Here is a 115739-nt window from a genome sequence, read left to right as displayed (position 1 = left end):
GAGGAGAGAAGATGGTTGTCCATAGACATTTTGAGATACTCTATTTTGTCGCACCCTCCTCAACAGTTTTATGCCTATTGACATTTCTTCATGTCAGGCAGGGACATTCACAGTTACCTACAAAGAGTAACATAACCGGTCTTCAAGAAGAAAGTTATTTTTGATAATGACTCATTGAAGATGTTTTGAAAATTCAAAAATAAGTTCTGTAAGCAGAAGTCTGCGAGGAAAGCAAGAACTGTTTATATCATAAGTAAATAAAAGACATAAGGAATGAATCTTTCCTGCCTGTTTTTCTCTGTCTCAGACCACGGGAGGATTACCAAAAAGAAGGCAGGATGTTGCCTAAAAGGCTGAAAGCGGTGTTGAAATAAAGGTCCTTTGGACCTATGGGAGGAGAAAATGGGTGCTTACTCTCATTACTTTTAGGAAACCTCATAGGAAACAGATCTTCACCCACCATTTACATAGACTTTGGCAGTTACTGACATGCAGCCTTGGATTTTGGGTAGAAATTAGTGTGATTTCATAGAGTTCCTATTAACTGATCAACAGAAGTGCAGCTCATCAGTGCCCTGGGTTTTCATAGCTCCATCTAAACTGCTCCACATGTAACTTTGCTAAGATTCTTGTTGTTACCTCAAATCTGAGGGGAGAGCATGGAAAGTCACATGGGGTATGGTCGGGGTGTAGACCGATAAGTGAGATTGTCTGAGGAATGACTCCTACTACTCTGGGTTGTCTAGCAACTACTCAGATAACTTGAGTAAGGGCTCTCACAGCCAGCTAGCCGACGGCTCACCTTAACTCCATATAAGATGAGAACTTATCAATTTGTGGAGAATACACTCAGGGTTGAAGGTACTGGACACCTGCTTAACCCAGTATCCCCTGATATGGCTTTAGATGTGTTTGCACATAAATCATTACTCCTGTTCCATCAGGTTTAGATGTTTGGAACCTATTGCCTGTCTGTCTGTCTATCTGTCTGTCTGTCTCTATCTATCTATCTATCTATCTATCTATCTATCTACCTACCTACCTATATTCTGTTTCAACCCAACATTCTTTTTTTTTTCAACTTGGGGATGGAAGGGTTTATTTGGTTTTCACATCCTGATCACACTCCATCACTGAGGGAAGTCAGGGCAGGGACTAAAGCAAGATCAGAGGCAGGGACCATGGAGGAACATTACTGGCTCGATTTCCATGGCTTACTCAGCATGCTTTTTTTCCCCCAAGAGATTATTTTTTATTAGTTCAAATTAGAAACAAAGCTGCTTCACATGTCAATCCCTTCTCCCTCCCTCCCAACCCCCATCTGCCCCCACCTCATCCCTCTCTGCTCCCCAGGGAGGTTAAGGCCCTTCATGGGGGTTCCCCAAAGTCGGTCATATCATCTTGGGCAGGTCCTAGGCCCTCCACCACGTGTCCAGGCTGAGAGAGCATCCCTCCATGTGGAATGGGCTCCCAAAGTCCTTTCTTTTGCCAGGGATAAATACCAATCCACTACCAGGTGCCCCATAGAGTGCTGGGGCTCCTCATTGACATCCACGTTAAGGGGTCTGGATCAGTCTGGGGTCCATCAGCATGCTTTTTTAATAAAGCCGGTCAACCCAACATTCTACTCACGTACATCAGTCTTCTGTATTAATCATCTTCCCATTATTGTAATAAAGTACCACAGACAATCAATTTATTAGAAAATGATTTATTAAGGTTGTGGAGGTTCTAGTCCCAAATGGTTGGATTCCACAGATTTGAGCTTCAGATGAAGATGTCTCATCACTGTAGGAGCATGTGGGAGAGCAAAACCACTCACTCCAGGAGCAAAAATAAAAGAGGGAGAGATCAAACCTATTTTCCTTTGAAGATGTATCTTCAGTAAACCTTCCAACAGGCTCCCATTGCCAATAGCACTACTTTGTGGAAATAGCCAAACCATTCTTTTCATTACTTGAAAGGGCAGTGTTATAGCTAGCACATAGCACGATAAACTTGAAGGTGAGAAAAGACACTGCAAACTCTGGATGAATGATGAAGTGAGTGTTTCAGACATATTCACTATTCATTCTCTTTTGATATAGGAGTAGATAAAGACAACAAGAAAAAAGGAGGGAAGAAGGTGAGAAAGGCAGGGAGAGAGGAGGGGAAAGAAGGGCGAAGGGGAAGAGAAAGGGAGGGAAGGAAAAGGAAGAGGGAGGGAAGTAGAGAGAGAACCATTTTTTTTGTTTTTTAAATTTTATTATTACTTTTAATTTTCTTTGATATCTGTTTTTACATAGTTTAGTTTGTCCTCAAACTCAAGATCCTCCCACCTGTGTCTCCTAAGTGTTGAGATGATAGGTATGAGGCATTGATGTTGAGCTTAGATGCAATTTTGAAATAACTAAAAGCAACTTTGGGGCGTGGGGAATGTCCTACCTTGTTGGGAGGCTCTTCTGGTCAGAGGTTCCAGTCTACCATAGCTGACCAGGGACAACAAAGACAATAAACAAAACTCTCTGAGTGCAGTGGGGGAGCGAATTTTTAACCAATGATAAAATGTCCCAGGAAGTCCTTAGGGATTTCTCTTTCTTTCTTTCTTTCTTTCTTTCTTTCTTTCTTTCTTTCTTTCTTTCTTCCTTTCTTTCTTGATTTAAGAATTGTTTTTTTTTTTGCTGTTTCTTTTTTTTATTTGAATTACAAACAAGATTGAATTACATGACAATCCCAGTTCCCTTCTCCCTCCCGTCCTCCCCTACCACCCCCCAACTAAAATCCTACCTATCACATATCCTTTCTTCTAATCTACACCTGACTCAACCTTTCTGCTCCCTCATGACCTCTGCATCCTTCCTCTTCTTCCCTTCTCATTCTCATAGCTCCCTCCCCCCTCTTCCCATGTTCTCAATTTGCTCAGGGGATGATGACCCTTTCCCCTTCTCCAGGGGACAAAGTTTGTCTTTAGGGTCCTCCTCGTTTACTAGTTTCTCTGGCAGTGTGGATTGTATGCTGGTAATCCCTTATTCTATGTCTAAAATCCACATATGAGTGAGTACATATCATGTTTGTCTTTTTTTGTGATTGGATTACCTCGCTCAGAATGGTTTCTTCTAGTTCCATCCATTTTCCTGCAAATTTCAAGATTCTATTGTTTTTTTTTTTTCTGCTGAGTAGTACTCCATTGTGTAAATGTACCACATTTTCTCTATTCATTCTTCAGTTGAGGGGCATTTAGGCTGCCTCCAGTTTCTGGCTATTACAAATAATGCTGTTATGAACATGGTTGAACATATGTCCTTGTTATATGAATGTGCTTCTTTTGGGTATATGCCTAGGAGTGGAATTGCTGGATCTTGTAGTAGACTCATTCCCATTTTCTTGAGGAGTTGCCATACTGATTCCAAAGTGGCTGTACAAGTTGGCACTCCCACCAGCAGTGGAGGAGTGTTCCTCTTTCTCCACATCCTCTCCAGCATAAACTGTTATTGGTGTTTTTGATTTTGGCCATTCCGACAGGAGTAAGATGGTATCCCAGAGTTGTTTTGATTTGCATTTCCCTGATCACTAAGGATGTTGAACACTTTCTTATGTGTCTTTCAGCCATTTTAGATTCCTCTATTGAGAATTGTCTATTTAGTTCTGTACCCCATTTTTTAATTGGATTGTTTGGTGTTTTGGAGACTAGCTTCTTGAGTTCTTTGTATATTTTGGAGATCAGCCCTCTGTCAGATGTGGGGTTGGTGAAGATCTTTTCCCAGTCTATGGGCTGCTGTTTTGTCTTGCTGACTGTGTCTTTTGCCTTACAGAAGCTTCTCAGTTCAGGAGGTCCCATTTATCAATTGTTGATCTCAGTGTCTGTGTTACTGGTGTTATGCTCAGGAATCAGTCTCCTGAACCAATTAATTCAAGGGTATTTCCCACTTTATCGTTTAATAGGTTCAGTGTGGCTGGGTTTATGTCTTTGATCCATTTTGACTTAAGTTTTATGCATGGTGATAGGCTTGGTTCTATCTGCAGTCTTCTACAAGTTTGCATCCAGTTATGCCAGCACCATTTGTTGAAGATGAAGCCTTTTTTTTTTCCCTTTTTTTAAAGTATGGTTTTAGCACCAAGTAAATTTTTTTTAAAGATTTTATTTATTTATTATGTATACAAATTCTGCTTCCGTGTATATCTGCACACCAGAAGACAGCACCAGATCTCATAGTGGATGGTTGTGAGCCACCATGTGGTTGCTGGGAATTGAACTCAGGACCTCTGGAAGAGCAATCAGTGCTCTTAACCTCTGAGTCATCTCTCCATCCCCAAGAGATAACCATTTTAAGAACGGGATTAGAATAACTGTGCCACTATGTTAGCCCTGTCGCCTACCAGTCCATAGAGAATTTTCTTCATGATGAGCTGGTTAAAGGAATTTGATACTCCTATTGGAAACAAAATGGCTTGTATTTCTTTCGGAATACTAAGCCAGAAATCAACTTCAGTAGGAGGCAATTTCAGTTAATACTGAGAAACCAGAGTGGTTTATGCCGGCCTTTCAATTACCCTGGTCTTTCAGGCAGTTTGCACATTTAGGAACACGAGAGCTGATGGCACGATAGGAGTCCCTGCTGTGACAACCACAGACCTACAATTTGTCTTTTTATTTGTTCCTGTCAGGCTCTGAAGGCAAAGCTCCAGATTTATACTAAAAAAATCAGTTCTACTGAAATATGCTTCTTAAGCCTAGGGTTGAGGAGGCCAGACAGAGAGGCTGCCATTGTTTCTGAGTGGGTGGAGTGGAGGTGAGAATGTGGAGGAGTCTATTCATAGGTGGAGGGTAATGCCCATCTTTGCTTTCTCATCACTGCCATTTCCTTGTTTCTTGGAGAGGTGACAGTTGTGACTAAATTCCAGGGGAAGGGCCATAGACACATGACAGGTCATGATTATAAGAAAGAGAACTGCCTGGAAAAATGTGCAATAATGTGACAAGTTGGCTAGGGAAGCTGAGAAGAAAGAGAAGGCAAGGAAATTTTTGTCATAGATAGATTTTTCCCATGGAAGAAAAATTTGGTCTGTGCATCTCAAGAGAAAGTGACTAATAAAAAAAGTCTAAGGATTAGTTTTGTTATACCAGGTACAACCAAAGCACATTGTGACAATATTTAATAGGCTGCCGCTACTGAGCCCACTGAAAGAGCTCTGAGTCTTTAAATGAATGACATAAGAACAACTTCTGCCAGGGGTGATATAAAAACAGGCTCAGACCTACCAACCTGACTTTGGTGGCCATATAAGTGCAACAGCTTGGAAAGGATGAGAATGAACCTTCCAGAACAACCCAAATTCTCCATGACTTAATGGATGCAGGAGACAGACCCGTTAAAGCAACAGAGAAATGCCCCTTTGAGGAGATTCAGGCCTGCATCCCTCTAGCCTGGGTAAGGACTTTCCAGGGCTGAGCAAGCTGAATGCATGTGTTCAATAAAATATCCGTGTTGCATAGCTAGTTAGTAGAAGTCCTTGTATGCCTAGTCTGAAACTATCTCTCCTTCTTCCCATTCTGTTTTACCATATTGCTGGTCCTTTAAAGAGTAGGCGTGGCTTCTTGCTCTGGGGCTGGTACTCTAAAGCACAGGTTGAAGTGAGTGTCTTTTCTTTTCTACTATGGAAAGCAGCATTTAACTCCTAATATTCCTCTCTCCCACCTCCTTTTCTTGTCTCTTCCATTTTTGGGGGGTGGGGTTCAAGCAGGGTTTCTCTGTGTAGCTCTGGTTGTCCTGGGACTCACTAGGGTAGACCAGGCTGACCTTGATGTCCAACTCACAGAGATCTGCCTGCATCTGCCTCTTAAGTGCTGAGATTAAAGGTGTGCACCACTGCTGCCCTACTCTTTCTTTCTTTCTTTCTTTCTTTCTTTCTTTCTTTCTTTCTTTTTGGTAGATTCTTACTATGTAGCTCAGGCTGGCCCCCTGACTTGCTACACAAGCCCTGATGGCCTCCAGCTGACAATTTCTTCGCTTCGCCTCACTTCTTGAGTATATCTACCTTGGAATGTAGATTGGGGATTTCCTCTCATGTCTCTGAAGATGGTGGTTGTTGAAGGATAAGAAAGATTGCTGTTGTAAATTGTGGTAGTTGGAGGAGGTTTCAAGAGGAAGCAGAGAATCTTCTGAGAGTTAGACCAGGTTGACAAACAAGCTGAAGCCTTGATGAAGTTAATCTTGGGATGATGATTTATCAACAAATGATGATCTTGCTTTAAATCCTAGAGACATCTAAAGCTGAAAGTTCCTTTGCTCAACAGGAAATTATAATCCAGAATTGAACATTCTTTCTTGTTTTCAGAGAAAAGGGAGATTAGGTCAGTCCTAGCTGTGATAACAAAACATCACAGACTAAGTGACTTAAATGAAGGCTTCTTAAAAAAACATTTTTACCCAGCCATATATTTTATGTTACATAAAATAAGCATGCCAATCAGAATTTGATGGTGATAAATCACAAAGAAATTTATTTTAAACGAGGTTTTGGGCATACATACAATTTTCCCATTTGTTAAAGATGGAAGTAGGGGGATGGGAAGACAGCTTAGTTGGTAAAGTACTTTTGGAAAGCATGAGGACCTGAGCTGGATCCCCAGGACTCATGTGAAAAGTGTGGCATGGAGATGTTCACTTGAAATCCTAGGGGTGGAGAAGCAAAGGCAGGAATTTTGGGAAATCTGCATGATCCCTGAGGTGCATTGGTCAGCAAGCCGAACATGGTTGATGAGTCCCATATCCCAGTGAGAGTCCCTGCACCAGAAAAACAACCTCCCCCCCAAATAACCCCAAAAGTCAGTCCTGAGGAACAACACCCAAGGTTGCCCTCTGGTCTCTACTAGTACATATATGTGCATAGATTCCCCAGAAAAAGATAAAGGTAAGATTTCATAGGTGTATTTTTTTATTTTTATATAGAGAATAAATATTGACTGATCTAATACTGGAGGATGCAGGTCGTCTTCAACACTTTCTAAAGTTAATCACTGTTTTGATTTTATAATGGTCAACTTGAGGATGTTACCATATATAAATATGTAGTACAAAAATGGGAGAATTTGAAATTTTGTCTTAATCTTGAACCCAAACTCATTAATGATTTTTAAAAAATAAAACTCAACAACTCAAACAGAAATTTGAAAATTTGAATGATTCTAAAGCAATTCTATCTGAAGATATACTAATTTGTTACATGCTGCCAAATAGCAAAATAATGCAAGTTTTATTTTATGTCATTTAAGCCATTAGGTTTTGATAAGAGCAGAAACTATGTATGCGTGATAAAAAATAGTCAATGACACAAGATAAAGAGTCTTGAATCTGGACTGAGGTGTTTCTGCCAACATTGCTGTCATGCTGCATTCAGTATGGATGCTGGATGTTCAAAACTCAAAGCTTCTAGGAGCACCCTAGATTCACGATATTTTTTTTTATCTTGAGTTGATTTTTCATCATTATGCATTTTATGGTTGCCAAATTTTTCATGACTACCACGTTTATTTACCTAAGTCCATATGAGTTGTGACCACAGTTAAGATTCTGTGGACTCAACAGTCAGCAATCATTTCTCACTGTCTAGAAAAATCAAGATCGAAAAGATCTGGTGTCGAAGAAGACTTTGCACATGACTTCCTTCTATGGCATACTCACATGGAGAAAGAGATTGCTTGGTTTCCTCCTTTTACATGGGCACCAATCTCATCACAAGGGTCCACTCTCATGACTTTGTCTAAATATGATATATTGTTTCATTTCAGTAATCAGGTCTTAGCTTGAACATTGAGTTCTATTGCACAGGACTGAAGTTGCTATACCAACGAGAGATGCCATTTATTACTGCCCTTCTCCACTGACCAATCTGTATACCTTTATCTTCAGCAAGTATCTAAGCTGGTTGTGGTTCTTTATATTCTAATGAACAGGCCTTCGTTTATTGAAGAAATTGGCCCTTTAGTAGCCATTTCCACATTAGGTTAAAGCTTCTCATTGACCTTAATCACAGGATGTGTTAATATCAAGAGACATCCTAAGAGAGCTCTTATATACCAGACATGTTCTTTGTAAACCACCCAGTGCTGTAGAACAGTCCATTTTGTGTAATCAGAATCAATCACAATGGCCTATATTGAAACATCTTCTACAGACCTTTGCTGCCTGATTTATAATGGTTATCCTCTGAGGTAGGATAGTGAAAGGGTTTTGCTGCTTTTTCTAGATGAAGGGAAATTGCTTTGGATGGTTTTTACTAATAGGTCTGGAGAGAAAAGCATTTGTTAGATCAACAGCTGCCTGCTAGATGCCAGAGGGTTGGTTAATTTGTCTAAACAATGAAATCACATCTGGTACAGCAGCTAGCTGCAATCAGAATCATCACTTGGTTGAGTTGTTGATGCTCTACTGCTCTACTCTATGATCTATCTCTCTTCTATATGGACAAAATAGGTGAATAAGATGGAGATGGGAGCTAATCAGAACCCCCCCCCCCAGAATCTTTGAAGTCTTTGTACTAACAAGCAAGCTTTCCAGAAATGCAATATTGCTTTGGGGTTGATATTTTACTAGACTGAAGCAGTTCTAGTACTTTCCTCTTGGACTTCCCCACCATACTTGACTTGACTCTTTAACTCAGAGAAGCAATATGGGGCTTCTGTTAGCCAGTGACTATACGTACTGTTTTATGCATTCTGGATTAGCAAGATAAATACAAGGCAAATTAAGGCCCACCATACGTGGACTTGTGTCAAAATTTCATTGATTGCTTTACCCTCACAACTGCCTGGCCTCGATGACCTAAGTGTACAGCCAGCATGCAGTAGCCTTAGAAATGGTCTTTTGTTCTCTTTCTGTAAAGTGTTATCACACTGGTAAAAGGCTCAGGCAGCTGGGAGAGTCAGCTTCAACTTTCAGTGGTTCATTGGGAATCTAGCTCTCCTTCATTAGTGATTCTGGGTCTGTAAATTAAGTCTGGGAATTGAAGAAGGGGCTGGACTCTGTTTTTTATTTTTCATGTTAGAGTTTTAGTCACTTGACCCAGAACTTTTCTGTTTATACAAATCAAGTAAGCATCAATTAAGCATCCAATTGGTTTAATTTCATGAGACACTGGTCAAACAGAGACTAGGTGTTGCTTTGACCCTGCTGCCAGGCATGACAATCACAGACACCCTCAGTGCTGCCCTTGTCTGAATCTACTACTATCGTGTCTAATGATGTCTATTTCATTCTTAGTTAGTTAAATGACTTCTCTTCCCAATGGTAGTTCTTCTATGAGAAGAATAGTGATCATGGCTCTCTTCAAGGATGCTGGAGTCATGCATGTGGAGACTAATGCATCTGTCTACACAACCCCTCACAGGCATGAAGAGACCAAAGCATCTACATAACCCCTCACAGGCATGTCTCGAGGCTCCTTTTATAGGCGATTCTAGATGTCTGTCAAGTTGACAATCAACAGAAGCTATCATAATGTCTTTGCAGTTTCTGGAGTAAGCCCTTGCCTTGGGAAGGAAGATGGTTGTTTATTTCTTCCAGGTCCTGGTACTTCAAGAATGCTGTTAATGGGAATTACTGCTCCCTGAGAAATGTAATGGCAACTTTACTGCTTTTATAAAATAAACACTAATGTTTGTTTTCTAATTTCCCCTCAATTAACCATTTATAAAATATTTAAATGAGAACCAATATACTTATCTCCTTAAATATTATTTATTTTTGGTGAGACTTTCAAAAATATCCTAGCTTTGGGGGATGAGGAGGGCATTATTGTTACATGTAGTTATACTCTACTGTTCAACTTTTCTTGCTCCTATGTGGCTGTACATTGTTGCTCATTGATCAGTCTTCCCTTATTCTCTCATTTTTCTCTACTTTCTGCTATTTCTGGATGCTGGTAATGACCTTTCCTTCTTCAGCTTCTATGAGATTATTTTAGTGTCTACACATGGGTGAGACCATGCAGCACTTGTCTTTCTGTGCCTGGTCTATTTCACTTACCATGATGGCTGCCCATTCCCCTTACATTGTCACACATGGTAGGATTTCATTCTTTTTTTTTATAGTTGGAAGGATATTCTGTTGTGTATATGTACCACATTTTCATTATATGTTCATCTGTTGATGAATGCTTGTTTCCATTTCTTGGCTATTTTGCATAGTGCTGCAGTAAACATAGGAACCCAAGTGTCTCTTTAGCATGCTAACTTCATTTCCTTTGAATATATAGTCAGTAACTGGATTGCTACTTTGCATAAGACTTATATTTTTAGCCTGTTGAAGTGTCTCCATGCTATTTCCACAATTTATATCTTTATCCAAGTGTTCAAGGACTCCATATTCTCCACATCTACACCAGCATTGCTATACTTAAGTTTTTTTTTTATTTTTGGTAATAGTCATTGTTCTTGAAGTAATAGCTCACTGTGGTTTTGATGTGAATTTTCCCTGTATCACCAATATCTCTTAGTAAAACCTTTCTGCTGTCCAGATGAGATTTCACTGTAAGAAGTAACAGACTGGAAAATAATAGACTATAGAGCACACTCTCATGATTCCAACTCCAATTTCAGGTTCTGAGAATGTGAAACTATAGTTTTCTCATGATTCCACTGGTAGCAGGGAACAGTCAGCTTTTCCCCACTTCTTTGTAGAACGGAGAAAGTTCTGGTTAACCTGTCCTGCAGGCAAAGCAGTTCTCCAAGCTCTCTATTTCTAAAGTAGAGCCCCATTTTGACCCCATTGCAATTAAGGATGGACATAGGGAACTGATCAATCCCTAGGCTTTGCCTAGGAGAATATTTGGAGGAAGTGGTAGGTAAGACAGGAAAGAAGGATATATCTTGTGTCTTTCAATGGCTCTCAAACTGAGAAAGAAGTATGAGTCACATGTATTTGGAAAATCATGTTCTCCAAATTTATCTTGCCTTCAGGATAACTACATAATTTAATAAATGTAATCTAGGACACTTTATCCCAGGGGAATACATGTAAGAATGTTTGTTGCATAAAGTTTGAAAAGTAGAGGCAAGAATAAATACCATTATTTTAGGTCATAACTTTTTAGTGTAACTTGACATGCATATAGGCACACAGATAATACACACACACACACACACACACACACACACACACACACACACACACACACACACACACAGAGTTTTATTTTGGTAAGGAATCCTACTGTCCCTTCCTTATGTTTCTCTTGATTTCATCTTGTTTTCTACTATCGTAGTATAAGGGAAATCTTCAAGAAAGTAAGAAAGAAAGAGAATTACCAAGAAGTAAAAGTGCGTAAACTTAACCGTCAGAAAGTTGCTTGCTGTCAGGGGTTTCTGACTAGTTCTCAGGTTACTATATATCTGATTAACTGTGCTTCCTCTAATTTCTGTACAATGGTGATTTAAAAGATAATTGTCAAGTTTAGGATCAAATAGTAATAAGTACTATTACAAAAATTTGCTTAATTTCAGAATCTCTTGCAGGCTCCAGGCGAAATGTTTTATTCTGAATCTTATCTTTGAAACTCTGGCAACACAGAGACAATTCCAGCTAAATGATTCCCCTGGCTTTCACTGGAAGCCTACTTGTTCCTTCCAGTCCGTAATCTCTGTTCTCTATTACAGTAAAACTCCTCATCGAAGGGTCAGCAGAACTAAACATCTCCAGTTTACCAGCAGACCACTGGCTCTCCTTGTTGGGTCCAAAGGAAACCAACAGAATTGCAAAAGAATATCATCCATAGCCTTCTGCGTCACCTGCTAGACCTTTTGGGCAGTCTGTGAACATTGCAGAAAATCTACCTCACAGCAAATATGAGTTGAAAAGTCATTGCACATGCCAGTACCAGTGAGGCAAACAACAGGAGTGACCAACAGGGATCCATAGTTTCTCCTATAGAAAGTTAACATATATTTCCTCTGTGCCACTAATTTCCTGAGACTGGCAAAAACTCTTCCTCTCAATGCTAATGTGCTTGTATTCAATCTCCCAGGAATAAGTGCCAAGGGTTCTTGGAGGCCTAGTTGGGGTGCTTGTGGTAACTGCCTGGGGGCAGGAATAGTGAGTGGGAGAGATTAATGGAAGGAATTATTATGAGTAAAATATCTAAGTTTCTTCTGCATTTGGTTTATTCTGTGGGTCAGTTGATCCAGGTATTGTTTAGCTATATGAAGAACTATTGGAAAAAGTTCTGTATCAAATTTATACTCCCATTCAGAATTATCTACAGTTCTAGTGTGTCTCAAAACAATGCATAGTTTTTTTTTTTTTTGTTTTATTTTGACTTAAGGACAGAGTCTGATATAGGCCAGGTTGACCTTGGATGTGATGGGTAGCTGTAGAAGACCTTGAGTGCCTAATCCTCTTGCCTCTACTTGTTGAGTGCTGACACTGAAGGCACTTATTACCACATCCAGCTCAAAGAAATCCTACTAAGGCTTTCCCCATACATTCTTTTTTTCCCCCATTTTTAATTTGAATTAGAAACAAGATTGTTTTACATGTCAATCCCAGTTCCCCCTCCCTCCCATCCTCCCCTGTCACCACCCCCCAATTAAAACCCTACCAATCACATACCCTTTTTGCTCCCCAGGGAGGGGGAGGCCTTTCCCTATACATTCTGAAGTTACCCAGCACAGTGCTACAATGGCAAACTATGCTGGGATACACATTTTAAATTAATTGAGACTAAATGGAATTCAATTTTAGTTTCTCAGATATGTAAAGCATTTTTCAAGTGTCCCATCACTGCATGTGGTTAGTAGCTATCACACTGTTTAGTGTAGAAAGATGAAATTATTTAATCTGTGAAGAGAGTTTCATTGTATAGTTCTATTTTGAAATGCTTTTGATTTAAAATAACCTGCCAAAGGAGGTCAATTAAGCCCACATCCCAGTATTATTTTTCTTGCTCTGTTTCATATATGTTATGTTTGGGAATAGTTTGCTATTCCATTAAGAATTTAATGAAGGCCATTACCCAGATAATACATCTATTGATTGAACATAGAAGTTTTCAAGTTATTTTGGTGGGATCATCGACCCTCTCAGGAATGATTACAACTGGTGCATAATAAATTACTTCCAAAACTTCATGGCTTAAAATGCCAAAGATTCATCATCTCACTCAGTTTTGTGGCTCAGGAATTTGGGAATAGCTTAGCTTGGTTCTGGCTTAGGAATCTCATTGGATTGCATTGTTTCTCTGGAGTGAGTGACTTAGAAGAACATCCTATCTTTTAAGAACCCATCTTGGCCACTACACTTACAAATTCACAGTGGCTGTGGTTGCCTGCACAAGACCTGTACAAGATCAAGCTAGTCACCAATCTAATGTGGAGGGAGACAGGGTTCACTGGATCCCACTCCTGAGGGTATCTGGACAGGTGGTGGCTTCTGAAAGAGGGAGAAAGTCAGTTTTCTTTAAGGGTTTGGCTGCTGGAAGGTTTACCAAATTCCAGTGGATTGTCCTATACCCAGGAGTATATGGATAGCACAAATTAGACTCAATATTATTTAAAAAAAAACAGGACAAGTAGTTAGGAAAGGGGCAGAGATGTGGGGTAGATATGGGCTGAATGTGTGTGTATGATTAAAATACATTGTATGAAATTTCCTCCCTCTCTCCAAAAAGGCATGGTGCCTTGTATGCAGCAAATACTAAACAAATGTGATTACTGATTAAAAAAAAAGAGACTGTTTTGGAAGTCACATACTATCATTTCTGAAACATTCTATTGTTTGTAAATGTCAGTACTGTTTATTGTTGGAAGAAACCATTTGGAGGCTTAAACACCAGGGCCCAGGACCATTGGAAACCATGCTGGAGACTGACTCCAGCCTCTGGAACAATGGTTCTCAACCTTCCTAACTCTGCAACCCTTTAAATACAGTTCCTCATGTGTGGTGACCCCAACCATAAAGTTGCTACTTCATAACTGCAATTTTGCTACTGTTATGAATTGTAATGCAAGTATCTCTATTTTCCATTGGTCTTAAGTGACTCCTGTAAAGGGGCCATTCAATCCAAAGGGGTTGTGACGCACAGGTTGAGAACCACTGCTCTAGCACATACACAAAGATTCTATAGAACATTAGCGTCGTGAGGACAGGTGTTCTATTTTTCCCCTCATTTTTATGCTCCCAGTGGCTGTAACAATGTCATGAGGTTTGTAGCACATAATGAATGTTTATGTGAATGAATCAAAGGACCTTAGGTCCATCAACTTCAACTCAAAAGACTACTTCAGTCTCTAGGTTTTGTAGGAACAAAAGATGTTTCTGTGAAGACTTTGAAGGTAAGAATAAGAGATTGTAACTAGTCAGAATCTTCAAGGACAGTCTACTTAGAGGAATAATGAATACCATTGCGAATTCACAAGAATGTGACACAGTGTCTGTTGTTAAATGATTGTTAAATATTATATATATACACTATATATATATGCATATATATATACATATATATCAAAGTGTATTTTGGAAAAGAGTAAATAATTGTGCTCCAGTAAAAAACATTACTACATATATGCATACAATGCATGTGCACAGAACACACACACTTTATTGCTGTGGCTTAAAAATAGAAACTGCCTTTTGGTGGAATGTCAAAAATGGTCTTTTGTAGAATAATACCTAGCATCATTTTGATGAATAAATTACAACCTTGGAGACAAGAGACAGGTTAAAGTTTATCATGTGATAATATATGAGCAGGGGAAGATTTTGGGTAGGGATTCAAAGTCTGACATAAATATTGGAGGCCTATGTATAGAAGATAACAGTAGCCTTCTTCTTTTCTGTAGTGTAATTGGGTCTGGCTGTGCCATTCTTTGGTGTCTGCATCTGCTTGGATGTAAGTTTCTCAAGAGAGCGCAATAACTTGTGCAAAGCCATGTGACTGTCACCAATCAAATAATAGGCTATCTCTGAAATGAATTTATGATATCTCTTACCAACAATGCAAGACACCTGAAAGGATCGGGAGAGAGTAGGAATATATTTGAAGATTCTCATCTTAGGTGCAATGTCTGCCTTCAGGAAGATGTAAGTTTGCAAGTTGATAGGACAAAGACAGGAGCTGGTTTTAGAAAAAGCCTAGCGGTTTATTTCTTGATGGTTTACAGTGGGATGCTGGTCTCTTTACACCTTCTCAGGAGGGTCTGTAAGGCAGCTTCAGAAGCTCTCTGGACACTAATGCAGGGGTCCTGCCGAAGAGCTTGGAGCCCTGAGATGAAAAATTAAATGAACAAGGAGAGTCAGAGCCTAGTAGGAACAATCGAGACAAAACTCTGTTTATATAGCCCTGTGGGGCTTGCTGTACAGGAAAGTCCTGTTTGGGACCCAAGTCAATGCTCACCTCCTACTCTAAAAGGTGAAAAATGATGAAGGATGTAGCTGGGTGGTAGAGTGGGTACTTAGCAATTATAAGAAGCTTCAGTCCTGAGGAGAGCGATTGGGAGAGGAAAAGGAAGAGAAGGAGGAAGAAGAGGAAAAGGAGGGAGAGGAGGAGAAAGGAGAGGAAGAGGAGTGAGAGGAGGAGGAGGCAGCCATGACTCTTTTGATCAACAGGTTTAGGCAACAGGAAATCTCATAGTTGATTGGGAATGATGTCAACAAAGGAGCAGAGCTGGAGGCTGCTATCAATTCATAGACATTCCATGGTCTAGGAAGCCTCAGAAAATACTGGATGCCAAAGTGTTCTATTTCTGGGCTGATCTAGAACTTGGAGCAGTTAGCCTCTCCTTTTCTAAGAATGGGACAAAAGTATGTGCACCAAGCAGGGGTGGTACTTACGCATGGTGAGTTGCTCTCGGTCTAATAACTCCACATATTGGCTGGTCAAATGGAGAATAATGGCATCTAGCGTCAACAAAAGAAAAACATTACTGATTTCACTGTAAGGGGAAAGTGGGCCTGATTGACACTAGTCAGAAGGCAAATGGACCAATGGGTGATGGAACAAATTATGCAAGTCTCCATGTACCTCTGAGGCTAATATGAGGTGAACATCTGTTGGGTCTTGAGCAATGTGTTTGGAAAGTGTTTACATGTCCAGCTCATTTGAAAAATTCAAAATTGGCCTTCTTTGGAGGTGGGGAGAAGGTATTGTCAGATTTCAAAACTGCATGGAATAGGGTTTCTGCATGTGTCAAATTTATAATATCATCAAGGCAATGAAGTTGCATGATCCAATGGAAAGTATTTCAAATGGAAACCACACCAGTGGGTCTGTTTACTACAGGACAGGTTAGTTGGCAAAGGCTTACAGAGCACACTTAGGATTTCATAGTAGAAGTGTCTCTAGAGATTCACTTGTTTTTCTCTTTCACAGGCATGGCAGGGAGGTAACTCAGGGAAGTGAAATGTTCTGTGTACCACAGCAGAACTGAGGGCCCCTTCTTCTCACTTCGGTCATGTTGATGCCCATGTGTTCAGCCTGAGAATGCAGAATGTGGCTCACAGGAAGGGACTGGGAAAAGCAAGGTATTTATTCTGTGGTACCAGGCCAGGAACCTGGAGACGGGGAAAACAAAGAGCAAAGGCTTGGGTTTGGTGGAGCCTGGAAGACTTCAGAGGGGAGCAGTCAAGTCAGGGGCCAGTGAGTGCTGGTGAATCAGAAGAGGCTGTAAATTTTCATATGTGAAAGGAAAGCTGACACCACATCACAGATAGCACATTTCTTCCCACTTCCTCCACTCCTGTCTTTCTCTGCCATACCAGTTTCATGCTGGGGTAGCTTTCAGTCAAAGTGAGAACTAAACGGAAAAGAACAGACACATGGAGGTCAGGACCAGGAAAGGGGGCTCACCTGTGAGCTTGACAGCTGCACTCCTGATCATCTCCCAGCTGCTAGTGAAGAAGGTGAATGAATGTGTGTGGAGGATCCACAGAATTTCCTGGTTCTTCTTGGCCTGGAAGAGAGGTGGCTCATTTCAAAGAGAGCAATTGGAAAGTGACCCCTAGCATTCCATGTGTCTCAGGAGAAAACCCTAAAGGCTAGTTAACATGCACAGCTGTTTGTAGATTGACTGAAAGCTGTCTTACAGCTGTTTCAATAATGGAAGGCTGTAACAAGTCTTTCTGACAAAGTGGCCAGAGCCCTTCTGCCACATGGGTGCTTCCCGTCAGCTGCCTGAGTTCCGCCACGTTAAGGTCCCAAGTAACACACAGAGACTTATATTAGGTACAAATGCTGCTTGGCCAATGACTAGGATTTCTTATCTGCTAGCTCAGTCTTAATTATCAGTCATAATCATAAGACTTATCTTATGGGGGATGCCAGCGGAATTCATCTTGTCTTTCTGGCAGTCACATGGCGACTCCAGAGCAGAGAGCAGGAGCAAGAGAAAGAGAGCAAGAGAAAAGCAACGACTTCCTGTTTGTCCCTGCTATATCACTTCCTGCCTGTATCACAAGACTTCTTTTTACTACATTTCCCAGAATCCTCCTCTACTTCTAGTCCTACCTAACTTGCTGCCTCACTGGCCAAACAGTACTTTATTCAACAATCAATAAGATAAACATATACACAGAAGGACATTCCCCATCAGAAGGCACTGGGGCTTTAGGAGCTAGTTAACAGATGTAGTTTCAGGACCACAGAAGAAATGATCCTTATTGGTCTTGTGGGAGAGGGAGATTCATGAGAACACTAGGGATCATTGCTATCCTTGCAAGGCTATCCTGGCCCTGTTTTTATTGTTACAACAACAACAACAACAACAAAATAACACAGGAAATATGAGAGATGTGGCCCAAAAAGAAGACTTAGGTCAGCTCCTCACTAGAGATTGATACCAATTATATATATGCTCGTGAGGTTTGTCTAGACTCCTGTCTTGCTATTTCAGTGGCACTGTCTGCTGTACACTCACCAGTTTCATGCAGAATTGCCTATAGAAATCCCTGGCCCGTGGCAGGTCCTGTTCAAGGAGGTGTTCTAATATCCCATAGAGCTCCTGAAGGCCCAGGAAAGGGATGCATATAACCAAGACATCACGGCAAGCCTAGAATACAGAGGACTTGTTATTGAAGTCTGTAAGAATGGGGTCTTTTGCCAGAAGGGAATAACTGCCCACTGACACAGTGAAAGACACAGTAAAAGTCTGTGGCTTAAAAGAAAGAAAAAGGTAGAAAGAGATGGTGAGACACAATTCTGAATTGGTGAAGTGTCTTTTCAGGTTCAGTTCTGAAGAGTGACCTCTGAGCTGGCTTCTGGTTCAGAGAGACCAGGCTAGTTCATACTTCTCAGCCCTGGGGAAAGAGGAGGTGAAGGTGTCTGCAGGCCTACTTACAGCTCCAATCTTGGGGTTTGGGTCCCAGAGGTGGAGAAGGAAGGAAATCATGCTCTTTTTTACTTCTTCAGCAAAAAATACCTTCCATCTTCTTCCTGTTAGGGACGCTAAATCCTCAAATAAGGAGATGGCAGTCAGTCTCACATCATCTTGCTCCTGTGGTGACAAATGGATCTTCTCAGAGGGTATTCCCTGCCAGCAGCCCTTGTGTACCCACCCCACCTTGCCACACGTCAGGCAAAGGAAGGAAGTCTAGAATCTGGGCACTGGTGTATCCATGTCACTGTGGATTCCAAGACTTCAATCCCCCAGGCTCAGCTTTGGGTGATGTTATAGAACTAAAGACTGGATTTCTTCCTTTGTGGGAAGAAATGATTGCACAATGACAGATAAGAGAGTTGGTAGCAGGAGGCCAGGGAGGGTTCCCATTTGTTCTATATTTTCATAAAATGTCCTGGTTTCATAAACCAGGCTGTGTAATTAACCTTAAAGCTATGAGTTGTCTTATCTAAGCTCCGTAAGTCCAGTGCTCTTCTTCTAGATACCAAATATTTTGGCATTGAGTCTCAGGTCAAACAAAAAGCTGTGAATATGTGAAGTTATGGAAAATCTTATTTTTTTCCAGGATAGTTGAAAATGATTTCAAGGAGCACAATGCGAGATGATGGGGGAAGCCTCTGTTTGGGTAAATGTGCAACTTGTTGACCTGGTTCAGAGTCACCAAAAGTGAAAGAAGCAAAGATGAGTCTTCTGTTCAGGCCCACAAAACTCGTTTAAAAATTAGGAAATGTCTGTCAAGCTCAGTGCTCTCATTTTTCAGTTGAGAAAAGTGGGTAACGTTGAGTAAAGTGATTATTTGAAGTGGCAGTGTAGCAAGAAGGGGACTGGAGCGTGGCACAGCCACGTGTGTTCAGTTCTGCCCTTCCCTGAGGTACCGTCATGCTTTGAGAATTACAGGAAAGCACTTGCACACTGAGAGGAAAATGGAAGGAAAGTTGATCGGCCACGGTATTGCATGTCTACCCTACAGCAAAATACAGAGGACAAAGCATTATGGAATTATGCACACTTGCAGAAAGGTGACACTGTTAGAGGAAGATTTGCACATCTTTACTAAAATCTAGGTTTTGTAAAAATCTTTATTCACAGCTGGTCGTTGGTGGCTCAGGCCTTTAATCCCAGCACTTGCGAGGCGGAGGCAGAGGATCTCTGTGAGTTTGAGACCAGCCTGGTATACAAGAGCTAGTTCCAGGACAGCCTCCAAAGCCACAGAGAAACCCTGTCTTGAAAAACAAAAATAAAAAAAAATAATCATTTTTCACATGTGTTGGAATTAATCCCTACAGGGAGTGAGAAATGACTAATCTAATAATCAGAAGAGTTTGCTTTCCCCCCATTTTAAAAATAGTACTGTGTAACATTGCTTGGAAACTGTCAAGAAGACTTGTAGCTTACTTGGGCTCAGATCCAAGAGAAATATTATTTCAACAAGAACCCAGGGAATCTAATAGATGGGGCCAGAAAAGCAGACTTCAGTCACCCCCTTGTTGAAGATTTATATCAATTATCTGAGTGGTGAAAAAATAAACTTTTCCCCCCCCAGAAAACTCTACATTGGGTAGGAGCCCAGGAAGCATTTTTGAGATAAAGAGAATTAAAAGAAAGTTAAATTAAAGAAAACAGTAGAAAGCTGTTTTCACATGCCAGGATACACTAGAATATAAAGTACAAAATGCAAAATTGCAACATTTTAGAACTGTTGGCAGTGGTCATATATTATACATTAAAATATGTAGATCCTAAGCTAATAATTCATTAAAGTTTCAGGAAGAAAGAGAAATATTAAAAATTTGGGGTAAATAAATAGGGAAATGTACTTGAAAGGTAATTTTTCCTTAAATTCTATTTAATACTTCTCAGGCTTCAATGGAAGATTTAACTTAGTCAGTGGCATATAAAATATATAATGAATAGAAAAATTAGGCTTTTGAAATAGAAGTTTTCTGTCTGGAGACCAGTAGATAAGGAATTTAATGAAGTCTGTTTATGAAGAGAAGCTAGCAGCTCTCCCAGCAATAGGACTTGAGGAGACATCTATAGACCTCAAAATATTAGGTTGAAGTTGTTGTGAAACAGACTTTTACATCCACAGCAGTGAATAAACAAACAAACAAACAAACAAACAAACAAGAATACAGTTTGTGGAATACAGAAAGGAAATGACTCCCCTTCAGCTAGGGTTGCTAATTGATCTCTTGTGATCAGTCAAATAAGTTACAATTTATGAGCCCCATAGTCCCTTCAACAGTTAGCAGCTCTGCAGGTAGTCTGTGAAAGCAGCTGTAAGCAATACAGCATCAGTAAGTGTGGTTGTGTTCCAATAAAACTCTTTTGACAATGCAGGGTGTAGGCTGGATTTGGTTCATGCATTATAGTTGGCTGCCTCCTGGATGAAATGAGTCCTTTAATTTGGGAACTGGAACAGACCATGTTGAAGGAACTAGGAATTGTCCCAGTTTGGGTATTCCCTAAAGCAAATGAGGTGTATAAGAATTAGATAAGGAACTGAAGAAAGTAAAGAAAGGAGCATTTGTGAGTATGCTGAGCTCACAGGCAAATGGTACTCAAACCTTCTGTGGAATCAAGAACCTAAGACATTTGTTTAGGGCTAGCCACCTTGGCAACAATTCTACCTCACTCTGCTTAGGTCAGGTGTGTTTTCTGGGCCAGGGAGCATGCTCAGGCAGAGACGTTGGGAGGCAGCAGCCTGTATGGAAGCTATTTGCAGATGCTCTGGGGAGTGGCCACAAAGTGCTGTAGTGGGACACCCACAGTCTCCTCCATGCAGGACCGGGACCCTCCTCAACTTCCCCACTTCTTCCAGGGAAGGGAGGCTCTCAAAGAGGCTCACTTACATCTTCAAAGAATGTTCTTGTTTGCAGCACTATTTCCTTGAAGTAGAAGCTGATGTCTCTTTCTGTGAGTAGCTCCAGGATCTTTTTCAGAGCCTTCAAACTCTCACAGACGACTTCAGTGCGAGCCAAGTGGTACAGGCCTCTGATGATAGATTCTAACATGATCTGCTTATGTTTTTTCACCTGTTAGGGAACAAAGGTCTCCTAATCTATAAAATTATTGCATGTGTTTCTTGAGTAGGGTAGGAATTCCCAGGCATGGAGACTATAATGGACTCTACACATACTTCAACCCCAAAGCTGTTACTTCAGCTAGGTTGTTGGGATTCTCATTTAATTTCCAGGAAGCTACCAGATGGGGTACCTGGAAACTCTACTTAAACAAGTCCTTCCCCAGCATGGGACTGATCCAGACCCCAGGAACATGGGTTTCAGTGAGGAAACCCCTGAAATCTACAGGACCTCCTGTAGTAGTTAAGTATTTATCCCTAACATAGGTGTGGACTTTGGGAGCCCATTCCACATAGAGGAATACTCCCTGAGCCAAGACACACGGGGGTGGGCCTAGGCCCTATCCCAAAGGATAAGATAGACTCTGATGACACCCTATGGAAGGCCTCACCATCCAGGGGGAGCAGAAAGGATATGTGATAGGTAGGGTTTTAATTGGTGGGGTGGTAGGGGAGGAGGGAGGGAGAGGTAACTGGAATTGTCATGTAAAACAATCTTGTTTCTAATTCAAACAAAAAGATCTGTAGAAAAAACAAACAAACAAACAAACAAACAAACCAAGTCCTTCTCCCTAAGAATGCCTCTTACCTTGTGAGGAGCCCCATGTGCTGTGTTGCCCAGTCCTCGGATGGCCATTTGCCTCAGAACAGCATTGGAATCCCAGGCACTCTGATCCATGAAAACCAGCACATCACGAAGATTTCCATGCTTCCAGAGGATTGGCTCCTTCATGAGCTGAAATCAACAAACTCCTCCTCTTTAGAGCCCCTCCCTCGAGGGGACAGCTCAAGGCACCTTACCTACAGTTAAAGATGGGTCCTAACTGCTGTGGAGCAGAGGGCGGAAGCCCCAGTGAACCAGCAACTCTTGTAGCAGCTGAGCTCCAGATGTGAGCCACCCAGAGGTCAAGTAATGAGGACCAGACTATCTAGACGGGAGGATTTTCTCAAAGGAAACTGGGGCATCAGAGACAGAAGTTTCTGATCATCATTCCTTCTTCTCTGGATTGGCTAGTCTTTGTGTCCCATGCTGACTTTGTGTTTTTGTCCCCCTCACCTTTACAATTCTCCCTTCCCTGACCTGGAGTTTGGTTTCCACAAGTCAGGAGGAGATGGTTGAAAGAGAGATTTCCTTTCCCTTCCATTCCTTGATTGTGCATCTTTGACAGGAATGGGTTCCTCCACTACTAAATCTCCCCTTGGACGACCCCTTGAGCCCCATATCCTACACGAGAAATACAGCAAGGGACCAATGAACGTGCCCAGATGACTATTCTTCCTTGCCTCAGAGAAGAAGGCAGTGCCAGTTATCCGGTAGTTCTCAGAGGAGGAGGTAAGAGATGAAAATAGGTGTTGCATGATATCCAATATGACGCCATGTTGCCACACAGCCATGCTCCTGGAAAATACAAATTTTAAAAGGGACTTAAGTCCCTTCTAATGGAAAAAGCTGTGGTGTATTTACAGGTCCTTTAAGCCAATGTTTGTATCTCAAGAGAAATACTAGAGGAAAAACTGCCAAGCCTTACATTTTAAAATGATCCATCCAAGTAGTCAATTTATATCATTTATCTAAAGTAGTTCATTTGAATCATTTTTGTTTTTGAGGGAAGTGGTAGTTTCGGGCTGAAACACCCACATCTCCCCCCCCCCACCTTCCCCTTTCTGGAGTTGTTTGCTATCAGTGAGGTTGCATCTTCATTCTTGGCTTTTGTTTTTCTCTTTTGTATCCACTTTCAGATCATGGCATATTACCTGGCCAGTGCACACACGCCTATGTGATGGGTATCAGGATTGCTAAGTAGGTTCCATAAATTGTCACCTTCATCAGATTCTTTGGCAAGGCCTTCTTTCATGGCTTGGGCTTGCAAGCATTTCAGAGCTGCAGTTGAGAGTCTAGAGGAGACAGCAGATGCCGCAGGTGTAAATGAACCCTACAGAGGAAGTTGTGAATTCCCTAGTTTATTCTTCCTACTTCTTGTAATTCTCTCCCAACCTTAGATTAGTGGATGTTGTTCAAGACAAAAAGAAGGCAGCCTTACTCTCACACTTTCGTTTTGGCCAAAGGGGACAGCAGGTGATGACACTAAATCTTCCCAACTACCCATAGGGGAAAAACAATCAAAAATAAACCAAGCCAAACCCTACAAATGGAAAGTGGAAAATAGCATATTTTGCTGGACCTTTAAGATAAGATTGCATCTTACTGTGAACTTACTGTCTGTTGCGGTGATGTAGCTGCTGTTGTCTCTACATCCACTATGCATGTTTGGATTCAGATATGGCCCTTTAAACTCCTGTCCTTTTGGTGAAGTTACATGTATTATCAGGGCAGCATGTGATGAGTCTAAATGCTGTTTAAAATGTCTTGCCAAAGGTTGCATTGTGATCTGACATTGGAATGAAAAGCTATGCAAAAGGTCAGGGAAGCAGAGTGACATGATATAAAATGAGAGTCTATACTTCCAATTCTCAACAGGCTTCTTGATGAATATAAAACAAGCATTTAAAAATATAAGAATTATAATAAGCTCCATGGTTTTTTTTTTGGTTTTATTTTGGCATTTTTTTTTTGTCTTATTGGTCTTATGCTTGTTTTGATTTTCAGTTTTTTTTGTGTTTTTGAGAGAGAGACAGAACATAAAGTGGGTGGATATGGGAGTTAGGAGGATCTGGAAGGAGTTGGAAGAGATGAAAAATGATAAAAATGTATTAAAAATTTTAAACAATTATCTGTTTAAATAAAAGAAAAGAAAGCACTGACTCATGTCCTAATAGAGTGTCTCCTTTTTCTTAGTGTTAAATGGACTGAGATTGCTTTTGTCAATGGCAAAGTCTTAGATTGAATGGAATATTCCATTTGTTCGCTTTCTGTGTGACCTTCATTATCACAGAATTCCAACTTTCCCAGGAAGAAACAGTGTGGGTCCTCTAGGGAAGAAAGCACACCCTTCCTTCTCACATGACCGTTCTAGGCAGATATCTTGGATATTGCCTCAGGGAAAAGGATCTGCCAGGTCTGGATTCACAGTGAAAGGACACTAAAGCCTTGTGCATTCCAGAGGGTTTGATACTAGGGCAGGAGGCAGAGGCTGACTTCCACAGCCCCTTTTTACGAGTGTGGAGTCAGTACCATCAAGGAAGATATTTCCTGACGGGCCATTTACCTGCAGGGGTCTGGAGTCTGCTGTCGTTCCCCAAGCTGCATCACACGGCGCCTTTGACTCAAGGTAGAAGTTGGCATTTTCTGGCCCAGTGAGCAGCTGACCAGCTTCAGGAGGAGGGTGAACAGCTCTGGATACAAGTGAGTGACATGAGTCCCTGTTAAGATCACTTCATACATAGCACAGGCCACCTGAGGGAACAAAGGACCTCCCAGTCAAGCAGATTTCCGTTCCTCCAAGGCTGCTACAGAAGCGCATTCTTTATCTCAGGGATTGTTTTCTAATTTAAGCATGCCCAAGATTAAAACACACAGAAAAGGAACATAAACCGGCCTCTAAACCACTCATCAGACTGGATTTCTTAGGACTGCCATGCTGGCCTCATGACTTTGGGTAGACACATTTAGGAAAATGACATGTTTTCCAATATGGGGGGATTTTCAATGATGCTAACCAACCAACAAACAAAACAACAACAGTCATCTGGATCTGGATATATTGAAGACTAATTTGGAAATTGATTTTTTTTGGGTGCTGATGACAAATTTGCTTCTGAAAATGATTGACCGAAGACGATCCTGCTGCCACAATTGTCTAATATGAACTAGGCTATAGTTAAATTCAGGGCACTGCTGAAGTATGATTACCACTCCAGCACCTGGGACCAGGTGGGAACAGGTCACAGAGTAGAAGACAGACAGAGGCGAGTGGTCAAATGTCCAACTTACTGAAATTGCATCTATCCCGGCTATGTCGTCCTCTAACCTGGCATCCAGTTTTTTTATCAGGGCTCTCATGAGTTTGCCACGAGAGGCTGGGTTTTCCGCCAGTGACTTCCACAGTGTCTTCGTGTCCCTAGGATGACAAGTCAGGAAGTTGACAGACAGATAAGGCACAACTCTCTGGACTGTGAGCTTTTCCATCTGGCTTACTTTAAAATTGCATTACGATGAATCATGCTTGCAAAGGCAGATAGCTATGTTACAGTGTCAAGAGGCAATAATGGTGGTTTGTTTAACAACCCAGCATTTGGCCTTGGGTTTCTGAGGCATGTGAATGTCCAAACAGATGGAAACTGGAAAGAGGAAGATTATTGACTTTCAGGATGTACTTATTATAAATGCAGTGCTTTTCTATTTTAAGAGGAGCTCTTTTGCATTCAATAAAATGCTTGGAAAATATTACTTGTGGTTCAAATATACATTTTAAAACTGATGTTCAGGTGAGATGTTTTCAACCTTTGCAATCTTCCTCTCAAACAATACATCCTTCCCGATGCCTTGTAAGGCGGTCTTTTCTGGGAGGAGGGGCCAGATGCATTAGATTCTACCTGTCAAAGGGCAGAGGCTTCTGTAGCAGGTTGACAACAACTGAGTCCATGTGAAAACTGGCGATCTGGGAGATAGCTTCTAGTATGAACTGAAAGCTTTCCTCCTTTTGTCTGAGGACTGGCATGTGATGGTAAGTTGTGTTCAGGATCTCCAGCAGCTAAGAAGAAAACATGAGGCTGTCACTTCTTTTCTCTACGTAAATGGTACAAGGGAGGTAGCATTGGACCTGTGGTGGGTGGTTGATGAATTGCCAACAATGTTAAAGACCGTACTTGTTTCTACACAAGACTCATTTCTCACGCAACATTACTGGTGACCCAGGGATCTTTTTAGCCCAGCTTAGTGAGCACTAGAAAAAGGGTATACTGTGCTGGGTATTATAATCAGTACTCTTGGGAAATACACTGAAAAGGAGAAAGATGCAGCCTTTTGTGACAGCTGGGAGGTGGGGATTCCAATAGAGTATTTCAGTCATCTACCCAAAGGATTGGGTTCCAGGTAGTATGAGGCAAATGGTGGTCCAGAAGCAACCCGGACATTTTAGAGGAGCCAGTGGTCTGGGTCTTAATTCCGCAATTGCACAGTGCAAAGCAGAGATGGGAGAGGAGGGCATCCTGTGGTAAGGACACTACAAATGTAAAGGTGGAAAATATGGGGCTGAGGGTGATGAAAGGAGGATAACTTCATAGACAAGATGAAGACATCCCCCAGAGGACCACAGATGTCAGTCACTTTTCTGAATTTGGATGTTAGCCAATGACAGTGGGGAATACTTTTATATATATGTTCAGATTTTTGGTATGAATAAGTACATGGATCTATGCAACGAAAGATACTTTGCTTCTACTAGAACTTTCTTTTTATTATGTTGTATGGATATTTAAATTAGATGTTTATTATAAGCATAACATTTTTATCACAGGCATAATATTTTCTAAATCACTCAAAAACATTGCAAGTAACCCTTAAGATGATTATCCCAAAGGTCCAGTTGAATGATAACTGGGGAGGGTTTAATTTCCGTTTCAAAATTTTTTCCTGTATTGTTACTATTTCTCTCTTTATGCCAATCACATAAACACACAGGTATTCCATACTTATCAACTATAATTTTCCTACATTTAGCCTCATGCCTAACACATGGTTTGCCATTCTTTTTTAAAACAATTTATTGGTAAGTAATTAGTACAGGAATAATTTCTAATGATGTTACCCAAAGCTGTGTAATTGAGGATTGTTGACAATGCGATATAGGGTAAGAACCTCTTCAGAGATGGCCTCATTCAGTCTAATTTTCTTGCTTGGAGTAGTGGTGTGTGTTCTGCTTTTGACTTGAGGAGTCAGCATAGACTGTCTCTATTTGGAGCTCTTAATAGAGACTCAATCTGAATTCTGTTCCTTCTGCTTACATCCCCAGCTGTGACAAATGACTGAGCACTTTCTTCAACCCACTGTCAACCTTGCTTTCCAGATAACACACTCTAATGGGGTGTGAAAGAGCAAAGTGAAGAGCAGCAGTGAACTGGAAACCCTCCCAGGGCTTAGTGGCCTTCTCAGAGGCACCCATCTACTTGTTTTTCCTGCCTTCTAAATCTATTAACCCAATTTCTAGAGGCCAGAGCTGTTTCCCTTGACCAGATGGCAGAGTGGGAACCATTTTGAGTGTGTGTGTGTGTGTGTGTGTGTGTGTGTGTGTGTGTGTGTGTGTGTGTGTGTGTGTGAGAGAGAGAGAGAGAGAGAGAGAGAGAGAGAGAGAGAGAGAGAGAGAGAGAGAGAGAGAGTGAGTCTCATGTCTCTCAGGCTTGTCTTGAAGTTCCTATGTAGCTAATAATGGCCTTCAACTCTTGAATCTCCTTTCTCCATCCTCCAAGAGCTAGGATGACAGACACGTGCCACTCTGTCCTGTTTATACCATGCTGGGGATTCAACACAGCATTTTGGTCATGCTAGGCAGGTGCTCTACTGTGTTTTGAAAGTTGTTATAATTAAAGATTTAGTTGGGCCATCCAGCCTTGTTAACGTGTAGGTTGGGACTCTGCTGAGATCCCTGAAGCTCTTGCCTGCTTCCCATTAGACTCTAATGATGAGAGGGAAAACTGAATGGGAATTTGACATGGCACCTTGGAGGCGCTAGAATCCTACTGTTTGACTACTGGGTGTCAGTTTACCTGATCTTCCAGCACAGCCCCATGCTCCTTTAGAGCAGCGATCATCCATATACCACAGGCCTTTGTGCACATGGGGTTGAGAGTTTCCAGGCCATCCAGTGTTTCCTCCAAGAACGCCTGAATTTCTTCATTAGGGATGAATTTGCAGACAATCTGAGGATATAGACAAAATGCATTATCACACACTTCCCTTTAGATCTAGACACCCAAACCTTCTGCTCCGGTGTGTTTTAGGATAACAGAAACCACTGTGCTTTCCAAATGTTTGGCATATGACTGAAGCCACAAAGACCAGATAAAATAGGACCTTTTTGTTTCTAAGCAAACTCTACCTGGGGTGGCCTCTTTTTATTATTTTATAGTTACTAAATATCAAGCCTGATGTGACAATTCCTTCTCTAAATACAAAGTTATAGCATCTTGCAGAAGTGAAAACAGTGGAGAAACACACACACACACACACACACACACACACACACACACACACACACACACGAAAGTACCTTCATGCAATTTTACATATTATAGGAATACATTTCAAGTTCAGAATTTGTCACATACACTGAGAACCATGCTGAACAATCAAGTGACTGGCAGTATCCATTCTTCACTATCAAGAAAAGTCAATAAGGTCAAGGAAATAAAAACTGCAGTTTTGATCTCTAGGTATAGAAGTCCAGAATGTTTGATTGATAGCTGTGTGTGGATGTGAGTGTCTATGTCTGAATATGATGCTGATGACTGAGGGTGGGCAGCCAAGTGTAAGTTGGCAGACTGAATGAGTTCCCTAGGGCATCATCTTCGACTTTGACTATCTTGAGTTGGCTGGTGTTTTATTGACATGAGAGCATTCCTATGCAAAACTGACTCTCACAATGTCAAATGGTTTGATGATGTTTTCTTGAGAAAATAATGAACTATTTTCATGCTAGCCAGTTGGTGAGTTTTTACAGTTCCAAGAGAAATGTATCAGGGTTCTATGATATGCTGAGAGTCAACATCTCTTCCCCATTTGAATCAAGTTTTCATTGTCTCTGCTGTTGCTACCTTGATCCAAGCTGTCTTACCTAACAGCTGGATTCTTGTCAGTTCCTTCAAAGTGACTTCAATAATTTTGATCTAGTTCCCTCTCACATCCCACTCTCCCTACAGCAGCCAGGGACCTTTCAGATCTTTTAGCCCCACAGTAACAATGTGCCTTATCAGGATATGTACTTCTACTCTGTAAACATACTGCCATGCTCTACTGACTTTACTAGATGCATTTATTTTCCCCTAGAGGGTCATCTTTAACCTAGTCCTTATCCTTGTTCTTATCCCCTTACATGATTTTTTTATTCAATTATTATTATTACTTGATGTTTTATTTGACTAGGATGCAAAATAACTTTGGTTTTCTCTTCTTACAGCCTAGAGTTGATCTTGACATATGCTGTATATTCAGCATGTCAATGATTGAAGAAAACAGTGGAATAAATGACAAAACTGATTGGTCAGTCCTCACAATAATTAAAAAAAACAAGCTGTAGTATTTTAGAAGAAGAAGAAGAAGAATGAGGAGGAGGAAGAGGAGGAGGAGGAGGAGGAGGAGGAGGAGGAAAGAAGAAGAAGAAGAAGAAGAAGAAGAAGAAGAAGAAGAAGAAGAAGAAGAAGAAGAAGAAGAAGAAGAAGAAGAAAAGTATTTTATGCAGTGTACAGAGGGCACAGTTGATTGATTGGAAAATACTTTCTCTGTCTATTCTACTCTAGTGCCTCCCCTTTCAGAGCCACATGGTTCAGAATGTTTCCCATATGGCCTAGTTAATCACAGCTGAGGACTTGGAACATGCACTCAAAGTTAGTGAACTTAGTAACTGACAGAACAAAAGGTCTCTCTGAAAGGTCATTTCAAACATCTAAATCACTGCCTTCCTGCCTTCATAATAGGGAGGATCACAGCTTACTCATTTGGAAATTGAACCAGAAATAGCTTTGTTTACAAGGCCAGACTTGCACATTCCTTACCTTAGCTATTTTGGAGGATATCTTGATCTGGACCTGCTCGTCATTAGATTCCAGCCCTTCCTGCAAGCCTTGCAGTCTGTCCACCTCCAGGCAAATGCCTATAGTTAGCAAAGGGAGAAAGAGGCTTTTAAAACACAACAGAGTTGAAAAGTCTTGCTGTGTTCTAATGAGACAGTAATTCAGCTGTTGGATGCTTTTTTTTCCCTCTAAACATCTAGAAGGTCACATGATGAAGGGGTGACCACAAAAGCAGTTTCTACAGGTAGCTCCATGCAATGATCTCATATTCTACGCATAGAAGTCATCTGAGGTGTGTTCTTTGCTCCTGTTTCTATTTTTGCAGGAGAAGAAGCTATGGCAGCACAGCATGAAGCCATTTGCCTGAGGTCACACAGAAAGGGCTGTGTGAATTTGAACCTGTGTCTGTCTGACAAAAATGCCAGGGGCTTCTTCTTCTTCTTCTTGAAGTTTCATTCTGTGGTGAGTTACCTTGAGGAAAATTAAAAAGGACCAATCTTGATAGAAAATTCATCAGCTATTGGCAACAATTTATAAGTAGACTTAAATAGTTGTGTGCTGTGGAATATTAGTTGAAGATGTATGATATTTGTTTATACTGTAGAACATTTGTTTAATGATGCAAAGATGTGTTGCATTCTTTTATGTTGCACTTGTTTAACTCTGTGAAGCTGTGTTTCTATGCCTGTCTAAAATACCTGATGGTCTAATAAAGAGCTGAATGGCCAATAGCTCAGCTGAAGAAAGGATAGGTGGGGCTAGCAGACAGAGAGAATAAATAGAAGGAGAAATCTGGGAAGTAAGATGGAGGAGCAAAAGAAGGAGGAGAGGAGGACAGGACATCAGGGGCCAGCCACTCAGTTACACAGCAAGCCTTGGAGTAAGAAATAAAGAAAGATATATAAAATAGAAAATGATAAAAGAGAAAATGATAAAAGCCCAGAGGCAAAAGATAGGTGAGATAATTTAAATTAAGAAAAGCTTGCTAGGAACAATCCAAGCTAAGATCAGACATTTATAAGTAATAATAAGTCTCCATGTGATTATTTGGGAGCTGCATGGTAGGCCCCCCAAAGAGAAAAGAGTAAAAAAAAAAAACCACAAAGCTACAGTAATGATTTATTGCATACCACGAGAATGTATATTAACTGTGGAAGCTGAACTTTGGGCCATTCTGTGGGAGGCAATGCAATAGACATGGACTTAGAATCAAATGTAGTATAGCCATGGTGGCCCACACCTTTAATTCCAGCACCCCAGAAGCAGAGACACATGGAACACTTTGAGTTCAAGGCCAGGCAAGGCTATACTGTGAGACCTCACTCATGGTTTTTCTTTCTTGGTTCCTTCCTTCCTTGGTTCCTTCCTTCCTTCCTTCCTTCCTTCCTTCCTTTATGCAAAGAATCAGATACACATAACCAAAAAGTCCTACTTTATTTCTTTTAGTGGTCTAACTAAGTACTAATATATTACTCAATTTCTAATTTCCCATTTTAAAACATATTGGCTATTCATGGGTACTTAATCTAGTATCACACTAGTTATTTATCCTAGTTGATGTGTAATAGTACACATGCATCCCCCCTGTTGCTTATAAAAATAGTAATGTTAATTAAGAAATCCTTCCTTCCTTCCTTCCTTCCTTCCTTCCTTCCTTCCTTCCTTCCTTCCTTTCTCTCTCTCTCTCTCTCTCTCTCTCTCTCTCTCTCTCTCTCTCTCTCTTTCTTTCTTTCCTCCTTGTGTGTGTGTGCATACCACAATGCCAGGTGTTCTCATACTTTTTGCTTTATACCTCTCACTGAACCTAGAGCTGGACACAGTGGTCCACAAGCTTCAGAGACCCTCTTGTCTCTTCCCTATGCACTGCTGGGTTACAGGCAAATGTGATCATGCTCAGCTTTGTATGTGGTTGTTAGGATTTGAATTCAGGTTCTCATACATGTGCAGCAAATGCTCTTAACCCCTGAGCCACTTCCCATGCCCTAAGTATATAGACCAATCTGGACTTGAATTCACAATTCCCTTTCCTCTTGTCTCTTCAGCTTATCTTTGTGGTGGTGCCTCATAATGGGCAGAATTTCTTGTTAATCAAGTGTTTGAGCACCTGTGTTCTGTATGTGTTAGGAAAACAAAGCAGCCTGCAGGAAGAGTAGGTATAAAATCACAATTTGGATTCTTTGCTCATCAATGTCCTTTTTCTCTAAATGGGATGGTGACTAGACTATTAAATTTATGCATTGTCCGAGGCTACACTTGACCTCCGTGGAGCTAGGTTCCTATAATGCAGTTGCTATAATGTTGGTGCATCTGCTGATTTAATTTAAAAATTGAGAATTAAAATTTAAAATTATTTAAAAATGTTTCTTATTTTCTTTCTTTCTTTTTTAATATTTGACTGTTGTACTGGCTGGTTTTGTGTGTCAACTTGACACAAGCTAGAATCATCAGAGAGGAAGGAGCTTCAGTTGAGGAAATTCCTCCATGAGATACAGCTATAAAGTGTTTTCTCAATTAATGATCAATTGGGGAGGATCCAGCCCTTTGTTGGTGGTGCTATCCCTGGGCTGGTGGTCCTGGATTCTAAAAGAAAGCAGGATGAGCTAGCCAGGGGAAGCCAGTAAGCAGCACCCCTCCATGGCCTCTGCATCAGCTCCTGCCTCCAGGATTCTGCCCTGTTTGAGTTCCTGTCCTGACTTCCTTCAATGGTGGACAGTGATGAAGGGTAAGCCAAAAAGCCAACTTGCTTTTTGGTCATGGTGTTTCATTGCAGCAATAGAAACTCTAACTAAGATATGTGTTTTGCCTACATGTATGCCAATGTACTACATGTGTGCCTGGTTCCAAAGACATCAGAAGAGGACATTGGACCCCCCTGGAATCAGAGTTACGGATAATTATGAACTACCATGTAGATGCTGGGAATTCAACTCAGGTTCTCTGTAAGAGCAGCAAATGCTCTTAACTGCAGAGCCTCCAATTCTTCCTTCCTTCCTTCCTTCCTCCCTCCCTCCCTCTCTCCCTCCCTCTCCCTCCCTCTCTCTCCCTCTCCCTCTCTCTCTTTCTTTTTAAAGTAAGATAGTTAGTCACATATTACTGGAAAGCTGAGGGTGACAAGTCTTTAAGACAGAAACAAAAACATCCACAAAATGCTCTCTTGGTGGAACTCTGAAAATTACATAGCACCATAATAATTGTGTAATTTTCTCCTAGAGAAAAGTAGGTGATATAGAGACACTCCTAATATGTTCAATTTCTCAGTCATTAAAACCTGAGATTTTCAAAACATTTTTACCTACTTTAAGAAATCATTGTAATGCTTTTGTGTTAGTTTCTCTTTTTCCATCTTTTATTCCAGCACCCTGGAGGTGGAGGCAGTTAGATTTCTGTGAGTTCCACATCAGGGCAGCCAGGGCAGCATAGTGAGACTCAATCAAATCAACACAAACAAATAAACAAACAAGCAGACACTGAACTGGTGGTGCACACCATTAGTTCCAGCATTTGGGAGGCAGATTCACACTTGTGAGTTCAAGTCCTGCCTGGTCCAAACAGTCCAGAACAGCAGAGTTACATAGTGAGACCCTGACTGAAAAAGACACCCTCCCCCCCCAATGAAAGGAGTCACTGAGAATATGACGACTGTTCCAAGCCCAAAAGACACTGAATTCTGTGATATAATTAAGAATTGAGAGCTGGAAAAGTAGGAGGTGGTTGTTGAAAGGAAGATTTGTGGGAAGAGGAGTTAGAAGCTAAGAAAACGTCTTCCATTTACGTATTCCCCACCTTTTGCGCAGAACAGACCAATAGTGGAGCTAGTAGCCGCCTGGCGGATGGTGGGCAGGGTATCACATGAGTGAGGAGCCAAGAGCCCAAGGAGTGACCCGATTCTAAAGTTCTTTGGTGCCTGCAGGATAAAGGAGGCAGTCATGTGATGGGGTGGCTTGATGATATATCAGGGCTAAGAACATTCTTTTCCCTGTGCAGGTGATTTGGGATGAAGTTAAATCCTGAACACCTAAAAGGTACCCCGATTCCTTACAGGCCATGGAGGACTCCGGTGAGCAAGCATGCAAAGTGGCCACAGTGATTGCTCAGCTCTGGAGTTGGGAGATTTACCCATGGCTTTGCCATACTCCTCCATCTGGGACCTGAGACGAACCAGGCCAGAGTCTCAAGTGTTCCCACAATTGACTAAGGATGTAATCTCTGCTTAAGGGAGTACTTGCCTCGATGTCATTCGTTAGGATCTTCGAGGTGATTTGGAACGCTCTTTCTCTCTCCCACTCTTTCTGGGAAACAAGCCACATGCGGAGAAGCTGTTGGGCAAAGAAGGAATGTCTTTGATTAGTACTCTTCATTTGCATTTGATTTTTCTTCCCTTCTCCCTCACTGTCCCCCCCGCCCCGTTCTCTACTTCTTCTATAACTGGGTGTCTACCTGCCTGTAAATTAAAAAATAATAATAATAAAAAGATCATCCCTACCTGGTAGGGTAATGCTGGATGTCTTCCTGTGGGGAGGATGGGTGGGGCTGCTTATTGTGGCACACTAGCAGACACGTTGGGGAGTTGGGCAACCCGTGGAAATGGTGGCCCTACTCACGTTAAACATCTCTTCACAGTTCTGTGCATCCGTGTCATCCCAGATCATGGACCTCAGAAGTTTCCCCAGTGCATCCATTGATCGTTCGTGGAGAAACTGAAATCAAGCGTGACTGTTAGTCTCAGGCTGTCGTGAAAGCAGCCCCCGGGGAACTTTCCTCTCTTCTCAGCCCCTGGTCACATACCTCAATGCGCTCCTTGTCCTTGTCCGTTTCACCCCCACTTTTGAGTTTTTCCAGAGGTGGAAGGGGCAGCAACCTCCGAATGTTCTCTTCAAGAATGTTCAGGTGGTCGTTTAGTGAGAGCTGAGGTTTCAGTTTGCTGAGATGAGACCCACATGGAGGAAAGGATACAATTAAACCTGCCATTATCCTACTGGGAAATGCTCAAGATCTGTCCATAAAATCTGAGCAGGTGACAAATATGTGACACTTTCTGAAATATTTGAAATATTGAGAGAGGTGGTGGTAACAGGACAGATTGGGAAGATGTTAAGGACCATTGAAACACTTGTATTTGTTAGAGTCACGATTGGTGTTGATAAATTCTTTTTTTTTTTTTTGGTGTTGATAAATTCTTATTGTTAGCATTTCCTGTAAAAAAGCAAAGTTGGTAAGGGATGGGGCAATTTGTCTCTCTGGCTTTCTTCCCTCTCTCCCTCCCTCCCTCCCTCCTAAACATTTGCTATATAGTTATCAGAACAATAACTGACATGACTTGGGAAAATGCAAATGTTAGGTAAATATGAAAAGGGTATTCTTTAAAATTTGTATAAATGTAAATCAAGACAATAGGTACATTTCAGAGCTTCTGTAGTAGGAAAAAAATAAAAATGGAGAATGTGAAAAAGGTACTCAGAGAGGAGTGTGAATCAGTGCTGAGCTGGGAAGACTGTTTACCATCTTCTCATTGTCGTTGTCTGATGCTTTTCTTAATAAAACAGGTGTACTGATATAAAAGTGCTGCACAATACACTGCATCTATTCAAGGTCCCCACTTTAACAAATTTGGACATGGAGGCATAAGTGAAAACGACACCATCATTGACACATAACATTGCTAGCATCCCTTGATTTTGTTTCTGTCAATTTGTGGGCTATCTTTTTCTCCACATTGGCCCCACACAATCAACACATTTTTGTGTGTGTGATTAGTGATTAGTCTAGTTCTGCTCAAACTGAGTATAGCCAGTAGCCACATATGGCCATTCGAGTTAATTAATATGAATTAAGATGTCATGTGTGACATATTCTGCATTTTGAAAATTTTGAATGAATGATAATGTAGTTTGAAAAATATTGAACACAGGATGAAATGATAATATACTGGATATATTGAGTAAAATGAAACAAAACATGCTACTAAGAAAGAATTTGATAATTTTAGTGCTGGGGGGAAGGGTTTTATGCATTCAGGTCAAGTACTATATTGTACTCAGCTGTTACTGATTGTAGAAACTTGTTACAATGTCACAGTAATCAAAATTGTGCAGTATAAGTATATGGCTAGACTCATGGACCTGTGGAGTAGAACACACAGAGCCCAGAAATAAACCCTCAAATAAGTATGATTGACTTTTGATTTGGATGCACACGTTTACTGTGTGCATTTAAAAGTATGAAACATGGGATATATATATGAAAACATTTTCATATATATATATGAAAACGATGTAATAGGTAACTTATATAATAGGTTATATAACCTCCCCACACTGTAGTAAGATCATCTATAATTTATTCATGGAGCTGAAATCTTGAATTAGCATGCCATTTGGATCACAGCTGTTAGTGGGGCACATTATCTTCAGACTTATTGTACAGATATCTGTATTCTGTATTCTTTGATCATCATTGTTTTATTTCCCTTAGCCTTGCCTTTAGTACCCATTGTTTTATTTTCTTTCTCTCTCTTTGTCTTTGAATTTTTTCCTTAGATTTACCATATAATAGAGACCCAATAGTACTTTTTCTTTCCATGTCTGGTTTATTTTATTTGACATAATGTCCTCTAGATGAACCCATGTTGTGACAAAGAACAAGATATTTTAATTTTTAAGCTGGATAATATTCTATTGTGTCTATATTTCCCACAGTCTTGTAAACACTTGTCTGTTGATGGATAGCTAGGTTGCTTTTCTACCATGGCTTTCAGGAAAGACCCTGAGATGAACACTGGAGTTACTTTTCAAGGCAGTGATCTCATTTTCCTTGGGTATCTACCCACAAGAGGGACTAAAGGGTTATGTGATAATTCTGCTTTCAATTTCTGTTGAAACTTCCATAATGTTTTCTCCAATGCACCAATATCCATGCCAACAACCACACTACAGGATTCTCTTTTTCTCCCATCCCCAGCAACACTTACTTCTTTTTAGGTAATATAGATCTTAATGGGTGCAAAGTGATACAGTATTTTTGATTTTCATGTCCTTGATTAGGAGTGATCATGAGTATTTTATACACAATCGTTAAACACAGAAATAAATAAAAATGAAAAAAATGTCATTTGTGAAATATGGGAATTCACAAGATGAAGTGAAAAAAAAATCAGTGTGAAAGGTCATATGGGAACAGGATCTCAGGTCTGTGAAGAAATTGAGGACCAGAGATAAGGACATAAAAATGTTGTCAAATATGACAATAGGGGCATCTTGGGTGAGTTTTGTTATTTTAACTTTACTTTTCAAATTTTAACAGTAAATAGTATAATTCTTTAACTGCACTGGAGACTATAACTCTTAAAAACATGCACAAATTTATTTTCTTTGTTGGGTTTATCATGGCTAGCTAACTAAAGCTGGAATGTGATGAGATATTTCATAAGTTTTTAATTTGAGGATTAAAATTTGTCTGTAGGCTAAGATCTTGGATGAGAAACTTCGTTTTGTGTAGAAATTTGAGTCTCTTATCTATTAATAAATATGACTCCTCTGAGTAGCTGTTTGACCCTGACAGTTATCAAATGACCAATGTCTTAGCCAATTCGGTAACTCTCAAGGAGAGAAAGCTGTTATTTGTGAGCCCCACTAAATAAATGTGGTTATTTTGGGGAGGATATACTGGAGTCTTCACTGACAGATAAGTCAGTTGATAGCCAGGAGGAGGCTGAAAGGGAGAAAATAAGATTAAGAAAGATTTCGGGTGGAGTGGGTGGCTCACAAGCATGAGATTCTGAGTTTGCATCCCTAGAACCCGAAGGATGGACTCAAGAACCTACATATAAAAGCTGCAGCGGTGCTGGGCATTGGTGACGCATGGCTTTAATCCCCGCATTCGGGAGGCAGAGGCAGAGGCAGGCGGATCTCTGTGAGTTCGAGGCCAGCCTTGTCTCCAGATCGAGTGCCGGGATAGGCTCCAAAGCTACACAGAGAAACCCTGTCTCAAAAAACCAAAAAACCAAAAAACCAAAAAAAAAAAAAAAAAAAAACAACTGCAGTGGTGTTGTGCACCTGTAACCTCAGTCTGTTGTGGATACAGAGAGATAGATTAGTGTTTGGCTGGGCAGAGAAAGGGGTCCCACTGGCTAGCCAGTCTAGTAGAAACTGTGAACTCCAGGTTCTAGGGATAAATAGGGTGGTGAGCAATTGAGGAAGCCACTCCATGTCCACCTTGGTCACATGCACCAAGCCATGCATGTGCACACACACAAAATACATATAAAACACATATGCACTAAGAATAACAAAGATTTCTTCTACCTTAGGTATCTGATGGCAATTAAGGCTTTCCACCTAACAGGGCTGGCCAAGGAATTTAGGGGTTCTTCCTTTATCGAGTCCTGGAACACAAAAAAGGAGGCCAGACATTTGGTCTTTGGGTGCCTTGGGTCAGAAGGATTCAAGAGATGTGTTTCATGGTGACGCTGAATGTCATCCACTTTTACATGGACTACTCAGGGCGCCCTCTCCTCTTCCCTGTGCACATACCAGCATAAAACCAATCAGCATCTCCTTATAGGTAAACTGGAACTTGAAGTCCTCAGCGTCTTGAATGGCAATGCCAACCTCAGTGATGCTTCTTGTGAAACTCATTTGCAGATCCATGTCCTAAAGCAAAATGAGCCCCAGTAAATGCTCAGGTGTTGGGCACCAGGCCTGGGTCTACAATCATCACCAAAGGTGGCACATTTGTTCTCTTTGCCATCTCCACTCCCCACCTAGGGTTTGAGTGCCAGGTAAGTTAGGACATGAAGGTCAATCTCTTCCCACATACATTGGAGTTTTTCTAGAGCTGTGCTTTTCAAACTTTTTTTTTCTATCCATAAATGCAGAAATAAGTAAAACAATTAGGGCTTCCTTGCACAAACAATTTAAGACACAGCTGAAATAAAAATTAATAATACTGTCATGTGCATTGTTTTGTTTAATTTTTCACTTTTACTTTGTTTTATTAAGCATTTTTCTGTTTGTGACTTAGTAACTTGATATCATGGTCTCCCTTAAGGGGGGATTCACAACCTGCAATTTGAAATGCACCGCAATGTTTTATACTTTTAAACCACCTGGAACCTTAATATAGCTCTTTATCCTTGGATTAGGCTTATGGAGCATGGCTTTAAATTCGGTTAGTTGCATGTTTAGATCCTTTTCAGTAGAATCTGATCAAGAGGCCATCTATTCTTATCATACTTCCCAGGGAAAAGTACATTCAATGTATGCATGTATTTCCTGTTGTCTGTCTGTCTATCGTCTCTTACCTTATTTACCACAGACACGCCCAGAACCTGAAAAATTAAAGACAAAAGCAGATACAGAGTGAGCAATGATCAAAGACACTTCCAACTCCCAAAGACACACCCCTTATGCAGAAGCACAGCCGCAAGAGGAGTTTTGTCTCACTGGCAGATACATTAGGAACAGCAACAGCAAGAAGGGCAAAGACAGCATTTTCAGGAAAAAAAAAAAAAAGTCTCCAGCCAACTTTAGCAGGGAGAAAGGTAAAAATGGCTTCTGGAGTAAATCATGGGCAAAGCTATAAAATGGAGCGCCACAATGTGGTGGGATGGTAGGTGTGTTTATGTGGCTGGCTGTGGAGCTGAAGAACCAGTCAGCACTACAACAGTCAGGCTTGTGCTGGGATTTGAGTCTGTTCTGGGGGGATTGATGCATTAAGGATATTTTTAGCATGTGTCAATTTTCTGTTTCCTTATTTACAGCTTTACTCGGGAGAGGTGTTCAGTTGATCTGAGCATTATTAGAACATGTAGTGTACAAGCAAGCACATAGCTCCCAGCGAGCTTCTTACAATTGCTGTTAGCTACTCTGTCTAAATTTGTGCTATAGCTGTCTACTGGACTTCAGACAACTCTTCCTCCCCACTTCCACCAATTCATGACTTGCATTTCTTACTGAATTCAGGTATTTCAAGGTGAAATGTGATTTGTATGCCTGGAGTTCTTTTAGTATATACCCAGGGACATAATAATGAGCTTGGTCATATATTAGTTCTAATTTTAGTTTTGTGAGTAACTTCTGTATTATTTTCCAGAGTGGCTACATCAGTACACATGACCACCTAAGTTTTTCTCTTTCTCCACATCCTCACCATCATTTGCTTTTTTTTTTTTTTGACAAGAGCCATTTCTCTTGGGATGAGATAGAACCATATAGCAGTTTTGACTTGTATTTTCCCCTGTGACTAGGATGCTGAAAAATATTTATTGAGCAGGATGTGGCAGCATATGCCTTTAATCCCAGCACTCAGGAGGCAGAGGCAGGAGGTTCTCTGTGAGTTCGAAGCCAGCTTGGTCTACAGAGCTAGTTCCAGGACAACAAGGGCTGTTACACAGAGAAATACAGCCTCAAACCCCACACCCCCCCAAAAGAAAAATATTTATTGGCTGTTTTCTATTTCTTCCTTCGAGAACTGCCTACTAAATTCACTAGCCAACTTATTGACTGGGTGACTTGAACCATTAGCATTTGACTTTTAGATGCTCTATAGAGTAACTCCCTATCAGATGTATAACTGTTCAACAGTTTGAACTGTTCTGTGGGCTGTTTCCCCACACAAATGATTACCTCTTTTCTTGTCCTACAGTTTTACAATTTCACAACAGTCTCACCATCAGTTCTTGTGGTTATTTCCTATATTTTGATATCCCCACCTTTAAAAATAAAGCCCTCACTTCTTTCTATACCTTAAGTGCTCGTTGAATTACTCCTCAAAGTTTTACACCTTATAGTCTTATATTAAGGACTTAATAGATTTTGAATTTTTGTGTGTTGTGCAGAGTTAAGAGACGTAAACTTATTCCAATTCTTTTACATGTGAATATCCATTTTTTATGTTCATGGCTTGTCAAAGAGATTTTTCCCTCCACAAATTATGTGTGTGACACATTTTTCAAAGACTACGTGGCCGTTGTTATGAGAGAATCTTTTCTGGTTTTCCATTCTTGTTTCTTGGCCTATGTGTCTGTTTTGAGCCAATAGTACACTGTTTGTGTTATGGCTTTGCAGTATAATTTGAGACCACACATTATGATGCTTAGGAGACTTCTGGGTATTTGGGTCTCTTCTGGTTGCATATTAATTTTAGAATGGTTATCTTAGTCAAGGTTCTATTGCTGTGAATAGACACCATGACTATGGTCACTTTTTTTTTTTTTGAGATAGGGTTTCTCTGTGTAGCTTTGGGGCCTATCCTGACACTCACTCTGGAGACTAGGCTGGCCTCGAACTCACAGAGATCTGCCTGCCTCTGCCTCCCCAGTGCTGGGATTAAAGGCCTGCACCACCAATGCCTGGCCCATGGTCACTCTTATAAAGAAAAACATTTAATTGAGGATGGCTTACAGTTCAGAGGTTTAGTCCATTGTCATCATGGTGGGAAGCATGGCAGTACATAGGGAGATGTGTTGGTGGAGAGTAGCAGAGAGTTCTACATCTGGATCAGCAGGCAGCAGGAAGAAAGAGAGAGTGGTACTGGGACTGGCTTGAGCATTTGAAGCCTTAAAGCCCACCCCCAGTGACATACCTCCTTTAACAAGTCAATATCTACTCCAAAAAAGACATGCTTCTTAATAGTGCCACTCCCTATGAGCCTATGGGGGCCATTTTTATTCAAACCAGTACAGATGAATTTTCTATTTCTATGAAAAATTATATTGAATTTTTAGTGTGAATTCTATTAAATCTGTGCACTTCCTATAATATAACCATTTTTACAAGATGAATTCTGCTGTTTCATGAGCATGTCATGTCTTTCCCTTTTCTATGTCTTTTTTAGTTTCTTCTGTGTCTTAAAGTTTTCATTGCAGAAGTCATTTACATCCTTGATTGTTTATTTTTAAATATTTTTTCTTCTGAAGTGATAGTAAATGGGATGTTTTTTCTTGATTGTTTTCTTGACAAGTGTGTTATTGGTGTATAGAAAAGCTACTGAGTTTTATATGCTGATTTGGTGTGCCAATATTTTGTCCATACAGTTTATCAGATACAAGAGTTTTCTGATGGAGTTTTAGGGTCTTAAAGTATCAGACCATGCTGTTAGTAAACAGGAGCAGTTTGTCTTCTTTTCCTATTTGCATCTATTTTATTTCTCTCACTTGTCTTACTGCTCTAGTTAATATTGAGTGTAGTATATCGAGAGTGGAGTGAACAGCCTTATCTTATTCTTGTCTTTAGAGGGAATGGCTTCAGCTTTTTCTCGCTTATAATGCTGGCTATGACTTTGTCAGATATGAACAACCTTTATGATGTTGAGATGTATCATTTCAATTCCTAGTTTCTTTAAGATTTTATCATAAAGAACGACTGAACTTTGTCAAAGTTTTTATTCATTGAGACAATAACATGATTTTTGTCTGTGAGTTCAATAACATGCCGAGTTGCAGTTATTTGTGTATGCTGAACCATCATCACTTTTCTGGAATGAAATAAACTTGGTCATGTTATGTGATTTTTTTAAAAAATGTAGTGTTAAATTCTATTTGCTAGTATTCTATTGATTTTTTTTACACGTTCAAACTCTTCATCTCCTCCCCTCATCCTCTCAAGTACTATGATTACAGGCTCACAGTAACACAATAGACTTTGGTTTTACTTAAGAGACTACATTTGTAGCTTGGTTTGTTGTGTCTCTAGTAGTTATTTTCAGTATAATGCCCTAATCACATTTCCCCACAAGTGTTATGTTTTTATTCATATCACTTTCGAATCTCATATATTTTAGCAGAATTTCTTACTATGAAAATACACTCATTCATTTCAATCATCTTTGCCTCCTCTTTTATTTTTGTACTGTTTCCTTGGTGGATGACTAAAATTAATGTATTACAAAACATTTTATCATTTTTTAAAAAATCCTCACTATTGCTTATTAGATTTGAGGGCAACAGGATCATATCTTGTTGAAATGAGAGCCTTGTCCTTGGCAAAACCAATTTTGGGTTGTCCCTTTCTGGCTCTATTTTTAGGTCTTTTTTCCATTCCTGATTCATTATCTTCTGTAGTTACATTGGACATTAGAAATGACATGACTGATTGGTCAACATTTTTATAATAAGAGACTGAAGTCATCCTCAAGTTACAGTGAGGTTTGTCAGACAGATTGTCGTGGAAACAAGGGCAATTATCAATGATGGTGAGGCTGTACTTCATAGACTGTCTCACAGGAACGGGATTGCTCCTCTTAAGTGATGGCAGTGTCAACAATTTCCTCAGAACCTTTTACAGAACCAGAGCTGAGGTAATGATCTATCTTGGTTTGACCAAGATTATCTTCTTTGTCATACCCTGGCCATTTTCTTCTATTCTCTGTCCAGTAACACCTCACTTTCAGTGAGCCCAAGGAAGAAAGACCTTAGGTTACTGAGCTCCATTTTATCTGTTCTTCCTAACATGGGCGTATTTCCCTGGAAGTCTGGAGATACGAGGAACATGGTAAAACATCCAGATTTTGTCATTCATTCCTAAAAACAGACTTACTTGTCAACTCTGTCTTTAATGGGCTCATCAGGCAGTTCTCTGGTGACCAAGGTATGGGGCTCACTGTTCTACACACATCTACTGGAATATGCTTATATCTATAATTTTATGAACTCCCTACAAACCTATTCTTATCACACATGCGCGCGCACACACCCACACCCCCCCCCCACACACACAAATATGAGCCGAAGACACTGCTGTGGTCTGAATGTATGCTGTTCCTGAAGGCTCAAGTTCTGTACTCTGTTTCAGATAGTGATACTATTTTGGGAGGTTCTGGAAACTTTGAGCTCAGAGGATAGGGCATATCTTGTGTGTGGATCTTTCTTCCTCCTCCTTCTTGGGTGCCTTGGAGAGAAACTTCAGCATATACTCCTGCAACCATCATAGTCTACCCATGCACATGGGAACCAAGCAACCATTGAGAGAACTCTCTGAAACTAAGAGCCAGATTAAAACTTTACTCCCTTAAGTTATTTCTGTGTTCACAGCAATGCAAAATTTTGTCAGATCTGGACAGCAACAGGATCTGCCAGGCAAGGAAGAAGCAAAAGTGGAAATAATCAGAGAGACTTCCCCACACCTACTTCTGGCAAAGAATCACTTGTAAAGCTCGTAAACCTACAGGTCTGCAGATTCCTTTTTGTGACCTACTTAATCAACATCCCTGGAAATCTACTCTACAAAGCTGAACTTTGAATTCAACCCCTCTGTGATTCTTGGGGGAGTCACCTCAACCATGGCTGGCAAAGTGGCTTTGAATTGATAATATGTATGAAGTAGTTTGTGAGAGAAACGAAGAAAATGCTTTGGGGGAAGAAGGGAACAGAGGAATTGTAACTCATTTTGGTGGCTCTGAGGTTGGCCTCACATTTTTGGCGTGGAAAAGAATCAAGAAGGTCAGGGTTCCTGGGATGAACACAGAGCGGGAGACGTGGCACAAAATGAGGTGAATTAAAAAGCTCGATAAATGACACATTTTATTCAACTTAAAAATAAATATATGGGGCTTACTATTTAAAGTCACAGGTGACATGAGAGGTTAACTGGCTGACTCCAAATTATACTTCTAAGATTATTACAACAGGGAAGTCATAAGCCAGCTGCCCTTCAGTGGTGTGGGGTAATTATTTATATTCAAAGAAGGCTGAGATCACCATGGATACAAGGGGCTTGGGAAGGCATCTGGAAAGTCACAGACTGCCCAGAGCCTCAGGAAAGAAACAACGTTTGGCCTTATTCCAAAAAGCAGTGTCTCTGTTCATATGTGCTCATCTCTCTAAAATGCCAGCTCTTATTATTGATTTTACTTTGGCATCCCCAGCCTGGAAATGGAGGCAGTCCTGTGACAGGTGTTACCTGAGAACATTGGTTGTAGAGAAGCAGGATTTGAGACATGATATCTTCATCGAGCCTGGCTAGAAGCTCCTGCTTGGGGGCATGGAGGGCCAAGGCTCCATAGATCAGGATGAGGTCTATCTTGCTCAGGCTTTTTTTCCCAGAAAAAATACCCTTAAAGACAAGAGAGGGAGACACAAATCACGCGAAGGAATGTGCTTTCTCTCATGTTTTGTCTTCATCCTGTGGACCACCACAAGGTTTAAATAACTAGATTGGGAGGATTCCAGTGATTCTGAAACTGATACATTCTTGCTTGTATGAATGCACACAACCAGAACTGTGGTGGGGCCAGGAGGCTTCTGTTAATTAGTATCCAGCCAATCCCTCCTTCAGTGAAGTAGGGTACACATCACTGAAGCTGTTGTGGGGACAAATGCAGGCACACTTAGGCTTTCCCGGTTAGCACTAGTGTCAACCAAAATGGTGTAGTCTTACTAAGTAGCTGGCCATCCTGCAAGGCCAAAGCTCAGAATTGAGGAGAGTGGTGAGAACAGTATGGAATAGAGACTTTCATTGAAGAAATACATATTGCTTGCTTCTGAGCTAACTATGAGCTTCAGAGAAAAATCATTCCTTTACCTTACATCGATTGATAAAAAACTTCTCCTTCTCTTGGAATGTTTTAAGAACTTTCAGAACAGTATCCAAGTGTTTCTCAGAGCAGTATCCTAAAATAGATGTTGTTCCCTAAAACCAGAAGGAACAGATTTTGAATGTAATCATGCATTCAGTAAATACTTGCTGAGTACCTACCACTGTGTGACGGGCACTTTTCTCGTCGTTGGGAGATAAAGGGTTGAACAGAGCACCCTGAAATCCCTAGCCCTGAGGAGTACACAGCCAGGTAGGCTGGCAGGCAACAGGGGACTGAGCAATATAGTATGGCAGGCTGTGACAAGTGCTACAGAGAACAAGAAAGAGAAGGCAGTGGCTGATGAAGACTGAGGAAACCTAAAGTGTAAGCAGAGTAGTTAGAGATTCATGAGCAAACACAGGAAAATTAAGCATAGGCAGGGCTCTGACTGTGGGGAAAGCATGAGTTGCTGGGTTTCCTACAAGGGAGAGTTCCAAACACAGAGTAAGTGCAAATGCCTGAAGCCAGTGAAGAGAGCTGAGGTCAGAGCACCCTGAGTTCTACAGTTGATCCCCAAGAGTTTGGATGCATGACTAATGTTTGTGGTTTAAGTTATTTTTTAAGTTTAGCTTTTTTTTTACTTCAATGTAGATAAATTTTATTGTATCCAGTACGGAGTTTTATCTCAAATTCACAATCAGCCAGTTTTTGGGGTTTTAGGTTAGTATAAACCTTAAATGGAGAAATTACAAAATATCCCCCCAGCTTCCAGAAAGCAGTTTTTAAAAGTATTACATATTATGATAATTATAAAGTCAGACACATATCCAAAATCTCAGAACTCCAGAGACTAAGGCAGAAGTATGAAATCAAGCTCCAGGACAGCCTTGCAAGCAAGCCAAGGAAGAGAAGAGGGGGAGAAGAGGTAAGGGGAAGAAACTGAATAAGAGTGAGATAAATAATTCTAAACATCAAAGAATCTTTCCCTAAAATTAAATGTTAGGGATATTAGACAATTAAAAATAACCTGTGGGGGTCCATGAGATAGACAACCTATATTTGATCCTAGAGTCGCACATAATAGGAGATAACAACTCTTGTAGATTATCCTGACATCTTTATGTATGTTTTTAGCATTGGTCTGCTTATGAGTTTAACTTATTCCCAATTAACAAATAAAAAATACATTTATTTAAATGGTACCATGTAATGCTCTGATACCTGTCTGCACTGTGGGATATTCAAATGATGCTGAATATCATTTGTTGTCCTAAATACCTACAGGTGTGTGTGTGTGTGTGTGTGTGTGTGTGTGTGTGTGTGTGTGTGTGTGTCTATGTGTGTGTATCATCTAAAACACTATTTTTAGGCATTTTGAAATGATTAAACTACATTACAACTGGCATTTTTTATTGGTAATTTTGAAGAATCACTACACTGTTGAAATGGCCTCATATGTGAGGTGATTTGATTCTTGAGGGCTGGTTGTCAAGATCTGGTTGTTTTATATTCTAATAATGATATAGCCCCTGCACAATTCTTGTTCCCACCTTGCTTTCCCAATGCAGATGTCACCGTAAAATCTTCCTTATGATTCATACAAGAATCTTGTTATGGTTCGTTGATTTGCAGTTTGTTTTATGAATGCTGTCAAATTTCATTTGGACACACAAACCTACTGGGGCACTGTTTTTAGTTTTGACACACAACCCTACCCAGATAGTGGAAGGCACTTGGCATACTCATACCAAATAGCTTGTGACCCAGCATCCCTGCGGCCTCCATCAAAACCCCAAGATAAAAATGTATTTGAATTTTTTAGACTATTTGTATGCTTCCCTCATAACACACTGTGTTTTTTCTCTTCTAATTCATCTGCCATTTCAGCCTGCCAAAACCCAGTCCCTGGCCAAATGGACTCTTAGCTTACCCAGTGCTTCAGTTGCCTGAGAACACTTGAGAAAGCCAGGGGAGTTTAACCTTGGTGGGGCCCTCAAATCCATAGAGCTGTCTCAAGGCTTTTGTTCAGTTTTCTTCCTCCATTTCCTTCAAGTTACAGTTTCAGCCTCATTTCCCTCCCACCTGTTCATGTAGAGTTCTTGTGCAGCCATGAACTTTGTGATACATTCTATCCTTCCTAGTTTTACCTTGGAGGACCTGAGTTACTTACTATCACCAAGGTTGACAGTCTGGTGTTCCTTGATTGATAACCATGCTTGTGAGATGCACAGACAGAAAAGCATGGTCTCACTTACCGTACCGTGTGGTGAGTTAGCCCTTAACTCACCTGCATGGCATTCCTAAATGACTTGAACATGTGGGGGGCTCTCCCTAACTTCAGTGAAATTAAACAAGGTACCTGAGATGCTCTGAGAAATGTCATACTCTGTCATACTTTGTGAAACTCTAAGAGCTTGGGTGAGAGTCTTAATGAATGCTTACATGGGACACAAAGTTACTTTGCTTCCTGGTGTATATCTGAATGAACAAAGACATTATTGATAGAGAGGCAGTTTAAGAAGTGTCATCCATTGATAATGGGGTAACAAACCCTGATAAGGGGAGAATGGTGGTACAGAAGCAACCTCATATACCCAATCAGGTTTAGTGGCTTCTCCTACTTACTGTGAGAGAAAGAAACTTAAATCTCTTAGAATTTCTGGGGAGAGACGTAACAAGATATGCTACAAGAATCCTTTTCTACTAGAAGTTTCTATTAATGAGGAAACCCTTCCTGTTATTTGAAATATAAACTTTTCCTTTTCTCCACAGTAGCACATGGTCTGCCAACTAGGCTAAGCAGGGAGTAAATAAAGACACTTCACTGTCTCTCTTAGGTTCATGCTCACATTCTTTGCAGATGACCATTAATGTCACTCTCACCTTGAAAATTGGATCATCTTCATGGTCATCATCATGTTCCCAGAAACCACTACTAAGGCACATCATGCAGGTGTTAAGAAAGAGTGTTTAAAATTCATCTTTCAGTATTTTTACAAACTTGGCAAAAAAATACTGAGATATTGGCATTAAACAGGGAAACATTTTTTTCCTGGAAAGAAATTCTTTTGGACTTTTCTAAATGTACAAATGAATAATTCTGGTTAAAAGACAGTGGGGTGAGGGGGAAGGGAGCTGGAGAGATGGCTAAGTGGTTAAGAGCACTGGCTTCTCTTCCAGAGGACCCTGGTTCAATTCCCAGCAATTACATGGAAGCGCACAACTGTCTGAACTCCTGTTCCAGGGGATCCAACACCCTCACACAGAAATGCATGCAGACAAAACACCAATATACATAAAATACAAATCAAAATAAAAAAGACAGCCAGGATTGTCCCAAGTTCTGTGGATAGGAATAGTCAGAGGGGACTGACAAGGGTCTCACCTGTCTCTGGTCCCCCAGCTGGCTGGGAGAAACCAAGAACTCCCTGATCTGTGAGCTCACAAAGTCTGTGTCTTGGCAGGATGCTAAGGTAGTTCCCAAGGCTTTCCAAAGAAATTTCTGGAAAACAAAAGAGGAGCCATAGGATTCTAAAAGTTTTGGGGAAAAAAAGATTGATGAAAAGGAGGAGGAGTTGAAGTAGTCGAAAGGAAAAAAAAAACCCACCTGTTCTTAACTTATAATTGCCCAATAGGTGCATATTCACACATATTCTCTTTTGGAGAGTGTTTCCTTCAGGCTTTATCTCCACTGGTGTTCTTGAATGCTTTCAGAAAGTGTTCCAAATGCTATCATGACTTTCATTCTCTATCATAACTTCTCTTTGAAAATTTGTACATGTACACAACATATCTTAGTCAATTCCATTCCCTGTCCCCTCTTTCCAGCTTCCCTTGGCCCTTTCAATCACATCTCCTATCTTCTTCTCAATCTACTGCTTAACCTACTTAACCTAATGCTTAACCTACTGCTGCCCATGTGAACTTGTGTATGGGGGTTATCTACTGAGGCATGGACAATCTAGCAATGGCTTTCTCCAACCCTAACCAACAAAAAGTGCCTCCTCTCCTTCCCTCTGCAAATGCCTGGCAGTTGCTCCCCACCTAGGGATGGGGCTTCTGGACACCTCCCACTCTTCCAGGCTGGAATTTTGCAAAAATTTACCTATTTTGTATGCATTGGTATTTTTTCTTACATGTATGTCTGTGGGACAATGCCAGATCCCCTGGAACTGGAATTACAGTCATCTGTGAACTGCCATGTGGGTGCTGAGAATTGAACCTGGGTCCTTTGGAAAAACAGCCAGTTCTCTTAACCACTGAGCAATCTCTCCAGGCCCCAGGCTGGAATTTTTAACTCTCTTTTATGCCCATGGCCAGAGAAGACCTTGTGTGTTTAAGTTATGAGGTCAAGTTAGCTAGCCAGTTAGCAAAAAGAGACTATACTATACTATAATAGAAGCAATCTGTCCTAAGACCATAAGGTACGAATGAAACTCTAGTATATGAAAGCCTGCTTGAGAACACTGAAAGCTGAACCCAACATATCCCAGTTCCAAAACCATTGCCAAGGTACAAGACTGTGGAGTAAACGAATGGCTGTTACTTCAAACTATTAGATGTAGCTCGTTATACAGCAAAAACTAATGGGTACACATTTGTTTATTTTCAGTGTAAAGACTAAGAGATATTTGACTACTTAAATTTCTCTGCCTCTCCAGGTATGGTAGCTCAGGTCTTGTTATCTGGGCACTCAGGAACCTGAGGAGGATTTCCATGATGTTCCAGGTTAGCCTAAGCTACAGAGTAAACCTCTGTTTAAAACAAACAAACAAACAAAACCCTTCAAAAAACTCAAAATTAGTCTGCCTCTTTAGAAGGCTATTATCTTGGAACAATCTTGTAGGTTTGGAAACTGGTGGACGACTGGTGTGACTTCAGGTGCACAGGCACTGTTTGTGTGATGAGGCCGAGGCACTGCTCACAGAGTCTTAATATGCACCTACAGGCTTTGTGGACCATTCTGAAGAACTGGTACTATGAGCCAAGTCAGAGTCAGTCAGGGAGGATTTTGAGAAGTATACAGAAGAATTGAAGTTAATAATGAATAGTAATCACTTGGTACTAGAAATTATAAACTGAAGAAATGTTTCTCTTGAATATTAAAATTTATGAATGATTTTAGCCTAATAATGACTACGATCAAAACTGCTTTTATACCCAGCACACATGTACTACTTGCATTGCTTAGGGATCTGCTTCTGCACCTATTGAAACCCTTGAAATATATCAAACAATAAATGTTCTGAAGGTTCAGAGATCTAAAGTTTTCCTCAGGCTACATTAGGAGTACACAGCAGACCTGGATTCAAATCCCACTTAGAATGGAACTCTGCAGGGTGGAGGGTTAGGGACATGACACAATGGAACTCAAGAACTAGACTCTGAGCAACCTCTTGCCTCTAGCCTTGCTGAATTTTAATATTGTTTCTGGCTGCCCAGCTTGTAACACTGGCATAATGGAAACCAAAGCATAAACTGACATTTAACCAGCTCTGCGATTTGCCTTCCCGTGTCCATTCTCCCTCCTCTAGAAGAGATCCCTGGATTACAGCACAAACATATTGTGCACCAATATTCCTTAAAGATGGGTGTGGTCTTATAAGAGTGGTGGTCTACATGCGAGGTGAAGAGAGGAACTTAACACTCAGCAAGGGACCTAAGGCAACTCCTTTCTCTATTCTTTTCTACCATCGAATGCACTGAAGACAAGATGAAACATGAGCAGTCATTTTGGTTTATAAAAGGGATGCCAAAGCCCATTTGTTGAAAAACCAACCTTCTCTATGGAGCTGTTGGAGTAACTGTCCATTTGCCGGATGAAGTCCCGACTCAGTTGACTGGTCCAGGCTTCATCACTAATTTTCCATAAAGATTCCTTGAGCAACTGTTGCAGGAAGTGGAAGTTAGATGTGAGTTTGACTATTTATCAGGTTTTTCTGGTACTTTTTTGACTTTCTAAAGTATAAATATACATATATAACTGGGATAATTCTTTCTCATTAAGTAGCTTGTTGTTTTGGAAACTTAGCTTTCATTTATTTTAAAACTACTTTCTGATATGTTCTGAATTCCTATTAAGGCTAAAATATATGTATGTTGAAATTACTTTATGTAAGTCCCTTCCTTTCCTTTCTTAAACAAAACTCACACAAAGATTAAAATAGAATACAATTGCAAACATAAATTGCAGTAACATTTTTCAAGTTCTGAAGATTTGGAAAAACTCCATTAGTCAGTGTTTGTGTGGCTTATTGCCTACAAAATATGAGAGCGAAGCTTTCAAATAGGGGATGGAATATCTTCAAGAACCAAACAGATGCACAGGTGAATTTCTGCTAACTTTCCCTCTTCTAAGTGGGTCTTTCTGAAATTACCAGATGTTCCCACACAGAACCAAAGGGAAGACTCTTGAATACTTATATTGCTTCACAGAACAATATGTTAAAAATAATTTTTATCTTATTGGAGGACAAAGATCTGTTAGAATTTCTCAAACATTATTTCTCTTATATTTCCTTCTCTTTAAGCTTAGAAAAGAACACTTAATGTCAAAGGCCATGAAAAGATTGTATGAATTTTTAAAACCAGAGCTCAGCTAGTGGGCCTCTTAAAGAAAAGAAATGAAACAGTCTCGAAAGTTTGAGGGAAGAGCATATGTTACACGGGTTTGAAAAAAGATTAGTTGCACACTCAAGACTGGAAGAAGGAAGCAGACTGTTCTGGAGGCTTCCTGTTAGAAGAAAGAAATCTCCCATGGCAAACAGCTATTTTTAAAAGAGTGGCTGGTGAATACAGAGTGAGGATTTTGAGACAGGAAGGAGCATAAGAGAAGAAGGGAACTGGGAACTGAGGACCCACTCAGCAGGGCCATCACTTTTAGGCAATCAGTGCATTTATAACAAAAGTGACACAAGTCTTTAAAACATGGCAGTTCTGGGGTACCACTCCTAGATATGCTGACTTTGGAATAAGCATTAAAAAAGGCAAAGGCGGTACTGTGGGGAGACCATGGAAAACTGACACTTTTGTAATTTTAAAAACATTTATTTACTTAGTGGTGCATGTGTGGAGCCTCAGGACAATTTGTGGGAGTTGACTCTCTTCTTTTACTGGAGAGGAATGGAAATGGAGCTCAGGTTGTCAGTCTTAGGTGCAAACGTCCTTACCTGCTGAGTTGTTTGGCTAGTCTGAAAACTGTCATATTTTTTTTCTCTTCCAATTTTTAATTTAAATTAGAAACAGTCTTGTTTAACACGTCAATCCCAGTTCTTTCTCCCTCCCCTACGCCCCCAACACCCTATCCCATACCCCTTCTGCTCCCCAGGAAGGGTGAGGTCTTCCATGGAAAACTGCCATTCTTAAGAAGCTCAGCAATCTATAGGACCTCTGGTAGTAGGACCAGTATTTATCTCTGGTGTATGAATGGACTTCAGGAGCCCATTCCACCTGAAGGGATGCTGTCTCAGCCTGGACTCATGGGCGAGGGCCTAGGCCCTGCCCCGATGATACCACAGACTTTGGGGATCCCCCACGGAGGGCCTCACCCTCCCTGGGTAGTGGAGGGGGATGGGGTGGGGGTTGGTGGGGATTAGGGGAGGAGGGGAGGGAGAGGGAGCTGGGATTGACATGTGAAGCAGGCTTGTTTCTAATTTAAATAAAAATAAATTAAGGAACAAAACAACCAACCAAACAAAAAAAGAAGCCACAGGAAACTCCTATGTGGACAGATCATGATGGGAAACCTGCATACCCCAAACTTCCTGTCTGAGCTCTTCCACTGCCTGTGGATTCCTGAGATGAAAATCTCCTGTCCATTCCTGTCTGCATCTTGACATCTGCAAAGCACTGTTTAGTGTTAAAAGCCCAAGGAGTTTATTGACTACAAAGGAGATTGTTTTCTGGAGCCAAGATACAGCATGGATCTGTTTGGGTTTTGGAAACCAGGGCTGGGTGAGGATATCAAGAAGTAGATAGAGAAGAAAGAGTTTCATTTTGGAGCACAGAAGTGGGATTTGCATTAAACTCTGTTTTATGGATGACAAAAGAATGAAGGGGAGGTAAATTCCTTGCAGAATCAAGATTTAAGAGAGAAAAATAGTAAGTAAAATTGTCAAAATTCTCTTTAACTCAGTCAAATAGAAGAACAGATATTATTGTTTCCATTGTGACTTAAAGAAGATTTAAGAGATAATTTTCACATGCTAGTCGTTTGCCCAATCCAAGATGCTCCCTCCTCTTTGGAATGCATTCTTCTGCTGTTAATTTAGTTAGTAAGAGGGATGACTAGTCAAGTAGACCCTCCATCATCAATAATTCTTGAGTTTCCTCCCTTATCTGCTGCTGATGTAAGTAGTCAGTGTTAAGACCCACCCTTACCTGTAGCAACATGGTTTCCCACAGCACAATGCTGGAATTATTTCCTAGAAATGAAAATGGATCAAATAAACCAAGATCAATTCTCCCTGACTCAACACCAAGTTCCAACTTAAAGGCTTCTCTTTGTTCAGGGTGAACATATTTCTTGTCAAATAGATTGTCTCTAATCTATGATAAAATCTAGTTATTTTGCTAATTTTGAAATTAATGACTGAAATGACCACATTTCATAATGCATATTTTAGCATGTTAATATGAATAATGCTTTTTCAGTTTGTTTTTGTTTTAGAAAGCTTTAGTGTGTGTGTGTGTGTGTGTGTGTGTGTGTGTGTGTGTGTGTGTGTTTACATGCGCACATGCTACTGTACACACATGGAGGTCAGAGGACAAATTCTGTGAATCGTTTCTATTCTACTATGAAGGTTCTGGAGATCCAACTCAGGCTGTCAGGTGTGGTGGCAAGTGTCTTTACCCAGAAAGACATCACCCAGGCCCTATTGTTATTTTATTATATAGCCCAGGCTGGCCTCAAACTTCCCTATATAGCTGAGAATGACCTTGAACAAGATTTCTACCTCTCATGTATTAGAATTAGAAGGGTACATTAGCAAGTATTGACTTTTTAGATAATAGCAAAGGAAAATGTTTCTACATAAGGGGGAAGATCAGAGCAAAAAAAAAAAAGTTCCTGTAAAGCCCCCACACCATGACCATTTGAGAAGTAGAGAGGAAGGAGTCAAGTAAAACAAACAAACAAACAAAACAGAGCAGACTGCCTTACCTAGCAAGCTCATTGCCTTAATTGCCTAAATTGGGAAGTTTTGCCTTATGGATTTGCAGATAAGTGGCGCATCATTTCTTTGTGGTCTTGCCTCCTAGCATAAAGACCCCACCGAACTCCCTCATACCTTCAAGAGGCTTCAGGAGCTCAGGCAGGCGTGTTTTCCACAGGTCTACCAGTTTAGGGTGGATTATCTCAGGCACTATCTTCAGAAGTCCTATTGCACTGGCCCCACACAATTGCCCTAAACTGGCCAGCACAGCTATTACCTAAGGGCAAGGAGGAAATGAGCATCAAGTGAGAATGTATTTAGCTGGTGCCTTCCTACCTTTGCCTTATTACTCTGCTTTCCTTTCATTCGTAAATTGGAATGCACTTTTAAGAAATAACCCAAGCCTCTTCATACTTATTCAAGGGCAAAGCTAATAGACAATTCTTTCATATTTTTTTTTTTTGCCCTGAGGATAAAGGTTAAAAAATATGGAAACAAAGAATAGAAAAATTAATGAAAATAATTAATACTTGGACTTCCTTATTAATTGAATAAGGACATGTAGGATATTGTCTGCCTAACTGACACAAAGGTGGCCAGATAGGGAAAAGAGAAATATACACTACAGGTATGAGATTTGATTAATGGCACTTACGGATGACATCCAGTACATGTTTGTTTTAATTTTAATTTTTTTTGGGGGGTCTCATCTTGGATCTGAACCTGCATTCTTTGCTTATTTTAAATAATTAAACTTTAAGAGTTTTAGAGAAGATAATCCTATCATTAATAAGTTGTCATGAATGCCACAGGCATAGCAGAACATTCATCTTTCTATTTTAGTGTTTTTTTTTTTTTAAGAGTGTTTAGGCATTTTTCTCAGGATTTTATTTTAACTGGAACTGTCTATATTATCAGCTTAAATTCATCCCATATTGGCTCTTCGTAACTCACCAGAAGTCGGGCCAGTAGCTGCTGCGGTGAAGGGAGTTTCACTGGAAAGAGAAAGCAATTTTCATCACCACCACAGGAGGCCAGGAAAATTCATATTGGGGTTGGGTGTGAGCTCAAAGTTGGTTGGTCGCCATTCTGAAATGAGTCTCTCAGAATGGAAACATTTTGCTTTATTTATGGACATACGAACCAGCTCCCGTAGAGATGACAAGTGCTGTTGACTCCTGGATATCACGCTTCTTCTTCTCTTCTGCCATAACCAGAATTCTGATGATGTTAAACAGGTAGCCCAGTGTTCCCGTGTATTCTTCGGGTACCACGAAAGTCAGGATCCGTGGCCACAACACCTGCAGAGAGCATGGGAAGGGTCATTTCTTGTTTTCCATACTTCCTAATAGTCCCTTATATTTCTCCCTTTGTTTTAGAAACTTGTCTCTTGTGTCTCATTATTCCAGTCTTCAGGTCAAGTCAAAGAGAAATCAAGAAATAAAATGTCTGCACTTCATGTTTGAATTCCAGTTGTAGGGATGTGGGTGAACACTTCTCCTTGGAGTTGCTTCTTGACTTTGCAGCAGAAAAATGGTTCATTTTGAGTGATGACTGCAGGCACTATGGGTAGCCCTGCCTCTCTTTGCTTCCTTGACAATGACAGAGTTGTTCTTGGAAAAGTGACAACTGCAATTATCCTGCATGTTTCTCCTAACTCCAGAATTTAAGTGAGACTGTCCTAAGTGAGGATGAAGATGATCAGACAACGACTGGGCGGCTGTTACTCCCTGTGCTCTGCAGTTCCTTTGTCACTTTCCCTAGTTCTGATAGAAACCTTGGCATCAACACGGACTTCCTTGTACTTTCACCTGTGTTTGATCACTAATTCCTCTTTGACTGTAAGATCTCTTATGAACTCTCCTGTTTCATTCCTATACTGGCACTGCTACGGTTCCTATAATACACAGTTTCTTTCTCTTAGGCTACCTTTGTGCCATCCCATGGGATTCCTACACTGATTCTTTTCTGTATTTAGTCTTTGTCTACCATTTTCATTAGTTCATCAACTACAAGATAAGAGTCCATTATTGCCAGATTCTGTAAAGTTTAGGCTCCCTTAGCAGTTCTGGGACATTATTTTTTTCCTTTATGGACTGCTTGATCAGAAGGTTTCAAACTTCAGTGTGCACCAGAAATACTGCCACTTTTTCAGTTGTAGACTCTGACATGCTCATCTATTAGGTTTGGGATGTAACTTTTAAATATGCTTTTGAAGCAAATACTCCAAATAACTCAAGAGTTAGACACTAGACTAGATGAAGTCTCAGATCCACCACCATGATTGGAGGAGGAGGGCCGATTGATTGTCTCTTGGTTCTGCCAAGGATTTTGAGGCATTAAAAACTATTCTCAGATAGTTTTGCTCAAGAAAAATAGTTTCTCAGTAGCTTTTGTTAGAAGTTCGGATTAACTTGTTCTCCAATGAGCCCTGAGCCTGGGTACATTAAAGCTACTCTCTTTCTGCTTTGCAATATTCTACGTAGGTTAAGATAAGAGGAGAAGAAATTTGTTAGAGTTCTTATGAACTACAATGTGCTATGTATATGTAAGTAACTCATACCCATTGCCTTAATTATAAAGTTCATTTGGTTTTTTGAAACCTTCACCTGCCATGTGCTGAGTATCAAATTGCAATTCTTACAGTCAGAATATCAAATAAGCTAAGAATACACCTTGTTCGAACTCAAGACTTTACCCAGAAGCGAGCAGGTCTCTAAATATGTGATCCCAGTTACTTAAGTGGTAATGAAAGTCCCTTACCTGGGGCATCCCAATCATCAAAGGGTCCAGAGATTTTAAGACCTCAAGGCTTGTTTCTTGAACAAATTTCTCCTCCTTTTCCTCATCTTGGGAGTTAGATTTCATTGCTTTTTCCTTTAAGAAAGGTTAAACAATTTCCTTTAAACATACTTTGGTGTGTTTTCAGGCTCTGGGGCAAAAGATTCAAGCAAAGGGGTTCATGGGGCACAGTGATCTTGATCCCTAACATCAATCAAGTCCCCACCTGAAAGGACCCATTGGAGGAATGGGCTGGAGGAATGGCTGGTTAAAATACAAAAGCTAGGTTCCTTCCTTAGAGAAGGATTTAACCTACTTCGTGTTCACTTTAAGTTAGAAATGATATTAGGATATTAGTGAAGGGGAAAAGGACCCAAGAGAAACAGGGACTCAGAGAAATTATAAAGAAAAGTGGTAAGACTGAAGTTATGCTTGGGAATAATAATTTTCTTTGTGCTCTGTTGAGTCAACTGTACTTGAAGGAGTACAGCAATCAAAACTGTAGTGTGTTCATACCAGGTTCCTGTTGGACATGGCAAACTGGGAGAAGATATAATCAATCAAGGGCCATCCTTCTCGAGCTTCGATGTAGCCCCTTTCACACATGGTTTGGATGAGAAGAAGGGTGGACTTCCTTACCTGGAGGAAGAGTAACACACCTGAAATGTTTTCTGCTTCACAGAAGGGAGATGACCTTCCAATTTCCTGTCAGTGTCATGAACCATCCTAAGGTGAGAACTTAAAAAAGAGACATTTTCACACTGTCATGATTTATTTCAGAATGTCTTACAAGAATTTGTTCTCTTCATAAGGCTTCCATAAAGGGTTTGGTTCCAAAGCATTGCTTCATATCCAAATTAAAATAATCGTTATTTTTTCTCATAATGTTTTTAACATGAAAAACTTGAATGGAGTATCAGGACACAGGAAACACCAGACAATCTGATATCTATAGGACTTCCTCTTGATGGTCTCAGGTTAAAAAACAGGATATCTATGCTAAGAAAAAGACTCATGGCTTTTTTTGGGGGGGATGAATTATATTTATTACTATTATTTATTTTAGAGGTACTCATATTTACATATTCATCCCCCCATTTCCTCACCCTCCCATCCTCCCATGTTCCCCACCAACCCCCCCAACTCATCCCCCAACTCCTCCCCAGGGACAGTGAGGCCCTCCATGGAGGACCTTCAAAGTCCGTCAGAATTATCTTTTTAAAATTTATTTATTTTTTTGAGATTATAATACAATTACATCATTTCTCCATTTCCTTTCCTCCCTCTAAACCCTCTCATATATATCCCCCTGCTCTTTTTCTTACTCATGGCCTCCTTTCTTTTATTAATTGTTACTACACACATATGTACACTCATATATATTTACTAAACATTTATGTATATACAACCTGCTCTGTCTGTATAATGTTACTTGTATGCATGTTTTCGCGGCTGACTATTTGGTATTGGATAACCAGTTGGTGAACTCTTCCCCAGGCAGGACTAGTTCCCTCATTCTCAGTGATCCTTAGTTACTGTAGTTCTTTGTGTAGGGTTGGGGTTTCCCTATGCCTATTGTTAATTGTTCTTGTTCAGCTCATTTTAAAACATTCCTATTAATTTTGTATGTGCATGTATGTGTGTGTGCATGCTACAGCACATGTGTGGAGATGAAAAGACAATTTGCTGGAATGAGTTTTTCCTCTGTGTGGATCCCCAGGCTTAATTCCCAGGTCGTTATGCTTAGTAGCAGGTACATATTCACACTGAGCTATCTCTTTGGCTCACATCTTTATAACTAACTTAAAATATGCATTTGAAGAACATTGCAGTGTTGGGATGGGCAAAAGTCTTTTGTTCCACTAAGAAGCCTTAGAACTGTATGTAAATTAGAATGTAGTTTATCTTTTGGGGTTGAGTTCTTTTAAGAATGACATTGATCTGGGTTGGAGAGATGGCTTTGCAGTTAAGAGCACTGGCTGCTCTTCCAGACAACCCAGGTTCAGTTCCCAGCACCCACATGACAGCTCCCAACTGTCTATAACTCCAGTTCCAGGGGATCTGACTCCTTCACACCAATGCATGTAAAAATAAAGTTAAATAAATTATTTTAAAAAATGACATTGATCACTGAGTAATTTATAAAGAAGTTTCACACTAAATCCTCAACCAGAATAAATCCAAACATTCCTGACTGAAGCCACCACCGACCAAATGAAAGCACCTATTAACTTTCTTACTTTTACATTGAGGTCACTCATGACAACTTTGACCATATTTTCGATTGAAGTCGTGTGATTCCTAAACCTGGGCTCTGAAAGACAAAAGGCAAAACTGAGGTCAGACGTAGTAGGGATACAGTATGATCTAGAATAGTGAAAATGTATTAGAATTAAGTCACACAATTGGAAGACTTTGGTTGTTAACATCATATATATTCATGCCCCTCCTATCTGTATGTTTTTTCTTTTCTTTCTTTTTTTTTTTGTTTTTCGAGACAGGGTTTCTCTGTATTGCTTTGGAGCCTATCCTGGAACTAGCTCTGTAGACCAGGCTGGCCTCGAACTCACAGAGATCCGCCTGCCTCTGCCTCCCGAGTGCTGGGATTAAAGGTGTGCACCACCAATGCCCGGCTCTGCCTTCTTTTCTAATCATTAACCATGTCAGTTTCTCTTTTGATTCTCTGTTACATCTGCTTCTTCTGTCACAGATTAAGTTTCAGCATGTATTCAATACACTATGCCCAGTGTGTTAGCTGTGAAATTCATAAGTATTGTTATCAGCTGATTCTTCAACAACTAGAATTTTAAAGCTACCATGTTATGAAAAAATGAATTCTCATATTTTATTGAATTCATGTTATCAACCATTTTATAATGTATAATTATTTTTAACTGTACCGAAAAGAAAAAAATATAGACGGAATTAAAATCAAATGTATTATTGAAAGACATGCTTACTATTATAAAAATGTGATTTTTTTGTAGTAATGAGAAACAGTAATTATATTCTACCTTGTTCTACATGTAGAGAATTTTATACCCGTTCACTATTTATGATTAAATTACTTCACTAAATTGCTGTATCTTGCAAAATTTAAATTTATTTCTTCAAATTTCTTTCTTCCTCAATGAAACGCATTAGTAAAATTCACAAAAGAAGATGAGTAACTGAAAATGCCCACTTCAATGGGGAGATTACAGAAGCCCAAGAAGACAGTTTCATTTTTTTGGGATGTTGCACAGAATACTTAGCACAGGATTTGGGAATTGTAGGCCTCTGTTACCATCTGCCTGATAACTTGAACTATCCTGGCTTTATCTCTGATACTCACCCTCGACATAGATAGTTGATCTTAACAAAGTTAAGATTCCTGTTCGAACAGCCTCATTGTTACTTCTTATGTGTTCATCCAAAAATTCCAGCAGGTCTGCAGGATTGGCGTGAGCTGCAGGTTTAGAAATACCAAGCTTGTGAGAATTCCTTCAAAGAATTCATATTAACATATGTTAATTATACGTTATTCTACTTTAATATGTGTATGTAACATATATGAGAACTCATTTTCTATTTTGGTAAGGTACTTGTGAATGGGAAGACAGGGATTTCTTCATGAAGACTGTCAAGGCCACCCTGTGGTTGGTTTTGTGACTTCCAGGTTTCTGGAGTAATCTCTCTTAGTTAGGCAGTTTGCTTTCTAGAAACTTGCAGGAATTGGGTGAATCTGCTCAGTACTTTGGTCTCCCGTGGAGTTAGGGATATTGGCAGACTAGAGAAAGCTAGTCGAATGGGTCCTAATTCAAAGGAACTAGTGTCCCTATAAGAAAAGGAGAAGAGGCACATGAATGGGCATGCCACAAACATGGAAGGAGAAGCCAGAGACTGGAGTGATGCCTCATATCCTAGGAACTAGAGGGCTACAGGACAGAGCAACACAATGACAAGCTAGAGGGAGAGGTATTTGTTTTGGAAGTTATCAGAATAAAGTGAATTAGGCTGGGAAGAAGAATGTACATAATCAGAGGAGGTAGGGGAAAATGGAAAGGGCTGGAGTGACTGATTGCTTAGCAGTTCACAGCACTAAATGCTCATCTAGAGGACTGTGGCTTGATTCTCAGCATCCACATGATGCCTCTAAAGCATCTTTAACCCCAGTTTCAGGTGATTTGATGCTGTCTTCTGGTCTCCAAGGGCACTTCACACACAGTGCACAGACATACACCCAAGCAAAACACCCATAAACATAAAAAAGTTAAAAATACTTGAAAACCAAAAAGATAAGCAGTGAAGTGGGAGAGATGACCCAGGGGAGGAGCTTTCAGAGGAACCAGATGGCTGTTTTCATAGACACCAATCCAGGGACTTTGGCATTTCCTTTGTAATCTGTGCCAGGCATTTGCCAGGTGGTAGAAAGGAGACTTAAATAAGATGGTGCAAAATCCGATGAATAAGAAGAAAAGGAGGAGAAAGAGGAAAGAGATTCTTTTTTAACTAAAGTGCTTGGAATCAAAGGAATGGCCAAGGATGAATCAAACAAACCATGACTTTGGACTCAACGATATCACAGCATCTGATATACTCAGACAAACAGCAGTTTCCTTTCTTTAGGGTGAGAAATTCATGCTAGTTTCCTAGAAAATCTTCTGGTTGGTAGCAGATAATTCTCTCTACCTGGAGCCCCCTTGTCCTGGGGCAGCCTGGCATGACTCGTCACCCTACCCATGCCACTCATCCTCCGTCCTTGTGAGTAGGAGGGTAGGCAGAGGCTGCTGTGAGCCTTATGGACATTCTGCATGTGTGGAAGCAATTCCAGTGACAGCACACTCCAGCACCTTTGTCATTTTGAGATACTTTTATTAACTCTCCGGATGCTGGGTCATACCTAGAATGAGGAAACAGCTTGAAGCTTCAATTTTGTTTTCCTTTATTGGAGGCTCAGGAAGTCTGCAGACCTGAGTAGAGAGGAATAACAATTGGGGAGTAGGCAGGCGTCAAAAGTAGAGAAGTAGTTTACAGTCAACAAGCAGACTTGACAGCGTGTACTTCCTACCTGGTGGAGCAAACTGGTGAGAGTGGATCTTCTCAGGTTCTTGGGAAGGACAATGTCATAGAGGACCGCTGCAGTCAATATCTGTTTGAGACTCTAAAATGGAAGCACTTGTGGGTTAGGTGGATGATGCCAGTGAAGCAGCCACACAGGAAGTAAAGGCCAATGATTATATTTTGTGAGAACACACCTGACCTTGCTGCAGTTACAACTTTTATTAATGAGTCTAACCTCATCTGCTTGGAGTAACAGTCCTTTGTTCCCCTTTGGAGTTTCCACCAACAGTTGTGACAAGCTCTGTATGTCTGCTGTGTCCTTAGAAATATTTAAGTGGAGCTACTGAACTGGTGGTGTTTGGGTTTCCCAAGCTCTTTGAGACTTAGAAAGGCTGCATACAGAGTCTCTCTTCTCACCTGTGTGATGTAGAAATCACTCTCCTTGTCTTTGTACTGGGTCAGGAGCCAGGGTACTTGGCTCAGGGCGTATTCGTGAAAGTCTTCACGATGCAGCAGCAGGCTCACGGTGGGGCCATGGACCTTGACTATGGTCAAAGTCTGTAGGGGCAATAAACGAAGGTCATTGTTTACACTGTGCTATGCTTTGTGTATAGTTTTCAGTGCCCTGAGTGCTTTGGGGACTCTGTAAACACAGAAATCTCCTTTAGAAAAAAAAAAAAAACCTTTAGAAATGAAGTAGTTCTATTTTTGGAAAATGCACAGGTAATGAGTGCTGCTTGATGACTCTATGCTGTACCAGCAGTTTCCTGCAGATTAAAACCTTCCATTTTGGAGGGAAACTTGCTAAGACACAGGATGTGACGTAAAGCAACAGGAAGTTTTAAGGGGAGATGAAACATTCCTTCCAGCAGGGAAGTTTGTTTCTAGCAACAGAACACTTCACTGTTTGAGATTACAACCTTTCATTTTTCAGGGAAGTGCATCAAGATACAAGTTGTTTATAGGGAGGTGAAATAACAGGATATTCTAAGAGGAGGTGAAACATTCCATCCTTCAGGAAACTCATTAAGTCAGGAAACTAAGAACTCAGTGTCTTCAGGAAGTTCCTGAAACTGGGAAGATTCTCTAGATCCCTCCCTCCCCAGGTATACATAAGCAGTAAGGCTGGCTGAGAGACATTCTCAAGCAAACTCAATTGCCTGAAAGAAGCAGAAACCAGATGAGCTGCCTGGAAGAGACTGAGGTCAACTGAGCTACCTGGAAAAGACATCCTTCAACCTAGTAGAGCCACCTGCTGGCTATGTAGCAGACTCTAAGTTTCTAGCTTTCATGAGCTGTCACCCATGCTGGGATGGGCTTTGGTGATGCAGCTGTCTTGCAAAAATTATTTCTGCTCCTGAAGCTAACCGCAATATTCTGCAAGTAACACCAACAAAACCCATGGGTTCACCAAGTTGCACTTTGGTGATACTTTGATCTTCTGCCAGTTCTGTTTCTTCGATGAGTAGATGCTTTTGCATATATCCCCAGGAGGAGTGTCACACAACATTCCATGTGACTTTGACACTTTCCCTTCACATCATTTTCCTTACAATATTTTATTTATTTTCTACCTCTCTTTAAAGTTTTTAGACATTCTGTTCTAAAGTTCCTACCTCCACTTGTTACCTCCCACCCATCCCAGAAGTCCACTCTAGTGAACAACTTCCAGAGCATAAGATATGACAAATATTAATCATAAAAATCCAGGTACTACCACTATCTTTTTCCTAAAAATTAATTTTTAAATAAAAATTAACAGTTGGTCGAATACTTTGATAGCCTGATTTCTGTAGAGAGTATATGTGGTAATTTGAAAAGTTTTATTTTACAACAAGCCATATAAAAACTTAGTGGCTAGACCCCACGAATGGGAAGTGGCATGAACTCCTGAGCTAATTGGAAGCATGAGGGTAGGGGAGAGGGTGCTGCCACAATAAGAGCACAAGAAGAGGAGTAGAGGAGAGGAAATGGAGGAGTAGAGATTTTGAGTAGGGGGAAGAATAGAGGAGAGAGAGCAGGATGAGAGATGCCATATTAGAGGGAGCCACTATAGGTCTGAGAAGAGATCTGGAACCAGGGAGATCTCCAGAGACCTACAAGGATGACACGATCTGACAATCCAGGCAATGGTGGAGAGGATAACCTAAAAGCCCTTCCCCTAAAATGAGATTGATGACTTCTCTTTATGCCATCCTAGAGCCCTCATCCAGTGGCTGATGGAAGCAGAGACAGACATCCACAGAAATACACTGAGCTGAAATCTGGAATTTAGTTGAAGAGAGGGAGGAATGAAGATCAAAGGGGTCTGGACCAGGTTGGAGAAACCCACAGGAACAGTTGGCCTGAAAAAGGGAAAGCACATAGACCCCAGATGCTATCTGGGAGGCCAGTACAAGACTGATCCAGCCCTCTGAACATGGATGTCAATAAGGAATTCTCTGCACTCCAGGGAGCCTCTGGAAGTGGATTAGCATTTTTCCCTGGTGTAAGAAGGGACTTGAGAGCCCATCCCATGTGAAAGGATACACTCTGGCCCTGGACACATGGGGAAGGGCCCAGGCCAGCACAGGAAGATTTGGTGGACTTTGCAGAGCCCCCGTTGAGGGCCCTACCCTGCCTGGGGAGTGGTGGGTGGATGGGGTGGGGGTAGGTTGGGGGTGGGGGAGGAGGGATGAGGGTGAGGGGAGGGAGAGGGAGAAGGGACTTACATGTGAAACAAGCTTGTTCCCTAACTTGAACTAAACAAAACAAAACAAAAAAAACTTAGTGGCTCATAACATTCATTTCACTTGAGGCTGTGCCTTTGGGAGATGGTTCTTCTAATGCATGTTTTGGTGAACTACATCATTTCCAAGACTTTTCTTGCTTGAGTTCTGTAGTTGTGGATTGTAGAGCTTTAGTAACTGTTTTAAAGCTTCTTTCTTAGCTTCTGCAATTTCATTCTCCTTCTTCCTCTTCCTTCTGAATTCTTTCTCCATCTTCTGTCTTGAGTTATTCCTTTGTGTTTTTCTGGAACTTAATTTTTGCCGCCTTCAGCTCCTTATGCTGTTCTTGGACAACACTATCTAATATCATTCACTTGTTACTTAAATAGTGATACATCCAAACCTATGTGGCTAGTTTTTGGTTTTCTTCTTAATCATGAGCCTGAATGTATCCAAACTTACTAACACACCATAGGCATTCAAGTCAGTATGTCTGCATTAAACCCATGAAAGCTACTCTCTCAAACTTGCTATTCTTCCTCATTCCCTTATCTAATTTAATGACACCAAGATCATTTACATCAGAAATCTGGGACTCACTCCAAGGACCTCTATTTCCTGCACTGTAGGCATACAGTTCATATCAAATCCTGTTGATTCTGTTCATCAGCCTCTTCCTCCTCTGATCAGAATGACCAACACTGTGATAATTGATCTTACCATTTATGACCTAGAATAGTTTTATAGCCTTCTGATCATTTTGCCTCCATTTATCCCTATATCAGGCAATGAAGTTCGAATTATCCTCCATGAACTCTTTTATTTGCACATTCAGCCTCCACCTGGTGGTACTGTTGTAGAAGGTTGTATAATGAAGCCATGAGATGAAGCCACATTGGAGAAAATTGGTCAAGAAGGGTGGGTTTTCGAACAAACTTATAGTGGGAGACTTCAACTCCCCACTCTCACCACTGGACAGGAACACCAGACAGAAACTTAACAAAGAAACAAAGGAACTAATAGAAGTTATGGCCCAATTGGACTTAACATATCTATAGAACATTCCATCCAAATACAAAACAATTTACCTTCTTCTCAGTGCCACATGGAACCTTCTCTAAAATCGACCACATACTTGCCAACATAGCCAACCTCAACAGGTACAAAAAAGTTGAAATAACCCCCTGTATCTTATTAGACCACTATGCTTTAAAGTTAGAATTCAACAATAACACAAATTGCAGAAAACGTACAAGCTCATGGGAATTAAGTAACACTCAATTGCGCAATTTCTGGGTCCAGGAAGAAATAAAAAAAGAAATTAAAGATTTCCTAGAATTCAATGAGAATACAGACACAACATATCCAAACCTATGGGACACTTTAAAGCAGTGCTAAGAGGAAAGTTCATAGCTCTAAGTGCCCACATGAAGAAACAGGAGAATAATCACATTAGAGAATTAACATCACAACTGAAAGCTTTAGAAAACAAAGAAGCCAATATACCCTGGAGGAGCAAACACCAGGAAATAATCAAATTGAGGGCTGGAATCAATAAAATGGAAACTAGGAGAACAATACAAAGAATCAATATAACGAAGAGTTCGTTCTTCGAGAAAATCAACAAGATAGACAAACCTTTATCCAGACTTGTCAAACAGCAGAGTGAACATGCAAATTAATAAAATCAGGAATGAAAAGGGGGACATAACAACAGATACAGAGGAAATCCAGAGAATCATCAGGTCATACTTCGAAAACATATATTCCTCAAAATTCGAAAATCTAAAGGAAATGGACAATTTTCTGGACAGATTTTACTTACCAAAATTAAATCGAGAACAGATAAGCAACTTAATTAGACCTATAACCCCTAATGAAATTGAAGCAGTCATCAGAAGTGTCCCAACCAAAAAAAGGACAGGGCTAGATGGCTTCAGTGTAGAATTCTACCAGAAATTCAAGGTATAGCTAATACCAATTCTCCTCAAAGTATTCCACACAATAGAAGCAGAAGGGTCATTGCCCAACTAAGCCACACAAAGACACACCTAAGAAAGAGAACCAATATTCCTCATGAATATTGATGCAAAAATTCTCAATAAAATACTGGCAAATCAAATCCAAGAACACATCAGAGAAATCATCCACCATGATCAAGTAGGCTTCATTCCACGATGCAAGGATAGTTCAACATACAAAAGTCCATCAATGTAATCCACCATATAAACAGACTGAGGAAAAAAACCCACATGATCATCTCACTAGATGCTGAAAAAACATTTGACAAAATCCAACATCCCTTCATGATAAAGGTCTTGGAGAAATCAGGGATAACAGCAACATACCTCAACATAATAAAAGCAATATAAAGCAAGCCAACAGCCAACATCAAACTAAATGGAGAGAAACTCAATGCAATTCATCTAAAATCAGGGACAAGACAAGGCTGTCCTCTCTTTCCATACCTCTTCAATATTGTCCTTGAAGTTCTAGCTAGAGCAATAAGACAACAAAAGGAGATCAAGGGAATACAAATTGGAAAGGAAGAAGTCAAACTCTCACTATTTGCAGATGATATGGAAGTCTACATAAGTGACTTGAAAAACTCTACCAGGGAACTTCTACAGCTGATAAACACCTTCAGCAAAGTGGCAGGATACAAGATTAACTCAAAAAAATCTGTAGCCCTACTATATACAGATGACACATTGGTGGAGAAAGAAATTAGAGAAACATCACCCTTTACAATTGCCACAAACAACATAAAATTCCTTGGAGTAACACTAAAAAAAAAAAAAGCGAAAGACCTGTACCATAAGAATTTTGAGTCTCTAAAGAAAGAAATTAAAGAAGATACCAGAAAATGGAAATATCTCCCATGCTCTTGGATAGGTAGGATCAACATAGTAAAAGTGGCAATCTTGCCAAAAACAATTCAATGCAATCCCCATCAAAATCCCAACACAATTCTTCACAGACCTTGAAAGAACAATTTTCAACTTTATATGGAGAAACAAAAGACCCAGGATAGCCAAAACAACCCTGTAAAATAGAGGAACTTCTGGAGGCATCACCATCCCTGACTTCAAGCTCTATTACAGAGCTATAGTCCTGAAAACAGCTTGGTATTGGCACAAAAATAGACAGGTAGACCAACGGAATAGAGTTGGAAACCCTGAAATTAACCCACACACCTATGAACACCTGATTTTTGACAAACAATCCAAATTCATATGCTGGAACAAAGAGAACATCTTCAACAAATGGTGCTGGCATAACTGGATGCAAACATGTAGAAGACTGCAGATAGACCCAAGCCTATCACCATGCATAAAACTTAAGTCAAAATGGATCAAAGACCTCAACATAAACCCAGTCACATTAACCCTATTAGATGACAAAGTGGAAAATACCCTTGAATTAATTGGTACAGGAGACTGCTTCCTGAACATTACACCAGTAGCACAGACGCTGAGATCAACAATTGATAAATGGGACCTCCTGAAACTGAGAAGCTTCTGTAAGTCAAAGGACACAGTCAGCAAGACAAAACGGCACCCCACAGACTGGGAAAAGATATTCACCAACCCCACACCTGACAAAGAACTCAAGAAGCTAGTCTCCAAAACACCAAACAATCCAATTAAAAAGTGGGGTACAGAACTAAATAGACAATTCTCAATAGAGGAATCTAAAATGGCTGAAAGGCACATAAGAAAGTGTTCATCATTCTTAGCCATCAGGGAAATGCAAATCAAAACACCATCTGACTCCTGTCAGAATGGCAAAAAAACCAACCAAACAAACAAACAAAAAACACCAATGACAGTTTATGCTGGAGAGGATGTGGAGAAAGGGGAAAACTTCTCCACTGCTGGTGGGAGTGCCAACTTGTACAGTCACTTTGGAAATCAGTATGGCTACTCCTCAAGAAAATGGGAATCAGTTTACCACAAGATCTAGCAATTCCACTCTTAGGCATATACCCAAAAGAAGCACATTCACACAACAAAGACATCTGTTCAACGATGTTCATAGCAGCACTATTTGTAATAGCCAGAATCTGGAAACAGCCTAGATGCCCCTCAGCTGAAGAATGGATAGAGAAAATGTGGTACATTTACACAATGGAGTACTATTCAGTGGAAAAAAAAACAATAGAATCTTGAAATTCACAGGCAAATGGATAGAACTAGACGAAACCATTCTGAGCGAGGTAACCCAATCACAAAAAGACAAACATGGTATGTACTTACTCATATGCGGATTTTTAGACATAGAGTAAAGGATTACCAGGCTATATTCTACACTGCCAGAGAAGTTAGTAAACAAGGAGGACCCTAAGAGAGACATACATGGTCCCTTGGTGAAGGGGAAAGGGTCAAGATCCCCTGAGCAAATTGGGAGCATGGGAAGAGTGGGGAGGGAGCTGGAGAATGAGAAGGAAAGAAGAGGAAGGATGCAGAGGTCATGAGGGAGCAGAAAGTTTGAGCCAGGGGAAGAATAGAAGACAGGATATGTGATAGGTAGGGCTTTAGTTGGGGAGGGGATGGTAGCAGAGGAAGGGAGGGAGAAGGGAACTGGGACTGGCATGTAAAACAATCTTGTTTCTAATTCAAATAAAAAAATCTGAAAAAAAAAACCTTCTAAGAAGTATAATGCTACTTTAGATCATGGCTAAGGCTAACAAGAAAAACAAAAAAGAAGAGCGAGTTTTAGGGCATGTGTCATTTCCTGTTTGTTTCTGCTTCCTGTTTCACCAAGGTGTTATGTGATGAGTCCCTGATGCACACACACACAATTTTGCCACTTTTGAGCTGCCTGCAAGAGTGTTTTCCCTTTGTGTTGGGTCATGTCCTCTCAACTAAGATAAAATAAACCCTTCTTTCCTTAAGTTGCTTTTTGTCAGGCTTTTGGTCACAGCATCAAAAGTATCAAAAACATCTATCTGGTATAGGTTTAAAACTGATATCACAATAATTCTCCTAACATTAAAATCCTTGTTGAGAATGTTTCAAAGATATCAAAAAGTTGCAGATCTTGTGCAACATTTACGTCACTTCATTATATGACTGAGATGACTTTTCTATTTTCATTCATTTATGCCTTTGGGCTACTGTTCCCCTTCTTCTAGTGTATTCGCTAAAGCATGCCTGTTATCCATTTCCAGCTTGCACTGCAGTGGCTTTGATTCTGTTGTGGGATGTAAGACTTGGTTTCAATGCTATAGCCTTAGCAGGGCTCATCAGCGAGTAGAGTTGAGCCCTACTACTTGGTTTAATTTCTTGGTTGCTTTGAAAGACTTAAAAATTAGCAAAGAAATATAGCCCAGATAAAGAAACTCTCTAAACTGAATGTAGGGCAGCCTAACCCAGAAACTAAGGCCACTACTATGACTTAGGGCCTGGAATTTACCAGCTTACAAAGCCATAAGATAACTGGGTACCAAGAATTCCCAGATGGCCACCCTCCCCGAGGGGCTCATGGAGGAAAAGATTGCCCCACTGGCCAATGTGTCAATAATTAACAATTAAGGGTCCCTACGAAACAAAGAGATAGCTACCATTTGCTCAAGTAAGATAAGCATATCCTGAGGTCTGCAGGTTTTACAACTGGTGGGCCAGGAGGCTATCTGATTTCCAGCCCTCTCCTCAAGACAAAGGGCCTCCTAGGAACCCATGACTCTGGTCACACCCCTCCCTAAACTTGTGGTTTTTGCCTTTAAAAAACGCCTGTGCCTGGGGGACGGGGCTGCTCTCTACCTGCATGCTGAGAGAGCCCCTTTGTACAAATGTCCACCTTTCATTAAAGCCTCTTGCTGTTTGCATCAAGTTTCTGCTTCCTCATGGTGATTGGGGTGGTCGTGGTCCTGGGAAAAGATTCTGGAGGCCTGAGTTTCTGGGGGTTCTCACAGCTTGCCTGACTCTTCCTGTGTGAAGCAAGGTGTGTAGCCATGAAATGAAGGTGCTGGATTTTGCTATGCAGGTGCCCCAAAAGGAGAGATAACTTTAGAACTTCCACTGGCTAAAGATTTGGCCACCTTAGATGTTCCCAGAATTAGAAAGTAATTCCAGTCTTAAACCTCTTATAAGGTTTAATAAGATAGCAAGAAGAAACTTAAACAGTATATATTTTAGCTTACTTTAAAATTTATATTAATTAAAATTATATTAAGCATAATAAGAATAGAATTATATATGTGAAAGTATTTTGTAATTCATTCACCGTAAAGAATTACCCTATTTTCACACAGTTGAGTGAATTCTTTTGGCGTTATTTATCTAATTGTGTTATTGGTAGACACCAGAGAATCTTTGTATCTATTGCTTTTTTCAAGTTAATGATTCAGTTCAGATGTAGTTTATGATATATGAAACATAAAAGAGTTGACATTTTCTCATTTACCCATTTGCTTGCCCCACATACTGAAGTAGCAGAGTGTGATTTGATCTGTTTAATCTTTGATATATCTCCATCATCTGTAAGAGGATCTGGTATGTTGTTGTCTTTCAAAAAACTTTAGATGGGACAACGGATAAATGGTGACATGAAGCCCATAGAAAAATTGATAGAGTTGATATAACTCCTAAAACGTAATTAGTGATTCCCACAAGAATTAAACTTACCATATAAGAAAAAGAGAAAATTTAAAAAGTTACATGTTTGCTGATTTAACTCTCAAAAATTCTTTTAAAAATTCTTTAATAAGGCCAGCCTGGTCTACAGAGAAAGAGAATTCCAGGACATCCTGGTCTACAGAGAAAAAAAATTCCAGGTCAGCCTGGTCTACAGAGAAAGAGAGTTCTAAGGCAACCAGGGTTACACAGAGCAACCCTGTCTTGAAAAACCCCCAAAATTTGCTTTAATAGCTTAAAGTGTAGACAAGAAACTAAAGAAGGTCACTAAAATTTGTACGCATGCGCCCAAACACACACACACACACACACACACACACACACACACACACACACACACACACACACACCACACGGTGTAACCAGCTTGGTGGGGTGAGGATGCAACTTGAGCCTATCTGAAGCCCCACTCACATTCATGGGTGAGGCCTGGGGTGCCCATTTCTCCATTATGTACCGGAACAGCATGAAGATCTTGTCAGAGAGCCGGTGGGCATCCAGTTTGGGATAGGGGAATTCCTTCCAGTGGTTGACATACTTGTAAATGGCCTTGCTGAATTTTTCAAGGGCTGCATTAAAAAAATACAACCACAGACTGAGAAAACATAAAGATGGGAAGAACCATGAATTTATTCTAAAAGAGAGAACAATTAACAAAAGTTTCTAAATCATCTTAAGACTTCATCAAATTAACATGAACATTGTTTAGGCCATTTTAATTCATAAATAATAAATGTAAAGGGCTGGGTGGTGGTGGCACACGCCTTTAATCTTAGCGCTCGGGAGGCAGAGGCAGAGGCAGGCTGATCTCTGTGAGTTTGAGACCAGCCTGGTCTACAAGAGTGAGTTCCAGGACAGCCTCCAAAGCCACAGAGAAACCCTGTCTCAAAAAACCAAAAAAAAAAAAAAAAAAAAAAAGTAAATTAAAACTATCATGACATACTATTACTGGGAGATACTCTGTCCAGATGGAAAATATTTGCAAGTGACACTTGCCAACCAGATTAAGATATTCTCACACACTGATGGCAGAGCAGAATTGATATAAACTACAAACTCTTTGGAAAACTCTTTGTGATCAGTCTGCATTGTGTGCGAAGTGTCCTGGAAACCTGTCTGGATCTTAACCAAACACTGCATCACAGGGGTACCCACCTATGCAGAAGGTTTGCTTCATATTTTCATCCTCTACCAGCCTGAGCATGGTCTGCATGGTGAGCAGGGTCATCATCATGAAAGGGATGCTCTGGGACACTACAGTGAAGGGCGCAAGAGGAAAAGGCATCATTCACTTTCTCATGTGGGAAATCCCGACTCTTTCCTGTATCTACTACAAATATCCCAGGGCTGAACAGCATACAATAGACAGATGAGGGGCAGAGGGAATTTTGTGTTCTTGCTCTTCTTCTCCCACCTGAAAGCCTGAATATGGGTTCATCAAGGTGTGGTGGGTCTGAAGGAAAACAGTAGCTACCTAGCCACCTACACACGTTGATTAGTAGCAAACAATTGCTATTTGGATCATTACTTCACGAATGTTTATATCTCCTATCTAGCGTTGCCTCTGTTTCCAAGGTATAGCAAATGTGACAGGTGCTCAATAGCATCTGTTCAATGAAGTACTATAGAAACAAATGACGGGAAACCTTTTTTTACATAAGTGTCCTGTTGCTGGTCTCTTATGACTCATGGAGAATGTGCTTCTGTGGAAGCAGAGACACAAGAAGGGGATGAGGAGGATGGAAAAGAGCTCAACCCTATTTAGTACATCCTGAATCAATGGCTGGCCATCAGGTTCCTCTATGCTCATAACACCTCTCATGCTTTTCTGTCAATGGTTTTTAGTGCAGTAGAACATAGACACTCATGCTTTTGCCTTAACTCTTTTTTTTTTTTGATTTTAGGCAATTAGTCAGGTATAGTTATTTCCTAGGGAACACTTGGAATGTTCCTTTTATACCATAGCTGGTTGCCAGTTCAGCCAGGGCAAGCACAACAAATTCATTTGGCAGCTCCAGAATCCTGAAGTTACTTTGCACTTCATACATCACAGAGTTGAAATCATGAGCAGCAAGAGACACCAGCACCTCACCAGCCAGCATTCTGATTTCTCTTGGAATCTGAAGAAGATAAAAATATAAGTAGAAGAGCGAGTCTAAAAGGGGGAATAGTCTATGTAATATTCTAAGTTTACCTAGATTTGAGATAGAGGAAGAACAGACTGATTGAAATTCATAGTACAAATCTCTCAGGTAGGATTCAGCAACTGGGAATGCAGAGGCAATTTTTATGCAGTTCTTATATACTTGGGAACAATCTATGTTTCTATGTTTCTTTTCCTTCTCTTCAGACAGTTTCATGTTTTATGTTTAAGAAATATGAATTACTGTGGTTGGATAAGTAATGGTGAAAAGAATCAGGCCTGGGGTTTAGTGCTTTAATTTAGGTGTAATTCGATTTAATTATCTTAAAATTTAGAAATGATGGGAGACACTTCTATTTTCTGTGATGGTAAGCTAGGTAAATTTGATCAACCCTCCCACTAAGGGTAATAAAATCTCAACATGATACAAACAACCCACTGAAAACTGTACTCTTAAAAGCACCAGAGAGCTTAAACATAGAGCATAAGGAATTCCTGAATTGAGATTTGGAAAAAGGTCAGACAATGCAAGATAAGGAGGTAGATATTGAGACAGGAAGTGATATGGGACCCAAGAAAACTGTACTCCACTGAAATAAACTCTCTCAACTATGGACAATATTCCCTCAAAAGTCTTTCATATACTTTTCTCATTTCCTGTGCATTGGTAACAAAGAGATTCTACTAGTAACTAAGTAAGCTACCACGAAGAACAAATATTCTGATTATGGCTCAGGGATCCATGAAGGAAAGGCATTTGTGATATCCATGTTGTATCCAAGTCAGCCAAAGTCTTCAATATCAGCCCTAGGGCACATTCACCACCAAGACGAAAACTTACATCCTCATCCCTCATGTCCTTAGAAGTGTAATAAATCAACTTTTGGACTATTGCATCATCCAAGATGTCAGTATTCTGAATAAAAGAAGCGAGATGACTGTAAATGTCTTCCTGTGAACACAGAAAGGTACAAAAGGTACAAATTAGAGTTTCAAAAATAAAGATCTCAGAAGAAGTGTACATAAATGACACCACTAAACTAAGCAAAATATATGTACTGCACAGTATTCTAGACTTTTAATGCCTCTTTAGGAGCCAAAGGTCTACATATGGAGCAACATTAATTCTAAACCTTATTTTATCCTGTTACATTTCTAAGACAAGATAATAATTGAATTAGAGACAGAGCTGTCAGTGTCTGCCTCTCAGATCAAAAGTATCTCACAGTCCCAGTTGTAGAGATGGCAAGGAAGTGTCCATCACCCGAGTTGCTGCTCTTACAACTGGGGTCTTTGTTATGGCACCAAGAACCACCTTCTATCATCCAGGACATTGCTGCACTGTGAAGCTGCATCCCAAGGGTGTTACAGACTTTCATCTATGGCCTTTCTGAGACAATATGGGGACCTTCTTGGACAGCAGTGCAGCTCTGGGAGACATGCCATTTGAACACATGCCCATGTTGGGGCTTTTACAAATCTTCTGGATGCTGACATGTGGAAGATGAAAGGGAAACTGGAGTTCTCAGATCTCCAATTGCCTAAAGCACACGCCTCCAGGAATTGCACCTGTGTCTATGGTGTGAAATAGCTGTCTTTATCCTAGCATAGCAGATCACTGTGTTACACTCACCCTAGGAAATGTTAGAAAAAGGCATAGCTTGTTTTTTTTCTCTGTATTTCCTGTGATTGTCTAAACACTCATAAGACTCTGCCTTGCTCCATGTTTATTCTCTGATTTTCGAAGGCCTTGTTCTCTTTGCAAAAGTCACTTTATGGAGCCTTTACCATATTTTGGAGCTGGCATAGACCCTTTATTTGTAACGTTTTGATGGGGAATGTACTTCTTTGTATGTTTATCTTATTGACTGTTGAATAAAATACTGTTTGGCCAATGGCAAGCAAGGACTAGGAGTCAAAGAGGATTCTGGGAAATGTAGTAGAGAAGTGATGATCCCGGCAGGAAGTGACATGGCAAGGAGACTCATATCTAAGCGAGGAAACAGGAGTATGCCCTCTTTCCCCTCCGCTCCTGCTCCTGCGGCACAATGTGATCCACTGACAAGGAGGGACGCCATTAAGGCGTCTGATAAGATAAGTCTTATAACATATATAGATTTATGATAATTAAGACTGAGCTAACAGATGAGAAGTCCTAGTCATTGGCCAAGCAGCTTTGAACCTAATACAAGTTTCTGTGTATTTATTTGGGCCTAACTCGGGCAGGCGGCTGGCGTAAAGCACACACGTGGCAGTGGGGCTCAGGCAGATTTTGGCAGAAAGATTTATCATAACAATGTTTCATTAATGTTCATAACAATGCTTTATTAACATATTTGTGCCACTAATAGACTCAAAACGGGGGAGAGAGTAACTTCATTTGTAGTTACTGTTGAGTGTTGATGCTACACTTTGAGTACTTGAATCCTTAGCTGAGTCCTTCACCCATTGGATGTAGTGCTGGCTACTTTTATTTTGATACCACATCTGGGCCCATTTCCATTGTTTTTTTGTTTTTCAGAACATCACACATGTAGGAATGCCTGGCTTGTAACTTGCTACATAGATCAGGCTGATCTCAAACTCATATTAGGCCTGCCTGCTTTTGCCTCTTGAGTGTTGAGATCAAAGGTATGATCAACTATGCTTGACCCCATTTCTTTAAAAATTTTATTTGTTTTTATTTATGTGTATGTTCCTGTGTGTATCAGTGTACATGTGAGTACAAAGACTATAGAGGCTAGAAGAGGGAGTTACATTGCCTGGAACTAGGGCTGTTGGTACTTATGAGCTTCTGACAGTAGCTGATAAGGAACACAAGCCGTATACAAGATTTGGTTATTAATGGTGTATTATAAATGATAACAATGTAAACAACTCACGTGGGCACTCCAAGCTGCCAAGATCCCAGATGCTTCCAAGAGCTGGCTGAACCCTGAGAGAGAGGGAGCACCTCCAGTCCTCTCTCTTTATCCTACCCCTCTATGTACCTGTGGCCACACCCAAATGGGCATCATCAGTGGTACAGGTATCCAGGGTCTCTTCCTACAATCAGGTGTGGCTGTTGGAACCAAACCAGGTCTTCAGCAAGAGTAGCCTGTGTTCTTAACTGCTGACCTGTCTGTCTAGACCCTGACCCCATTTCCATTAACCAATTTCCCCCATCATGAAAGCAGCCTAGATGTGGTGGCTAAAAAAATATGCTATTCTTTAGTTTCTCCTCTAGAAACCCTATCTCAGTACTTAATCACTCCAGAAATAATTTCCTAAGCTTTTCTAAATTTTTGAGAAACAGTGCTCTATGGGAACATTCGTTTCTGTTGTGAGATTCGTAAAATGGTTGTTAATCATACCTAATGTTAGGAGCTTTATATGCCTTGTTTGTCATTGAAGGAAATAATTAGAATTCCTGACAGTGAGGCCTAGTTTTTGGTATTTTCTTCAAGCAATCAACAGGCAAGCAGGATTGAATATCACCAAGTCACAGTATAACACCATAGACACTGCCTTTCCCAAAACGCAATGCTGAGAAATAATTAGGGTGATTTTTTTGGCATGAGATTGGCTTCTGTCTGAATATGCTGTAGATGTCCCTATTTGGGTAAGTCACACAATGTATCACTGTCAAATGAAAATAGAAATACAACATCATGGAGTTGTGAGGAGTGGTATTATATAACACATGCTATGTGGAGAGCATCAAGCAGTCCACTTCATAGACAAGTGTTCAGTGAAAGGCAGTAACTGTTATTTGGCACTTGATGACTGAAAAACCTTCAATTTCCAGAGAAAGTTTCAGGTGTGGGACAGCAAGATAGATGAACATGGGAAGTCTGCACATTTTCAAAGCAACACTCCCATTACAAAGGAGGAGAATCTAAATCATATTGTTATAAACCTGGCATTTCCCACTTTCCACTTCTACCTACATATGGTTATGTACAAAAATCCTTCAGTAACTTCTGTGAATCTTGAAATGCTAAATACCATTATTTCAGCACTATAATGACTTCTATTACAAATGCATTTTTCTAAAAGATTTAATGACATAAGAGAAGCCAGAAAAGAAGAAGGAAGCTGAAGCAAAGGGGAACGTGTATAGAATGTCTCAAGTGCTGGATAATAGAAGATGAACGGGAAAGAGACCTTTGCATACCTTGCTAATGTTGTCCTCCTTACTCAGCATCCCAATAGTGAGGTTAATATCGCCAAACATGTCTAAAATACATAGAGGAAGAATTAAAATAGGCATCAAACTTCACCTCCACATTAGTAAATTCACTTCCTGTCTGCCTCCACTCTCCCCTTAAAAAATATCTCTGTCTCTTTCTTGCATTGCTAGCTCCTGATGGTAGGAATGTATTGCATTTATATTTCCTATCCCCAAGGGACTTGACGCTAACAGATGTGTAGTGACATTCTGAAACTAAGGATCAGTGTAGAGGTGCAGAGAGAGCATGCAAGATTCCCATTTGTGACTCTGATCAAGTGTGTAGCACCCTCTATACGTCTTCTAACAAGGTTTGACTTTCAGGTTCAATAAGATAAATCCTTCACATCTGACTTTAGCATTAGAAGAAACAGTGGGAATCACTTCTTGATTTTTCCTCCTTCCTCCCTTAATGAGCCACTGTGTTTTCCTCCCATACTTTCTTCTTGTTTATCTACTTTTTTTGTGCTTTCAAGGACCTTCTTCCGCACCACATACACAGCACTTTGCTTTTTCTCAATAAAGACCTAACTATTGGATTTGTATTTTCCAAAAAGACGTTTTTTGATAAAAGATAATAGAAAGTAATTAAATGCTGCCACTACTGCCACTACCACCATTATCACCACCACTCCCACCCCTACTACTACCATTAACAGGAGCAACAACACAGTTGGAATCAAAAGACTGCAACAATTTCAGGCTAATGGCAGGCTGGCAGGAGGAAGGGGTAAAGATTTCCCATGAGCCTGTGAGTCAAGCACATACCCTATTAGTGTAGAACTTTAGGCAAAGCAAAAGATAGCACTGTTGAAAATTGGAAGAAAATGTTTCAAAGATTTTAAAATATTCAAGATTAAATAAGAAATGATCTTTTTGGTATATATATGCATTTATACACACATATGTGTATAGTGTACATACACACTATATATACCCTTTCCCTCAAGTAGATTGAAATACAACTATCTCAGCCTTCCAGTCTCTCACTGATCCTTCACAATCAACATTTTATTTTTATCTATTTTTTCATAAAGAGGAAATAGAGTGAAATAATCTGACCTCAGCAAAAGCCTTTAGAATCATCCAGAAAAAACCATGCATGTTAGACTTCTCACTCCTCAGGACCCAGAGACACTTACCTGTGTATTCCTCCATGTGGGGAGTTGTCTTGGCCGTTTGAGGCTTTACAAGAGACAGCACCTAAATATCAGAAGCAGTTCAGCTAAAAAGTCAGTGAAACAAGTTGGCAAATTTCTCACATAAGGTTCCCTAAATGAAAGTCCTTCCTCACTTGATTGGCAGGGTGATCTGGGAGCTTCTGGTGATGGGTTTGCTCTTGAGGCGGACGATGCTGAATTCTATCACCATCACATTTTGCTTCTGAGCTCCTGATAACCAAGATGGCTGCATCTCACCAAATGTTGTCTCTTTGGAGGAGACCAGTATGTTTAAGGAGGAGAAATTAGAAAGTAGGACTCAATCCATTGTTATAGATGAAAGGAGCCACTTTCTCCGTTGTTGGGTCCATTGATCACAAGTTTAAGAATTATTTGTTTTGGTGGCCACTTTACTGGCCTGATGTTGGTAAAGCTTTTAGGTGGTCTTGATAGTTCTATTTGGTGAAAGTCAGTCACACAACTGGGCATGCTCAGTGGACTGGAATGCCTGTCAGGGACAGTTGCAAGGAATGACCAACTGACACAGAGGCAAAGCCAAGCCACTCTGGCCCCCTCCCCACCACTCCTCACTGACTTCTCAGAATCTTAGCAGTCCCATAGCCTCAGGCTGAGGCTCCTTTATATCTCTTTGGTTTCAAATGATTTGTTACATTGATTTCTTGGCCATGGTACTTTTATAAGGTGGATTTGAATCTTATCCAAATGCCCCTGAGGCCTAAACCCATGTGATTGCAGTCTCCAATACTAGAAAGATGACTGTGAAGTAGTCTAAACAATCTGTGGGGCTGGATGTGAACAGAAGATGCTCATAGCAATTTTGATGATGGCTTCTCAGGTTATTTTCGTTAAAGAAGCTTATTTCAGATCACACAATGAAGTGGTTAAAACTAGGCTTTTGACGTAATCATTCTTCAGTTGAGAACTTTTATTGGTGTATACTTTTTAAATAAATGGTGTTAGATTTTATAAAGAAAATTTCAAATATATCATGTAGGTTTTACCAAATCACCCCATCTACTTTTTTCTTCATCCTCCTTCATATTCGTTCTATTTTGTTTTCTTCTCCCAGCCTCCCTTTTGCTCATTGTGTGTGTGTGTGTGTGTGTGTGTGTGTGTGTGTGTGTGTGTGTGTATAGTCTAGAATCCAAAATGAGAAGAAAAAGATATCTGCCTTCTGAGCCAGGCTCATTTTGCTTAATATGACAAAGTCCAATGACACCCATTTTCTAGTAAAAAATAATTTGATTTTTAATTTGTGACTGAATAAAAGTAGATTGCATATATAAACAGCACGTTCCTTTCACCCACTCTCCTCTTGGAAGACGACTAGGCTTGTACCATGCCTTGGCTCTTGTGAACAGTGCAGCAGTGAGCTGGAATGTGTTAGTATCTCTGTGGTAGGATGAGTGCATGGATATATACCCAGTAGTGCCACAGCTGGGTCATATGGTAGTTCTAGCTTTAGTTTCCCACTCTCCACACTATGAATGGTTGCACTAATTACACCCCTACCAGCAGTGTATGAGATATTTTCCCCCACATCCTTACCAGCATTTGTTTGTTTCTTTTCATTTTGTCCCATTTGTTGATTGGGTTGTTTTGCTTTTTCAGTATTTAACCTTTCGAATGCATTCTAAATATCAATCTACATCAGATGTATAGTGAGCACAGATTTTCCTTTCATCCTGTATAGGCTCTTTCCAGTCTCCTATTTCTCTTGCAGTTCAGAAGCTTTTTAATTTCACATAATTCTATTTGTCAGTCCTTGGTATGATTTACTGAGCTGTGGTGTCTGTTTCCCAAAGTTCCCACTTTTGCCTATCTCCTAGCAGTTTCAGAGTTTCAGGCCTCGCCTCAAGGTCTTTGATACAGTTTGAGTGGATTTTGTTAATCATCTATCTAGTAGACACATATCTGTCTCAGTTTTCCAAGTGGGCATCACTTTCCCTGGGCGTGTCCTCTACAACACCTTATCCCAAGATGCAGGCCCTACCTCCAACTCAGGCCTGGGAAATTAGAACGAGGCATGAGGAATCTGTATTAGAAGAGTACTGATCTATATTTTAGTGAGTAATGATCATGAAAGTCTAAGAAACACTTGGAGAGCTCTTGTTCCCCAGACTGATAGCTGGGAAACCAACATGGAACTGATCCAGACCCCCTGAATGTGGGTGTCAGTGAGGAGACCTTGGAAATCTTGGGGACCCTTGTAGTGGATCAGTATTTATCCCTAGCATAGGAATGGACTCTGGGAGCCCATCCCACATGGAGTGATACTCCCTGAGACTAGACACAAGGGGGTGGGCCTAGGCCCTGTCCTAAAGGATATGACAGACTTTGACGACCCCCTATGGAAGGCCTCACCCTCCCTGGGGAGCAGATAGGGTATGGGATAGATAGGGTATTTAGTTGGGTGGACAGGGGAGGAAGGGAGGGAGAGGGACCTGGGATTAACATGTAAAATAATCTTCTTTCTAATTAAAATAAATTAAAAAAGAAACACTTGGTAGGATCCTTGTCCAACAACCAGCCAGTAAATAGGCAAAACTTTCAACAGTTTTTTGAGGGTGCTCACTGCAATTGGCAAGCATAACAGATGCTCTTCTGCATCCTGCCTCATTCATACCATTATCAAAATGGTCTGTTGTTGCTGGAGTTTCTTGTCCCACCAGGTCCCAAAGCCACTTCAGCCACAAATAAACACACAAAGACATATTAATTATTAAACTGTTGGCCAATGGCTAGGGCTTCTTACTGGCTATCTCTCTCTTAATTATTAGCCCATAACTATGAACCTATGTATTTCTACATAGCTTTATCTTACCAGAGAATGTCTGGCATATTCCATCATCCCAGTCTCTACATGGCATCCCCTCGAGGTGTCTCTCTGCCTCTCTCCCCAGCATTCTCCTAGCCCCGCCTATCTTCCAGCCTCTATTGACCAAACAGTGTTTTACTCATCAACCAATAAGATAAAAATATATACAGAAGGACATCTCCCATCAGTCTGAGGTGAGTCTGAGCATTACTGTAATGGTTAGTGCCACCCTGAAACTCAATGCTGTCCTAAAGCATATACATGTAAGTCATGTCATTCAGACTGAGAACATTGTATTTATATATTTATGAACACATATATTTACATATTTATGAACATACATATATATATATTTACACAATGGGCTGCTACTCAGTGGGAAAAAAGAATTACATCTTGAAATTCACAGGCAAGTGGATGGAACTAGAATAAAACCATCTTGAGTGAGGTAACCCAGACACAGAAAGACAAACAGGGTATGTACTCACTCATAAGTAGATATTGGACATAGAGAAAAGGATTACCAACTTATAATCCACAATCCCAGAGAAGCTAGGAAGCAAGGAGGACCCTAAGAGAGACATACATGAACCTCCTGAGAAAGGAAAAAAGACAAGATCTCCTGAGTATTTACATATTTATGAATACACATATTATATATATGTATATTCATAATATTAAATATGTGTATAAGTTTATATATATTTAGGAATATATATATATATATATGTGTATACACACATGTTTATGTGCACACACAAATATGTAATAATGAAAAAGAGATCATGAATTTTAGTGAGAATGTGTTGGGGATGCATGGGAGGAGTTGGTGATAGGAAGGGAAAGAGGGTAATGATATAATTATCATCTCACAAATTTAAAAAATTGTGAAAATGACAAATAAGAAATAATATGCTTTTGGAGTGTTAAAGAAGATTGTGCAATAAAGTTAATAATTAGAATCTAGCTATTTAGGAAATTGTTATAATTTTCGTTTTTTTGTGAATGGCAACAAATGATTTTTAGGCATTTCCATGCATAAAGATTTTGTTGATTTCATAGAAAATTAGGGAGGGTAGGAGATGATTGATTTATCTTAACTTTGTAATTTACTCATCAGCACAATCCAAACAAATATTCTTGACTAATGTCTTTTCAGAGAAAGCACATTTAAACAGATTAGAAAACCCTATATTCTCAGAACAGCCAATTTTCTGTAATTTTTCCCTTTTGGGGGGACCTTCTTCTTGCACATTTTCATCAATTCCTCTTCTCCTTTCGTTAGACAAACACAATGTAGGTTTGATTCCTGTGAGGCTCTAGAAGCTTGTTAAACAGCAATTCTCAAAGCTGGTGAAGATGGTGTGTAGTGAGGAATTCAGTACTATTTCTCAATATTTGTTTATGAAGGAGCCTGAATTCAGCCTTCTTAAAAACTAGGGTGCCTCTCTAGGTGAACAGTAACTCTTTGCTTTCATTATCTTTGTCTGCTTCAGACTCCCTGTATTACTGGGGAAAATCAACCAAGGCCCTAGATTACAAAAACAGGAAGGGATCCATTTTGTTGGCTTTATGATCATCTCCCATGCCAAGCGACCCCTCCAATTTTCATGTAATTCCAAAACCATTGTTAGTGTCCCTAATTCCAAAGCAACAGAACTTTAAGTGTGGCTTTCTATCAAACCTTGGTTGTAGGAGTTTCTTACTTTTCTATCCATAAACACAGTAGGAAAATAATCTCCCTTATTGTACTGGTAGATATTGGTGATACAGGGAGAGTAGACTGGAGAACCTAGCAGGGGTGAAACCCAAGGCAGTGTCACTGTGGGTCTTGAGCTAAGGGGGTTGTGGCACATGACTGAAATGGGAGGATGAAGTTGGGAGAGAGAGGGCAGAGGGATTTGGAGAGAGAATACAGGGAGAGCAAATTAAAACTAACCATTTGAGGGGTAGTATAGAAACCTAATTCAGTAGAAGCTTCCTAAAATATAAACATTCATGAAAGTGATCTAAGTGAAATTGTCAAATGATGAGGAAGACAGAGTGCCAACTGGACATTTTTTGTCACCAGATGAAGCTTCCCATACTAGGAATAGATTACATTTAATTGAGTTATTGACCAAAGAGGTCCCATGGGAACCCCCAAACAATTCAGGCTTTAGCCAAGACTATAGGTTGCTTTCCACAAACTGACATCAAGGTCCTGTTGTTGAAGACAACATGTACACGACTCAATAAACACACGGAGAAGTAGAGCTGGTGCCTCCATAGAAATTTACCCCCATGGATTAGTATCTTTTGTACAGTGAAATGATATTTGGTACTTTGGTACTTCACATGATACCAAAGAAGAAATCTAGCCACCAACCCAACTACAAACCTGTGGATATATGATGGTGTCCTGCCTGTAAGATATGCTAGGGCAATGGTGGCATAAACCTTGTGGCAGTAACCAATCAATATCTAATTTGACTTAAGGCCCACTCCATGAGATGAAACACACGACTAACAATGCTTTGGTGACCAAGAACCTGAGACTAGAGGATCCAAAGACTTATGATAAAAAGCAAAGCAAAGCAAAGCAAAGCAAAACAAAACAAAAACACCCCTTCCAAAACAACATAGCAATAAAATGACTCCTGATGATATTCTTCTATACTCATAGAACAGCACCTTGCTCAGCCATCATCAGAGAGGCTTTCTTCTGCAGCAGATGGGAACAAAGTCAGAGACCCACAGCCAGACACTATTCAGAGATCTAGAGACTAGGAACACACAGCCTTAAATAGGATGTCTCCATCAAATTCCTCCCCTCATGGCTCAGGGAACCCTGCCGAGAGGAAGATGAAAGAGTGTAAGAGCCAGAGGGGATGGAGGACACTAGGGAATGAAGACCCTCCAATCAACAGGATGAATACACATAGGAGGGTGAATTTTTAACTATGGGCTGCCCCATTGACCTTGAATGTTATGTTATTGAGAAATGGAGGCCATTCTCTGACTGAGGAGCTCATTTTTTTGATACATAAAATCACCTACACCAGACGGTGGTGGGAGGCAGGGGCAACAGATCTCTGTGAGTTCGAGGCCAGCCTGGTCTACAGAGCAAGTTCCATGACAGGCTCCAGAGAAACTCTGTCTCAAAAAAACCCAAGGCAAAAAAATCACCTACATAATTTTGATTCACTCTTTTTTTGTTTTTGAGACAGAATATTACTCTGTAGCACAAACTGGTCTCAAACTCACCATAATCCTCCCGCCTGGGTTTCCTAAGTTCTGGAATTACAAGTGTGACGTTCTTAGCTGGAATACTTTAATTATCTCAACTTTTCAAAAATTAATTATTTGGGTCTTCTAACAGCCTGGGTAAATCAACCTCAGAAGAAAAATTAGTGCCACAATTTTAAGTATTACAAGATAATTTCATTGTTTATCAGTGAGATTAACTTGCATTTATAAAGAAAAAATCTTTTTAAAAATGAAACAAACATATTCTTGTCTTTTTATTAGTTAAAACATTTTATTATGTTTTCATTTCATTTATTTATTTGAGGGAGTTGTTTCTCTCTTTCTACCACATGGGACCTGAGGATGAAACTCAGGTCCTTAGGTTGGGCAGCAATAGTCTTTACCCACTGAGTTATCATTTTAGCCTTTGATTTCCATTAAGGAACTAAAAATACTCTTTTATTTCATGATTTTGTTAGTTTCTACCTAAGAAACAAGCTGGCTATCCTAATATCTAACAAGTTGTTTCCATTACCTATAATTGAGGCAGAAGGAAGTGTTAACAAACCATTTTTTTTGGTTATATCCTCCATGAGAGAGAACATGTGGTTCCTTTCTGAGATTTCATGACCTTGCTCAATATTATGCATTCTAAGTACACCCATGTTATATGCAAACAAATGTTTATGTGGGTAGAGTGTAACATAAAAAAGAAAAAAGAACAAGAAAGGTTACAAATAGGGGATGAGAAAAGACTGAGTGCAGGTGGTCGAAACAAGTTATATAAGAACTATAAGTTATGAAAAGAAAGTTAATTGTCAAGTCCTAATTCTTTTATAGGAATTAGAGAGGTCTCTAGGGAAGTTACTCAGAACATCTAGACCACTATAAAACCTGAAAAGAGAGAAGTATCAGAGCATGAACAGCAGCACAGGGAAAATGTGTTGCATCTACTTAGTGAGTTATTGCTGTTTGCAATTGTTGTTGCTACCTTCTTTATAACAACCCAAAACAAAACAATCCAATGACAACAACACAAAACCAGACCAGAGAGACCACACCATTGTCGAGTTTCTTACTAAGAGAATGTGCTCTTTCAGGACTCTACAAAACAATCATTCTTGCCATGTATTCAAGCTAACTGGTTACTAGTCACTCAGCTGTTCATTATTATTAAGCATTTATCTTTTGTGTTTTGTAAAACAGTGTTTTTAAAATCATTACTTCTTGATATTGTATTAGTTCTATAAAAACAAATATCCAGTGTTTCCCTTGCTGTTTATTCCTAGAAGTGCATAATAAAAAAATTAACTCTAAACAAGGGGTTTTCCTGAGGTTTTTTATTTTGTTTTGTTTTTCAAAACAGGGTTTCTCTGTGTAGCTTTGGAGCCTACCCTGGCACTCGCTCTGGAGACCAGGCTGGCCTCGAACTCACAGAGATCTGCCTTCCTCTGCCTCCTGAGTGCTGGGATTAAAGGCGTGTGCCACCAACGCCTGGCTCTTCCTGAGGTATTTTAATAAAGAGAAACATTCTTACAAATTTTGCTCCATTCTCTAGGGATAGTAATCTGCAGGGCAAATAACCTTATAAGTGCTTTCTGCTTTCATGGGCATCTGTACTTAGACAAAAAAAGCTCACCACAGGAAGGCCTCAGAGGTGAGTGATCAAAATCTGTGAAAGGACATGGGGCATGTGGAAAGGTTAAGTGTTCCCTTGGGATGAGGCTGCTTCAATTGTAAGCACACTGAAAAGATCGTCCTCCCCCAGAGTACATACATATGTTATGATTCATATGCAATAGAATACAAGTATTTCAATTTAATCTTGAAGGACTCTGAGTCAGTACAACATGGATATGCTTGCACGCCCATGTTTGTGTAGCAGTTTTCAGGCTCGGTGTCTATCAACAGAGAAATAGATAAAGAACATCTGGTACATACATTCAAAGGGGTTTTATTCAGCTATAAAGACAAATGAAATTATGTGATTTACTGGAAAATGAATTTGACTGGTTAAAGTACATGCTGTACATGAAGGAAATTATCTATGAAACCAAATCCTAACTTAATGACTATAGGCTAATAAAAAGGAATAAGATATAAAAAGTTCTCACAGTATACACTCGTGAAACTCCTACCATGATCGAGATGCACATGCATCACTTCAAAAGCTTTATTGCTCTCTGTGATACCAACTTCCTGTTTCTTCACATGGAACTTGTTGTGAGGAAACTATTGTTTCTAGAATCTTAAGAAGATATATGGGTAAACTGTGTATTATTTTTGTTTAGTTTTCAATTTCAGCAAAAATATTTTTGGAACTTATTCATATTCATGCTTTGTTTTTAAAACATTTCCTTGTCTATTTCCTACTGTGTGGATAAACTATAATTGCTTTGTCTACTTATTTATTGGTGACCATTTTAGGTGTTTTTAGTATTTTTTTTTCTGCTATGAACATTCAGGTACAAGCGTTTCTATAAACATATGGTGAACATATACTTCTCTCCTGAGTAGTTAGCTATGGATGGAATACAGTGATCATTCTTTTCCCCCTACTTTAATTAAATTTATTTATTTATTCATTTATTTTACATACCAAACACAGTTTCCTCTTCCTCTTCTCCTCCTGTTACCCCCTCCTTTCTATCTCCCATCCACTCCTCAGAAAGTGTAAGGCCTTCCATGGAAGTCGACAAAGTATGGCATATCAAGTTGAGGCAGGGCCAAACCCCTACCCGCCTGCATCAAGCCTGAGCAAGGCATCTCCACCTTAGGGAATAGATTTCAAAAAGCCAGATCATGTACTAGGGACAGATCCTGGTCCCACTGCTAGGGACCCCCCAAACAGACTAAGCTAAACAACTGTCACCCACATGCACAGTTTGGTCCTATGCAGGCTCCCTAGCTGTCAGTCTAAAGTATATGAGCTCCCTTGAGTTTGGGTCAGCAGAAAGAGATATCTTGATAGAGGGGACCATTATGTGGGTAGGGAGAAATCTGGTGCCAGGGAAACTCCCAGGAATCCACAAGGATGACCCCAGCTAAGACTCCTAGCAATAGTGGAGAGGGTACCTGAACTGGCCTTTTCCTCTAATGAGACTGGAGACTACCCTAATTGTCATCATAGGACTGTCACACAGTAATTAACTGATGAAAGCAGTTGCCACTCCTTTAATTTTACAGAGGCTGTTAGATTGTTTTCAAAAGTGGTAGTACCCTTTTAGATTCCTGACAACAATGTGTGTATGAAGTTCTGGTTGTATGCCAACATATGGCATGTTCAGAATATGTAATCTAAATGATTTATGTAACCCTAAAGTGGTGTCAGGCTGCTGTAGATTCAGTTTGAAGTAGACTCAAGAATGGCCCATACACTGAAATGTGTGGATGTGTCTTTAAAGTTTTAATATTAATAAGCATTTTATTAATTTGATTTTAATTTAAAGAAATAAGGAAACCCCCTTTGTCTATCTCAAATCTAATGAACTTATTTGTGTCACTTGGAACATATTAACATGCTTTGGTGGAATAAAACAATTGTAGGAAAAAAGCAATGTTAAGATAAAGAACAAAAATTAGAGTAAAGATATCAACACTGTCCAGGTCATTTACAAACCCTTTCTTATAAAAAATAAACTCATATGAAGAGGAAAATATTTAAAAATATGTCTGTATACCATATTTACAGTATAAATTGGCAAAGTATTTCACTAGTAAGATATATTTAGACAGTTTTGTAGTTTTGAAGTTGGCACTTAAATATTTTCCTTGCCACTTCTACAATGTACTAACAGAGCACCATATGCACAGATAGACAGTGTTTACTTAATCTATCGAACTAGCCATTCTCACCAGGGCCATTTGACTCCATTTGCACAGGCTGTGTTGTTGCAGTACAGTTGTCTCCCCACGCAGGATGCTCACCAGGCCTGGCTGGAGCTTTCTGAAGATTCCTGTTTCCTTTAGTGGCTGAGGTAGTATATATGGAGGATCCAACATGAAAATAGGAGAGAATCTTGGATGACTTGCAAGTTCCTATGCAAGAATTTTACTTCCTACCCATAATGCCTTCCTATTCTCACAAGTAATGATTTGTAGTCTGTGGAGAAAACTGGCAGGGACCAGTTCTTTACCATTGAGATATAGGCTGATTGGTCTAACTGAAATTACTGGAAAACCTTATCATGTGAGCCAATTTCTTTGGTTTTGAAATCTTATCTTTGGCTTCAGATCTACAAGTGGTACTAGGAGAATTTTTTCTCCTCCAACTGGCAGTACTTGAAATAACTGGAGATATTTGCAGACACACAGGACAGTCTCAACATTTTCTATTTCCTAGGCAAAAGCCTCCCAATGTTCTCTTAGTAGTTCTTTCAATAATGTGCTTTCTAGACCTCTATGCTCAAGTCAGCCCACAGACCATTTTACTGGACTGTCAGCATACCAGATGCCTCTCCATTTATATTCCAGTGAAGACAATTTAGAGTCTAGCTTTAAAAATGTATCTAAGTGATGTCAGCAATGTGGCACAATAGAGTTTCCAGCACTCATCTCCTTGCAGAAATGCCAATTTGAAAAACCACCCATGCAGAAAAACACCTTATTAATAGTCTGAGAATCCACGTGAGAGTGAAGAGTTCTTGGGTATGTCACCGAGGATAGAAAAGATTATAGATGGAAAGTTTCACATTGTTCATGTAACATTTTCCCTAGGCCTCAGCTACATGTCACAGAAGGAGGCAGTCTCCTTTTGGCGAAAGAAAAGTGAATTTATCACCTGACTCTGCTAGAGTCCCCAACATGAGTTTTCCACCAATGAAACTGAGTACAAGGCTGATAACCATGACCTCAGGTTCTAGACTCGTATTTGTGAGTCAATTCTGCAGGTTAGTCCAGTGCCAGATGAGCCCTGAATGACACCAAACTCCAGGCCACCCCAGACTGACTACTGGCCTATTCCAGGTTCCAGGCCCACCCCACTGCAGGCTATTCCCTATAGACTCAGATATCTCATATAAACCTAGGCTCAAAGACAACATCTGCTGATGTAGGCCCCATAGATTCCATATACATGATTTCCCCTGTAGACTCGGGCTCTAGGTTTGACCTAGTCCAAGGATGATCCCTGGACACCCAGTTAAGATAGGATAGATTCTACCTCAAGGAATACTACAGAAATTAATTTATAGAGATGGAACAGCACACTCCTGAATGAGCAGCAGATCCCTGAAGATATCAGCTACATATAATAAACTTAGAATCAAGATTATACTTACTAAATTAGAAAAATATGAGAGCATTTCCTCTGAAATCTGGACCTGGACAAGGTGGTCTGCTATCTTTACCATTATTCAATAGTGGTTAGAGAACTAAGAAAAGAGAAATCAATAAAAGTGATACAAATAGGGAAGGAAGGAGTTACATTGCCCCAAGTTGCAGACAAAATAATCCAATGCTTGAATGATCTTAAAGCCTACAGGAAAGAAAACCTCTTAAAACTGATACACACTTTCATCAAAGTAGCAGAATACAAAAACAACATACAAAACAAGTAGTCTTTCCTGTATTAAGACAACAGATTATTGCCAAGTAAATATATATATATATATATGTATATATATATTTATGTGTGTGTGTGTGTGTGTGTGTGTGTGTGTATTTGCCAAGATAAAATTCAAAGAAAAAAATCTCATTTAAAATATCTCCCAAAAGATATTATAACGCAAGAATGAACCTGATTGAATAGGTGAAATACATTTGTGATGATAACTTAAAGATATTAGGAAAGACTCATGAGAGAGTGAAGAGGAAGAGGCATTGAGAAGGGGAAGGGTATAATATTCATATGTCATGTGTGGCATGAAAAGGGGCATTTTCTGGGAGTGGAAAGTTTCTTTGGGCATGAGAGCGGGTGTGAGAGAAAGACAGGTGAGAGGGGACATACCCCAAATTAAGGATTTATGAAAGTTATGTGGGAATCCACTTCTTGGTAAGCTAACTAAAGAATACAACAAACAATCAAAGGGAATTTGAATGGAGGAACCCTGCATAGATGGATAATGCTGGTCCCGGAAGCCATAGGTTATTAAACAAATCCCCACCCCCATCAGGTATGGATACTTCTCATTGAGTTGTTGGTTAGAGAGGTCCCAGAGGTACTAAAAATTTTTATTTTTATTATTCTCCATTGTCTCCCCTATAACTAGAGGTTAAGACCCTGTTGCTGAAGACATGGCACACTTTGATTGCAGGACATACAGAAATCAATATCAAAATGATTGGGAAACTTCCTCCTGACTGGCTATCTTTTATTGTGCCAGAAGGCTTGGAGGGAAAAGGTCAATAAGTTTCTTACTTAATGGTGGACACTGAATGTTACAATACTGATCTGTCAGGCAAGATATGTCCTCTGGTGAGATAGTAGAATGACTATTATGAGAGCAGTCAACCACTTTCTGATTTTTTGTGAGTCAGACTCCATAGTAGGGAATGCATGTCTTGTGTTCAAAGGCTGTAGGGTACGGAGGTCTTTGTGCTTACAGATAACCACTAGGGATCCTGAAATGTTAAACCCATAGGACTGTTCCTTCAAAGAAAGGAATTCATATAGTTATCCACTCAGAATGCTGGGAGCTGATGTGTGTTTAATAGCCTTGTGACCTTTGCGCTATCTGTGTGGGCAAAGATCACAATGGATCATCCCCCGACCCATTTTTTTTTTTTTTTTAGCTTGTTTTCCTTCCACCTTTTTTTCCCTTTGCTCAGGTGTCTGCAGAGCAGCTCAGGACCACTCACTGGTGGCTTCAACCCACTCGGTGACCTGCGCTGTGGGAGCTGCTGACCAGTCCTCAGTGGCTGGCTGGACACTCCAGTCTTCAGTAGGAAACTGCTGGATGGGTACAGAGGGTACCTGCACACCTTCAGACCAGTCGGCCACCTCTGGCTGAGCAGCAGTGAACTCTGGCGCTAGCACGGTCCATTCACCCTGAAATTCCTCCTTGGTCACAGCCTTCCCGGCAGCAGCCTGCTCCTCCTCTGCAATCTCCTCGGGGTCTCTGTAGAAGTAAAGGTCAGGCATTACCTCCCATGGGTGCTCACGGGAGATAGTGCCACACATGCGGAATACTTCCCGGGCCAGCATCCACCACATCAGACCCACTGAGTGAGCTCCCTTGTTGTTGCATGGAATGGCAATGTCCACGTAGCGGAGAGGAGAGTCTGTGTTACACAGAGCAATGGTGGGCAGGTTGACGTAAGACGCCTCTGTGAGGGGCTGGTGGTCAGCCCTGGGGTCAGTGACCACTAGAAGCCGTGGCTCCCGGAAGGCTGCTTGGATCTGGTTGGTGAAGGTCCCAGGAGTGAAACGGCCAGCAATTGGAGTGGCTCCGGTGGCAGCAGCAAACTTCAGCACAGCTAGTTGCCCAGTGTTCCTGGAGGAGATGATGCTGACATCAGCGGGGTTCTCAATGGCAACAATGGCCCGGGCTGCCAGCAACAGCTTCTCCCACTCTTCAGATTGATGATGTAGATACCATCCCTTTTCCTCTTGAAGATGTACTGCTCCATCTAGAAGTCAAGGTTGGTGCCACCTAAGTGGGTTCCTGCTGCAAGGAACTTGAGGACATCCTCCTCCTTCATCTACAGGACATCGAGAGCTCCCGACATTGTGTAAGTTTCCCTTTTAAGTTACGACGGGAATCAAGAACAACGCCGAATGGACCCGTCCCCGGGCAGCGCGGAAAGGCTATCTTTATGGTCTTTACAAAGAATTTCAATGTAGTCATGTCTGACCTTTATTTAGCAGAATCAAGTTAGTTATCACCAGAATAAGTTTTCACCAAATTGTGTTGTGCTCACAATATGCCTAAAATAAGCCAGTTGTGGTCAGACTCTGGAAGTTTAAAACAATACCATCTACTTAGTTCTGCTGAAAAAAACTGCTTTTCTGCGTTGCACGGATCGTCTCTCTTTGGATCATGGAGCCCACAAAGGCCCCTGCAAACAGCCTACAACTGTGGAATCTATAGACACTAATGAGGAACCTACTACTGTTGCAATCAATGGACTTCAGACTCTAAAGAATATGAGAAACATTTAACTGTGAGTGTAAGCAGAGAGATATAAACTGGATCTTCTTACTCATTGTTGCTATTCTTTATTTTATATAGATAGGTAATGTTTAAAATTATATAACTGTGGAAATAAAGGATACAAACAAGTGAAAATACCTTTTAAAATGAATTTTTTTGTGATTACCAGCAATTAGACAGTGCATAATGCATGCAGGCAAGTGCTCTGTCATTGAGCCTTAGCCCTAACCCTTGTGTCAATTTCTATAAAGTATGACTTTTCCCATAGGCTGAAGAATTTACATTATCACATTTTTTATTTAGTCATTAATTTTGGTTAAATTTTTGCACAGAAATGAATCTCCAAACGCAGTGATTTTTGCTTTTCCAGAGGTGTTGAATGAGCAAGAATGGCCAAGTAAGGCAGCTATAGATGCATAATATGGGCAGTTTTGGTTACATTCACTCAAGCGTCTCAGCTAGCTGGGTTTACTTGATCCAGGTTGGGTGGATTTGCCTCATGCCTATCATTTACCCCTGTGCATTGGTGTATCTTTGCAATAGAACTTTGTGGAGGTGCAAAAGGCTGACACCAGTCATATGAATATTGTTCAAGTCTTTGCATCTATTATACTCATCAAAATCCCCACTGGCTAAATCAAGTGATCTGGCCAACACTGGAGTTGAGAGAAAAGGTTAGCCTCATTCCACAGTAGAAGGCCTTATAAAATTGTGTGGTAAATGGTGCAGGCACAGGAAGAGGCGAAGACTGTAATTTACCACCGTGAGTTAGGTCATACTTTCATTCAGGGCATACATGATCTTTCCTGCCTTATGTGCTTTCATGTATGCCCTGAATGAAAGTATGACCTAACTCACGGTGGTAAATTACAGTCTTCGCCTCTTCCTGTGCCTGCACCAATTACCACATAATTTCATAAGGCCTTCTACTATGGAATGAGGCTAACCTTTTCTCTCAACTGTAGTGTTGGCCTTTTAGGTGCTCATTCCTTATGGTGGGATACCTTGCTCAGCCTGGATGCATGGAAGATGGGCTAGGTCTTGTCTCAAATGGGTATACCAGACTTTGTTGAATCCCCAAGGGAGGTCTTACCCCCTTTGTGGAGTGGATGGGAGTGGTATGGGGGGACATGGGGAGAAGTAGAAGAGAGGGAAAGGGAAATGGGGATAACATGTAGAATAAAAAAAAGAAGAAAAAAAGAAGCTTGGTTTCATCTACTGTGGTTCTTCCATCTATTTGTCCTCTGCTGTCAGCTATACAACAGTGTTGTATAGCAGTTTCCTCCCTATTGACACATCCCTTCCAGGAAGGAATCAGGAGGCTCCAGAGTGGCTAGTAAATGAACTCCACCTGTCTGGAAAACATGAACTTCACAAGATTCCCAAGGGCCCTTCCCCAAGGTTGAGGAAGCAATAAGCAGTCACCAGGGAAGGAAACAGACCTGCCAAACTGCTTGGAGGAGATTCTCAGTCTTGAGCTGTCTGTAAGCCATGCAAAGAGCTTCAGCAATGTAGCTTTTGTTAAGTATTACTCAATGTTGAGATGGGTTTTTTGGTGATGCAATGGCATTTGAGTCATTCCTGCTTCTGTGAGTAATTCCTCACCCACACTCCTGTAAGTACCCCACCTGAACTCCAGTTCACAACACTGGACTTTTGTAGATTCATTACTTTGGTCTGTCTTAGGTCTCTGCTTGGGTTAAGTAGGTGTGTGTGTGTGTGTGTGTGTGTGTGTGTGTGTGTGTGTGTGTGCTCGTGTGCTCTCTCATTAGTAAATCTCACAACATATGGGCATAATAGTAGTATGACTTAAGATTGCATAAAATCCTGGGGACCTGGCCAGGTCTTAATGAGCACTAGATATCTTCCTTTGTAAACTATTCCTTCTCTACATATTTATACATCTTGTTTCATGAGGCTGTTGTTTATCTATCATAGTCATAATCTCTGTTTTTAACAACCTCTTGTCTGCTATTGTTTCTTGACATGAATCAAATACCTACAGGGACTCTCTTAATTGTACAAAGGAGAAACAAATGAAAACTACCACTGCTATCATACCTCCCCAGGAATAGTTCCTTCAATTATTTTCAAAACATGTTCATTGAAACTCCTGAAGTGAACACTTCTGACAGAACAGGAGTCTAAACTCGGTTTAGACAGATTTGTGGATTTCTAATGAAAGTTGCATAACTAAAAATAAACATGAATTACAGACACTTCACAATGATCCTTGTGCCTCTGAAGACCAAATGGCCATGCATGAGGTGATGTGCTTGAAGCCAAAACAACATTATGTGACTGGATGGAAACCAATCTGTTGTCATGGTAGAATTGTCATATTAAAAACATCACTTTTTAGAAGGACTATTTGAAATACTGAAGAATGTAGGCTTTAACTGTGAAAAGATGTTTTGCAAGTTATTTGAAATGAAACAATGACACCAAATGAAAATTCTATTTAAAGTGAAAACAACAAATGGGGGAATGCATTTTGCCCCACCCTCCTTTATTTCTTTGAGACAGGTTCCCTCTGAACTTGGCTATAGGCTAGCAGCAAGTAAGCTCCAGCAATCCTCTTCTGTTCCTTGAGTCCTGGGGTTCCAAGTGTGGATTACCATATTTAACCTTTTATGTGGCCACTGGTACCGGAGCTCAGACCCTCATGCTTGCATAGTGGATGCTCTAACCCACTCAACCAACTTTAAAGTCCTAATAGACATTTCTGTGTCAAAGTTAAGGAGAAGAATGAGAATGATCGTCCAACAAGAGTCAGTTGAAAAGGGTTAGTATTCAGCTATTTCACTCCTGGGCACATTCCCAAAGGATTCCATACCATACCACAGAGATAGTTGTGTAGTGCTGTGTTGTTCCCAATAGCAAGGAATTAGATCCAGCCTAGGTGCCCAGAGAGATTAATAGACCTTGAAAATATGGTGCATATGCATAATATAATTTTATTTAGCTGAAAGGAAGATGAATTACAAAAATTTTAAGAAAATTGATGAATCTGCAAAGTATGATATTAAGTGATCCAAAGTCAGAAAGGCAAAACCACATGCTCTTTTTCATATGTAGATTCTAGCATGTAATATATGTATATATATCATAAGTGGGTATGTATAAAGCCTATAAAACTAGAAAGGACATGAAGAAAGGGTTTACAAAAGATGCTGAACAAAGTGGGGAGGGCAAAAAACGTACCTGTGACATAAAGCAGAATAGAGACTGGGTAGGGAATTACAAGGGGGAGGTTAGAGAGGTCAAGAGAATGACAAAGATGTAGGTGGAGAAAAGTGTACTAAATACATTGTTCAAAAATGCCATAATGATATCTAGTGCCTTGTATGCAGTTCTAAAAATGAAAAATATGCATTTGATATAAACAAAGAGAAAAGGATCAATATTGATCTCTTGCAAACGGCATTCTAAACACTGGAAGGTCTGGGATAGAATGCATTGGGCATGGTTTGTTTCAATCATGGCTAAAAAAAGTGCTTGATTGGCTTTGCACAAATTGTTGCTAACAATACTTGTCCTATCAGCTCTCTGAAATTCTTTTGCATAATATATGAAATAATATGAATACCATGAAAAAGCTATTTAAAAATATCACAAAGCTACTTTATTTAATGTTACATACAACTATAGTAATTATATAGTTTTTTTGTTAATGCAACCATAGTTTTTTTGTTAGCAGTAATATGTACCTTTTGTGATTTCATAGTAATTTCAGAAATTATCAGTGAAACAAAGATACACATTAGAGTGGTATTTAGCAAGTGAATCGGCAGACCATGTTCTCCCAGTGTCTTTTATCCCCTCTGACTCCTATAATCCTTCCTCACCCTCTTCTGTGGGACGGTTCCCTGATCCCCGAGGGGAGGGAGCCGATGAGGATCTCTATTTAGACTCTGGATAATGTCTGCTGTGGGTTTCTACATCGGCTCGAGTCTGCTGCCGAAGGATGCTTCTCTGATGACAACCGGGTATTTGAGTATAGCAGACTCATTCAGAATCATTTCATTGGCTTCTTGTTTGTTCGTTTGGTTTTGAGGCCAGCTGACTGAAGAGGCAAGCACAGGGCCTGCAAGGGTCTACATCAGGTCCTCTGCCAATTATGGCTGTAGTTTGGTGTTTTTGTGGAAGAGGGGGGTATCACTTGACTCTTGCCTGTTCTTAGGATTCTTCTTCCTATTGGGTTGCCTCATTCAGCCTCTATATGAGAGCTCTTGCCTTGTCTTCTTGTATCCCCTTTTGTCATGTTTGGTGGTTATCTCTTGGAGGCTTGTTCTTTTCCGAAGAGGAGATAGGATAGAGGTGGGAGTGTATTTGGGAGAGATGGGAGGTGTGTGGGACCTGGGAGGAGTGGAGAGAGGGGAAATTGTGGTCAGGCTGTATTGTATGAGAAAAGAATCTATTTTTAATAAAAAAGAAAAAGAAAGTGAAACTGTTTCTGTATAATACAAACAGATAAGTCATGGTGATCATTTAAAATACAAATAACATGATTGTGAATATTTGTCACCTTGTGTATTATAGGTGCTAAGTTGTCAGACTAGAAGCTGGTTAACTGTGCTGGAGCAGAGTTCTGGAACGTTCTGATAGTGTCAGACATAGGCCTCTAGTTGCCCAAATAGGAGGAAGTCCACTTGTGAGAGCCAAGGCAAATTTGCTAGAGGCTAACAGCAAGATGGCACAGCAATCACTTTCAAATACCACGGAACCATTTCAACATTTTATTAACTGAAATGGTTTACTGTGCCTTCTGGCAGAACATCAGCCTGTATGTGAACTCAAAATGACAGGATACAAAACTGTAAATGTAATGCTATCCCATTAAATTATATATATACATAGAAAATCTACTGAAGATGATGTTATGTTTTCTTTTTTATTTTTGCCCACAGGGTATGGTATGTGTTCTTTCAGTAGGAAAGTCACTCATTTAACTCCAGAGAAACCACAAAAATTATTTACTACCTATTTCCTATTATATTTCCTTCTGCCTTTGAAACTTGTCATTAACTTTTACTGCTGATACCCAGTCTCAGCCCTGATAATTCAGTTTTCATATCTTTTCATCTTTCTTCTTATAGTTGTATGTTATCGCATTCTGTTCAATCAGGACATCTCCTAGCATTCTTAGAATCCATTAATTTTTTTAGATGTATTTATTTATCTTTTGTGCTTGTATTGATTTAAATAGCCCTTTCAATCTGATACTTCTAATTTTATTTTTAATTGTACATTTAAAAAGTATAAATTACCTTTTGCACTCTGAATTTATTTCTCTATTTACATTCATATATGTGTCATACTGACTACAAAATGTTTGGGCCCTTTGTTCTAAGGGTTTTGATCTTATTTTCAATGATATAGTCTTCCATTTTTATGGCAAGATAGTTATACTTCTTTAATCCCTATTTTGGGTTGTGAGTCTTCATTTCCCTATAGGGTTAGTGACTTTTCTGACAACATATTTTGAGTTTCATGAGAAGGAGACTGAAGAGCTGCAGGCAGTAGACGCCATCAGATCTGTAATTTGGTCAGTTCTTTGTCTTTTATTTGGGCAACATTTTGCTTTTCTAATTTTTGCGAGAATTTTGTTTTGAGGAGCAGAAATTTCACCAAGTGTCATTGTCATCATATCTTTTCATTAATTTTATGCTTACAAAGTATTTGCCACCCTTAGATAATTCCTACCACTTTCTGTAACTTTAATGCAATATATTTCTCATCCTGTAATCCTCTTGGAGTTTTGGGCCATCATTTATTGATCCCAGATTTGGCTAGCAGCTTATGGAGATGGATAATTGAAAGTTCTTTTTAATTGTTGTTGTGTCAAAGCAGCATCAATTACATTTTATTATCTAATAGCGCATAATAAGAAAACCCACAAAATTTAATATGTGATAAGATGTATAATTATTGCTTCTTTTGAACATTAAATGCTCTTTTCTAAAGAAATGGGGAAAACCAATCAACAGCTTTTAGTATTTCATATCTTTGTGCTCTCAGGTTGGCACAATAATGACAAAGGTTACAGTGAAGAATATTGTGTGGAGGAGAAAAATGGGCATGTGACTGTAAATAAAAACCTTTTAGATAAGGGGCATGTGGTAGCACCAACTGAAAAAGGGAACACACATTTTTAAAAAATTTTTAAAACAATCTTATTTAACATACCAGTTCCCTGTCTCTCCTGTCCTCCCATTCACTCCTCAGAGAGGGTGAGGCCTCCCATGGGGGATCATCAAACTCTGTCACCATTTGGGGCAGGACCCAGCCACCGCCCCCATCACCGCTCCCCCACCCCGTATCTAAGCTGAGCAAGGTGTTCCTCCATAGTGAATGGGCTCCAAAAAGCCAGTTCATGCACTAGGGGTAAGTGGCCACTGCCAGTGGCCCCATAAACTGCCCCCAAACTGTCACCCACATTCAGGGGTCCTAGTTTGGTTTCATGAAGGTTCCCACTTGTTCCTGCTGTTTCTGTGAGTTTCTCCAACATGGTCTTGACCCCACACAATTTTAAAGAGAAGTATTCGATTTACATACAGGATAAGCAGCAAGTGCAGAATCCTTGCATGGCTTGTTTTGTGTACCCAGTTCTATTAATTTCCACATTCATGTGGTTTCTTGGCTGCACTTGGAAAACCAGCAATGATATGCCACTGTTCACTGAAGTACTTAATTTATACGAGTTCACTTCTGTGTTGCAGAGCTCTTAAGGAGCATTTAACTGCTTTAAAGTTGCCCTCTTCTCTGTTTACTCATCCATCCCTCCCTTCCTGCTCTCAATCTGCTAGCAATGTTCCATGGTTTTACTATCTGCATAGCTTTGTATTTCTCTCACATGTTGTATTTGCAATTATGACTGCTGTAGCCTTTTCAGACAGGACCATTACACTTATTAATATGCATTTAAGGATTCTCCATGTCATGGCCTGAGGTCATTTGTCTTTACTGGCAACCAATTTTTTCCATGGATAGATATACTACAATTTACCTATTGAAAGTACTCTTATTACTTACAAAAATCTGACAATAGCAAGTAAGAGTGGCATAAGCATTTGTGTAAAGGTTTTTACTCACTGTAAGTTTTCTCCCTACTTTAGGTAAAATACCAAGGATTCTGGATCATATGGGAAGATTAGGACTCTGACTCACAGTGTTTGTAAGAAACTACCACTCTGTCTCCTAAACTGGCCACATTCTTTTGCATTTCCTTCAGTAATGAATGAGTTCAATCTGCTTCATGACCTTGTGAGCATTTGATGTTTCAGTATTTTGGATTTCAGCTGCCCTAATGGGTGATTAGTTGTATCTCTGTTTTCATTTAGAAATATCTAATGATGACAATGAGCTGTATTCTCTGTTCATTTACCATTTGTATCTTATTGCCCAATACGTTTGGACTTAGAGCCCCAATTATAAAAACTTAATACTTAGATGTATGTCTTAGTTACTTGTCTCATTGTTGTGAGGAAATATCTGAAGAGAATTTAAGAAAGGAAGGGTTTATTCTGGCTTACAGTTTGAGGGCCTACATTCCTCAGGGGAAGGTATGGTCGGCTGCTGGGACGGCCACATTGCCTCCTCTCCTAGAAGTCAGAGAGTGATTATGATCCTCAGCTCACTGTCATTCAATTTAGTATCCCACCCAGGAAATGGTACTGGCCACATTTAGGATAGGCATTCTTACCACAGTTAATCTATAATCAATCCTTCATAGGTGTGCCCAGAGGCTCGTCCTCTTTAATGACTATGGACCTTGTCAAATTGGCAGTCAATATTAGCCATCACAGTGAACTAGGAGTTGTGAAAATTTTATCTCCAATGATGGTCAACACTGAATCATTTGTAATGGCCACAGAATGCTTGCCTCTTCAATGCTAATTATATAGTAATTTTCAGAGAGGAAGAAATAGGGCTATTATATGTATTCCCTCATGAAAAATGTGGAAAACATGTTAAGTGAAAAAAGCCCAAAACAACATATTACAGGACAACCCAATTTATGTTAAGAAATATGTGAATTGGAATGAAACTATCTGTGCCAAAGATTTTAATAGACATAATTTTAATGAATATCTTTACTATATAAGAATGATTTCCTTTTAACAAGAACATACACATCATTCAAGTTTGACATTCAGCATTTGCATATACTGAGGTTATTAGAGCATCACACACACAATACTCTCTCTCTCTCTCTCTCTCTCTCTCTCTCTCTCTCTCTCTCTCAAAATTAAAATCAGGAGTTTAGCAGAGCTGTCTCTCCACAATGAAGAATTATTCTTCCTCTCTGCAATTGTTATTGATGTTATAGGATAAATAAAAAAATCACATGAATTTTGCTTTTCAGTTTTACATGAAACCATGAGTCCTAAGACTTTTCCTCTACTGGTAAATTGTTATGGAGGTGTTGATTGACTTGCTTTGGTTCATGAGTTAAAGAGAAACATTCCCTGGGCATATAGATTATATGTGAGTGAGGCATCAGTAAGAACATTTCTCTTGAACTAAGAACATTCCAGCTGCTGCTATAACAAAGCCCCATCAAATGGGAGGATTGAAACAATACATTTTTTCTCTCATAGTTCTGAACAGTTCTAAACTTCTGGCACATTACCAACTAATATTGGTCCTCTTGGCTTGTAGCCTCACCTAGATGCCCATCTCTATCATCATAATATCTTCCATTTCTGCATTTCTATGACTCTTAAAAGGACACTTAGTTATATCATCTGCTAGTTTAGTGTGGACTGATGTTAACTTTGCCATACTACAAGGACTCTACTTCCAACTGTGATCACAAGAGAAAGAACTTAGCGTACCTTCCTGAGGAAGCATAATTCAATTCATGACTTTCATTCACTTGAAAAAGGATAAGCAAGTACCCTACACATACTGATAAAGATACTCAGGATTTATTGTTCATAGAGATATGAAAACATGACCTTATGTGTGTGCAAAAGTATCAGTTTATAGTTACATGATCTATGTATCTACATCATTTTCTCTATGTATGTTTATATCGGTGCACATACCATTTAAGCTCCATTATTCAAATAACCTAAGGGAAGGCAGATGGTATATGGAAATGAAGGATAAAGTTTTATACAATTTTCATATTACAATCTCTTAAGCTACAAGTGTTACGTTACTGATAAAAATTTTCAACTATCAAAGCAAAACTGTTCACTGAAGAATTATCGATGCACCAAGAGCTAGGAAAGCTTTTATGCGTTGTTTTAAAGCATCTTCACTCTAATTAACTTGAGTAAAGTGGACAAATCATTTGTCGTTTCTGACACCTTATTTTTTAATCTGTATAAACTGTTTTCTACCTGTTCTTTCACAGTCATACAGATCACTTTAATCTTGAGAAGAATTCAAAGAAATGATTACTGGATTTCAGGGAGTGATGTGAATAAGAAGTTCTTCCCCGAATGTATCTATGGCATTTACTGCCTTACAATATCGTCTCAAGTAGATTTATCTCTAGTTCTTCCCTGGAAGGAAAATAGGTGTTGAGAATTGGAGAGCTAAAACATCAGTGTGGCAAAATTAAGGAAATGGAAGAAATGGAGGAAAAGACAAACCAAGAACGCAGGAAAAGGAAAGTCTGGGTAGTCAGTGTTGTGAAGTAGGAAATCCCCATAACCCTAAGTCCCTTTGCTTCACCAGTTTTATTACTGCAGATCTTTACAACCAGGAACACTTCTGATTCTTCTCTTCTCCAGTAGTGGGCACCACCTATGCCTGTTTTGATTCATAACTGAGGCTATGCCTCGTTTATTTGTCTCAGTGGTCATGGCTGATCCTCAGTGCCTCTTTCAAACGCTCCTTGAGGTGTTAGCTCTTCATTCCCCGTTGCTTCTAAAGTGGTCTTGTAGCCTAAGTATATGTTTTTAAAATTTGTCTGGGTTTTTGTTTTCAGCACCATATTGGTCTCTCACCTATGTGGCAGCAGAAGCCAATTAGGTTCATTTCTTGGAAAAAAAATCTCAGACTCGTTCTCACCCTATGTTCTTGTGCCTGCTCTTTCGCACTGTCTTCCTAAGCCTTCCGGTGCAGCTCCTTCCAAGCCTCCAGTCTTGAGCATAAATTGCGCCTTCCCAGGATGTCTCAGACTCCTGCTTACAGCAGGTTTTCCATTCTCATCGTCATTCTCTATCGTAGCATTCTTTTTCTTTAGAATACTGTTTGTAGTTTGTAATGTACTATTAATAAACAATAATTTACATTTTATCCCCTCCAACAATAAAAATAAACTTATACTCTTTGACAATGAGAATTACATATTCTTTTTTTTGTGTTTCCTTTTTTTCTCTTTGAATTACAAACAAGATTGAATTAAATGACAATCCCCGTTCCCTTCTCCCTCCCTTCCTCCCCTACCACCTCCCCAAGAGAATTACATATTCTTAATAATGATTTTGGTAAATTTTTTATTGAATGAATAGACTTGAAAACAAATTAGTGAATGTAAAATGAGCTTTAATATATTGGGGAAATATTTTTATGTAGTTTTGAACTATTGGTGGATCAAAATTTGTTTTCTAACTTAATATTTGTTTAAATCCCAGTCTACTAAATATACTTATAGCACTTACCTCGTAAAACTGTAGCATGATTATTTTGAGATGTACCAAGAACATTTTTTATTATAACTATCTTCACCATGTCATTGCCACTTATTTTAAGAGAAACAATTGACAAAGCTCACAGTATCCCTTTATAAATGGTGCTTAGAATTTCCCATGCTGAATTTATTTTTTCATCCTAAAGTATTTTTCCCCTGTACTGTTTATAAATGTAAATCATTGCTGTTCTAGGTACTGGATAAAGACAGTTCAGACACTATTCTTAGCTTTCCTCAGTCTTCAAAGTCTAAGAGACTTGTTTTATTTTTCTTTCCCTTATGCATATCCATTGTATGTGGTGCTGTTACATTAGATCATACAATCATACGTTATATGCTTATCATATTCTTCTGTCTCCTGTGCCCCACCCAGCCTTTCCCTTTCTATCCCTCCCCCTTTTCTCCCCTCCCCTAGTCACTTCTGCTGCTGCTTTTATCACACACACACACACACACACACACACACACACACACACACACACACACACATTTTATATATCTACATAAATCTAGGAATCACGAGAGAGATAAACCCAGTCATATCTATGTTCTTGCAAATGATGTAACTTTGTTTTCGTTCTTGACTGAGAAGAACTCTGTAGTCTATAAGCCACAATTGCTCTGCCCATTCCTCAATGTTTTGGACACGTAGGCTAGTTTGCACCAGTCATCTGTTGTGAGCAGGGCTGAAAGAAACATTGATGTGCAAGTATCTTGTGACCTTTAGACTCAGAGTCTTAGATAAACATCAAGTGTAGCGCTAGGGCATGTGGCGGATTTGCCTTTAGTTTTAATACTACCCTACTGATTTCTATAGTGGCTGGGTCAGCTTATATTCCTATCAGTAGTTTATGAGGGTTCTTTTTATCTACAGTGGTGTGAACCCGTGTTACTATTGGTTTTCTAAATGCTTGTCATTCTGACTGGGCTAAGACGGACTCTCAATGTAGTTTTGATTTGCATTTCTCTAATGCCTAGTGAAGTTGAGCATTATTTTCTTATGTTTATTCATTGCATACCTTCATCTTTTCAGAACAACTTATTCATTAGCTCATTTATTTATTGAGTTGTTTGATTTCTCATTTAAATATTTAACTTCTTGTCCTAGATGTTAATCCTCTTCCAAATATATGGCAAGTAAAGATGACCTGTTTTAAAATTTTAGGTATGCTAAATTATCTTAGACCTTTATCTAGAAAATTGGAGATGTTAAAATCCACTTCATATTTAATATGTGGGCCAAAATATGGAACATATGAGAAAAATATTTTCTACCATGACATGTATTACATGGTTGCATTAATGTACAGATATTTTTTGGCAATCTTCCTAGCAAACATTGAGTGTAGGAAGCATTCATCCTGTCTTCCAGGAGAAGGGTCCCCCCTTCACTTCCTCACCCCTTCTCTCTCTATTTTGATAGAACAACCATGTATGCAGAGAAATCCTGGGAGGGGCTCAGGTGATCCAGTGGTTCCTATCTGAGAATGCCAGCTGCTCACATCTGTTACCCTTGGGTAAAATTAGATGAGGGCTCCCAGGGGAGGATTACCTGTCTTGATCATGTACTACCAGAGAATGTGAGCCTCTGCAGTCATTAAGCAGATGGTCTTGTTCATTGTTTTCTTCAGTGCTAACCCAGGTAATTTAGGACAGACATCAATTATGATTCTAATGGCATGTCCAGCTTTTACTGAACTGACAGAACAGAGCTCAACTGGTAGTCTGAGTCCAATCATAAACGCCTGCAGTAACCCCACATGGACACCTGCAGTATCCCCACATGGACACCTGCAGTATCCCCACATGGACACCTGCAGTATCCCCACATGGACACCTGAAGTATCCCCACATGGACACCTGAAGTATCCCTACATGGACACCTGCAGTATCCCCACATGGACACCTGCAGTATCCCTACATGAACACCTGCAGTATCTACACATGGACACCTGCAGTATCCCCACATGGACACCTGCAGTATCCCTACATGGACACCTGCAGTATCCCCACATGGACACCTGCAGTATCTACACATGGGCACCTGCAGTATCCCCACATGGACACCTGCAGTATCCCCACATGGACACCTGCAGTATCCCCACATGAACACCTGCAGTATCCCCACATGGATACCTGCAGTATCCCCACATGGACACCTGCAGTATCCCCACATGGACACCTGCAGTATCCCTACATGGGCACCTTCTGTGTCTACACATGGGCACCTGAAGTATCCCTACATGGACACCTGCAGTATCCCCATAAGTGTCTAGTTGTGGATCAGTCCTGAGTCATGAAAAATAAATTTGAAAGCTTAGATGAGACAGTAGCCTGGAGCCATACTGTGCCAAAGAAAGAAGGTATGTAAGTGTTGTCCAGGAAAATTGAGTTGGGGGATGAATATATGGTGCCACTTGGAGTCTGTTGAAAGCTGATCTGCATTTGCTTGGCATCCAGGATGGACACAGAACAGCCGGAGCAAAGGTGCAAGAGGACCTGAAACAAGGACATGGCTGTAGCCAGCATGAGCGGCAGCTTATGACTTTTGGAAGAATGTGGAGCTGTCTTTCAGAATTCCTAGACTTTGTGGATTGGGGCATAATATCTGATGCTCTGTAAAGCCTTTTGTGAAGTCTGCATTAGTTAGTAATATTCTCTTGAGATGTGTTGAAGTGCTGCCATTTTTCAGCTTCACAGTGTGCCTAAGATAATAAAAAATTGTCCACTAGAATTTACTTACTGTTAAGATCTTTATACATAAAGAATTCTTGCAGTGCTTGACAATGAGGAATGCCTAGTGAATGGGTCTACTACATTTTGTCTTCAGCCCATATTGGTATATGTCCTTTTAATTTCTTCTGCCTTGGTGAGACCTTCTTATCTTCATAGACTTCTTGTAAGCGAGTCCTCTAGTCAGTCTTAGAATTGTTGATTATTGCTGCCTCAAGCTAGACTTTTCTATTAGACAAAGAGTTAACCATCTAATTGAAAATTCAATTATCTTATTTCCTATTCTAGCATATTCAAGGATTGCTTTCACAGAACTGATAATCTGGTGATCTAGTTAAAATAACAATTCTTTGGGCAGTGGTGGTGCATGCCTTTAATTCCAGCACTCAGGAGACAGAGGCATGTGGATCTCTGTGAGTTTGAGGCCAGCCTGGTGTACAGAGCGAGTTCCAGGACAGGCTCCAAAGCCACAGAGAAACCCTGTCTCAAAAAACAAACAAACAAACAAACAAAAAAGGACTCCTGGGTTCTGTATTAAGAGATTTAGATTCATTAGACTTAGAATAAAAACAAAGGATAATCCTAACTTCTTATGCCCTTGAATTATTTGTGTTTGGTTTTCACAAGTTTTAATAACGTGGAAGGTATTTATCTCAAAGAGCTATAGCCAGATTTCAGTGTATTTACCCATGTAAGGTTCTCTATATGCCTTTAGTCAATGGTAAATACATTAGTATTACTATTTTTTAAGTAATATTTCAGGTCAGAATGTCTGTGTGGAACACATTTTGCTGCTTCTCATGGGTCAAGATCTCTGTGTCAGAGTGCATATAAACTTTATCACTAATTATAGTGTTGGTTTAGCTTTTTTGTTGTGGATAAAAGTAGTGGTTTGCTGATTTAAATTGTGGTGCTGCCTCATTACTCTGCTGGGGGGCCATATGGAAGTATGCAAAGTTCACGTGGCACAGGACTAATTAAGGTTATTTTGGTACAGATGATCTTGCTTCCACCTTTGGAGAAATACTAACTTGTATTAAAATTGCACATCGCTTAACTTGACACATTTGTTGTAGCAGTCTAATTATCTTCATTGTCTGTCATTTCCTTTTCTGATTTTTCATCTATTCTTTAGTAATCTTAAATTATAAACATCGTGGAGATTTTAAGTAGGGCTGAAACAGTTCATCTAATGAGTGGTTGTGAATTTTCTGTGATTTCTGATTCTAAAGCTGAATGTAGAGTTGTCCAATACTATTAACAATGCTAGCAGATGCAGACATGAAACTTTTTAAAGATTTATTTGATTACTTTAAATTATGTGTATGATGTAAATGTGAGGGCAAGAGTTGTGGATGTCAAAGGCATTAGATCCCCCAGGGCTAGAATTACAGGTGGTTGTGAGATGATCAATGTTGGAGCCAGACTCTCAATTTATGAGAGAGCAGAGTATGCTCTTAGCCACTGAGCCATCTCTCCAGCTCAGGTAAGAAATTTAAAGCAGTAAACCTTTAGAAGAAAATAGCATCGGCGGCTTGTGATCTGACTACATTAGCACAAACTGGGGAAGGACACTGAGGTTTTCATATGGGTAGGAGGAAATGGATGAAGGATGGAGGATTCAGAACAGGCAGCCAGACAGCGCAAGCTCTGACATAAATCGCTTGCCTTAGTTTTCTTGATTGGGATCTTATTAGTCTTTATTCAGGTTCTAAGATTCAATTTTAGTAGATCTGGGGTGGCACTTTGGAAGCCTTATACTTAAAAAGATTTCCAAATGATTTTCATTATCACCAGACTGTAACTGTCTCTTGGGTAACTGTCTCTCAAAGTCCCATGTTGAAGGCTTTTTCCCTACTTTTTGGTGTGATTGACAGTGGGAACTTTTAAGAGATAGGCTTGGTGGGAAACCTTTAGGTTCTTGGAAGATGCTTCCAAGGGAGACAGTGGTGGAGACTGTGGCTTTGCTGTTCCTTTAGTTCTTAGCTATGGAATGAGCACATATTTCTCTTCTGAAATAAAATATTATTGCACATTGAGTACACCATCACTTCATTCTAGTCTTGCTTTTAAATCTTGATATACTGCTTTTCACGAGCTCAAATACCATGGACCAGCCAATTATGGACTGCAATCTCCAAGAAAGCCAAAATAAAACTTTTCTGTGTATACATTATTTTAGTTATTTGCTAGAGTGGTGGAAAGCCTTTTAACACCAGTCATTACCAGATTATTGTGTTTACAATGTGTCTTTTTCCCCCTCAAGCACTGTTATCATAATTCAAACTCCTTCATTTGCTAAGAGGGTGGTGGGGAGTTTGAAGCTTGGTTGTGACCATTGTTTGTGGTACTCAGAAGATCATCAGTCTCACCCTCCCTGATGTTAGCCACACAGCTAATGGTAAACCAGTTAGTGCCCAAGCAGCTTCTTTCTCCCATGGCCTTTCCTTTGATGAGTTGGTCCGGTAGGGGATCAGCACTTTACTGAAGCAGGGCTGGCAAGCATCTTCTGATATTTTAACCTGAGGCTCAGAGAATGAAGATATAGCTTAAATTCTTTTTTTCTGCTTTAACTTCTGACTGCTGTGGTTCCCTCTAGGGAGTGAGAATCAAGAAGAATGCATAATAAAATTGACATAAGGCAGAAAAAGGTCTTAGTTTGAGGATTCTTGCAGCTCTGGTCTCACTTCACAGGATCAGTGGAACCAATCTTTCAGCACAGCTTTAGTTTTAACAGGGATGATTTTGGTCTTCTGCTTCTGAAATGGTTCATAATTAATTAAAAAATTCCCTGATCCCAAACCTATCAAGATGGAAGATTTTTCAGTTATGACAGGTGGAATGGGCAGACCATGCTTTCCCAAGTACATTTTTCCAGTCCCCAGAACCTGTGAATAATATTATGTTTCATGGCTAAAGAGACTGTAGAGGTGATTAAAGTTTGGAAAAGTATCTTGGATTCTCTGGATAGATCTAGTACAACTGCACAGGTCCCAGTGAGACCAAGTAAGAAAAGACAAGTAGACAGATGCAGAGGTTGGATAAACAAAGAGACCCACAGGGTTCAATAGAGGGCTCAGCCATTAAAGGTTAGGCTCACAACCAAAGAGTAAGATATACACAACTCAAGAAGTGGAGATGGCCTTTGAATGGTAGCCATGGCAAGAAAAGACACTATTCCCTAGACTCCAAAAGGAATGCAATTTTTCTCTTCTATTTTTAATTTAAATTAAAAACAAGTTTGTTTTACATGTCAATCCCAGTTCCCTCTCCCTCCCCTCCTTCCCTTCCCTGCCCCATACCCTATCCCATACCCTTTATGCTCCCCAGGGAGGGTGAGGCCTTCCACGAGGGATCTTCAGAGTCTGTTATATCATTTGGAGCAGGGCCTAGGCTCTCCCCCATGTGTCTAGGTTGAGAGAGTATCTCTCTATGGGAGTGGGCTCCCAAAGTCCATTGGTGAACTAGGGATAAGTACTGATTTACTACCAGAGGCCCCATAGATTTCCGAGACCTTCAAACTGACATCCTCCCTCAGGGTGTCTGGATCAGTCCTATGTTGGTTTCCCAGGTATCAGTATGGTGTACATGAGCTCCGCCTTGTTCAGATCAGTTGTTTCTGTATGTTTCACCAGCCTGGTCTTGACCCCTTTGCTCATCACTGCTCCCTCTCTGCAACTGGATTCCAAGAATTTGGCTTAGTGTTAAGCTGTGGGTGTCTGCTTCTGCTTATATCAGCTACTAGATGAAGGCTATAGGATGGCATATAAGATAATCATTAATCTCATTATCAGGGGAGGGCATTTAAGGTAGCCTCTCCACTCCTGCTTAGATTGTTAGTTAGTGCCATCCTTGTAGATCTCTGGACATTTCCCTAGTGACAGATTTCTCTGTAAACCTATGCTGGCTCCCTCCCCAGACTCAATCTTCCTGCTCCTTCATGTCATCCTCTTCTCTCTTCTCATTTTCCTAGCTCCCTCTCCCCTCCCACCATGCTCCCAATTTGCTCAGGAGATCTTGTCCCTTTCTCCATCTCCAGGGGACCATGTATGTCTATCTTAAGTTCCTCCTTGTTTTCTAGCTTCTCTGGCAGTGTGGATAGTAGGCTGGTAATCCTTTGATCTATGTCTAAAATCCATATATGAGTGAGTACATACCATGTTTGTCTTTTTGTGATGGTGTTACCTCGTTCAGAATGATTTCTTCTAGTTCCATCCATTTGCCTGCAAATTTCAAGTTTCCATTGTTTTTTATTCTCCTGAGTAGTATTCCATTGTGTAAATGTACCACATTTTCTCTATCAATTCTTCAGTTGAGGGGCATTTAGGTTGCTTCCAGTTTCTGACTATTACAAATAGTGCTGCTATGAACATGGTTGAACAGATGTCCTTGTTGTATGAATGTGCATCTTTTGGGTATGTGCCTAAGAGTGGAATTGCTGGATCTTGAGGTAGACTGATTCCCATTTTCCTGAGGAACTGCCATACTGATTTCCAAAGTGGCTGTATGAGTTAGCACTCCCACTAGCAGTGGAGGAGTGTTTCCCTTTCTCCACATCCTCTCCAGCATAAACTGTCATTGGTGTTTGTGATTTTAGCCATTCTGACAGGAGTAAGATGGTATCTCAGAGTTGTTTTGATTTGCATTTCCCTGATTTCTAAGGATGTTGAGCACTTTCTTAAGTGTCTATCAGCCAATTTAGACTCCTCTATTGAGTTCTGTACCCCACTTTTAAATTGGATTGTTTGGTGTTTTGGAGACTAGCTTCTTGAGTTCTTTGTAAATTTTGGAGATCAGCCCTCTGTTGGATGTGGGTTTGATGAATATCTTTTCCCATTCTGTGGGCTGTCGTTTTGTCTTGTTGACTGTGCCCTTTGCCTTACAGAAGCTTCTCAATTTCAGGAGATCCCATTTATTAATTGTCAATCTCAGTGTCTGTGCTACTGGTGTTATGTTCAGGAAGTGGTCTCCTGTGCCAATACGTTCAAGAGTATTTCCCACTTTCTCTTCTAAGAGGTTCAGTGTGACTGGATTTATATTTAGGTCTTTGATCCATTTGGACTAAAGTTTTGTGCATGGCGATACACATGGATCTATCTGCAGTCTTCTACATGTCATTATCTAGTTATGACAACAACATTTTTGGAAGATGCTTTATTTGTTCCATTATATAATTTTAGCTTCTTTGTTAAAAATCAAGCATTCGTAGGTGTATGAGTCCATATCAGGTGTATGGGTCCATATCAGGGGTTTTCAATTCCATTCTACCTGTCTAGTTTTGTGCCAATACCAAGCTGTTTCCAGGACTAAAGCTCTATAATAGAGCTTGAAATCAGCCTCCTGAAGTTCCTTTATTGTACAGGGTTGTTTTGGCTATCCTGGATCTTTTGTTTCTCCATATAAAGTTGAGTATTGTTCTTTCAAGGTCTGTGAAGAATTGTGCTGGTATTTTGATGGGGATTGTGTTGAATAAGGAATGCAATTTTGTTCACCACTTACTTTTAGCCCAGTGAGATCCATTTTTGACTCTTCCCTACCAAACCCAAGGTAATAAAATGTGGGTTGTTTTGAGCTAATTTGTTACAGCAGCAATAGAAGACCAGAGTGTCAGGTAAAATAGAGGAACAACAATAAATTTCTTAGTGCTAGTGAGTTGCCCATCTTGTGGGGCTAAATGATTGCTTCTCAGAAGCCGAGGTCTTGAAGTCCACTTTCCCTACTCGCCCTTCATTCACTTGCCCATGGTCCATGAAAGTGTGTCTGATGATCACTGATTTTGTTGGCCTCATATTGACAAAAGACCCAGTTCAGACTCAGCTGTGTTTTGTTCCCATTCAGTTATTATTTTTGAAAAAGGAAACAAGCTGTGCGGTCCTCCGAAACCAAAGGCATTCTTTAGAACAAAGGGCAAAGCATCATGGTGATATAGAAAATGAAATTTCTAGTTGTTAGTAAAATGGATGTATGGATCATATTAATTCAGCAACTTCATACAGGAAACTCAGTCTCATAGCTCTGCTATCAGCCTGTCTACTCAGGATCCTGGACTACAGGCTTGTGCACAATTGGGCTGTGATCTTCAATGCTCAGTGTAGTACCAGCAGACATAAGTGCAGCCAACGAACACAAAACATCATTTTTGTCTTACTGAAAATGGACTTTTTCCCTCATATAGTATCTCCTGATTATGATTTCCCTCACTTTACTCCTCCTAGTTCTTCACCCCTCCCCTTCCATCTGGATCCACTCCCTTTCTGTCTCTCATTAGAAAACAAACAGGATTATAAGAGATAATAATAATAATAATAATAATAATAATAATAATAATAATAATAAAGTAAGATAGAACAAAAACTAACATGCCAGAATAGGACAAAGCAAACAAACAGAAGGAAAAGAGCCCCCAAAAAGCACAAGAAATAGATATAGATGGACAGACCCACTCATTCATACTCAGAATTACCTTCAAAACACTAAACTGGAAGCCATCATGCATGCACAAAGGACCTGTATGGTAAAAAGTTATATATATATATATATATATATATATATATATATATATATATATATATATATGATTCAGCAGGGCATGCAGTCTATCCTTAAGAATAGTTTGTTTCTCCAGTGAGACTCTTTCAGTCAGAGATAGTGTGTTGGTTAGGGATGCAGACATGTGTCCCCTTTTCCTTTCAGATCTAAGACCCAATTTAGTGCAGGCTCTGTGCATGCTGCCTCAGTCTCTGTGAGTTCATATGTGCATTGATCCTGTTGATTTAGAGGAACGGGGTCCTCTATCCCTTTTGAGTCTTGCACTCTTTCTGCCTCCCCTTCCTAGGGATCACTGAGCCCTAATGGGAGTGATTTGATGCAGGCATCCCATTTAGGGCTGAGTGGTCCAGGTCTAACTCTACCCAGTTTATTGGATGCCTACCAACATCTAAATAATTATACAAACAGGTGCTGTGATCTACAGCTGTGATTATGTCTTGCAGCTGCAAAGCCATTTTTCCAGATAGAAAATACATACTAAAACATATCCTATATTCTGTATAAAAATCACAGTGCTTTAGTGATTCTTGTCTGTTACTCTGAGATGGAAAAACCTTATTGTCCTCTCTGATTATGTTCTTTTCAGAAGAATAGTAATGCATGATAATGGAATTATGTGGTCTATACAAGATGGCTTAACAAAAACTGGATATTGGTTCAGGTTGTTAGTTGTGGTTATCCACAGATACGGCATTCCATCCATGTTATGATGGAAAAGCCATGGGTTCCCTTTTGTAACTTATTGTTAATTTCTAAATTACAGAAAAAATTAAAAAATAATTAGAATAGTTCCATGTAAGATTGATTCACATTTATCAGTTGTCTGTCTGTTTCTCTCCCCGTGTGTGTGTGTGTGTGTGTGTGTGTGTGTGTGTGTGTGTGTGTAATCACATACACATACAAACTTTTTGTATTATATTTACATATTATATATTTTTCTGTGAGCCACTTGGGATGGACATTCTTTTCTTTTTCTTACACATGGTGACTGCATTGTATTTATCCTAAGAACAGATACTCCTTACAGAACTGTATTTGGCTGTCTGTTGTTATATAACAAGCCAATTTATACTGACTGGTATAAAGCAACAGTTACTTTGTACTTCTTGTGGGTTCTGTGAATAAAGAATTTGGACTAAGAACATTGAAGTGGGTTGCCTCTGCTTCCCACAATATAGAGAAAGGCACAGATATCAGAAGGTGTTTCAAGCACTTGGAAACTGAATATCTAGAGCCTTCTTCATTCAAATGCTCAATGTCTGGATCAAGATTTGGGCTAAGTCATGCCTTTTTGTCAAAGCATGTGGCTTTTCCGTGTGTCTTTGCTTTCCTCATAGTATAGCAACCTTAGGGCCATTGGATTTTTATCATGTCTTTCAGGGCACCCAGCACAAGTTTTTCTGTGAATAAGCAAAACCTTTAGTATTTTTTTCCTCAATTTTTAAAAATTTGAATTAGAAACAAGATTGTTTTACATGACAATCCCAGTTCCCTTCTCCCTCCCATCTTCCCCTATCATCCCCCACAACTAAAACCCTACCTATCACACATCCTTTCTGCTCCCCCTGTATGGTGGGGCCTTCCATAGGGTGTCATCAGAGTCTATAGTATCCTTTGGGATAGGGCCTAGCCCACCTCCGTGTGTCTTGGCTCAGGGAGTATTCCTCTATGTGGAATGGGCTCCCAAAGTCTACACCTATGCTGGGGATAAGTACTGAACTACTACAGGAGGTCCTGTAGATTTCTGAGTTTCCTCAATGAAATCCATGTTCCTGGGGTCTGGATCAGTCCCATGCTGGTATGGTACCCAGCTATAAGTCTGGGGAGCAAGAGTTCCCCAGTGTTCAGGTCAGGTGTTTCTGTGGGTTTCACCAACTGGTCTGGACCCCTTTGCTCTTCACTCCTCCTTTTCTGCATCTGGATTCCAGTTCAGTTCGGTGGTTAGTTGTAGGTGTCTGCTTCTACTTCCACCAGCTGCTGAATGAGGGCTATCGGGTAGCATACAAGTCAGTCATCAATCTCATTATCAGGGAAGGGCATTTAAGGTAGCCTCTCTTCTGTTGCTTAGATTGTTAGCTGGTGTCATCTTTGTAGATCTCCAGACATTTCCCTAGTGCCTGATTTCTCTGTAAATCTAAAATGTTTCCCTCTATTATGGTATCTCCAT

At 40.1% G+C, this 115739-nt stretch overlaps 1 protein-coding gene, 1 long non-coding RNA gene and 1 pseudogene across 4 annotated transcripts; 1 reads left to right on the top strand and 2 right to left on the bottom strand.

Annotated features, from left to right (window-relative positions):
* Nucleotides 1–14685: 14685 nt before the first annotated feature.
* Mroh2b (maestro heat like repeat family member 2B) lies at nucleotides 14686–79477 on the bottom strand. Its single transcript, XM_027401374.2, has 42 exons — nucleotides 79462–79477; nucleotides 78266–78327; nucleotides 74951–75061; nucleotides 73927–74086; nucleotides 73122–73220; nucleotides 72381–72535; nucleotides 63038–63178; nucleotides 62628–62720; nucleotides 62460–62529; nucleotides 60912–61025; nucleotides 59818–59891; nucleotides 58094–58216; nucleotides 57560–57673; nucleotides 55941–56097; nucleotides 55751–55791; nucleotides 54932–55073; nucleotides 54024–54067; nucleotides 51424–51531; nucleotides 49030–49146; nucleotides 45650–45757; nucleotides 45029–45181; nucleotides 39433–39459; nucleotides 38663–38782; nucleotides 38435–38514; nucleotides 34920–35055; nucleotides 34736–34831; nucleotides 34361–34450; nucleotides 33918–34038; nucleotides 30117–30214; nucleotides 28113–28265; nucleotides 25944–26101; nucleotides 25342–25468; nucleotides 24617–24804; nucleotides 23205–23345; nucleotides 22734–22848; nucleotides 22039–22185; nucleotides 21220–21402; nucleotides 18305–18460; nucleotides 17885–18016; nucleotides 16819–16921; nucleotides 15804–15869; nucleotides 14686–15234 (listed from the first exon to the last, which is right to left on the bottom strand). Exons 1-42 carry the CDS (start codon nucleotides 79475–79477, stop codon nucleotides 15128–15130), a joined length of 4746 nt encoding a protein of 1581 aa, XP_027257175.1. The 3' UTR covers nucleotides 14686–15127.
* On the top strand, nucleotides 24655–36357 carry LOC107977963. 3 transcript variants are annotated; one of them, XR_004768554.1, is made up of 5 exons: nucleotides 25460–26074; nucleotides 29522–30378; nucleotides 30460–30596; nucleotides 34176–34388; nucleotides 34755–36357. It is a non-coding gene; the product is annotated as an uncharacterized LOC107977963 (long non-coding RNA). The 3 variants fall into 3 exon arrangements; XR_003482461.2 differs by lacking the exon at nucleotides 25460–26074 and adding an exon at nucleotides 24655–24753 and having other exon boundaries at nucleotides 29522–30596; XR_004768553.1 differs by having other exon boundaries at nucleotides 29522–30596.
* Nucleotides 79478–92330: 12853 nt separating the features above from the next.
* Nucleotides 92331–93214, bottom strand: LOC100766992 (annotated as a pseudogene).
* Nucleotides 93215–115739: the final 22525 nt, after the last annotated feature.

This window comes from Cricetulus griseus, chromosome 2 (assembly GCF_003668045.3).
Source record: "Cricetulus griseus strain 17A/GY chromosome 2, alternate assembly CriGri-PICRH-1.0, whole genome shotgun sequence".
Taxonomy (NCBI): Eukaryota; Metazoa; Chordata; class Mammalia; order Rodentia; family Cricetidae; genus Cricetulus; species Cricetulus griseus.
This window is presented reverse-complemented; position numbering and strand designations above follow the sequence as displayed.

Bases quoted from the DNA above. Each gene is read 5' to 3' on its own strand.
- Mroh2b (XM_027401374.2), bottom strand. The intron at 74,087-74,950 runs GTAAGTTTTCGT...TATCTTCTTCAG, and splicing joins AGGACATGAGGGATGAGGAT to ATTCCAAGAGAAATCAGAAT. The intron at 56,098-57,559 runs GTAAGGGACTTT...TGCTCTCTGCAG, and splicing joins TGATGATTGGGATGCCCCAG to GTGTTGTGGCCACGGATCCT.